Source organism: Suncus etruscus, chromosome 3 (assembly GCF_024139225.1).
Source record: "Suncus etruscus isolate mSunEtr1 chromosome 3, mSunEtr1.pri.cur, whole genome shotgun sequence".
Classification (NCBI taxonomy): Eukaryota; Metazoa; Chordata; class Mammalia; order Eulipotyphla; family Soricidae; genus Suncus; species Suncus etruscus.
Genome location: NC_064850.1, coordinates 129,081,697 through 129,225,875, shown reverse-complemented (window position 1 = coordinate 129,225,875; position 144,179 = coordinate 129,081,697). Strand labels below are relative to the sequence as shown.

General features: G+C 43.0%; 5 protein-coding genes across 5 annotated transcripts; 1 reads left to right on the top strand and 4 right to left on the bottom strand.

Annotated features, from left to right (window-relative positions):
- Positions 1-23,476: 23,476 nt before the first annotated feature.
- Positions 23,477-23,668, bottom strand: SMIM43 (small integral membrane protein 43). Its single transcript, XM_049770183.1, has one exon. The coding sequence runs from the start codon at positions 23,666-23,668 to the stop codon at positions 23,477-23,479; it is 192 nt and encodes a 63-aa protein (XP_049626140.1).
- Positions 23,669-43,886: 20,218 nt separating this feature from the next.
- On the top strand, positions 43,887-54,702 carry EXOSC9 (exosome component 9). The gene is made up of 12 exons (XM_049770087.1): positions 43,887-44,003; positions 44,128-44,222; positions 45,187-45,306; positions 45,426-45,528; positions 47,580-47,717; positions 48,672-48,754; positions 49,705-49,837; positions 50,184-50,272; positions 51,509-51,655; positions 52,576-52,760; positions 54,249-54,327; positions 54,564-54,702. The coding sequence occupies exons 1-12, from the start codon at positions 43,938-43,940 to the stop codon at positions 54,646-54,648; spliced, it is 1,323 nt and encodes a 440-aa protein (XP_049626044.1). The 5' UTR covers positions 43,887-43,937; the 3' UTR covers positions 54,649-54,702.
- Positions 54,703-55,537: 835 nt separating this feature from the next.
- CCNA2 (cyclin A2) lies at positions 55,538-63,681 on the bottom strand. The gene is made up of 10 exons (XM_049770886.1): positions 63,651-63,681; positions 61,618-61,978; positions 61,212-61,545; positions 60,534-60,771; positions 59,173-59,285; positions 58,800-59,023; positions 57,839-58,046; positions 56,829-56,942; positions 56,111-56,244; positions 55,538-55,586 (listed from the first exon to the last, which is right to left on the bottom strand). Exons 1-10 carry the CDS (start codon positions 63,679-63,681, stop codon positions 55,538-55,540), a joined length of 1,806 nt encoding a protein of 601 aa, XP_049626843.1.
- Positions 63,427-105,198, bottom strand: BBS7 (Bardet-Biedl syndrome 7). The gene is made up of 19 exons (XM_049770045.1): positions 105,145-105,198; positions 103,503-103,568; positions 98,503-98,565; positions 97,715-97,890; positions 96,237-96,423; positions 94,567-94,639; positions 93,169-93,285; positions 91,512-91,642; positions 89,909-89,993; positions 88,567-88,669; positions 84,576-84,768; positions 82,029-82,103; positions 78,618-78,683; positions 77,623-77,762; positions 75,058-75,222; positions 68,002-68,111; positions 67,796-67,899; positions 67,344-67,467; positions 63,427-63,855 (listed from the first exon to the last, which is right to left on the bottom strand). Exons 1-19 carry the CDS (start codon positions 105,178-105,180, stop codon positions 63,722-63,724), a joined length of 2,148 nt encoding a protein of 715 aa, XP_049626002.1. The 5' UTR covers positions 105,181-105,198; the 3' UTR covers positions 63,427-63,721.
- Positions 105,199-108,516: 3,318 nt separating this feature from the next.
- On the bottom strand, positions 108,517-142,486 carry TRPC3 (transient receptor potential cation channel subfamily C member 3). The gene is made up of 11 exons (XM_049770039.1): positions 141,715-142,486; positions 137,779-137,967; positions 134,068-134,232; positions 131,021-131,237; positions 129,455-129,688; positions 125,130-125,394; positions 121,762-121,957; positions 120,066-120,275; positions 114,404-114,487; positions 111,121-111,196; positions 108,517-110,070 (listed from the first exon to the last, which is right to left on the bottom strand). Exons 1-11 carry the CDS (start codon positions 142,480-142,482, stop codon positions 109,928-109,930), a joined length of 2,547 nt encoding a protein of 848 aa, XP_049625996.1. The 5' UTR covers positions 142,483-142,486; the 3' UTR covers positions 108,517-109,927.
- Positions 142,487-144,179: the final 1,693 nt, after the last annotated feature.

Sequence of the window (144,179 nt, the reverse complement as noted above, 5' to 3'; positions counted from 1 at the left end):
AGGTGCCTGCCTTGCCTGCGCTAGCCTTGGACGGACCGCGGTTCGATCCCCCGGTGTCCCATATGGTCCCCCAAGCCAGGAGCAACTTCTGAGCACATAGCCAGGAGTAACCCCTGAGCGCTACCGGGTGTGGCCCAAAAAAAAAAAAAAAAAAAGAAAAGAAAAGAAAGAGGACAAGGTAAAGTTACAGTGGAAGGACAATCACCCATAAACAGAATTCTCAGAAGCAGTCCCCTTGCTGATAAAAATAGGTGTTTCAATAAAGTTAAAAATAAAAGCACTATAGTCCAAACTGTATGTGCTGAAATATCTTGTCTACCAAAGGGCCCACTCCTCTAGATCCAGATTTCCAAATTGTAGATATCTTTTGCATAGGCAGTATATTATTTTGGGAATGCTCTTAAGAGGTATGATCCCACCAAAATGGACCCCAATGATCTCTGTCTCTGAGTGTCACTGGCTTTTGTTTCTGTTACTAGGATTCCCAAACATTGAGGGCTGACATTTCTGTGATTAAGTTATAGGGAATGTAACTTCTTTTTGGTAGCCAAAAAATCCCTTGCTGTCCAAATTGTAGATTGTGACCCCATCTGGGGTTGTTTACCTGAACTAAGATAATCATAAAAATATTTGACACCACTGAAGAAGTTTTGAACAAACAGTGACCAAAAATTATTTCAAAAGCAAACACTTAGTGAATGTAAGGTTCTGGCAGCATGCAACCTTGTTGCTTTTCTTGGTGTAAAGGGGTTGGGAGTAGAAAAATTTAAGGAAATCTTGCTATATAATACAAACTTGCCTTGAAAACAAAATTTAAGGGGATAAAGCTGTAAAAGAGAATTGAAATCAGTCAATATAACAACTCATCTATTCCTTCTATGGCAAAACCAAGATGCAGAGGGGACTATAGTCACTGCTGTTCCTTCATGAAAACCATTGTGGGTGGCACTTGAACTGAACACAGTCAAGTCATTAAAAAGCCAGCAGAAAACTCCTCATCTGTTAGTCTAAATAAAAGAATTAGTTTTAAAAAATGTATTAGTTTATGATAAAAATTGAAACATAAATGTTAAGGGAAGATGCCTCTGGATAGCTTTTACCCAAGAAAATATGTGAGGCCCTGATGTTATAAAATGTAATAAATGTAATGTAATTAAATGTAATTTAAATTAGGGGCCGGAGAGATAGCATGGGGGTAAAGCGTTTGCCTTTCATGCAGGAGGTCATCGGTTCGAATCCCGGCATCCCATATGGTCCCCCGTGCCTGCCAGGAGCAATTTCTGAGCCTGGAGCCAGGAATAACCCCTGAGCACTGCCGGGTGTGACCCAAAAACCACAAAAAAAAAAAATGTAATTTAAATTAAATTACATTTTAATTTAATGTAATTAAATGTAATAAATGTAATGAGTCTAAGACCATATCTTATTATACAGTGTAAAGTCCCTACAAAATGGGCCAGCTAAGATAATAAATGCAGAAGTTTCCCTAGTGTTATGTCACTCATAAATAGTAGTGTTGTTTTTCCTGAGAAACAAACTACAAAACCTTCATATCCATGACTGGTGAAGTGGGAAAGATGTTTCTTGATAAGAGGAGTTGGGCCACATTCCATACGACTCAATACCTCCACCGGGCTCTGTGCTCAGGAGTGACCCCTGGAGAACTATACATAGTGCCAAGGATTGAACCCTGGTAAGCCACATGTAAAGCAAGCACCTTAGCACCTATACTCTCTTCAGCTCTATGAGGAAGGTAAACTTAAACTTACTATTTTGTCTAGGTGTGTGTGTGTGTGTGTGTGTGTGTGTGTGTGTGTGTGTGTGTGTGTAGCAGAATTTTTATTGAGGTCTGGAGAGACAGTACAGTCAGTAAAGTGTTTGTCTTGCCCACAGTCTACCTGGATCCTTGGCATTTCATATGCCATCTCATATGGGCCCCTTGAGCCCATCAGGAGTGATCCCTGAGTGCAGAGTCAGGAGTAAGCCTTGTGAATCACTGGGTGTGTTCTGTTCATTCAGAGGATTTTGTGAAAGAAAATACCTAGATAAAAGAAGTGTGCAAACACTTCTTCTCTGCTCTTCTTACTCATCAACACAGAATTATTGCTAGAGAGGGCAAATGCCACATCCTCAGGTCTGGATGAGCAAAACCCTCATAAACCTAATGAACACAAACAAAACATTTAATCTACTGACCATCAGAGCTCACTCTGTAACAGTTCTTTTTATTGTCTTGTTTTGTTTTGGGGGCCACACTTAGCAATTCTTGAGAGCTTACTACTGGTTCTATGTAGCTAAGCACACAGAGCACACATCTTGTTTTCCCCCTAAACAAAGCATAACAGAACACATTTCCTATTTCACCCTAAACAAAGTACACATCCTATTTTCCCCCAAAAAAACACAGAACTGACACCCTATAAATATCTGACTCCAATAAAAAATAAAGAGTTATTCCTCCTGACGTGGCTTGTGGATGGATTGGAATCTGTAAGTGCTCTACTCAATCAGGATTCGACATCACCACCTTATCTCCAGTTCTGTGCTAAGGGATCACTCTTGGTGAAACTTGGGGACACCATATAGGATACTGGGATTGAACTCAGGTTGACTGCATTATAGCAAGCACCTCACCTACTGTATGATCACTCTGGCCCAGAGTTCACTCTTAAAACACGTAGAATATTGCCTTGCCTCTCTATTCCTCAGCCATGCAGATACTCACTAGTTATATACTCACATATTTGGACTCCATTATGTACAAATTAGGTAAAAAGTTCTTAGTATATGGAACCGGAGAGATAGCATAGAGGTAAGGTGTTTGCCTTGCATGCAGAAGGACGGTGGTTCAAATCGTGGCATCCCATATGGTCCCCCAAGCCTGCCAGGAGCATAAAGCCAGGAGTAACCTCTGAGCACTACTGGGTGTGATTCCCCCCCCCCCCAAAAAAAAAGTTCTTAGTATCAGTAGTTTTTTTTTTTTTTTTTTTTTTTTGGTTTTTGGGTCACACCTGGCATTGCTCAGGGGTTACTCCTGGCTGTCTGCTCAGAAATAGCTCCTGGCAGGCACGGGGGACCATATGGGACACCAGGATTCGAACCAACCACCTTTGGTCCTGGATCAGCTGCTTGCAAGGCAAACGCTGCTGTGCTATCTCTCCGGGCCCATATCAGTAGTTTCTAATGGCTCATTTGGTCATAGAGAATATAGCTGAGATGCTCATAAGCATCTCTGTACATACTGTAGTTCTGAACAAGAAGCTAAAATACTAGGCCAGAATGTAATGGATTTTCATCTTTTCTCCAGGAAAAAAATAAAGAATAAGAGAGGGTGTGAGAAGTGACCACATGAGTGAAGGTGAGTTCAGGATTCCTGAACCTTCAGAAGTACAAGCATTTTGCATGCACAGAGAAGCCAGCTAGAAACTTGCATGTAATGAAAAGTGGTCAAACCCAAAAGTGACCAGATAAAGGGCAGCAGGTATGAAATGAGAATGACAGTATTGAGTAGATTAATGAATATTAGCAGAAAATAGGAAAGTGGACTAAGAACAGTGCTGTTACCCCCCACTTAAAGAAAGCACACACCAGACATGGCTTTTTCCTTTCCTGGTGCAGTGCCTTCGTCCCAAAGAATTATTTGCCAAAAGGCCCGCTCAGAAGTCAATCATTTGACCCTTTGCATGGGTTATTGGTGGTAATTCCAACATGGCTGTAACATTACATTTTCTCTTTATTTGGACACTATAGAAATCCAGCCTCAGCTTTCCTACAGACAAAGAAATGTCAGTACCAAAAACCCGCCAAAAGTTCCCTGCTGGCTAGTTTATTTGTGACTCGTATTTCTAGTAGAACCTGGTGCCAGCAGCTTGTTTTTCTGAGTCTAGCTCTATCATGGTAGACAATTATTTCTGTCCCCACTAAAATCTATTTTCCGGCAACTACATAAACATCATAAATATCTCTGTCTCTCTCCTGGTTTCTTGAAAAACCTGCTTTTTGCTAAACCAAAAACATCTCTAGCTCTTGTTTCACAGCCCTCCAACAGGGGTCTTTCTCACCTATAGGATAGTCGTTTTGATATGTAAATTCTAGGCCTGTTTCCCCATTGTACTGCTCTCCTGCTCTTTGTTCTCCCTGAGGACACCTTGCATACCAGAATTTGTGCTTATAAATGTCATCAGCTGAAAAGTAAATTTGTCTCTCGTCCCTTGGACGAGGGTCGCCATACAATGCATTTTGTGTGGTCTCATTTATTTCATTTTCATATTTCATATTCGTCTGCCTTGTGTACCCGCTTATTCCAGTGGAAATTTATCTGACCCACTAAGGTTTTTGCTTTGGGATGCTAACACTTCTGCAGCACAGTGCCATGTCTGCACATAAAGATCAGAGTCTAGGCTGAAAAATCAAATGTATGCGACATTGTAGCAAAGGGAGGTGAATATGGAATCGGACAAAAGAATAGGTCAAGAATGGGCATACAGTCTGAAGGCAGTGATAACAAGAGAAGCCCTCTAGAGTACAGTAGGGGTTAGCAGCTCCACAAATCCATAGGTGTGAAGCCCAGGGCCACAGAACAGGGCAACAATGGAATCTGAAGGCATTTTACAAGTGCATCTCTCCTTGTCAACAATGGGCTGGCACACAGAGAGCTGAAAGAAATAGGATCCAAGTTTGTGTTTGTCAAAGTGAGTGATAACTCCTCCAAGGTCACTGAAACTGTTCAGGAGGTGCTATAGCAGTGTCTGGTGCTACTGGGCTTCAAAAAGGTAGATTTTCAGAGAGGTCCTGAGTAATTTCTTTGAATTATTGAATCACAAGAATTACAAACTTAACAAATAATTTATGGTTGGATTTCAGGCATACAACATCCCAACACCAATCCCTTCTCCAGTGCCCATTTCCCTTCACCAGTGTCCTCAAACCCCACCCACCATCTGCATCTATGGCAGACACTATTTTCTTTTTCTTTTTTGGACACTTCAGCTTACACTACTGTTACTGATAGGGAATCATACATATCCTCTATGCTTTCTATCAGTGCCTCATAATTTTTTTAAAAGGATGAAAGGCAGGTAAGTTTGGGAACCTCTGATAAATGAGCCATGAAGTCCAGTGTCTATGAAAGCTAGTCAGAGAGGGTTAGAAAAGCCCACCTACCACAGAGTGGAATCACTGAGAGAACGTCAGTGAGAAATAAAATGAGACATAAAAAAAAAGTGGGATTTTGTAAGACTGGTATCTGGCCAGACATTAAGGTAGCCACAGAGGCACAGCTGTCTTGGGGACCACTGTTGCCACCAGCATCCTGTTGATGATTATTTTTGTTTGTTTGTTTTTGTTTTTGGGCCACACCTGGCATTGCTCAGGGGTTACTCCTGGCTGTCTGCTCAGAAATAGCTCCTGGCAGGCATGGGGGACCATATGGGACACCGGGATTCGAACCAACCACCTTTGGTCCTGGATCGGCTGCTTGCAAGGCAAACGCCGCTGTGCTATCTCTCCGGGCCCATCCTGTTGATGTTGATAAATGGATGTATGACCCCTCCTTCCCTGCTGGGTTCTGATAAATCAGGGCAGTATTGGAGGGCCATGTAGGTGGGCAAGGTGGACAGAGACACAGAAGAACAGGGTGAGAACCATGAGTTCAGAAGCAAGCTAATGATTTGGTTTTCAAAAAACTGACTAGGAGAGGAAGGATGGAGAAGCTTGAAATTGCAAAGGAAGCCTGAAAGGCAATCCAAACTTCTATAATTAAAAACATAGTTCGTGAGTATTTGAAATGAAATCATTTCCAGATCCTGAGTCACACTTGGCATGTTGCAGCTGGAGATTACATTCTCGGGAAGTCAGTAACTTCTCTCCCTTTATCTGAAGTCTTCTCCCCAAGCCTTTGGGTTTGTTAAATTTAGAGCCACACCTAGTGGTGCTTGAGATTCATTGCTGACTCTGTGCTCAGGGATCATCCCTGGAAGGTCTTAGGGAACCAACCTGACCTGAATTCAATTCTAGGTCCCACCTAGTATCCCAAGTACCAGTAGGTGTGGCCTGAAGGCTCCTGACACTGCTGAGGTGGCCCAAACATCTCAATACTGTGGGACCTGAACAGCTGATCTGTTACAGCACCCAAAATTTGGTAAACCTCAGGGGAATAAGAAAACAACTCTGGGCCAGAGTGATAATGAAATGAGTTAAAAAGTTTAAAAAATCTGGGGCCGGGTAGGTGGCGCTGAAGGTAAGGTGTCTGCCTTGCAAGCGCTAGCCAAGGAAGGAACGCGGTTCGATCCCCCGGCGTCCCATATGGTCCCCCCAAGCCAGGGGCGATTTCTGAGCACATAGCCAGGAGTAACCCCTGAGCGTCAAACGGGTGTGGCCCAAAAACCAAAAAAAAAAAAAAAAAAAAGTTTAAAAAGTCTCTGCATATGCCCGGAAAGCCCTCAAAAGGTTAAGGTGACCACAATTGAAAATTCACTGAACCTGTTAATGCCGTTGAGGTGGTGCTAGAGGTAAGGTGTCTGCCTTGCAAGTGCTAGGCAAGGAAGGACCATGCTTCGATCCCCCGGCGTCCCATATGGTCCCCCCAAGCCAGGGGCAATTTCTGAGCGCTTAGCCAGGAGTAACCCCTGAGCATCAAACGGGTGTGGCCGGAAAAAAAAAAAAAGAAAATTCACTGAACCTGTACAACCTGTTATTGTATCTGTAATACATGTTCCAAATATTTCCTGAAATGTATAAGTCACTAAACTTTCTGAAATCACAGACATAGCACCTCCTGGACAGTTTCAGTGACCTTGGGGGAGGTATCATTCACTTTGACAAACACTAACTTAGATCCTAGTTCTTTCAGTTCTCTGTGTGCTGTGTTCTGTAAATTTTCCATTGTACTGGAGTGTTATAAAAGAATTGCTGGATTTGTGATCAGGGCTCCCAGCCTCTAGCCCATGATGGCCATGCTGGGTGCCCATGCATGCATGTATGCTTGAACAATAAACCCCTGGCTTTTGCATGAACTTTGAGTCTTGGTGTTGTTGAATGGCTTGCCGGTCCTTTCAATAACACAGTGGGTAGGACATTTGCCTTGCACATGGTTGACCCAGATTCAATCCCCAGAATCCCATATGCTCCTCCATGCCTGCCAGGAATAACTCCTGAGCACCACCAGGTATGACCCCAAAACAAAACAAGAAACAATTCTGGGCCAGAGCAAGAATACAGTGGGAGGGGCACTTGATTTGCATGTGGCTAACCCAGATTCTATCCCCAACACTCAACATGGTTCCCTGAATCCTGCCAGGATCGAGTGTAGAGCCAAGACTAAGCCCTGAGTATAGTCAGGATGTCCCAAACTCCCCACCCAAAAAAAAGGGGGGAGTTAGAGAAAGAATACAGTGGATTTGGGAGTTTTGCATACATGCAGCCAATCTGGGTTTGATCCCTGGAACCATATATGGTCTCCAGAGAACTTCCAGGAGTGATTCCTAAGTGCAGAGCCAGAAACAAGCCCTGGGCACTGCCAGATCTGACTCCTCCCCCCATAGAAAAAAGCACTTTTCTTAATAAATTGCACTGTGATTTTATGGACAATTATAATCACTATAAAGAATAATCTCTATAAAGCCCTATATGTCTTCATGCCCTCCCTAAAAATCAGTACATTGACAGTTCTAAAATATGACTCAAGTGTAGGGCATGTACAAAAAAAGTGAAAGTCCATGAGTTGGTCTCCAGCAATGAATGGCCCCAACTGCCCTGGTAGCCCTCTGAGCACTGTCCCTATAAAAAACTTAGCACCATGATAATCTGGCATAAATTCATGTTCAGTTAGGCTCAATTTTGATTGGATATTCACCTTTTCTTCTTTTTTTTGGGGGGGGGGGCACACCTGGTGATGCTCAGGGGTTACTCCTGACTATGCGCTCAGAAATCACTCCTGAATTGGGGGATCATATGGGATACTGGGTGATCGAACAGTGGTCCATCCTAGGCTAGCGCTGGCAAGGCAGATGCGTTACTGCTCTGTGCCACAGTTCGGCCCCTGGAAATTCGCCTTTTCACCTGTGATTAAAAGCACTGAGAATCACCTCTACATGAATAATACATGGAAATTAAAAACAGAGTAATTATTTGAGAAACAAGATGTTGTTTTTAGATGACATTATCTACAGAGGATCACAAGAAATATGCTTTAGTATCTTCCCCACACATACAGGCTGAGACACCTGCTCCATGGCTGCAAATGGATAAAAGAGATATAACTTGGGGCCGGAGAGATAGCATGGAGGTAAGGCGTTTGCCTTTCATGCAGGAGGTCATCGGTTCGAATCCCGGCGCCCCATATGGTCCCCTGTGCCTGCCAGGAGCAATTTCTGAGCCTGGAGCCAGGAATAACCCCTGAGCACTGCCAGGTGTGACCCAAAAACCAAAAAAAAAAAAAAAAAAAAAAAAAAAAAAAAAAAAAAAAGAGATATAACTTGGGGCCAGAGAAACAGCATGGAGGTAAGGCATTTGCCTTTCATGCAGAAGGTCATCGGTTCGAATCCCAGCATCCCATATAGTCCCCTGAGCCTGCCAGGAGTAATTTCTGAGCATAGAGCCAGGAGTAACCCCTGAGCACTGCCGGGTGTGACCCCCCCCCCCAAAAAAAGAGATATGACTTGCTTGAGAAAATGCTGTGTCCGAAGCACTTCTGAAGCTATTGACCCAACTGTCAGCAGGCCCGATTTCCTTTGCAGTGACAGGCTAGAAGATAAGTCTTCTCTGGTGTTCTTTTACCATGAGTATTTTTGTCTTAATATTCTCTTCTTCTAAGGACATCTATCAGACTGAGACTAGGCCAGAGATACAGTTCAGTGGGTACGTTGCTTGCCTTGCATTTGGTTGACCAAGGTTTGATCTCAAGTATTCCAAATGGTCTCCCAAGCAATTCGAGGGGTGATTATTTAGTGCAGAGACTGGAGTAACCTCTGACCATTGCTGGGTAAGGCCCCAAAATAAAAACAAAAAGTCAGACTGGTTAGGCCCCACTCTGATGACCTTTAACTATGATTATCAATCACAGCCACAATCCTATGCTACTAGGTTAAGCTGTCAGCATATGAATGGGTTATGGGGAGACATAATTCAGAAAATATTCCCATTTCTACATTCCATGACAGCTAAGGAAATGATATTACCTTTTAAATATATAGGTAGAAAACTATATACCAGTAGAAGATTAGGTAAATATAGTGTGTACTTAAAGTACTTGATGAAGTACTATGCATTTAAAATTGCTTCTGAGGGGCTGGAGCAATAGCACAGCAAGTAGGGTATTTACCTTGCACTTGACCGACTCGGGACTGACCAGGGTTCGATTCTCCAGTACCCCACATGGTTCCCTGAGCCTGCCAGGAGCGATTTCTGAGTGCAGAGCCAAAAGTAACTCCTGGGCACCACCAGGTGTTGCCCCAAAACCTAAATAAATGTTTAAAAAACTATTTTAAAAAAATTTGCTTTTAGACTTGGAAAGCCACATACAATTTATAGTTGAGTAAATAAAAATATTTTAATAAGGTCATTAAAGAATTCCCATAAAAAGAAAAAACTATGAGTAGTGCAGTAACTACTATACTTATTGGTCAAACCCTAGAATTCTGATGATCATGAAAGTGAGGAATAGATAAAGGGCAAGGACACCCTTTATTGGATGGGAAAGATGGCTCAGAAGTACATACTTGCGGGGCCGGAGAGATAGCATGGAGGTAGGACATTTGCCTTGCATGCAGAAGATTGGTGGTTCGAATCTGGGCATCCCATATGGTCCCCTGAGCCTGCCAGGAGCGATTTCTGAGCGTAGAGCCAGGAATAATCCCTGAACGCTGCTGGGTGTGACCAAAAAAAAAAAAAAAAAGTACATACTTGCAAAAGCCCAAGAAGCCCAAGGCTACTAGGGCTGCAGGGCTGCAGGCTACAGATCTCAAGGCATCCAGGGCCCTGTGCTGCAAGACATGCAGGGGCTCTCCAGGCCCAACTGCCAGAGAAAAGCTACTGGGTGGGGCCTAGAGCCTACCAGGGATACCAACTTGTAGAGACCGCCAGTGTGTCCAGGTTCAACAGTCATTACAGTGAGGGGGTATCCAAGAGGCATGTCCAATTCCAGATTTGATCCCCAGCATTGCATGGTCCCCCAAGTATCGAGCAAGCCTTGAGCTAAAAGTAACTAACCCCTGACATTGTCAGTATGACACAGTCCCCCACCCCCAAAATACCCATTATCATCATGAATACTCAACATAGACTAGCTTTTCTTGGGCCCCTGTTATATGAAAGGAATGAATTCACTGTGCAGATACACACTACAAAGAAACAAAGCTCAGTATTTGCACAATGTAACCGACCACCTAGAAAAAAAAAAAGATTGAAAAAGTGCTATGATAATAAAAAGTTTTAAAAGAGATCAGGTAAAGCACCAATGTCTTTTTTTGTTTGTTTGTTTTGGGTCACACCTGGCATTGCTCAGGGGTTACTCCTGGCTCTGCGCTCAGAAATCGCTCCTAGCAGACTTGGGGGACCATATGGGATGCCGGGATTCAAACCACCATCCTTCTGTATGCAAAGCAAATGCCCTACCTCCATGCTATCTCTCTGGCCCCAAGCACCAATGTCTTAAACATCAGTGCTTTCTTTTGTGAGCTTGGAGCAACATCATCATGAAAATCATAAAACACATAAGCATAAAGTAATTTAGATATACCCAAGAGTTACTGCAGGAGGGAAACATTGAAACATGATTTGGTTTCAATCAAACCATCCTCTATAAATTTCTAAAAAGTGGCTTCACAACATGTAAGCTTTTAAATGTGAAAAGGGCCCGGAGAGATAGCACAGTGGCATTTGCCTTGCAAGCAGCTGATCCAGGACCAAAGGTGGTTGGTTCGAATCCCAGTGTCCCATATGGTTCCCCGTGCCTGCCAGGAGCTATTTCTGAGCTGACAGCCAGGAGTAACCCCTGAGCACTGCTGGGTGTGGCCCAAAAACAACAACAACAAAAAATGTTGTGAAAATATCAATAACTTAATGACCCTTGAGTAAGGCACTTCAATCTAGGCCAGACTTAGGTTGATAAAGAAGCTGAACCCTAACAACCCATGGAGTTTAGTGCTTTGTTTTGTATCATTTTAGCTTTCTAGTAAAAGTCCTTTTGAAAGTTCTGTTTACCTTCAACTGTTTAACTGAATAAAGGATACTTGATATTGATTAGGAAAGGTAGAGAATTCAGGACAACTTTTGACCAAATGCTGCCTAAGGACTAGACTCAGATGGTTGCAGAGAGCAGGAGTAGAAATAAAGGAAGCATGGGATTAGGGTATGTGCCTCAGGGTTCTTACAGAGTTTAACGGTTTCAATGAAACTTATTCAAGCCTCATTTTGTGTGTTTGATCAGCCTTTAAAATTCAAGTTCATAGCATTACTTTAGTGAATATCAAGACTTTACAGAACCACAGGAATCAGGGAGTGGTAATTTCTTGGAATTGCAGGCCACATGGAGATGTTAGCATGTCTTTACATAGACACAGTAGTCAGACATTTTCTTTACATGGACACAGCAGTCAGACATTTGGCCAAGATGCCAAAGCAGCACAAAGGGGAAACTTCCCACAGGTGGGAGTGAGAGGAGAGAAACTTGTTACCCATATGAGGGAAGTATCAACCATTCCCTTCCAGCATACAGTGATTAGTTGTAAATGGATAACATGCCAAGTAAAGTTGGAAGTATAAGGCTTCTGCTCTAAGAAAGACATTCCAATTCCTGTACTAAATTTTAAAATAATAATAATAATGATAATGATAATGATAATAATAATAATAATAATAATAATAATAATAATAATAATAATTGTCACTGATGCTTCCCTGGTAATTTGGTTCAGGCTGATAGCTCTGGGGCCTTTGCAGAATCAGAGTCAGAGTTTCCTTTCTGACAGAAGCCACAGCAGCCCAATGCCACATCCGACACTCTCAGACAGAAATGACTCAGCTCCACAATTTAACTTTATCAAAATGCCATGCTACTGTAGGATTAATTGGATTGTGGGAATGATCTGATCCCACCGCACGCAGTATACACCTTGTTTCTCATTGGTTGGAAACATCATTGAATGTAGCACCTTGGATTAGTGTTTAGATCATCTGGTCCAACCTCCAGGTGTGGTATCTTCCTCCAGAATAAATACTCAAAATTTTAGGAAAGTATTCTCTTGCATTTCCAGACTTCCAAGGATCTTGCTGCTTCTTAGGAGCAAAGGCGAACGTGTTAGACCTCCTGAATCCGTTTTTCACTCCTTATGTGTGTGGATTATTTCCTAGATCAGCATTTGTTTCCAGACCCATCTCTCTCCAGTGTTTTGGCTTTAGAACCTGAGGATTAATACTATACAATGGTGCTCAAATAGGGACTTAAACCCTGACCCTCAGATTTATTTTTCTGGCCCCTATTTGTGACTTAGAGAACAGTCAAAGGGAAAGGACACAGAAACCAACAAAGAGAAAAATAGATTCATTTAATTTTAAAATTAAGAATTTCTGGGGGGTGGGGGTGGGCTGAGCGATAGCGCAGCAGTAAGACATTTGCCTTGCACGTGACTGACCCAGGATGGGTTCGATCTTTGGCGTCCCATTTGGTCCCTCAAGACAGGAGCGATTTCTGAGCTCATAGCCAGGAGTAACTCTGGTGTCACTGGGTGTGCCCCCCCCCAAAAAAAACAAATAAAAATAATTTATTGGTTCTAGAAAGATAGCACAGCAGTAAGGCGTTTCTCTTACATAAAGCCAACCCAGGATGGACCCAGATTTGATTCCCGGCATCCCATGTGGTCCCCTGAGTCTGCCAGGAGTGATTTCTGAGCACAGAACCAGGAGTAACTCCTGAGCACCACTGGGTGTGGCCCAAAAATAAAAAAGAAATTAAATTAATTAAGAATTTCTCCTTAGCCCAGGGGACTGAGATCCCCCCATGCCAGAGTGGTCTTCAGGGCCATGCCTGGTAAATTGGGCCCTGGGGGGAGGGTGGGGGAGAGAAATTCCTCCACTATGCATCCACAAACTACAGAGGCAGACTGCACCCAGAAGATTCCACATGCCAGTTCTTCTGTTTCTCTTCAGCTGCTATAACTCTTTCCAAATATTCTTTTACTGTGACGATTCTACCCACTTTTTATCTTGTCTTCTCTTTGTGAGCTGTTCAATACGGAATTTTGGTGGAAGAGTCCCTCAGTTTAATGCTTATGATTGAACCATGTCATGGGAATTGTTGGACTTGTTCTTATGGCCCCCATATGCGCCGATAACGCCACATGGCATTGTTCCTTATTTGCATAGGCACATTAAAATGGGAAAATACTATACATACAAATAAGTTCTTGTCTAATAGAGATTGGAACACACAAATCTCATAGTGCAATGGGACCTTACATCCTGAACATTGATATAATGACCTGGCACAGGCCTCAGAAGAATGGGCATCCTCCATTCACCCCTGAACCAGGGAAGCTATCTACGAAACATCCAAGATTTTTTATAACAACACCTGGAAGCAATCCTCTACCAGAGAAGACCCTACCATGGCTCTGACATCAACCTGCTTAAAAGAGACTTCCCGGGGCCGGAGAGATAGCATGGAGGTAAGGCGTTTGCCTTTCATGCAGGAGGTCATCGGTTCAAATCCCGGTGCCCCATATGGTCCCCCGTGCCTGCCAGGAGCAATTTCTGAGTCTGGAGCCAGGAATAACCCCTGAGCACTGCCGGGTGTGACCCACAAAAAAAAAAAAAAAAAAAAAAAGAGGCTTCCCTTAGAACTAAGAAGACTTGACAACAACAACGACCTGCTTACAGAACAGGGTTCTCTGCATTGCCCTTTAATTGTGAGGTGAAACGAGAGGACGCTCTGCACCATCCTGATTGCAATATAGGATATGCAGATTCCAGGATCTTTAATACAGAAACATGATACCAACAACAGAGACTGTGAAAAATAAAAGTGTATTGACACTACAGACAATGACCTGGATTGGACAAACTAGTTTGCCTGGAGCCTAGAGTTGGTCTTATGCAAGGAAACTTCAGGGGTAGGGTCTCCTTGTATTTAGGCCAAGGCTTTTCCTTTCCATGTCCCTCATATTTTGGAGGGCCTATGCAAACAATAATTGCCACTCACATACCGTTTTTACTGTGCTTCTTTGACTCTAATCCTTAAGAAAAACAACTCACTTAAACTTTTGAAGTTAACTTAAACTAATATGCATGTGCATGGAAATGTAAAAATGTACTTTGCCTTCAATGTTTAAGGAGTTACATAAGTTTTATATCTTTAGATTGCTTTGTGTGCTGCTAAGAAATATTATGCATTACAATCTGGGGACTTGAAGGACAAAGTAATTGTACATGGGTTCTGTTTTATTTTTCTTAATGTTCTTTGGCTGAAAGTTCAAAGTTAAGATATCAGCAATGGGACTACTGAGAATTCTGTTTATGGTTGATTGGCCTTCCACTGTAACTTTACCTTGTCCTCTTTCTTTGCATCTTTGTTCTCATAATTAAAAATAAAAAAAAAGGAAAAAAAAAAGAATTTCTCAACGAAGTTTATGTAAAGGAATGTGCAGATTCTAGACTTGTATTACAATGTTCAGTGTAAGAATGTTTAAGAAATTTTGATTTAAGTGTATCTGCAGAAAGGTTCTAATGTTTATGTTCAGAGAAGTCTATGAAAAAGTGTTGTGAGATGTATAAGACAAAAATATGAAAAAAGCTGATTGTTTTAATAATGTTGTATAAATGATGTATACAGTTTAAACTTTGATGCTATTATAACTAACCTTTAGTGTGCCTATGCAAAATAACAACCACTTTTGTAAGTTCTAATTTGAGGTTCCTGCCTCTTGCAAAGAACAACAGAACACAAGTTATGTACCCTCTCAATTTTTTTGAACAAAGAAGGGCAGTTGTTAAGTTACACATTTTTTTTTTTACCAAAAACAAAGATCATCTCTGCTTTCTTTTATCTATTTGTTTAGAACTTGGTTTTACCCAAAACAAAGATTGTCTTATATGTAAACCTGGGAGGGACAGGCTCAGGATAGCTTCCCCACTTGGCGGTGGTCTCTATACTCAATAAAAACATTTCTGGCAGGCAGCTTGGGGGAGATATTAGGTAGAAGACTGCCAGAATGTACGTGTTTCATCCTCAAAAAAAAAAAAAAAGAATTCGGGACTGGAGATATAGTACAGTAGTAGGGTGTTTGCTTTGCATGCACCAAAATAGTATCCCATGCCTGTCAAGAGTAATTTCTGAGCACAGAGCCAGGGAGTAATCCTGAGTGCCACCGGATGTGACCCAAAACAAACAAACAAACAAACAAAAAAGAATTTCTCTTTAAAAGACACTGCTGAAAAAGTGAGTAGGGCATGGGAAGATGGCTGGATAACATACTTTGCTCCCTGACATTACAGGGTTCTTAAAATGCAGCTGGAGTAGCCTATAAGCACCACAAGGTGTGCCCCCCTACTTCCCATAAAAAGGAAAAAGAGAAGAAAATAAGTAGGCCAGCCACAAACTAAAAAAAAAAACTTAATACATATCTGGCAAAGGAATAATTAGAAAGTACCAAGAATTCTTACAACTCAATAATAAAACACAAACAACATAAAACAGAGCATTTGTAGAGAAACACGAAATAAAATAATAATGGTCAAAAAAAATAATGGTCAAGGTAGAAAAACAACCAGAAATAAATCTAATCCTATAACCCTCATATTTAAATCTAAATACAACGGAGAGTCAGATACTTCTTTTAAAAGAAGAACACTGATTGGTATAAAGACACGCATTAAAGAGTTAATATAAAAATAATTATTTTGGAGCCAGATGATAGTATAAGGGCTAAGATGCTTACCTTGTATGAAGTTGACCTTGGTTCAATCCCTGGTATTATAAATGACTGCCTGAGTACCACCAGTGATTGACCACTTCAGCACCAAACCAGAAGCAGCCTCTTAGCACCACGTGAGCCCAAACTGCCCTCCAAATCCTTCTTTTTTGTTGCGCAGGGAGCTTTTGGGCCACACCTGGCTGTTGTCATGGCTTACTCCTGGCTCTGCATTCTGGAATCACTCCTAGAGGGATTGGGAGACCATATGAGATGCCGGAGATGGAACCTGGGCGTGTTACATGGAAGGTAAATGCTCTACCTCTTGTACCATCACTTTGCCTCCCCACCCCCCAAATTATTGTTATCCATCAATCTCATCCTACATTAACTTTAACTATATATGAAAAGTAATCCATATAGAAAAAAACCTGTTACATAAGATTATTTATTCCATAGAATTTTTTTTAAAAAATAAAGTATTTTGAAAGAAATACAAAATGATCACTGAGCAGGGATAATAGTACAAATGTAAGATAACAGAGAGTGCATTGGTCAGCTAAGCAGATAGGCACTTCTGACTTTGCTAGAGCAGCACTGCCCCCCATGAAAGGTGAGAAATGGGCACCACCACTTCATAAAAACCGGTCATAGGCCTACAGCCATCAGACACTGCACATATACAGCATGTCAAGAGAGTCTCGGCTTAAATTCCCAGCAGAACATTTTTCCTTTCCTCTGGGAGACAAATTCAACAGTGGGATGGAGAAGGCTGTGACCACTGCTCATATATTTGGCTCCCAGTTGGTTCTACAAGGCAGAAGATAGAGGAGGTGTTTTGTGTGGTCTGATACAATAGCCAGTAGTCACATGAAAGTAGTTAAAATGAAATGAAAATCTGTGACTTCCTCAGTCACTTGAGCTCCATGTGGCTGGTGGCCACCATCTCAGCGGTGCAAACAAGAAACATTTCTGGATTCACAGGAAGCTCTCTGGGGGTGGGAAGTGTTTCTTCTCCCTGTGCAGAGCTGAGTGGAGGCTGCGATGCAAGCAGCTTGAAGAAGCAACTCTTCTCCAAGGCACTCCCACGCTGGTGGTGGTCACAGGAGGAGAAAGGAAACCTTTCTGACATAGATTGCCTTACCTGGGTCATGAAAACATGTGTGTGGGATCAAATATACAAACCAGGTCCCCCAGAAATATTTCAGGATAATTAGAAGTAAAATTAAATGAAGCAGTAAAGACACATAAAGGAAGGACTCTCTTTATTTCATTTCAAACCTTATAAAGGATTCCGCTTCTGGAGCTTGCAGACACCAGAGCCCCCTTCTGGAAATCCTGGCATGCTGTGAAGGTCAGTCCAGGCCAGTGTTTCCCCCAGAAAACTGAGCATGTCTCTTTCAGAGGAGGGCAGTACTGCAAGAATGTCTGGGTGAAGAAACTACATTGAAACCAGTCCCAAACATTATGTTCCTTGACTGTATTGTCCAGAGCTGAACATAGGAGTCTACTCAAGACTACCTATTTCATGATCTTCGTTCTTGGATTTTTGTTGAAGGTTGCTATGGCTTCATCTATAAAAACTATTTCTTTGGGCAGCCTGGTCGACAGAAGTGATAGTCTGTCAATGAGATGTCAATACAAGTTGCTGAACAGCTCAGAGATCTCTCTAAAAGAACAAGGACATAGGCTGCATGTCCTCTCTCCCCTTGGTTTTCTTCATCTTGCAATGAGCAGAGTAATTTTCTCCAAACCTAGGAGCAAAGTTGAGGGATGTCAATGCCCACCTTGGCTCTGACATTTGTTAGCCACTGAAGTAATGTCAGTTACAGCCAACCCCAGCTGCCCTGTTACAAAAGAAAACAAAGAAACTTCAACTTCGTAAATCTTTGTTTAGTCCAGTAAACCTCTTTGCTTAATCTCTTACTACTCAACTATGGAGATAGAAATTCACCTGACTTTCAGTAGGTAAGCAAGATTTCTATTTAAAAGTTAGAAATGCCTTTCCTAATGGATCTATAAATATTCCATAAACTCTGAGGCCGGAGAGATAGCATGGAGGTAAGGAGTTTGCTTTACATGCAGAAGGTCAGTGGTTCGAATCCCGGCATCCCATATGGTCCCCTGAGCCTGCCAGAAGTAATTTCTGAGCATAGAACCAGGAGTAACCCCTAAGCACTGCCATAAACACAAGTAACTCTGCAAAGCTGGACACACAAAATGGACGTTACATAGAAAAAAATTAACTTTGATCTACCTGGGATTTTAGGGTTCTGTGTGGAGATCTAGAATGGAGTAGGTGATTATGCTCATTAGGCAGAAACAGATACTGTTTTCATAAAGGGAAGAAGAGAAATGTTTTAGCTTAATCTCCTAGAAAGCTTTATTTCTGAGTATCTGCTTTGTTTTGATTACTGTTCTCTTTGCTTGTTTGTTTGTTTGTTTCTGGGCCACACCCAATGACACTCGGGGGTTACTTCTGGCTATGTGCTCAGAAATAGCTCCTGACGTGGGGGACAATATGGGATGCCGGGGGATAGAACCGAGATCCATCCTAGGTTGGCATGAACAAGGCAAATGATCTACTGCTAGTGCCATCACTCCAGCTCCTGATTACTGTTCTATACACAGGTCTTCTCTTCGAATAATCCATATTCCAATAAGGTAAATGTTAACTACTGTGTAATTGATTTAATCAAATCACTACTGGATCTATAATTTTATTTCATGAACTCAAAGTCCTTACTGTACTCAAGATTGACCCTTGGTAGTATTCAGGAGAATATATGTGTTGCCAGGAATGGAAACCAGGGTTGAACACATTTAAGGCATTGTGTTTTGCCACACCCAGCAAATAAAAGGCTTAGGGCTTTAACCTCTTTGCTCAGGGTTCGCTCCTGGGCTGGGGGACCATTTGGAATGCCAGAGATCAAACCCAGATCAGCTGCATGCTAGGAAAGCTCTCTACCTGCTATACTATCGCTATGGCTCTGCAATTCATTATTTAACAGCCAACAGTGATTCCATAATGATCCCAGAGTTTTGATTATGGGTTTAACTTTAATATGCAGTTTTACAGTCACTATGAAATTTGGAAACAGTCTGTAGATACTTTTTCTGTATCATATTAAGACATTAATAATGTTAAGAGGCTATATCATCAAGTATGAGAGAATTAGAAGAGATAAGTATTTCTCACCATCCTAAATAGTTTGACCACTAAGAATATTTAACGTTTGCCATTAAAATGTAACTATTGTTCTTATTTTGAAACTATAGACAAATGTGGAAGCATAGAATGTCAAGCTAAAAATGGGCATCACATAATTTTCACTCACCTAGTTCCAAGTTTCCACCCCTGCAAATGAACCAAAAACAAATCCTGGCACCTTGTCATTCCCAGAAAAGAAGCACACAGCGCACTCTGGATACATTTTGTCTCCTATTCTGTGGACTCATACCAGATGGCATCAGCTGTGCCCTAAAATTAAAGTCCACAGAGGAATTTACTTCAGGAGACATTTTGGATTTGGCAGGTGTGAGTGCAATGTCTTTTTCATTCACCTTACAATGCTGATTTCTCCAAGTAGAATTACAGATTCATTACGCTTTTAAGTTTGGAAATTGGTGGGTTGTAAAGACTTGCCTCATAAGATTAAGAATTTTGTTTGTTTGTTTGTTTTTCATCCACACCTAGCAGTGTTCATGGGTTACTCCTGGCTCAGTACTCAAAAATTACTGCTGGTAGGATCAGGGACCATCTGGAATGCTGGGGATTGAACCCGGATTGGCAGCATTCACACTATGCTATCACTCTGGCCCCAAAGTAAGTATTATTTTAAGCAGCTGAAATGTATCACTAACAATGAAATCAGAACACTGAAAGAAAATACTAAAATGGCATAATGGGGCCAGAGAAATAGCATGGAGGTGAGTTCTTTGCCTTGCATGCAGAAGGTCAGTGGTTCAAATCCCAGTATCCCATATGGTCCCCTGAGCCTGCCAGGAGCGATTTCTGAGCATAGAGCTAGGAATAACCCCTGAGCACTGCTGGGTGTGACCCCCCCCCCAAATAAAATAAAATGGCATGATACATGAATTAGTTCTTACTTCGTCAGAAATTCAGCTCCACTTCTAACATTGCTGGAGTTACTAAATAAACTATTGGGCCTAAATAACATCAAGAAAAAAAAATCTAAGTTACACTTATATGACCAATAGCTATTTGAACTATTCTAACTTGTTTACATTTTAATACATGGCTCATTATTTATACTGCCTTCAAAAACAGACTTTGAGGGCTAAGTAGTATGGCAGGTTGGGCACTTGCCAACATGGTCACCAGCCCACATTCAATCCTTGGCATCCCATATGGTTCCCTGAGCACCACCAGGAATAATTCCTGAGTGTAGAGATAGGAATATGCCCTACGTACCTCCAGTTGTGGTAAACACACACGTGCGCGTGCGGCGCGCACACACACACACACACACACACACACACACACACACGAAAAACAAAAAAACAAAACCCACACAAACAAAAAAACTACCAAAAAATAGACTTGTATCAGGGACAGCATGTGGTTGGTCAGTGAATGGAGGAGGTGACATGAAATCCAGACCTGGGAAATTGGTGGTGGGAATCTTGCACTGGTGAAGGGGGGTGTTCTTTACATGACTGTAATAATACAACTGCAATCATGTTTGTAATCACGGTGTTTAAATAAAGATAATTTAACAATAAAAAAAAAAAAAAGAAATCCAGGCCCAGATCAAGAATGCAGACAGACAGCAAAAATGTGAGTTCAGAAGCAGCTCTAATCTGAGAGGTAAAGTAAAGCGAGTCTTAGAAAATTAACAACTAAATAAATGAATAGAAAAAAGCAGCTTGAACAGGGACATCAAAATTTAAAAAAGAGTTTCTAAGAAAGCAAGGACAAAGCAAGAAACAAACAGCACTGGATTCTCAAAGCAGATATGAGAACCTAATTCCCAGAGGTCAGAGTCAAGTTTCAGGCAGAGACTGGGTAACAGAAAGAAACAGTCACTGTTTTGCCTGGACAAACCAGAAGTTAGTCATTTAAGAATTCTAAACTGCACATGACAAGACAGAGAAGTGCCCTTTCTGTGTAAACTGTGTGGTGGGGCCAGAAGAGGTGATGGTTTCGCACTGGGGTCTCAACTTCTCCAACTGCTGCTTTCTAGAGGAAACTCAGGGTGACAGGGTGCTGCTGGGAAAACAGGACTATCATCACAATGCCAGGAAATCAGAGAGTGTTGAAAAATAATCTCCACTCATTAGTGATGAGGTATGAAGTAATTGTTTTTATCCTTACAAAAAACAACTACTAATTCATTACTCCCAAACTGAGCTTCATGTTCACATTAGTCATATAATCAACCCTTTTACTTAAGGCCAAATCAGTGTCCACCAATAAAGACATCAAGCAATCAAACCACTGTTGTCCAAAGAATGGTTTTGAATTGCTGCAACTGACTCGAATTGGAACTGGGAATTCAAGTCAAGCCTATTGGTCTGATCATGGAAGTTATATAACTTGCCCCATTAAAATTAACCATTACCAACAGGTCTTTTTGGCCAAAGTTAACTTGGAGAAGTGTCTGAATGTTTCAGGTTAAATTTTTTCTCCATAATTATTTACCCAGGAGAAAAACTACCATGAAAAAGTATTACATTTAAATTACATAGTTCTATGTACTTCAATAGAGCAGAATGCAGTAAAGATCACAGACTTCTACGCTGTTTTGCAGACCCTCAGTGTGGCCATGTGGGGTTCACTGTGTGGAACCCACGGGGTGTGCATGGAAATGCCCTTTCTTTTCATCCAATTGCTAGTTTTAGGTCATGGGTCTTGGGCCCTTCAGCCACAAGCAGGTATGGCACAGAGCCTGGGTGGTCTGATAAGACAGCCTCCAGCTGTGCCTGCTGCCCTGTGAGGTCTCAGCACAGCACTGCACAGGACCATGAATATCTACAAAAGAGGATTTAAGAAGTGAGTCACGAGTTTGGGTGCTAGGAGAGGTCCCCCTGAGCCTTGGGCAGACATACTGCTCCACTCACACCTCAGAACTCACTGGCCATATCCCAAACCCCAGAGATATGTCCTAAAGTTTCTTGTCGCCCCACTCTGGCCCCAATTGGCCTATAACTAGAAGCAGAGTTAAGATGGGAATAATCTCCATAAAAAATAAAGTCACAGGTTAAAAGAAATAATAAAACCGTGAGGCCAGAGAGATAGCATGGAGGTAAGGCGCTTGCCTTGCATGCAGAAGGACAGTGATTCGAATCCCAGCATCCCATATGGTCCCCTGAGCCTGCTGGGGGCGATTTCTGAGCATAGAGCCAGGAGTAACCCCTGAGCGCTGCCAGGTGTGACCCCCCAAACAAACAATAAAGAAATAATAAAATCGTGCAATTAGCAACTATGTAGATGAATCTGGAGAGCATCATGCTTGAGTGAAGTTAGCCAGAAGGTGAGGGACAGACACATAATGATCTTGTGCAGGATAGAAAAAGGCAGAGCAAATGTCCAAAAGTGACAGAAACTGAGAACTGGTTAGATTTGGAAAAGGATGAAGGAACACTAGGGCAGCGGTGAAGGGGATTGGACACTCTCGGAGGATGTGGTTCTGGAATGTTTTATGCAAGAAACCGGCAAAAACAGTATCGTAATCTGTCTAATATACACAAACACACTGCCATGGCCAGGCCATCCCCAGCACAGTGGCATCTCTAGGGGTGAGCACAATGATTTGCTGTTGTTGTTGTTGTTGTTGTTGTTGTTGTTGTTTGGATTGTTTTGGGGGTGCTCAGAGGTTACTCCTAACTCTTCACTCAGAAAACACTCCAGGCAGGGTGGGGAACCATATATGATGCTAAGGATGAAACCCAAGTAGGCCGCATGCAAGGCAAGTGCTATACCTGCTGACCCGTTGTGTTTCTCTCTCCAACCCCAAGCACAACAATTTTTTCAAATAGAAAAACAGGGAATGAAGAAACAAGACAAGGTATTTTTCTTGCATGCGGACCAAGGTTAGATCCCGGCGTTACTAGGAAAGATCCGCAGCATAGTCCAAAGTAAGGAGTAGCTCCTAGAAGTGCGGGTGTGATCCAACTCTCGCCCAGGGACAAATTTTAAAACAAACAAATAAAATGTCCAATGACTCGACTTCCCGCGTTTGGACCGCCATTCACAGACCAAAGCGGTCCCATACTTAAGTCTGGCATGTTTCAGAATCGCTGACTGCTTCCTGCCTCTCTAAGAATCTAGACTTTGGCTCTGGTTGACACGCGATCTTGCTATAAGTGACTCCGCTGCAAGTGCCCAAAGGCTCCATTCTCTGGAGCTCAGCACCAAGCAGACTGGCCGCGCCCCCCGGCCCGCCGGTTCTGCACCTGGCCTCGCCCCACCTCTGCTCCCCGTCTCCCCTGGCCTCTCTTCAACAACCCCCCTACCAACCGCTGGCACCACTCCCCGCACCCCGCACCTCGCCGCGCCTCACCCGCCCGCCTGCAGACGGGCCTCCCGCCGCTTCCCGCGCGCCCGCGGCTCACACCGCCTGCTCCCGGGAGAAGCCCCAGGGCTCCCGGTGCAGCGAGGGGCGCCCGGGCTGCAGGGCCCCGGCCGTGCCGGCCACGGAGTTCGTCAGCTGCTTGATGACCACGAAGAGCAGGAGGAAGAGGAGGAAGAGCAGGAAGAAGAAGAGCGCCAGGTAGAGCAGCAGGTTGAATTCCCACTCCATGCCGGGCGCACCTCTGACCTGCCGGCTTGCAGCGCCCGCAGCCCGACGTGTGGCCGTGGGCTCCACCGAGGGTCGCTGCTCACACCCAAGGGCAGGCAGGCTCCCGGGCTCCTCCACTCGCAGCCGGCGCCGCGTCCCGAACTCTCTGCACCCTGTCCGGCGCGCGCGCTTGCTGAGGACCGCGCAGAGGACAGGCGCTGGTGGCCAGGTCGGGCTCTGTGTGCCTCCGGGGGCTGTCGGGGCTGCCGTTGGGCGGAAGGTCTTCAGCTCTCCATCCCCAATTCCAGTGAGGCCCTCCCGCCCTACAGATTTCACCCCTTCATCCTGCGTTTCCTGGGGCTGGGATGCGAGGTCCAGAGACTCGAAGGATGAAAGGCGACTGCCAAGGGGGAGAATGTGGGCTTTGCAGAGCCTGGAGATGACGTGGCTGAGCCCGTGGGCTCAGTCCCTGCTGCCGTGGGGACGAGGGAGGAAGCCTGCACTTCCCTGGGGCCAGCCGGCCGCTTACAGAAGACGTAAAAAGAACAGCTAAAGGGCAGTCCAGACTGCCTGTTTTTTGTTGTTGTTGTTGTTGTTGTTGTTGTTGTGTTGTTTGTTTGCGGGGTCACACTCAGCAGTGCTCCTGGGCTACTGCCGGCACCGTCCTCAGGGAACCACACTCAGTGCTGGGGACTGAACCAGGGTCAGTAGCACGCAGAACGTTAGTGTCTTACCCGCTGTTCTCTCCAGTTCCAAGCTACAGAAGTTTGAGAAGGCTTCTTACTTGGAATGTTCAAATGCATTTCTTTGATGAAAAGGCAAGACTAAAATAATAGACCTAATCTAGGTAAAAGGCTTCTTAGTGGACAACACCTCTTGGCATCCGAAAGCCCATCTCTTGCACTTTGCGGGGGAAGAAACACAGTATTTGTGTAATAAATTCCCCACAGATGGAGAAGTGAAGGGAGGCTGGGCATCGTAGCACCCCCGCCCCCCACTTCACACACAAGCTTGCTCACCACCAGTAAGTCTATTCCTCAGGACCCTCCTGACACTTAGAAGAGCTGAGTGTTGGGGCTGGGGGGATGGTACAGTGGAAAAGGTACTTACTTGCCTTGCATGAGGCTGACCCGGATTTGATCCCCAGCACCTCATATGGTCCCCAAGTCCACTAGGAGCCACTCCAACACAGAGCCTGGAGTAAGCCCTGAACACCATTGGGTGTGGCCCACAATGCAGGGGGGAAAAAATCCAAAACCTGTGTTGGGTGCTGTGGCAAGTTCTGCCCAGGAGCATCTCCAAGGGGCGCAGCTCACATCAGTCTGCTAGGCCCTTTCTGCCAGTTCTGCCTTCTGTTAGGGATTCTTATCATTACCATAGCAATCTTTTTCTAAAAGTACTTCTCAGAAGTGAATAGTAGCTATAAACACTATCAAAACAAACAAACAAATCGGGATGTGTTAAAACTAAAAAACCCCAAACAAACAAACAATCCCCCTCCCCCCTCCCCATGTGAAGGCAGGAAAGATTGCTCAAAGGACTGAGCACTTGCCTGGAAATGTGTCTTCCTTTATATGTTTTGGTTTTGAGGCCACATCCAGCCATGCTCAGTGGCTACTCTGGGCTCTGGCTCAGGGATTGCCCTGAGCAGGACTTGGGATCAAACCCAGGCCTTCTTCATGGAAAGCAAGTATTCAGCATCTTGAGCTATCTCTGTAGACCCTGGAAACATGTTCTTGACCTTCAAAGTTTATCCACGTTGTAACATGCCAGAATTTTGATTTTTTTTTTTGGTTGTTTTTGTTTTGGGGCCACACCTGGCAGCACTCAGGGGTTACTCCTGGCTTTGCATTCAGAAATCCCTCCTGGGAGGCTCAGGGGACCACATGGGATGCCGGGATTCAAACCACTGTTTGTTCTGGATTGGCTGCTTGCAAGGCAAATGCCCTACCACTGTACTAACTCTCCAGTCCCAGAATTTTAGATTTTTTTTTTTAAAGATAGAATAGTATTCTGTGGGCCTAGAGAGATAGCACAGCAGCATTTGCCTTGCAATCCAGGACCAAAGGTGGTTGGTTCGAATCCCGGTGTCCCATATGGTCCCCCGTGCCTGCCAGGAGCTATTTCTGAGCAGACAGCCAGGAGTAACCCCTGAGCACCGCCGGGTGTGGCCCAAAAACCAAAAACCAAAAAAAAAAAAAAAAAAAGAATAGTATTCTGTGATGGTTAATTTCATGGTCAGTTTGACTGACTTTTGTTTACCACCTGCCTTTAACTGAAATATTGGCTTTTCTTCGGACTTGACATCATTAGGTTTTAGACTAAAAAAACCATCAATAGCCATCCTAGGGCTACACAAGTTCTGATCTTATGTCTTGGACTTCTTGCCTTCCATTATTGAGAATCAAATCATTACATTCTCTCTGTATACACACACATACACACACACATTTGCCACACTCAGTGGTGCTCAGTGGCTATTTCTGGTTCTGCATTCAGGAATTATCTAGCAGTGCTTGGTGGACCATATGGGATGCCAGGGATTGGTTGGCTGCATGCGAGGCAAACACCTTACTCACTGTATTATTGCTCCAGTTCACAAATATTTTTATATAGAGATTCTAGGTATCATTTGTTTCTAGGTATACAATTAGACAGTCTACTGTCATTATTGGTAAATCTACAATAGTTTCTTGTGACACTTGAAAAAATACTTGATATTTCTCTCACAACACCATCATAAATTAGCTTACAAAGGACTACACACCCCCACCCCAAGTCTTGCTGGGGGTTCTTTTTTGTTTTGTTTTGTTTTGGCCTTTTGGGTCACACCTGGTGACGCTCAGGGGTACTCCTGCTTCTGCACTCAGATATCGCTCCTTGCAGGCTTGGGGGATCATATGGGATACCAGGAATCAAACCGGGGTCCTGTCTGGGTTGGCCGCAAGTAAGGCAAATGCCTTACACTGTGCTATCACTCTGGCCCTTCCCTGGGGGTTCTTATATTCTCAATTTTGAAGTCACTGGAATTGTCCAAAGAACCTCCTAATCCTCTCTACTGTAATAATCTCTCCTACCAGAGATGCTGGCTTGACTTACTTAAATGCTTCAGTCATGTGTGCCTTCTTTTAATGCGTCTGAACACCTAAACATGATCAGCATCATGGACAGAGCAATCTTGAAGGCAATGGAGAGGCAGCTCAATGAGCTGGAGCACAGGTTTTATGAATAGAAGATTTGGGATAGGGGCCGGAGAGATAGCACATAGGTAGGGCATTTGCTTTGCATGCAGCTGACCTGGGAGTGACCTGGTTTGATTCCCAGAATCCCATATGGTCCCCCAGCCTGCCAGGGGTGATTTCTGAGTAAGAAACCAGGAGTGACCCGGAGCGCCACTTGGTGTGGCCCAAAAACCAACCAGTCAATCAATCAATAAATAAAGTTAAAAAAAATAAAAAGAAGAAGAAGATCTGGGATTGATCCTTGTGTATTATCAGGAGTAACCCCACAAACACAAACCTGGAAATGCTAAATGTCCTGAGCAACAAGTCAGGAGTAGTTTCTAATCAGTAACTGCTACCTACATATTTTTCAGTTGTATTTTCATTCCCTTCTGCCTAGGAAGTTTTTTCACATAAAAAATCATTCTGATGGAGGCTAGGGAGATAGTACAGTGGGTAGGGCTTTTGCCCTTCATGCAGTCAACCTGGATTGGATCCAAGGCATTTCACTGCCCTCCTGTGTTCGTGGTGTGCAGGAAACTGAAGTAGCAGCCTTACACCTGAAGAGTGTGAGAGAAGGTGCTGTGTCAGTAAGAAACCTAAGCAGGCCTTCCAAGACAGGACCTTGAACAGGGTAACTGCATGCTATGTTTCCCTTCTTTCTCAGAGCAGACAAAAATGTCTTTATATGGTTTACAATTAAGCTATTTACACTCCTCATAAAGAAAAAAAATTTATTTTGAACAAAAATATTGCCTCATCTGAATGGTTAATTTATATTAAACATATTTCAAGCAGTTCAATATACTATTATTCATATAAATCCATTTTTATCTCTCCCTTATCACAATAATCATCTAAATCATGAGAATTTTTTGTGGGGGTCACACTCAGCAGCGCTGAGGGGTTACTCCTGACTCTATGCTCAGAAATCACTCCTGGCAGGCTTGGGGGACCATATGGGATGCTTGGGGGACCATATGGGATTCGAACCATCATCCTTCTGCATGCAAGGCAAACACTCTACCTCCATGCTATCTCTCCGGCCCTAAATCATGAGAATTTGTATCTTTGTTTTATTCAAGGTTATTTTGCACATACTTGATATTGCTCAGGGTTCATTCCTGGCAGTGTTGAGGACTAAGTGGTTCTTCTGGGGATTGAAATGCAGAGCTGTGTGCAAGGCAGGGGACTTCCCTTCTGTATTCTTCATCTCTAGTCCCTCATGAGAATTTTATAGCCAGTGCCTTTTTTTTTTTTTTTTTTTTTGTCTGTTTAGGTGTCACACTTCTCAATGCTATGGTCCTTTCCCAGAAGTGCCAGGAATTAAACTGAGTCTCCTGAGTACAAAGCATGAACTTAGTCAGATGAGCTACCCCTCTGGCATGAATCAACATATGTGATGATACTTGGTTTGCAAGTTCAGTCTGACAAGGAAACAACAAAATTGCATTTGTTCTCAGCTTCTACATGAGTTGAATCTTTAACTGACAAATGTTTGCCCACTATCCTGTGATTAACAATGAAAATGAAGTCTGCAATATAATCCATGCCTAATGGCAATGTTTCTAAAATTATTCTACATAATAATTTTAAATGTATTACAAATTATATTAATGAATGTTACAGATCATTACTATAAAAGCCGGAGATGGGGCCGGAGAGATAGCATGGAGGTAGGGCGTTTGCCTTACATGCAAAAGGACAGTGGTTCAAATCCTGGCATCGCATATGGTCTCCAGAGCCTGGCAGGATCGATTTCTGAGCGCTACCAGGTGTGACCCAAAAACAAACAAACAAACAAAAAAAATGCCGGAGAGATAGCACAGTGGTAAGGTATTTGCCTTGCATGCAGCTGACCTGGGACGAACCCAGGTTCAATTCCTGGCATCCCGTATGGTCCCTCAGCCTGCCAGGAGTGATTTCTGAGTGCAGAGCCAAGAGTAACCCCTGAGCACCACCAGGTGTGGCCCCAAATAATTACAATAAAATTACAATGTGAAATAAGCTTTGCAAAGGTGTTAAAATTATATATACACTAGCAAGTAAAGTGTATAAAGGAATGGAATATTTTCAGTGAAGTATTCAATGAACAGCCAGTGTATTGGTTGTTATTGTGATTAGGGCTCATCCAGCAATGTTATGGGTCATTCCTGACTATGCTTGGGGGAATCATGTAGTGCCAGATCAAACCTGAGCAACCTGCCTGCACTCAGCCCTCACTTCCAGAACAATCAGTTTGTTCTCTGATCTGTAAATTTGTTTTAATCTTACTTTATCCAGTTATTTGTAAAAAAGGGGATATGTATCTCTTTTTCAAATGTTACAATAAAACAGGTGGAAAGAGAATGGCTTTTGCAGTTAGAAAGACCACAGATCTGGAGTTTGACCATCAAAAGTTTTTTACAGCAATGGGTGGTTGGGAGAAAACAGTAAGTGTTTCTTATTACTTCCTTCCAGTCCACAGCCCAACTCTTGCTTCCCGAAAGATACAGCTGACTCACACCTGGAGGCTGGAATTGGAATTATAAAATTGCCTTATAATTGTCTGAAAATTGTATAGACAAGGTAGTATGTGCCACTAGACACATCACAGAAGACTAAGAACCAGAGAGGAAAGCTGGACACTCAGGAATGGGAGTGCATGATAGGACACTTCAGAGAGTTCTCTGGGTCCCCAGGAAAGTGGGTGCAGAGTTCGGCGAAAGACAGAGACATACTCAACTGTTGTGGTGAATTATAATTGTATGTGTGTATTGGATACTACAGGGGTGGGCCCGGAGAGATAGCACAGCTGTGTTTGCCTTGCAAGCAGCCGATCCAGGACCAAAGGTGGTTGGTTCGAATCCCGGTGTCCCATATGGTCCCCCGTGCCTGCCAGGAGCTATTTCTGAGCAGACAGCCAGGAGTAACCCCTGAGCACCGCCGGGTGTGGCCCAAAAACCAAAAAAAAAAAAAAAAGAATACTACAGGGGTATATTTGAACATGAAATTTATGTGTGAGAGACCACCTACATCCGTTTTCCTGTAAAATTTTAAAAAATGTACTTTCTTGTTATCAACAAGCCTATAGGTACATACTATTTGAACTATAAGTTTCTTCACAACAGACAATTCACAGTGTGGGTTACAAATATTCTGAATGGTAAGTTCCAATTAAAAGACAGAGGGGAATCGAGCCAGAGGTTTCTCTGGTATCTAAGGGCAAACTTTAACATACCAAAGTTTTTTAGCCTAGGCTGGATTTTGGGTGTCAATTCTGATATAAATTAAAAGATTGGCAAGTCTGCAAGGTGTTCCTATGAAGGGCTCCTTTCATCTGAGTGAGCAAAACATCTTTTAAGAGACTAACTTTACTTTGAGAATTATAAAGTTATTTTTATGTTTCTCTTGATGCTGATTTTCCCAGGTAAAGTGATATTTAGTCAAGGCCATATTTGTATGCACTAATTTTGCTATCTGGAAGTAAATGCTCAACTATATAAATATTTAGTACAGCAGCAGGGAGATTCTTACTAGGTCAAATAAATATTTGCAAATATTGTTTGCAATTATTCTAAGCTTGACAAATATCACCCTCACTTTTCAAGGAGGCGACTTCTCTTTGAGGTCTCCTTAGCCATCTGCTGTTGGGGAGCCTAGCAGGCCTTCTCATTTTTAACTTTCCTTAAATTATGGTGGCAGAAAAAAAAAGTTATGGCAGCAGTATGTGAGAAAGACTAACTAAGGCGTTAGCAATTTGAGAAAATGGCAAATTTCTTGTCCACAAAGCCCTATGATGTGAGAGGTGTGTGGCTTTACTATGGAGCAGCACATCCTGGGACTGTTCAGAAGAGGTTCTCTAGCTCATCAAGAACATTTTATTGGGCCCGGAGAGATAGCACAGCGGCATTTGCCTTGCAAGCAGCCGATCCAGGACCAAAGGTGGTTGGTTCGAATCCCGGTGTCCCATATGGTCCCCCATGCCTGCCAGGAGCTATTTCTGAGCAGACAGCCAGGAGTAGTAACCCCTGAGCACCAGCGGGTGTGGCCCAAAAACCAAAAAAAAAAAAAAAAAAAAGGAACACTTTATTGGGGGGGGGTTGCTGGTGTGCTGCAGACGTGTTAGCATCCCTAAGCAAAACCTTAGTGGGTTAATTCTCACTAGGAATAAGCGGGTACACAAGGCAGACGAATATGAAATATGAAAATGAAATAAATGAGACCACACAAAATGAATTGTATGGGGACCCCTGTCCAAGGGACGAGAGACAAATTTACTGTTCAGCTGATGACATTTTTAAGCACAAACTCTGGTATGCAAGGTGTCCTCAGGGAGAACAAAGAGCAGGAGAGCAGTACAGTGGGGAAACAGGCCTAGAATCTACATATCAAAACGACTATCCTATAGGTGAGAAAGACCCCCTGCTAGAGGGCTGTGAAACAAGAGCTAGAGATGTTTTTGGTTTAGCAAAAAGCAGGCTTTTCAAGAAATCAGGAGGAGAGAGACAGAGATATTTATGATGTTTATGTAGTTGCTGGAAAATAGATTTTAGGGGGGACGGAAATAATTGTCTACCATGATAGAGCTAGACTCAGAAAAACAAGCTGCTGGCACCAGGTTCTACTAGAAATACGAGTCACAAATAAACTAGCCAGCAGGGAACTTTTGGCGGGTTTTTGGTACTGACATTTCTTTGTCTGTAGGAAAGCTGAGGCTGGATTTCTATAGTGTCCAAATAAAGAGAAAATGTAATGTTACAGCCATGTTGAAATTACCGCCAATAATCCACGCAAAGGGTCTTTGGCAAATAATTCTTTGGGAGGAAGGCACTGCCTCAGGAGGGCAAAAAGCCATGTCTGGTGCGTGCCCCCCTAGCGGGGGGGATAACACTGGCGTTTTTTATTTTTATTTTGGGGCCACACCCTGTGTCCCCAGACCCTCACTCAGGGGTTTACTCCTGACTCTGTGTTCAGAAATCATTCCTGGCAGGCTGGGGAATCATGTAGGATGCCAGGAATCTAACCCAGGTTTTTCCTGGGTCGGCAGTGTGCAAGGAAAATGACCCACCGCTTAGCTATTGCTCTGGCCCCAAGACCACATTTAATCCCTGGTTTGATCCCAAATACCACATGGTCCCCAGAACAGCTGAGTGACGATCCATGCCAAGAGGCAGAGAGATAAACATGGCCTGACTGCTAGCAGGAGACAACTGCCAAGGACTGAGCCCCACACAATTATGCATGTATCAAGCATGAATCAATCATCCTGCAGAAGCAGCATTTTAAAAACCATTTGTGAGGCACCTATCGCTTCTGATTTGTGACCAATAAACATGAAATAACTCATCTGTGGTCCTACTGCTGGAACAATCCTCAGCAATTTCTGAGTGACCCAGAGAGAGAATACCAAGTTCCACCAGAAGAATCTATGACCTCTGGCAAGAGGGCATCGTATTGAGGCATGTTATGAAGTGACAAACTCATCACTCACTTCCTTAGGCAATTCCAAAAGATTTTCCCCAGTGACAAAACTATCTTACAAGGAAAAGAAAACCCAGTAATTTTACATTTTGGTATGCCCTAAGTGTTTCTCTTGTGTTCATAAAGAACTTAGAACACATGGATTGACACACTTTCTTTAAAAAACAGGTTTATTGAGATACAGTTAGCACAACAAGGTTTGCTTTATTTTATTTTTTTGGTTTTGGGTTACACTCGGCAGTGCTCAGGGGTTACTCCTGACTCTACGCTCAGAAATCGCTTCTGGCAGGCTCGGGGACAATATGGAATGTCGGGATTCGAACCACCGTCTTTCTGCATGCAAGACAAATGCCCTACCTCCATGCTATCTCTCCAGCCCCATAAGTTTTACTTTTTTTTTTTTTTTTTTGGTTTATGGATCACACCCAGCATCACTCAGAGGTTTCTCCTGGCTCTGTGCTCAGAAGTCGCTCCTGGCAGGCTTGGGGGACCATATGGGATGCGGGATTCGAACCATCGTCCTTCTGCATGCAAGGCAAATGCCTTACCTCCTGCTATCTCACTGGCCCCAAGGTTTACTTTTTTTTTTTTTTTTTGGTTTTTGGGTCACACCCGGCGGTGCTCAGGGGTTACTCCTGGCTGTCTGCTCAGAAATAGCTCCTGGCAGGCATGGGGGACCATATGGGACACCGGGATTTGAACCAACCACCTTTGGTCTCGGATCTGCTGCTTGCAAGGCAAACGCCGCTGTGCTATATCTCCGGGCCCAAGGTTTACTTTTTAAAGTCTGACTCAATGGGTTATATCATATTACAGACTTGTGCAACTATCACCATAATCTCATTTTAGTTTAGGGTGGGGAAGTCAGGGATAGAACTCAGGGCTTACACATGGAAGATAAGTACTCTAACAATATATGCCTTATCCCCACTATCCTTCTTTTCCTCCTCCCACCCCAGAAAATGCACTTTGCCTTTAGAGACATGTCTTTCTGGATATTTCAGATCATAGGATCATACAAAATATTAGTCTTCTGTGGTCTCTTCCTCCCCCTTTTCCCCTCTCCTTCCCCCTCCCCCTCCTCTTCCTTCTCTTCTTCCTCTTCTTCCCCCTCCTCTTCCTTCTCCTCTTCCTCTTCTTCCCCCTCCTCCTCCTCTTCTTTCTTCTTCTTCTTCTTCTTCTCCTCCTCCTCCTTCTCCTTCCCCTTCTTCTTCTTATTACTATTAATGGCTTTGGGCCACTCTTGGCAGTGCTCAGGGGTTACTCCTGGCTCTGAGCTCAGAAATCACTCCCTCATGGTAGCCTTGGGGACTATATGGGATACTGGAAATTGAACCCAGACAGGTTGCTTGCAAGGCAAGCACCCTATCTCCTGTGCTATCACTTTGGCCCCTCACTTTAGTTTTTGAAGTTCCTCTGATTGTGTGATAGAGCCTAACAAGGTTTACTTTATAAAAAGTATTATTTTTATTTCTTTTTTTTTCTTCAAGCTTTTTTATTTTTAATCAGCTGTGCTCAAAAGTCACTCCTGGTTGGAACATATTGGGTGCTGGGATTCAAACCCAGGTTGTCTGTGTGCAAAGCAGACACCCTAACTACTTTGTACTATAACTTGGTTTCACTTCATTCAGCTTTTTGTTTTTGTTTTTGGGCCATACCCCAGCAGCATTCATGGGTTACTCCTGGCTCTGCACTTAGAAATTGCTCCTGGCAGGCTCGGGAACCATATTGAGATACTGTGGATCAAACCAGGGTCCATCCCAGATTGGCCGCATGCAAGGCAAATGCCCTATCACTGTGCTATTGCTTCAGTCCCACTTCATTTAGTATTAATGTTAAATAACATATATTAGGGGGGCTACACCGGAAGATACTCAGGGGTTATTCCTGGCTCTGTGCTCAGGAATTACTCCTGCTGAATTTGGGGGATCATATGGAGCTCCAGAGATTGAACCCAGGTTGGCCATGTGAAAGGCAAGTAACCTATCTTTGAACTCTCTCCAACCCATGCTAAATAATATTACACTGCATGGATATAACGCATTTTATTTGTTTCTCTTCCAGTTGATTGCCATCAGGTCATCTAATTTTCTATTACAATGAATGCTTTAAATAACACTGCACAAGGTTTAGGGTAAACTGATTTTCTCTTTTCATGTGTAGAAGTGCGATAGCTGGGTTATAACAGTAACTTTATGCTTCACATTAGAGAAATTGCCAATAATTTTTCCAAAGTAGTTGCACCATTATACATTTCCACCAGCATCAAAGGTTCTGGCTTTACTCATTTTTATCAATACTTCTCTCTCTCTCTCTTTCTCTCTCTCTCTCTTTCTCTCTCTCTCTCTCTTTCTCTCTCTCTCTCTCTCTCTCTTAGGTTATAACAAACTTTGTGTGTGTGAAATAATAAACTGACCTTAATCCAGATTCCCAAATGGTGGGGATTCTTCATTGAGACTAACAGACTTACAATTTACAAGGCTATGACACCAGAAAGATAATACCATAAGTAGGGCACTTACCTTGCATGTGGTTGACCAGATTTGATCTCCAGCATCCTATATGGTTCCTGAGCCCCACCAGGAGTAATTCCTGATGGCAAAACCAGGAGTAATGCTGGAACATTGCCTACCAGACCATCATTAATCTAATACTAATACTATTTATGCTATTTTTAAGTGAGTTTACCTAGTTAACTGGACTCTACTTGATCTGCTCTGGCAAGCCTGGTGGCCTCCCTGGGTTCCCATTCTTCTGGATCAGGAGTCCCATCTAGCCTTCCAGTTACAAATCGCTGTTTCTTGGATGGTCCTGCTGCAAACACCTTGTCTCCTAATAACCTCTGGAGGCATCCTCTGCAGCCCCTCACAGCATCACCAGAACTAACTCAGATCTTCACCCAGCTGATTTTCTGTAATCTCTTATTCAGTTAAACCCAGTGTTACTTACAGTGTACCACCCCACTTGGTCCATGCTAGTCACTGAGGACTAGATCCAGCCTCTATCCTCGGGCAGAGACTTGTCATTCCCTCTGCCTGTTCTGCCTACCCAGCCACCCACAGGTACTCTTGGCACTTGATATAAGCACAACAGCCCTCAGCCTTTCTCCAGCTGCTCCCCTATTTCTATCCTCAATAGTTTGATGCCCACAATTTGGAGTAGGAAGATATCAACTCCCAGCATCTATCTGTGGACTCTATTGGAAGCTCCTAAATAAATACCTATCTGTGTGCTACTGAGCACAAGCCTTGTACAGAATTTGAAGCAATCCTGTATGCAGTTTGCTTTATGCTTTGGAAAATAATAAAGTCTTGTTAACTGTGTTGGCAAGTTTGTATTCTCAGAACTGGGCATGGGGGTTGGAGGAAGACATAGTCAGATGCTTGAGCCTGTCATGGAACAGTATTGGGAAGATTTTGTATCTCTTCTTCATTTTTATCAAAAGCACATACATTACACAACGAAAGTGTTCTGGGGGACATTATCACTCTTATATATGGTCACTGGTTTTTATGTTTTTATGTTTTTGTTTTTTGGGCCACACCCAGTGATGCTCAGAGGTTACTCCTGGCAATGCACTCAGAAATGGCTCCTGGCATGGGGGACCATATGGGACTCTGGGGGATCAAACCACTGTATGTCCTAGAGCAGGCAACGCAGATGCCTTACTTCTAGCGCCACTACTCCAGCCCCTGGCTTATGTTTTATATAGAATCATTTTCAGATAAATTTTTTTACATATTATCTTAAACAAGCTGGTAGTTGATCTCACAAATATGTTGATTAATAATCACCTTTTCTGTGAAAAGCAGATTTTCATAAATTAATTACAAAAATATTGACTAATATTTTGGGGAAAAAACTGGATGTATCAGCAGCTTGTAAAATACACATTGGTTAGGGGCTGAAGTGGTGGCGCAAGTGGTAAGGAGTCTGCCTTGCCCGTGCTAGTCTAGGACAGACCACAGTTCGATCCCCTAACGTTTCATATTGTCCCCCCAAGCAGGAGCTATTTCTGAGTGCATAGCCAGGAGTAACCCCTGAGTGTCACTGGGTGTGGCCCAAAACCACAAAAAAAAAAAAAAAAAAAGCACATTGGTTAGCTCAGTATGTTGTGGGGTTTTAAGGATTCTGTCGAGTTTTCTTTTTTTTTTTTTTCGGGCCACACCCATTTGATGCTCAGAGGTTACTCCTGGCTGAGCGCTCAGAATTGCCCCTGGCTTGGGGGGACCATATGAGACACCGGGGGATTGAACCGCGGTCCTTCCTTGGCTAGCACTTGCAAGGCAGACACCTTACCTCTAGCGCCACCTCACCGGCCCCAACTCTATCGAGTTTTCTGACTCTGAGCATCTTTACACATTTTAGTCAGTAGCCTGGTATGTTATGCTTTCCCTGATCTCAAATAATTCTGTATTCTCCCCCTTACTGAGGATCATAAAAAAAATCCTCTGTCCTTTTTGAGAGCTTTGAAACTATTTTGAATGGAGGGCAATGGTAGTTTCATTTAAATGTTTTTCACAAATAAACAATGTTAACTAAACATTGGGAAATAATTTTGTTTAAGGATTTCTCATAACAAGGCTGTGGGGTATTTTGATTGATTGGTTGATTGATTGATTTAGTCAAATATGGCCCCTTTGTCCTACTCCTGCTCATCTATTATTCATGCAGTATTTGATATGTTTCAGGTTCAGATACTGTAAAAGTTAATAAAACAGATTCTCCTCGTGAAGTTTAGTGAGAGTCATAGTCCTGCAAACAGACCACTTTAAACACATGCCAATAGTTATCTAAAGCATGGGGGGAACACAAACCAAATGGGGTTCTAAGAAATGCATCTTTGTTTTCTGAGCTGAAGCCTGAAGGTTAGATGCATACTAGACAGAGAAGCAGGGGAGAGTATTTTAGTGGAGAAAATACTATTACTAATCCCCAAAAGTGAGGGACTAGAGTGCAGTTTGGAATTTAGAACAAAAGGAATGGAAAGTCATGAAGACTATGTAAAACATTATGATGAGATCTGTGTTTTAGAAGAATTATATGTAATTTGGGAAAGGAATTAAGAGAATAGTTCTTGGGATTTTGTCTTCCTAAATTCAACTCTTGGGAATCTAGGAGAAACTTTCTCCCTGGTTATATAGATTCTTCCTTACTTCCTACTTCCATGGTTTTAGTTCTAAGTAGATAAGTCCCATTAGGACTGTACCCAGTTCAGTTCTCTTCTGGACTCAGGACATGTTCTCCATGTTCTATGGATATTTCAAATTCAGTCTATCTTCCCAAACTTAGTTTGTTCTCATTTTCCTCCTAGTGATCGACAGCAAAAGTAGTCAGCAAACCCTTCCTTACTACATCCACCTCTTCTCATAAAGGCCCAACTCCAGATGAAGCCACCTATTAGATATTGCACTTGCATTTCCTCCAATCCAATCATCAAAGGAAGTAAAAAAAAAAAAAAGGCTATACAGCTAGAAAATTATGTGAATTACAAATCACTGAAGTCAAGCGAATAGAATATTACAGGTGGGAAATCATATAGATGATAGTGAAAAGTTCAAAAGACTCAACTTTCATTGATTTCAACAAGAAAGTATCAAATCGAGGCTGGAGAGACAGCATGGAGGTAGGGCGTTTGCCTTGCATGCAGAAGGTCAGTGATTCGAATCCCAGCATCCCACATGGTCTCCTGAACCTGCAAGGAGTGATTTCTGAGCATAGAGTCAGGAGTAACCCCTGGGCGCTGCCAGGTATGATCCAAAAAGCAATAAATAAATAAATAAATAAATAAATAAATAAATAAATAAATAAATAAATAAAAACAAAGAAAGTGTCAAGTCAACATAAATTCTATAAATTCACCAGATGCACAGGCACATGCACATACTCACCAGGATTAAGGTTCTTAAATATTTGGTGGGTGCTCTTCCATCTCCTTAAGTTCAGTTCTGCTTTGTTTTCCTTCTGAACATTCCCAGCCCTTGCTGTGGCAGCCAATCAGCAAGCCCTCAGCACTGCCAAAGAAAGCAAGGGGAGTAGAATAGAGGTCCTGTGACCAAGTCTTCTGGGACAAACTTCCACAGGGAAAGCAAAGTCTTATCATTTACAAGTGGACTGTAGAAATAAGAAGTAACTTTGCCCCACTATCATAAAGATGAACCTAACAGAACCTTGGAAAAATTAATGAGATAACTGGATATATATATATTTGTGTGTGTGTGTGTGTGTGTGAGCTTTTTGTTTGTATTATCTTCAACACTTTTACTACTAATGGCAGAGAGCTAGTACAGGAGTTAAAGGGCTTGCCTGGCATGTAGTTAACCATGGTTAATCCCAGAACCACATATAGTGCCCCAACCACTACTAAGAGTGATCCCTGAGCACAGAGACAGGGATCACTCCTGAGTACCTGTAGGGAGTAGCCCAATCCCTTGTAAATTAACCCCAATACCATCTAGACAGCCAAAATAGATATAGTTAATTTCTTTAGTATATTTAGGTATTGACTAACTCTTCTGGAAAAATTACAGTTGGAGAAGCTTGCTGATAAGTAAATGACCTAATTTTAAAGATAATTTTGATATAAATTCTAGTATATAAAATATTTAATTGGTCAAGGGGTCTAATGCATTAGAGTTAGTTTTAATTTTTAACACATTTAAACCATGATTTAATTACAACAAATGTTATTTGTAGTAGAAGAATGTCAGATTGATGATTCATGTCCTACCTAAATTTTCCTTTAACTGATGAGTAATCTTATTAATGCCAGACCAGCTCCACAATTTGATGCAGTTCTGTCTGAAATTGAGTTGCTAGCTGTACAATCCAAATGCTCTTCAGATATTAAGTACTTGTTCCTTGCTTTTCTTTTTTATTTGAATTTTTGGGTCACACCCAGTTGACGCCGGCGCTGCACTTTGTGTTAAACCACATTCAAGTTTGACCCACCAGCTTTAATGCATTAATGTGGCATTTTTAAATATATAATCACTCTTCCATGTACATTTTCTTGCATGAGCATCATCAAATGGTTTTTAGTTTTTGGGGTGGACTCTTCTACAATAAATATTCTCTATTCACATTAATGCTTTATGAGGAAAATTTTCTACCTTGTCTTGTTTTTCCCTGTTGTTTTCCATTTTAAAGTTGGGTGGGAAGGAAGACTTACACCAGGAAAAGTGAGAGCACACTAGATGCTGCTGACCTGAGTGAGTGACAGTGATCTGTCAACCCAGGCTAGAAGGTGATAGTATGATATCTTTTGCATAGGCAGTATATTATTTTGGGAATGTGCTTAAGAGGTATGATCCCACCAAAATGGACCCCAGTGATCTCTGTCTCTGAGTGTCACTGGCTTTTGTTTCTGTTACTAGGATTCCCAAACATTGAGGGCTGACATTTCTGTGATTAAGTTATAGGGAATGTAACTTCTTTTTGGTGCCAAAAAATCCCTTGCTGTCTTTGATAAGCAAGTTTCTATGTAAGGAGGGTCATATGACAAAAAACTTCTTGCAGTTAACTGTGATGCAGATATTGAGAGCTCAACCCATGGCCCAAGTGAAATTTAATCCTGAAAATAACTATGTAAGTGCACTTGGAAAATGGTGCTTCCTAAAGAGCAAACCTAGGTCTTAGACAATATCTTGATTGTCTAAAGACATCCTTAAGAAAAACTTAAGAGGCAGAGAGATGTACAGAGAAGCAAGGCACTTGCCTTGCACACTGCTAACCTTCATTTGAAACCTGGTCCCATGGCACTACCAGGATTGATCTGAGTATAGAGTAAATAATAGTCCTTGAGTACAACTTTTGATTTGGGTGTGGCCCCAATCAAAGAAAGAAACTGGCAAACTTCACTAAGTTGTGCTTAGATTCTTAACCCTCAAAATGGGAAGATACTGAATGTGTATTGATAATCCCAAGAAACAATAGGTAATGTTTGCAACTTCTAGCTCAAGCTTTTCAGGTTTCATTGACCTCTTCTCATTTTTATAGGAATGCAAAAAGAAAGGCTATTTGAGATTTGCAATCTCTCAAGTCATCAAAATACTATTGAAAATTTTGTGAAACAACTGTTAGCATTTAAGTATTATGTATAATCAAAGTTGGCCATTTATACTTAATTGGAGTAAAATATATGTGTAGGGAATCATACACTCTCTAAGTGCACTATTAACTAATCTTCACAAACTGCAAAACCAAACTGCAAAACCATTTGTAACCAACAGAATAATCTAAATCCTTATACCTTTTCTCCCATAAGAGTATTCACTGTGTAGACTTGGCATGTCCAATCTATTTCTTTCTTTTTTAAATTTTTATTTTTAATTATGAGAACAATGATGCAAAGAGGACAAGGTAAAGTTACAGTGAAAGGACAATCCCCCATAAAGAGTTCTCAGAAGAAATCCCCTTGCTGATGCCTAAAAAAAACATTAAGAAAAATAAGGCAGAACCCATGTACAATTACTTTGTCCACAAGTCCCCAGATTGTAGTACATTATAACATTTCTTAGCAGTACACAAAGCAACCTAAAGCCATGAGATTTATGTGACTCCTTAACATTAAAGGCATAGTATTTTTTTATATATTCATGCACATACATATTAGTTTAAGTTAACATCAAAAGTTTAAGAGGTTTTTTTAAAGGGTTAGTCAAAAGGGCACAGTAAAACGGTGTTAGAGTGGCAAATATTGTTTGCATAGGCCCACCAAAATATGGGAGTCATAGAAAGGAATAGCCTTAGTCTAAATACAAGGAGACCACTACCCCTGAAGTTTCCTGGCATAAGACAACTCTAGGCTCCAGGCAAACTAGTGTATTCAATCCAAGTCATTGTCTGTAGTGCCAATACAGTTTTCTTTTCTTTTTTTTTTTTTTTTTGGGGTCACACCCGGCAGTGCCCAGGGGTTATTCCTGGCTCCATGCTCAGAAATTGTTCCTGGCAGGCACAGGGGACCATATGGGACACCGGGATTTGAACTGATGACCTTCTGCATGAAAGGCAAACACCTTACCTTCATGCTATCTCTCCGGGCCCACAGTTTTATTTTTCATGCAGTCCTATTATTGGCATCAGGTTTCTGTATTAAAGATCCTGGAATCTGCACATCCTACATTGAAGTTAGGCTGGTGTGGAGTATCCTCTAGTTTCACCTCACAAATAAGGGGCAATAAAGAAAGCCCTGTCCAGTAAGCAGGTCATTATTGTTGTTAAGTCTTCTCAGTGTTAAGGGAAGTCTCTTTTGAGTAGGTCGATGTCAGAGCAGCTGTAGGGTCTTCCCTGGTAGAGGATTGCCTCTAGGTGATGTTATAGATAACCTTGGATATTTTGTAGATGTCTTCTTTAGATCAGGGGTGAATGGAGAATGCCCATTCTTCTGAGGCCCGTGCCAGGTCTTTATGTCAATGTTCAGGGTGTAAGATCCCATTGCACTATAAGATTTGTGTGTTCCCATCTCTATTAGATAAGAACTTATTTGTATGTATAGTATTTTCCATTTTAGTGTGCCTAAGAAAACAAGAAATAAAGCCACGTGGCGTTATCAGAGTATATGGGGGTGTAAGAACACGTCCAACAATACCCATGACTTGGTTCAAACATAAGCATTAAACTGAGGGATTCTTTCACACCAAATTCCATATTGAGCAGTTCACAAAGAGAAGATAAAAAAAAAGGGGGGGGGATCGTCACTGTCTAAGAAAATATTCAGCAAAAGTTATAGCCGTCAAAGAAAAAACCCATAAAATGTTGCAAAGACATATGTGTCCTTTTTATGCCTTTTGTAATAGTTGGGTGGGTGTTAACTCCAGGGTACCACTTTGGTCTGTTACTTAGGACTATACAGTACTTAAGTTAAAAAGGGTAAATGAGGAGTAATGATGATAGGGGTTTGCAAAAGGGCAGAGTACAAAATGGACATTCTGCATACATAAAAACATAATTCAATGATAGTGAGTACTATTAATGTATCTTGTGCGCGAGGGGGCACTAGCACCCAAGCAATTTTGAAAATATAGACTAGAAAGAGATTACCAGTGACTGCGTCAAGAAGCTGGGAGGCCGAAGTTCAGAACCCCACCCAGACCCTCCCTAAGGAGCCGAATGGATAATGGGGGAAGGCGTAGGGTACCTTCAAGCTCCGTCAAGGGACCCAACTCGCTGGCTTGCCCAGGCATGTGGCCCGGGGAAGCCCTGGAGATCTGGAGCAAGGCGGTAGAGGGGTGCTGGGGTTACCCAAGTCCCACCCCCCCCCCAAGACCTGGTTAAGAAGGCCTCTGGCATGGTGGAGGCCTGCCGAACCCCATGCTGCTAGACTCCCGGCTCCCAGGAAGGAAAGAGATCCTTCCTTGTCCAATCTATTTCATCTGCTTTTATATTGTATACAAATTGTATTGTATACGATGTGTTTTTCTTTGTAGCTGTCCTCTTTTGCTCACAATTATCTTTGTGAGATTCATTAATATTGTTGCCTACACGTGTTATTTTTTTAGTTTTGTATGATATTTATAGTTTTCAATTTTGTTTTTCAAATAGCGTTTTAAAAAAACTAAGCACCATGATTTACAAATCTGCTCATAATACAGGTTTTCAGTGTTCTAACACCAATCCCATCAGTGGTGTGTAACATTCCCTCTTTTAATGTCCCAGTTTCCCCACTCATTATCTAAGATGGTTCTCCCTAGTCTGGTCACAAGATAATGGGGGGCGGGGGTATTTCACACCTGGCAGCGCTCAGGAGTTACTCCGGGCTCTATGCTCAGAAATCGCTCTGGCAGGCTGGGGGGGGGGGGGGGGGCACTGTCCTTCTGCACGCAAGGCAAACGCCCTACCTCCATGCTATCTCTCCGGCCTCTATCTTTTGGTTTTTGGGCAACAACAGAGTAGCCTCAAGAGACCACATGGGGGCCCGGAGAGATAGCAAAGCGGCGTTTGCCTTGCAAGCAGCCGATCCAGGACCAAAGGTGGTTGGTTTGAATCCCGGTGTCCCATATGGTCCCCCGTGCCTGCCAGGAGCTATTTCTGAGCAGACAGCCAGGAGTAACCCCTGAGCACTGCCGGGTGTGACACCTCCCCCCCCCCCAAAAAAAAAAAAACCACATGGGATGTCAGGGATCGAACCCGGGTGGGCCGCGTGCAAGGCAAACGCCTAACCCGACGTGCTATCGCTCCGGTCCCACGGCTGGAACCGTAAGGTCAAGAGCTGGGAAGCAGGACGTGCGCAGCCCGGTAGGCCCGGCTGGCTGTTCCGCCCCACACTGGGCCTCGGCGGCATTTCCTCCCAGGCGCTGGCCACTTGCGCGCAGCGCAGTTCTCGAGGACCGGCTGAGTGGGCGTGTGCGCGTGAGTGGCGCCGTCCTGTCGCTGACGTCACGGGGGGCTCATTCCTGCCCCGCTCTCTGCGCTACGGAGACGGCCGGCGCAGGGCATTTTCCGCGCGTGGTGATGACATCAGAGCGTGGGCCGGGCGGAGTCGAGCCCGCTCGCTCCCTTGAATTGATTGGCTGCGCTGTGATGACGCAAATCTCCGGCGCCGCGGGAGCCGGAAGAGCGGGCGGCAAGATCGGCACTGGAGCCCTGGCGCCCAGGTGTCCGGCAGTATGAAGGAGACGCCGCTGTCCAACTGCGAGCGCCGCTTCCTGCTCCGCGCCATCGAGGAGAAGAAGGTCAGGCCCGGAGCGGCGCTAGGGCCCCGGGCGCACGTCTCCATGCGATCTCCGGGCGTGGGTGGCGAGAAGCCGGGTCTGCGCGGGGTTGGGGGGCTGTGTAAGTGTCAGTGTTGTCTTTCAGCGGCTGGACGGCCGGCAGACCTACGACTACCGGAACCTCCGAGTCTCCTTCGGAACGGACTATGGGTGCTGCATCGTGGAGCTGGGGAAAACAAGGTGACGACAGGCTCGGATAAGACGCACGTGCCTAGACCTTTTAAACAGCTTTTTCAAGACGTATGAACAGTGTATATCTGCTTATGTGTTTTCTTTAAGTTGACTCTGGGCACTGCAGTTTGTGTTGAACCACATTCAAGTTTGACCCACTGGCTTTAACGTGTTAGTGTGGTATTTTTTTTTAAATATATAATTGCTCTTCCAAGTACTTTTTCTTGCATGAGCATCATCACATTTGTTTTTATTTTTTATTTTTAGGCCACATCCAGCTGTGCTCAGGGCTTGTTCCTGGCTTTGTTCAAAGGGTTACTCCTAGAGGGCCCTGGAACCTTGTGCAGTGTAAGCGCTGGAATTGGGTGGGCAGCGTGCATCACAAGCACCTGACCCTGTGCACTATCGATCTGACCCCTATAATGTAACTTTTATGACTGTGATTCATATATATACGAACAGCAGGAATCACACTGGATCTCTTTTTTTTCTGCACTTGTTTTCCGTTATGATGAAGAATGAGGTGATCTTGAACAAACCGGTACGGACTTCTACTTTCCTGTTCAATTTCAGTGAAATAAAATGTAGGTTGCTGGTAGTCATTTGGTTTGATCTGATGAGCTGGGCCATTGAAGCCTCTGAATCTGAAGGGGTCTGAGAGAGAGGTGCTGAGCTCAAGTGTCGCCTGTGGACATAGCGTGTTGCCAAGCACGCAGCTGGTGTGGCCCTTGTATCAAATGACTTTTTTTTTTTTTTTACTTTGAAAGGAGATGGAAAAACCACAGTGTGTTTTAATCTATAGTAGTACTTCAGTAAGTTTTATCACATCTTTGGATTATACCAAAAATATATCTGTGTAGTTAGTACATATTCTGTTAAAACATACATACGTAATTTCAGATCGAAACTTAAATCATTTGCTGACTTTTTAATTTTCAAATATAGATAACAGATTTCTACTTTATTTTTGCAGAGTTCTTGGACAGGTTTCCTGTGAACTTGTTTCTCCAAAGCTCAATAGGGCAACAGAAGGTATTCTTTTTTTTAATCTTGAGCTTTCTCAGATGGCTGCCCCAGCTTTTGAGCCTGGCAGGTATTTATATATTTTTCTTAAACTGCTTTAGGTAGAGGAAGTCCTAACAACAGTAAATTATTGTTTTGGCTCCTGATGTTCTTCTGTGTCATGACAGTACCCCATTCCTATTTTCATAGGCAGTCAGATCTTTTGGTGAAGTTGAATCGACTCTTGGAAAGATGTCTAAGAAATTCAAAGTGTATAGACACTGAATCTCTCTGTGTTGTTGCTGGTGAAAAGGTAGGTAATAAGCTCAAAATTATTCATCCTAGTTTGAAGATTATTATATCTATTCTTTGCATCTTTAAGCTTCTGTTAATTATTTTACTGTGGTCTTTCCACTTCATTCCAAATATTGATGAACCTGACATAGAACTTTGTGTGTCATCTCTAAAAAGGCATGGATTTGTGTTAAGTGTTTAGGGAGGGGGCCAGAGTGATAGCACAGCGGTAGGGCATTTACCTTGCATGCAGCTGACCTAGAACGAACCTCAGTTCAATCCCTGGCATCCCATATGGTCCCTCAAACCAGGGGCGACTTTGAGCACATAGTCAGGAGTAACCACTGAAAATCACCAGCTGTAAACCCCCCCCCCCCCAAAATAAAATCAAAAGTCTTCAGAGAACTTTAATGTTAAGTAACCTGATAGAGCAGATGGATTTCCTCTTTTTTTTTTTTTTTTTTGTTTTTTGAGCCACACCTGGTGATGTTCAGGGCTTATTTCTGACTATGTGCTCAGAAATTGCTCCGGGCTTGGGGGACCATATGGTACACCAGGGGATCAAACTGTGGTCCATCCTAGGTTAGCACGTGCAAGGCAGAAGCCCTACTGCTTGCGCCACCCCTCCAGCCCCTGGATTTCCTTTCTATGGATGAAAAGCGAAGAACAGACCCTTTATTTGGTTTCGTTGATTTATAAAGGTCCACATAGTGGGGCCGGAGAGATAGCATGGAGGTAGGGTGTTTGCCTTCATGCATAAGGATGCTGGTTTGAATCCCGGCATCCCATATGGTACCCTGAGCCTGCCAGGAGCGATTTCTGAGCATAGAACCAGAATTAACCTGAGCGCTGGTGGGTGTGACCCAAAAACAAAAACAAAAACAAAAACAAAAAAGGTCCACACAATGAGTTGGTAGGCATGATATTTCATAGAAAGGAAATCCAGGGGCCAGAGTGGTGGCGCAAGTGGTAGGGCATCTACTTTGCAAGCGCTAACCTAGGATGGACCATGGTTGGATCCCCTGGCTTCCCATATGGTGCCCTAAACCAGGAGCAATTTCTTCTTTGTTGGTTTGTTCGTTTTGGGCCACATCCAGTGATGCTCGGGTTACTCTTGGCTGTGCGCTCAGAAATCATTCCTGGCTTGGAACCATATGGGATGCCAGGGTTAGGGGGGGTAATGAACTGCGGTCAGTCCTAGGCTAGCACCGGCAAGGCAAAGGCCTTACCGATCCGCACCACTGCTCAGGCCTTGCCAGGAGCAATTTCTGAGCATATAGCTAGGAGTAACCCATGAGTGTCACTGGGTGTGGCCCAACAAATAAACAAACAAAAATACTTGAATTAGTGGTGTTAGGGAATGAACCTTGGAGATTCACTGAGGAAAAGGCTTGTGATCTACCACCGAGCTACGTTCCTGGCCACAGGACTGAATTCCCGATTAGGATATATTCAATTCTAGAACAGCCCCTGGGCCTTACCATAGTCCCATACTTGATTGAATGTAGTACTTCCTGTTTGCATACCCTAACTGCAAGCCTATTGTGTCTCCAAGTTTAAAACTTTTGGAGCAACAGGACAGCAGCTTAAGCAGTAGTATTTCATGTGGTTGAACCAGGATTGATCCTTGGTATCCCATATGATGTCTTAGCACCGCAAGAGTAAACCTGAGCACCGCTTCATGTGGTCCTACCCCCAAATCCCCCTGTCCCTTCTCAATCTCAAACTTTTAGGCTATACTTGACAATATTTATGATATTGGGTGATACTCAATTTTTTTCTAGATATATTTGTATTGCTATACTACTAATAACCACATACACTAATACTTGAGAAATTTTTTTTTGTTTTTGGGTCACACTCAGCAGCACTCAGGGGCTACTCCTGGCTCTATGTTCAGAAATTGCCCCCAGCAGGCTCGGGGGACTATATGGGACGCCGGGATTCAAACCATCGTCCTTCTGCATGCAAGGCAAACAACTTACTGCTATGCTATCTCTCCAGCCCCGAGAAAAAATTTTTCAACGTTAATTTTTCTTCTAGTAGTGATTGAGTTAATTTAACTTTCAGGTTTGGCAAATACGTGTGGACCTACATTTATTAAATCATGATGGAAATATTATTGATGCTGCCAGCATTGCTGCAATCGTGGCCTTATGTCACTTCCGAAGGCCTGATGTCTCAGTTCAAGGAGATGAAGTAACTCTGGTAAGCCATTATGTGAACTAGCTCCTTTCTGTGAGTGAATATTCTCTTGGGCAGTAACCAACCAGTTCTTAGGAAGAGGTAGATGACTGTTATGGATAATCTAAACTTTGATGATCACACATGATCAGAATGACCTTGAAATTTCCCTCTTCTTTTTATCTTTGTTTGGGGTTTTGTTTTGGGTTTTATTTTTTTTAAGCCACACCTAGTGGTACTCAAGGTTTACTCCTGGCTTGGGTTATTCCTTGCAGGCTTGGTGATAGGGTGATAGGGATCAATACTGGGTTGATAATGTGCAAGGCAAATGCGTGCCTGCTGTACTGCCTCCTGATCTCTTCCTTTCCCTTTCGAAGACTTTTGGGAGGCCTTTACATACTATGCCATGAATAGCTTTTGGAAAAATATAATTTTAAAGGATTTGAGTTAGAAGGGCAGATAAATTTGTGTAAAAAGGAAAGTTATCACTGAGCATTAAAGGAACTCCAATTTTTTTTTACCTATTTTTTTATTTTTGAGCCACACCAAGCAGCGCTCACATTACTCCTGGCTCTGTGCTCAGAAATTGCTCCTGGCAGGCACAGGGGACCATATGGGATGCCGGGATTCAAACCAACATAGGTCCTGGTTGGCCACTTGCAAGGCAAACACCCTATCTCTCCGGCCCTGAACTCCACTTTAAAATCTGCTGTGGCTGGAATATTATAGCACAATAGGGAGGGCATTTACCTGGCACGTGGCTGACCTGGGTTCAATCTTTGACATTCCGTATAGTCCCTAGAGCCTGCCAGGAGTGATTCAGTGAGCCCAGAGTCAGGAGTAATGCCTGAGTGCTACTAGATGTGACCCCAAAACTAAATCAAATAAAATAAGTGTGCAAGACAATTTTTTTATATTGTGACTACAGTAACTGAACCTATTTTTTGTTTTGCTATGTTTCTGTTTTATATAATACAGTATACGCCTGAAGAGCGTGATCCTGTTCCATTGAGCATCCATCATATGCCCATTTGTGTCAGTTTTGCCTTCTTTCAGCAAGGGTGAGTCTTATCCTAATTATAAATGCAGATGGGACCAGCACTATAGCATTTGCCTTACACTAAGCCAAGGTAGGTTCAATCCTCAGTATCCCGAGCACAGAAGAGTAGAGGGGAATAGGCAGTGTCAGGGATTGAGCTCAGGCCTCTTGCATGCAAAGGATGTGGCTCAGCCTGTTGAGCTACTTCTCTGGCCTTTGTTAATCAGTTTTTCTTATTGCATTACTAATCAAAGTAAGAGCTTTCAGTTTATATATTTTAAAACAAGTACTAATGTCGGGTGGGGAAAAAAAAGTACTAAAGTAATGTGATTTTACTATAGTTGAAGCACATTAGCATTCATTTTCAGTCTTAGTTATTGGGGCAAGGATATGGTTTAGTACATATTTGAGGACCTGGGTTTCACCACCTAGCACTGTAAAAATTAAAAATTGTTGCTTCTTTCCCAGTAAAGTAACCCATCCATATTAACTTTATTGCTTTTTTTTTGGGGGGGGGAGGGCCACACCCGTTTGATGCTCAGGGGTCACTCCTGGCTAAGCGCTCAGAAATTGCCTCTGGCTTGGGGGGACCAAATGGGATGCCGCAGGATCGAACCGCGGTCCTTCCTTGGCTAGCACTTGCAAGGCAGACACCTTACTTCTAGCACCTCCTCTCCGGCCCCTAACTTTATTAATTCTATTGTTTAAAAAATCTATTTTAGGGGCCGGGCGGTGGCGCTGGAGGTAAGGTGCCTGCCTTGCCTGCGCTAGCCTAGGACGGACCGAGGTTCGATCCCCCGGCGTCCCATATGGTCCCCCAAGCCAGGAGCAACTTCTGAGCGCATAGCCAGGAGTAACCCCTGAGTGTCACCGGGTGTGGCCCAAAAACCAAAAAAAAAAAAAAAATCTATTTTAAAGTTTAAAAAATATTCTGCCTCAGATTTGTTCAGCTCCATTTGACATTCATTTCAGAACATACTTACTGGTGGATCCCAATGAACGAGAAGAGCGGGTAATGGATGGCTTGTTGGTGATTGCTATGAATAAGCACCGAGATATTTGTACCATCCAGTCCAGTGGAGGAATAATGTTGCTGAAAGACCAAGTTAGTAATGATTTTTGCCTTGAAAGCTTCTGGGGAAACTACAGCCATATCTTACACTAGAACTATGGGTCATTCACAAAAGGAAAGTGAATTTCAGTGGTTTGTGTGGTTTCACCATCGTGCCTAAATTGTCCCTGCCAGATAGCCAGACATGTGCTCAACCACTGAGCTACATCCTCAGCATCTTCCTTCAGAAGTGTTAAATTTCTGATGTCTCGTCTTCATCTGCTTTTAAAGTGTCTTATTTTTATTTGAAAATAAAAATTAGGCTAAATTAGAGGCAAAAAACATGTTTTTTTTCCACATAACTATTTTATTTTTAATAACAATTTACTTTTATAACTAGGTTATGAGATGCAGCAAAATAGCTGGTGTGAAAGTAGCAGAAATAACAGAGTTAATACAAAAAGCTTTGGAGAATGATCAGAAAGTTAGGTAAGTTTAATTTTCTTCAGAATTAAATGGTCTAATACAGGGGTCTCAAACTCATGGCCCGCGGGCCATTTGCAGCCGTCCGTACATTTTGTGGCCCTGTTCTAGAGGAATCTTTTTTTGTTTTGTTTTAGTTGTTTAGGTCATACCCCCCAATGTTCAAGGCTTACTACTGACTTTGCACTCAAGGATCACCCCAACTTTGCCTCCTGCGGCCCCCAGGTAAATTGAGTTTGAGACCCCTGGTCTAATAGATTTTTTAGTTAAGGTCCCTTCTTGCAGAAGAAGGATAGTATAAATTCTTTTGTTTTTGGGCCACACCCGGCAGCACTCAGGGGTTACTCCTGGCAGGCACAGGGGACCATATGGGATGCCGGAATTCGAACCAACCACCTTAGGTCCTGGATCGGTTGCTTGCAAGGCAAACACTGCTGTGCTATTTCTCCGGCCCCAGGATGATATAAATTCTTGCACTTGATCTTTTCTATGTTTTAGTTGAATATATGTCTTCATGTTTTTGAAAATTGATTCAGCAGTTATACTTTATTAAAAATTCATTATTTTTGTTTGGGGACCATACCTAGTGGTGCTTAGGGGTTATTCTTCCTTTCGTAGTGGTTAGGGGACTGTATGGGATACTAGGGATTTGAACCCTAGCACTTGAAAGGCAAATGTGTTATCCACTCTATTCTAGCCCCTAAACCCACAAAAAATCCTGTGCTCAGGATTTATTTTTAGCAGTGATTAGGGGACCAAATGTGGTGCTCTGGAATTGAACCCCAGGCCTGCCATGTGCAAGGCCTTCTTCACTCTTTACTATCTCTTAGGCCCACAATTAGCATTTCTTAAGAAGTATATTTAAATTAATAGTCAACAAATTGTGGTCAATGGCCACTTTTGCTTAAAGAATGCACATGCCTAGAGCATAGCCTAATAAGTGACAGGTATGGTCAATAGTTTTTTGCAGGTTTATCCAAAACCCTGGGTATGTGAGTGAAGCACATGGCACCAAGGCTCAAACTTACGCCTACTGTGTATAAGGCATGCACTCCAGTTCTTAATTCTGTTCCCTGGCCCTGTACATACTTTGAATCCTTTGTTAGTTATAACAAATTTTGAATCTAATTTAATATTCTTTTCATTTTAGATTCAGTTATCAATATTTCTCATCCACCTGAAATGCCAAATAGTTAACTTTACCCCTTCCTGTCATTTTCCCCCATCCCCTGAAATTCACAGGAAAGAAGGTGGAAAGTGTGGCTTTGCAGAATCAATGGCAAATCAGAGGATCACAACATTTAAAATGGAAAAGGCCCCTGTTGATACCTCTGCCGTGGAAGAGAAGGCAGAAGAAATCATTGCTGAAGCCGAACCTCCTTCAGAGGTGTATCTATTGTTTTATGTGAAGGTTTTCCCTATTTAGAGTGACTCTTTGGAATACAGCTTTTTTAGTTGTCTAAGATATAGTTATGAGAAACGGTAAGTCATTAAGTATAATATTTACTAAAAACAAGAAAATTTGCTATGGGAAGAACAAGAACATGCATAGCATTTCACCTTCCTTTGGAAATTGTTCTTTAATCTCAGTGTTTTGGTCATGCACTTATTAGTCATTTTTAGGGCGCGGTGGGGTGGGAGGGAGTCAGGCCACATCCGGTGACGCTTAGGGGTTAATCCTGGCTATGCACTCAAATCGTTCCTGAGGTCCCTCCTGGATAGCCGCATGCAAGGCCAATGCTCTTATCGATGCGCTATCACTCTGGCCCACTTATTACAGTCTTGAAGTTACTCACCCATTCACCAGATTCTCAACAAAAATGTTGAGAGCTGGTGTCTTGCTGATTATCATTGCTCACATAAATATTTTTTGTTTTATTTATTTTTTAAACTTTATCTGGGGGGACCATCTGGGTGTTGGGAATTGAACTGGGTCCCTCCTGAGGATTAGCCACATGCAAGACAAACACCCTACTGCTGTGCTATCTCTCCAGCCCATGTTTACATAAAATTTTTATGCTTACATAAAAATCTTTCTCCTTTCTATTCCCCTAAGAATTTGTGGTATAGGAACTAAAGGCCTTACACCTTGCTAACCAAATCCATTTGGTCCCTGGCATCACATATACTTCCTCAGGCATTGCAGAGATCCAGTACACAGATTCAGGATTAGCTCAAGTATCTATCACTCTAGCCGCCCTTTACCCCCTTCCCTCAAATAATCTGAGGCACAATCGCAATGTCCTTAGGAAATGTTTTGTTTTCCAACACTGCATCAGAAAGCATCTTCAGTTTTCTTAACTTCTAAGTATTTCTAAACCTGTACTATGGACTCCTGGAACTGCCCAGATTGGAGAGGGCACAGAAAATACTTGGGGTGAACTTGAAGATTCTGAGAAAGAAGATGAAGATGAAGGTTGCAGTGAGGAAGCTATCATTCTTGATAGTATTAACACAGACACTGTAGTGGAAGTCTCTAATATCGGAAGTCAAAGTAGGTGGTGCTTTATGATCTGTTACCTAATGTCTATTTTCCAATCCTTGTGATATTTCTATATGGGTTACTCCTGGTTCTATGCTCAAATCACTCCTGGTAGGCTCGAGGGACCATATGGGATGCCAAGGATTCAACCCAGGCCTGCCATGTGCAAGGCAAATGCCCTATCCATTGTACTATTGCACAAGCCCAGCATATCCAGTTCTTCACTAAAGGTATTACCTCAATGGAATATGGCACTGTGATATATTAAACTAAATGGCTCTTTTTGGGGCCACATATAACAGTGCTCAGGGGACCATATATTGTGCTGAGGATTTAAACTGGATCCACTGTTGTAGGCAAGAGCATTAATTGCTATTCTCTCAAGCTCTGGGGGGGGCACTTTTTCATTTGTATGTACCTGGGGTTGTTTTCAAGGGCAGAGTTTTTCGTATGTATGCTTGGGCATATATCCAGTGGTATCAGGATTGAACAGAGATCAATAGCATGCAAGGCCAACACTAATAACCCTGTACAATCTCCAGGACAGAGTTATCTTTAAAAGATCTCATTTCTACATGATCTTTTTTCTAAGTTCCTAGAGTCAAACTTAAAAAAAAAAACTCACATCATAATGTATTTATATATAGGTGCATTCCAAAGAAGCCATTCTACAGTTAGAAATGGTCTATCTGGGGCCGGGCGGTGGCGCTAGAAGTAAGGTGCCTGCCTTGCCTGTGCTAGCCTAGGACGGACCGCGGTTCGATCCCCCGGCGTCCCATATGGGTCCCCCAAGCCAGGAGCGACTTCTGAGCGCATAGCCAGGAGTAACCTCTGAGCGTCACCGGGTGTGGCCCCCCCCCAAAAAAAAAAGAAATGGTCTATCTATGGTTGAATATAGTAACTTTTATTTTTAGTTTTTGGGCCACACCCTGCACTGCTCAGGAGTTACTCCTGGCTCTGTGCCCAGAAATCGCTCCCAGCAGTCTCAGGGGACCATATGGGATGCCAGGGATTGAACCCAGGTCTGTCCCAGGTTGCCTGCATGCAAATCAAACACCCTATTACTGTGCTATTGCTCCAGCCCCTCAATAAGTAATTGAAGTGTGAGGAATTTTAAGTTTTCATTTTGGTCAATTTAGCCATGGGTCTAAGGTTATAGTAGTGGGTAAAGCACTTGCCTAAAGCCACTTGGATGATCCAATACCTCATATGATCACTGACTGGAGTGAGCCCTGAGCACTGCCGGGTGTAGCCCTCCTCCCTCAAAAGGAAAAAAAATCTGTTAAGAGACTATATATACTCTTCCTTTCAACTTTTCTGTTAGGATGTGAATTTGGTCACGGAAAATAACAGGGCTCAGAGCTGTATAAGAGGTGGCAAAGAAGCAATGTAAGCCTCAACTCAAAGAGCAGTTTGGGCTGTTATAGAAATCTCCAAATTTGGGTAAATTCATGGTATTAGAATATATTTTCTTGCCCCCCCCCACTTTTTTTTTTAAAGATGATCCAATAGTACTTTCAGACAGTGAAGAAGAAGAGATGGTCATTTTAGAACCAGACAAGATTCCAAAGAAAATAAGGTAACAAATGTTTTTATTTCCAGTACACACAAATAAGTCTCCTTCCTGAGGTTTAGAAAACATTAGGGCCTGATTCTGAAAGAATGGGTACTGCTTCAACAATATATTTTAGTCTTAATAAATGGCAACGTAATTAAAGTTTCCTTCCTATTTTGAAGATCCAAAAATCAAACATGCAAAACTGGGTGGTAATCAGCCCTTTCTGTCATGAGTAATACCTGCATTTCTATTCACAGAGCACAGACTATCAGTTCAAAAGAAGAAAGAGCAACCAATAAAAAGCCAGTGAAAAAACGAAAAAAGAAGAAAATTTCTAATTAAAACTCATAATTGTCTATTTGTGTAACTATTAAAAGTTTCTAAAACCACTAAAAATGTAGTCAGTGCTTAAAACCTGGTTATTCCTTTATACTTTACAGTATGCTTGAAAATAAACCTAAATTTGGAAAACATAATTTAAGAAGGCATAAAAAGTAAAAAGGCATTTCCATAGCGTGTGCAAAAAGGACGAAAGCTTCTTATAGACCTTTATGACATAAATGGTACAAGGTTTATTTCAGATAGATTATACCCAAGTCAGCAAAACTGATCCAGTTGCTTAGGAAAATGTCTTCACTGAAAATGAGTGAGGATCTATTTTCCTAAAGCTAATATTATTTTACATTTTTCAAATAGCAATAGCGTTTTGGGGCCATACCTGGTGGCACTCAGGGACTACTCCTGGTTCTTCCCTCAAAAGTCAATTCTGGCAGGCTCAAAAAACATATGGGATGCCGGGGATTGAACCCGGGTCCATACTGGGTGGGCTGCATGCAAGGCAAAAATGCACTACTGCCGTGCAATCGCTCCGGTCCCACCTAAAGCTTATTTTTAAAAAAAGCAACTTGTCCTGATTTTTCAAAAATTCTGGGTAAATTTTTAACCCCAAATTAAATTTGACTTATCCTGTTTTCCAAATAAATTTATTAATCTTTATCATCCTGACAGCTGTCATAATTAATGTTAACAAAAACCTCTTAAAATTAGCCAAACACCTAAGTGACATGTACAAAAGATATACAAATTAAAGCCATTTAAGAGCAATAGATACCATAATTTGTACTTGACTATAACTTCAATATTTAAAAATGATTGTAAAACTTAAAACCTCAAATAAAAAAACTATACATCATTTACTTTGATTTACACCTTAGGAAGAAAGAGCCTTCTGTCACACGTCTAGTGTTTCCGGTGGGTTGAGGAGAGAAACGCCATGATATCTGTAAATAAAAGGGAAAATTTTATATTAGAAAACTGGGTAAAATGGCATACCAGAATTTCAAAATTGCTTTTTGGTCCCAGGCATAGTTCAGTGATAAAGCACCTGCCTGCCCTTTTAGCATCAGTCCATTTTTCATGTACCAGATGTAACCTCAATAGCACTGACATCTGGGATCCCTAGCACCGCAAAACATACAACTTCTAGAAAACTAATCAAGTGAAAAGCAGAACTGGTCATTGTGATAACAAAGGAAAGGAAAAATGCATCTATCATTGACATGTATGCCCATTCCTCCTTTCGCTTTTTCAAGTGCAGGGTAGATAGCATCTCATTACTGCCTACACCACTAAGCCCACTGAGTAAGGGGCTACTGAGGATAGTTTTATCAGCAGCCAGAAGTGCTCAGGGATCGAACCTAGATCTCCTTTATACAGAAGCACGTGTTCCACCTTTCTGAGAAATGCCAAGGATACCGGAAATCAGGATTTTTGGAAAAGTAAGATTATTTGGTACAGTTCTTACTTTGAGTGTTTGTACTTTTCTCTTATTGATTGTTGTGCATGCTGTGGTGCTCTGAGGTAGGTTTGGTGAAGGTCCATGAGACAAGGCTTAAGATTTTCCAGAGTATAACCAGTCTTTTCAATTAACGAATCAGGCTATGAACAAGAAAACAATCAGTGAGGTTTTTTTTTAGTATACTCCAAATAGAAGTTACCTATCAGCAGGGAATTCTTTAAAAATGTACTCAAAGTCCTTTTTACCTTACATGCTGTCAAACTGTCACTTTAAGCCAGGGGTCTCAAACTCCTGGCCCGCAGGCCGCAAATGGCCCTCCGTACAACATTTTGTGGCCCTGCCCTAGAGGAATCTTTTTTGTTTTGTTTTAGTTGTTTGGGTCACAGCCCCCAATGTTCAAGGCTTACTACTGACTTTGCACTAAGGATCATCCCGACTTTGCCTCCTGCAGCTCCCAGGTAAATTGAGTTTGTGACCCCTGCTTTAAGCAATACTATAGACATTTTTTTCAGTACAAGTTAACAACTATAGTTGTCTTGGATCCAGTTCTTAAACTTGTGGGTAATGATCCCACATGTGGGATGGCAGAAGGTTCTGAACCCACAATTGCCAAAAATTATTTCAAAATCCAATCACAGGTGCAGAAGGCATTCAGAGTCCTGTTCTAGGGCCATCACTCTGGTGCAAGCATCAAATTAGGATGGGTTAATGATATGATACATACCCAGCTCTGCCCTGTGACTGTGTAGAGTGCCAAATGGAAGGCGGCTCCGGCAATAATGGATGGCAAATACTTGAGGTAAGGCTCAGCATCTATTAGACTTAACTCTCCCAAAAACTGGAATGAAAAGTGTATGTTTTATGATCACAGGAATTCTAGCATTCGAATTTCATTTCCCTGCCATCTGATCTAGTTTTTTCCCCCCATTCATTATAATCAGCTCTGTGGGGCTGACCTTGTTTGACTCCTGGCATCCTAAATGGTCCCCTGAACACTGCCAGGAATAATTCCTGAGTGTAGAGCCAGGAGAAACCCCAGAGAACCACTGGGGGGTGTGTCCTCCACCCTACAAATATCAGCTCTTTAGCAACCAGAGAAAAAATTGAAATAGCTCATCTTTTGCTGGGAACCACATGGACTGCTGGGGAATGAACGAGGCCACTGTTGGCAAGACAAGTGCTTTACCAGCTGTACTACCTCTCTGGCCTCGCAGCCACTATCTTAATGTTTTGCTTAATTTCCATCTTGTATTTGTCCTTACTAATTTGGGGTGGGGGGTGGTTTTAAGAGTTTCTCAAACAGTGCTGAGATGACTCAGGAGCCCATTCTAATAATTCTCAGCCAAATGGGCTGGCAAGGGTACAAAGAGGTGCTGCTGTTCAGGTCATCCTAGTGGTGCTATGGGGTCTCTAGAGCTGTTCTGTAGTGCTCTGGAAACAGTTGGTACTGGGAATTTATTTAAAGCCAGCTTCATGTAACATCATGTAACTTTCTCTGGTCTTTTTTTTTTAATGATTACTAAAGCAATTCTTCTGGTTTGACATCTTGCAAGACTTGATTCTCATACCACTATTTCTAGTGCCCTGTCAACTTAAATCCTCTTTTGCAAAGGTAGGCTCTCTTTTACCCCAGAGAATAATTAACCAGTCTCGAAAGAATCCCCTGATCAAAGATGCATAATAAAATCAGGGTCTGCCTCTAATGATCATTTCAACAAAATGAAAAGAACTTACCATTGCTAAGCTTTCAACTTTGCAGTTTACAGATTGCTGGTGCAGAAAGTATTGGGTAAGAAACTGATTTACTGTTGGTGCAGCTAAATCAAAAGCAAGGACTTTAAGAACTAGATGCTCCATTCTCAGGACTTGTTTCTTGGTATAGGTATCATCTGTAATGTATACAAATTCTGCTACTTCTGGGGGGTATATTTCTTCAAACTTTCTACAATGAAAAGAGTTTTTAGCAATCAGTCCTAAAACAGTCCTTGAAACACAATGCAAAGCGAACCCCCAAAACAAGCTGTTCCACAACAAACTGCTACAACTGTTTCTAACAAACACCAAGTAAATAACAAGAAACGTTTCATGTTTTTAAATTTAATGGGAAATAACTGGCAGAAAGCACTAATCTTATTTATTAAATTCTTTTGAGCCACATCCAGTAGTGCTTAGAACATGCTCCTGGTTCTGCTAGAAGGAACATATGGGTGCTGGGTATTGAAGCTGGGTTGGCTGCATGCCAGGCAAACACCTGACCTGCCATTAGTTCCTCTGGTACGAAACCAATCTTTTAAAAGTATGTAAGCTTGGCCTAGTGTATGAAAATGTAGCCAGTATCCATATTCATTAAAGGACCCCCAGAATTTTCATAAGGGAAAACTAATGTCCTAAAGATTTAGGCAATAAGACAATATCTAATGCTGAAAATTACTGTGCCTAAGTGTCAATGTTGAAAACTACCTTTCTGGGGGCCAGCGAGGTGGCGCTAACCAAGGAAGGACAGCGATTCGATCCCCCGGTGTCCCATATGGTCCCCCCAAGCCAGGGGCAATTTCTGAGCGCTTAGCAGGAGTAACCCCTGAGCACCAAATGGGTGTGGCCCAAGGAACACAAACAAAACAAAAAAGAAAACCACCATGTTCCCTAAGCAGGAAAGTACAGATCATTCAATCCAATAAACCGTAATTGTACTTACGAAGCTAACAGCATAGCTGCAGTGCCTACCAGCTGAAGTTTTCCTCTCAACACTGACATCGATGAGAGGAATCTATCGATGTAGTTCACTGCTAAATGCAGTGTCTCATTCTGGAGTTTATATTCTTCTCCTACTTCCACTAACCAGTCCACGAGGATAGCTCTCATACTATTAGTGATGTCTGGTTGTTTCTTCATGTAACCTACTTTAGGCTTACATTTAACCTGTTGAGAATGTTAAAATTGAAATGAGATTATTCTACCATTCACAAAGATGCTATATGCTAGAAACAGTAAAACTAGTCATTAGCAGTTAGAAACATTAAACAACCTGCTAGTTTCATTCTTTAGTTAGCAGTGGATCTAGTCCTTACCTCCATTTCCCTAAGGTATGTATGTATGTCCTCATGGTAGTCTGGCACTTCATTCACGTTCACTGGCTTTTCATCTTCCAGGACAATCGACATGTCCATAGTGTGTGGTGACTCTGGGAGAAAAAGTATGGTCAAGTTCATTCCTTTTCTAAGAGCTAAGAGTTATCACCAGTCAAAGCACTGCTGAGTGCGTGTCCCGTCTCTCCCCGCACCCCAAAAAAAAGAATTGATAGGCCAGTCACAGGAAATGAGTTTTTGGATGAGCTGTTACACTGAAGGATGGAAACAATGGCTGCTTGGACAGAACTAAACATCTTTGGTGATGCCACCTGAATGTTTTCCTGGTGTGAATAGACCTCAAAGTTCTATTCAGCAGTAGTACTCACTACAAAATTCAGTGGTAACACAGACACTAAGATTGGCCCCAAATTTTTACACATCAATATAAAAATCACTATTTTTTATTTGGGGGGCCATGCTCGGGACAGAAAAAGGTGCCAGGGACCAATCAGGAGTCCTAACTTTTGATCTCTCCTGCCCTCTACAAATGATCAAATTATCAAACTACTTTCCAGCTACTTCTATCATCAATGGCTTGGATTTAGTGTGGTACAGAGCTGACTGGAGAGCTCTATTTTAAAGAAACAATGGTGAGAGTAAGAGTCAATGTTCAACTCTAGTAGTGGAGGGCAGAGCCCCTCCTAGGTCATCAATCTGCCCTTTTCTGGGGCTTTGTTTTGTGTCTGAGCTACTCAGCAGTGCTCAGGGAACCAACCATATGGGGTGCTGAGGATCACACCTGGTTGCCCTACCCACTGTAACATTATTCTAACACCAAATGAACTGCTTTTAATAAAACAAGTTTTAGGGCCCGGAGAGATAGCACAGCAGCGTTTGCCTTGCAAGCAGTCGATCCAGGACCAAAGGTGGTTGGTTCGAATCCCGGTGTCCCATATGGTCCCCCGTGCCTGCCAGGAGCTATTTCTGAGCAGACAGCCAGGAGCAACCCCTGAGCACAGCCGGTGTGGCCCAAAAAAATCCCAACAACAAACAAAAAACACAACAAGTTTTAAGTCTGCAGAGATATGCTGTCACAACATTTAAGTGCCCTCACAGGGCACTCTGTACAAAATGACTAGTCTCTACAGCACTGCTAATCTTCCAACTAAGAAAACACAGTTAGTTAAATACCTGAACAATCAATGTTCAGGGGATGACCATATGGAGCCAGGGAGAACCTGTGCCCAGATTAGAAAGGCTTTCTCTGTCCCTACGGCAGTTATTTCTTAAGGTGCAAAATACCATCAATTGAACCCACTGAATAATGATTACCTGGTCTTGATAGTTTCTCTGAAACTTACCAAAACTAGCATCCATTGGATAATCAAGAGGTACCAGTGGTTTTCTTGGTCCCGGTAAGCTAATAGCGGAATTAAATGCCAAGACATCTTCGCATTCCTTGCTGGGCTCATCAGGCTTTTTCTGTGGCTCTTCAGCTTCATCCACGTGGATGGTGAATGCAGGCTGTTTAACATTTGCTTTCCAGGGAGCAGCAGCGACTTGCTCATCGTTTACAGGAAGATCCTTAAGGGGCGCAACCTGAAAAGGGACAGACCTAGCTTTGAGTCACTGCACCAAGTTTTGCCTCCCCCTCCCCCTTATGCGCCTCAGCCTTTCTTTTGACCCCCCCCAAACCCTACTAGGAAAATCAAAGTCCAGACGGGGCTCGGGGCGCAGAAGACTGCAGTCCATCGCAAGCATCCTCCCAACAGTTAAAGGACTCAGAAAAAAGGAAGCAAGAAAGAGTGGCAGGCCCAAAAGGGACACATTTAGGTGGTTAATCGGACCCCCACTTTCACCCCAGGGTGTGGAGCACAGGAGCAAATTCGGTTTAAATGGCGGAATTTGCAAAAAAAAAAAAGCGAAAGTGTTTGCACCCTCCTCGAGTGTGCACGATCCCGGGAGCCACCCCGGGAGCCCAGCGGACGCCGCGCTCCTCCCGCCCGCCCGCCCGCCCCGGGCCCCGCGCTCCGGCTCACTCGTCTGGCCTTCGGCCGCTGCAGCTGCGGCGCCCGCCCGCGCGCGCCCTTGAGCACCGCCAGCGCCGCCCGGGTGCGCGGCTGTGGGACGGGTGCCCCCACCGGGTCCACATTCTCCTGGTCTTCCAGCATCAGCAACGCCGAGCCCAACTTGCGGGCCGCAGAGCCGCCCTGCAGCCGCCCGCCAGAGCCCCGCCGCCGCCGCAGCCCGAGTGCGCGCCCCGTGATCGCGAGCGCGGACCTAGAGCGCAGCACGGCTCGGCACGGATCAGCACGGCGGGCGGGCGGGCGGGCAGGCGGGAAAGAGGTTCGGCGGAGTGCCGCCACGGCCCGGCTGTTCGAGCAATTCAAGCGTCCCGCGACTATTGAAACGGACCAATCGGAGCGCCGAGCCCCGTGACGTCACGCCGGCGACGCGCTCGCTGGCGAATGAGGGCGGCGCAAAGACCAGAAAAAACAGCGCGGTGGGAGGGAACGCGCCTGGGCGGGCGGATTACAGGGGGGAAGGGCGGGGCGAGAAACGCGCCTGCGCAGGGAGGGTGGGGCGAGCCGAGGCGCGGAAGAGAACACGCCTGCGTAGGCGGGGGGCGGGCGAGTCGAGGCGCGGAAGGGAACGCGCCTGCGTGGGGAGGGGTGGGGAGGGGCTGAGGCGCGGAAGGGAACGCGCCTGCGCAGGCGGAGGGCGGGCGAGTCTCCGCGCCTGCGCAGACTGGAGGAGGCAGCGGTAGCGCCCAAGGCGCCAGACTCAGGGGGTGGGCAGGGAAACCCTGCGGCAGTGTGTGTCCAAGTCCACCTTCCTCCTCCCCTGCCGAGGAGATAGTGGATTCAGCCCGCTTCCCCAAGTTGGGAAGCCCACATAGAGCACCACTGAAATTAAGATACCATTTAGAAATAAGAGCCTGAGAAAAGAAGCTAGAACTAGGTCTCGGAGAGACAGTACCGTGATCCCAGGTGTTCCACAGGCACCACACACCCTCTGCTTAAAGCAGCGGTTCTCAAAGAGTGTCAAAACAAGCTAGGCCCTGTGCTTGTGTCTCTGGAGCTGAGAGTGGCTGTGTCCAGCTTCAAACCCCGCTTCAAAAGCTATGCATTGCAAAACGTGCTCATGGTGGCCATTCATCCAGACATCACCTCGGATTAAAAAATCAGCTCAAATTATTTGATATATTTTAGTTTTGCAGGTTAAAGTTTTTTTTTTTTTTAAATAAAGATACTATTTGTAGTCGCGCGGGGCACGTGAAAAATGTTTTCTTCTTCCTAGGGGGGCATGACAAATAATTGAAAAGCTCTGGCTTAAGGCAACAACACAAGAGTCACAAAACATTAGGCATCTAATAGGGTCCTTGAGAAAATTGGATGTTTTGTCTACACTGGTTAACAATGGATGCAAAGTAGGCATCAGCACTTGTTTCTACTCTTAGCTGTACAAAATTAAGAAAAAAAAATGCAGTTTCTATCCATGATACTACTAGAGGATATCACCCTGACTACAGCAGGGGTCTCACACTCGCGGCCCGCAGGCCATTTGCGGCCATCCATACAACATTTTGTGGCCCGCAGCCGGCCTTCAAATATCGCAGTATTCGCGATTATTCGCTTACCGAATAATCGCAATTAAGATCGCATTAGTGGGCCCGGAGAGATAGCACAGTGGCGTTTGCCTTGCAAGCAGCCGATCCAGGACCAAAGGCGGTTGATTTGAATCCCGGTGTCCCATTTGGTCCCCCGTGCCTGCCAGGAGCTATTTCTGAGCAGACAGCCAGGAGTAACCCCTGACATCGCAGGGTGTGGCCCAAAAACAAACAAACAAACAAAAAAAAATGGCATTAGTAAGAAAAAAATCGCATTAAACATTCGCATACCCTGAGCAGTTCTGTTCAGGGTAGCAAATGTTTAATGCGATTTTCTGCAATTTTTTTCTTACTAATGCAATTTTTATTGCGAATATTCGGTAAGCGAAATCCCTTATGCGGCCCTGCCTCACCCCGACTTTGCCTCCTGCAGCCCCCAGGTAAATTGAGTTTGAGACCCTTTGGGCTACAGTCAATCAGGGTTTATTTAACAAAATTTTGTGTGTGTGTGTGTGTGTGTGTGTGTGTGTGTGTGTGTGAGAGAGAGAGAGAGAGAGAGAGAGAGAGAGAGAGAGAGAGTGTGTGTCTGTGTGTGTGTGTCTGTGTCTGTGTGTAGCTTATAAAATGCAAAGATATACAATTTCTCAAGTTTTTGAACATATTTTTATTTTCCAAGTATTTCTCAATTTAAAGTTTAAAGTATCCACTTGCAAAGAATTCACTAAAATCCCTCTCACTCCACTTGCACTTTTAAAATTAAAAACATTTATTTTTAAACGGTTCCATTTATATAAAGAGCATTAATTAAAAAAAGCACATTCAAATATAATTTTAGGTATTAAATAGTACTTACAGTATATACAGTTACCTTGTAATTCTGTTTTGACTTTATAAAACATTTCGATAGCCCACATTTGAGATCTTTACCTTGTCTATAACTCATGCAGCATCAAAAAAAGCAATCAATGCATTTTGGTCGTAACTGTCCAAAATCTCCAATAAAAGAGGTACTTTGGTTTTGACATTAGTACCTTTGAACTTGAATTTGTCTATGAAAAGGTCAGTGATCATGCCTAAAAACAAAACAAAACAAAAACAAATTGCTATCACTGATTGGTTTTAATTAATGACATTATATAATAAAAGTGAATGCCTGAGAATATATTTCCAATTACCCATTACTCCACTAGTTAACATACACAAACTGAAAAAATAATTGATACTTTAAAAATACTACTTATTTGGAGAATTTTATGGCAAATAAAAATATAAATATTTGGGTATAACACTTATGAATTGCCAACACTGGTTATAAGCTACTGATGTTTTTTAAGATACTGATTTTTTTGTTTGTTTGTTTTTGGTGTTTGGGTCACACCCGGCAGCACTCTGCGCTCAGAAATCACTCCTGGCAGGCTCGGGGGACCTACGGGATGCTGAGGATCGAGTCCTGGTCCTTCCGGGGTCAGCTGTGTGCAAAGCAAACGCCCTACCGCTGTGCTCTCCAGCCCCTAAGCTACTGAATTTTTTTTTTTTTTTTTTTTTTTGGGCTTTTTGGGCCATACCCAGTGAAGCTCAGGGATTACTCCTGGCTATTTGCTCAGAAATCGCTCCTGGCTTGGGGACCATATGGGACACCAGGGGATAGAACAGTGGTCCGTTCTACACTAGTGCCTGCAAGGCAGACGCCTTACAGCTCCACGCCACCGCTCTGACCCTAAGCTACTGATTTTTAAAAAAATACATTTTTAATTGAAACACTATAATTACAAAGTTGTTTATGTTTTAATTTTCAGTCATACAATGTCCAACACCCTTCACCAGTGTACATCCCATCACCAATGTCCCAGTTTCCCTCTTGTTTTCTCCTTTCTTCCCCTCCACCCTCCTTTCTCTGCCCTGTCCCCCTCCTTCTCTTTCTCCCCTTATTCTTCCCTTTAGAGACTGTGATTTGCAATATTGTTACTAAAGCGATATCATTTTATCTGCTTTTAGCACCCAGTTCTTACTTTAAAGTGATCATTATCAATTGTCCAGAGTGATCATTTCCAATTATCATTGTCCTAGTGGTCCCTTATCTGCCTTAACTACATTCCCCACCTCTTTGTGGTAAGCTTCCTACCATAGACCAATCCTCCTGGCCCTTGTCTCTATTGTCTTTGCTATTATTACCATATCCCACACGAGTGACGTCATTCCATTTTTATCCTTCTCACTCGGATTCATTTCACTCAGCATAATACTTTCCTTATCATTCATGTATAAGCAAATTTCATGACTTCATTTTTCCTAACAGCTGCATAATATTCATTTTGTAGATGTACCATTTTCTTTATCCACCCATCTGTTCTTGGACACTGTTTCTCTTTCTCTGAAGTGCTGGGGATTAAACATGCCACATATCACCTACCACTGGACTACAGCCCTGGGCCAGCTCTGTGCCACACAGCTTCCATGTTTCCAATTTATTATAAGAATAAATTCACTTCCTATAGGGGAAACAGTAGGTATACTATATAATAATATATTATTCATCTCAAGTTTTGGTTAAAATTGTGGAAAATGGGGGCCAGATTGGTAGTATAGCAGGTTGAGAATTTGCCTTGTATGTGGCCAACCCATTTCAATTCCAGCACTGCCCTGAGCCCCTGGAGTGACCCCTGAGAGTGGGGCCAATGAGTCTGCAGTGAGCACTGTTGCAAGTCAGCCCCTGAAGAGGTTGACTGATGGAGGGATGGAGGATGAGGTCTTTCCCCTTCAGCTCGAAGCACGCATCTGCCACCCTGTCTAGCCGACGGTTCTGAGGTGAAATGGCGGGTAAACAGCTCACAGACAGGCTTGTGGAAATATTAGCTCTATTCGGTGGACAAGACTGAAGTCCAAAGACTCAGCCTCAGTTCCAGCAAAAAGCCTCTCGCCTTCCAAAGACCCTTGTTTTTATCCCCCAGAATCAGGTACCACCCAATGGTGGGATCAGATACCAACCAATGGTGGAAGCAGAATCAGGCACTACCCTAGGGTGGGGGCAGAATGTCAGGTCACACCCTAGGGTAGGGCACAATCACCAATCAAGTTAGGGTCAGTAGCATAATAATCCCCTAAAATATTTACATACACAAGCACCACCAAAAAAAAAAACCAACGAAAACAACAAAAAAGAAACTGTGGAAATGGAGAAAATTATCATTACAATGCAGAGTTGTTATAAATATTAAATGTCAATCTTATTGTGAAGAGGGTATAAATAATATGCACAATAAATTACAACAGACTGAAAAGAATCTTTTCCTTTTAAATTTACTTTTTATTAATATTTCTATTTATTTACAAATTTTGTTTTTCTTAGGATGTTCCAATTTCCCTTCCACCATCTTTTTCTTATTTCTCTCAGTATAAAATACTCAAATTCTTACCACTAAAACAGAATGAATGTTGAACTGTAATATCACATTGATATAAGTATTAAATCTTTTCTAAAAATATCAGATGCTACAATTTGATATTTTGAATACCAAACCAAAAATTATGTGAGGTAGAACCTAAATTGTGATGCTTTAGAGGTTATATTCAATCACATCAGATTCTTTCATCTATATAGAAATTCAACACACAATACTTACTTTACTGAATTTTTACTTATATTCTACCACATAAAGATATGAAATATTCACTTGACAAAAAATTCCTTGCAGTGAATTCTGTTACTGACTAATGACTGCTGGAATATTTGTTAGTCCAGCTTTGCTCACATGATCCTTTGCACACAGACAGGATAGTCTGGTGGCATAGAATGCCTGTCTTTAAAGTAGGCCTCAATTTCAATCCCCAGGGTACTATTGCACATATCTGCAGCAAGTGATCCTCACTCTGCAAGTGATTTCCAGCTGCACCATGAACAAATGTGTGAGCACAACTCAAAGGGTGCAACCCTGGGGAGTATATGTGCAAGCACAGCTAAAGGATAGTCCTCAACAAGCACTGAGGCCAAGTTTATGAGCATACAGCCTGATATGTGACGCTCAGAGAGCAGCACAACAAAAAAATTGTGACCACAATCATCAGGTATATGTGTGAAACCTGGTCACTGCAATAGCACAACTATGAGCAAAAAGGGAAGAAATAATTATCTTCAGTACTTCACTATATATTTGGGTCATCAAAAATAAAATAGCCTGGGGGGCCGGGCGGTGGCGCTGGAGGTAAGGTGCCTGCCTTACCTGCGCTAGCCTAGGACGGACCGCGGTTCGATCCCCCGGCTCCCATATGGTCCCCCAAGAAGCCAGGAGCAACTTCTGAGCGCATAGCCAGGAGTAACCCCTGAGCGTCACAGGGTGTGGCCCAAAAACCAAAAAAAAAAAAAAAAAAAAATAGCCTGGGGCCAGAATGATAGCACAGCAGTAGGGCATTTGCCTTGCACACAGCCAACCTGGGTTCGATTCCTGGCATCCTATATGGTCCCCCACGCCTGCCACGGGCGATTTCTGATCACTGCTGGTGTGCACCAAAACAAAACAAAACTAAGAAAAAATAGCCAGCAAGGGCTGTGGTATAGTCTACTAACCATAGAGTCTTTCAAGATGTGCAGGTTGCTTTTTGTATTCTTCCTGGAGATGATCTGCCTCTTCTAAAATACAGCGATATTCTGGTATCAGAAAGTTTGTATTTCCTTCCTGAACTTGCAATTCCTATTAAAAATAAAAATAGAAGTATCTCAGAGTTCAAATTTCAACAGAGATAAAGACTTCACAATTTTATAAATCTAATCAAAATAAAATAGCAAGGGGCCGGCAAGGTGGTGCTAGAGGTAAGGTGTCTGTCTGCCTTGCAAGTGCTAGCCAAGGAAGGACCACGGTTCAATCCCCTGGCATCCCATATGTACCCCCAAACCAGGGGCAATTCCTGAGCACTTAGCCAGGAGTAACCCTTGAGCATCAAACGGGAGTGGCCCGAAAAACCAAAAATAAATAAATAAATAAAATAACAAGATCATAAATCTATGACACAGATACTTACTTTTAATGCATCAATTAACTGCACTTTTTTAGCCAAAAGCAACTGGTACTCCAGCTTGGGGTGAATCAACTTTAAAGTATGTTTGACTGATACTTCATTTATTTCTAGAAGTTGAATCAAATGCAATTAGATAAGTCATTATAAAGCACTGTCATGGTAAGAGTCAACAAAAACAAACCGCAGAAATTAATGATATGTTCTTTTACCATATGATATGTTGAGATTAATTTTCTTTTTTGTAGCTTCTTTTGAAAGCACATCTTTTAGGATGGATATAGTAGAAATATTATCAGATTTGAATACACCTTCTCCTTTTCTAGAAAATTAATATATACATATTTAATGCCCTAATAGAAAAATACATATATTATATCCAGTAAAAACATATTCTGTGACTAGTAACTCATTCATGATTAGGTTTCATCTTATGTGACATCTTTATATACAGCTTATTTAGATAAAGCATTATTTAAATATGCAACTCTTTACTATTATATTAAGTTCAGAACATAATTATAACACTTATGATGTTAGATACATTCCCCTTAAAAACATAACATATATAGGCGCCGAAGAGATAGCATGGAGGTAAGGCATTTGCCTTTCATGCCGAAGAAGGGTGGTTCGAATCCCGGCACCCCATATGGTCCCCTTTGCCTGCCAGAGGTGATTTCTGAGCATAGAACCAGGAGTACCCCCTGAGCACTGCCAGATGTAACCCAAAAACAAAACCAAAACAAAACAAAAAAACATAATATATATAAATACTTTGTATTTATAACTTTTTTCTTCAATTTCACTGGTATAGTGCTAAGGGCTTATTCCTGGCTCCGTGCTCAAGGTTTGTTCCTGGCAATGCTCAGGGGACCATATGTGGTGTTAGGATAGAACACCAAAGTCAGTTGTATGCAAGGCAAACTCCCTACCTGTTATACTACTATTGCTTCACACCCTGAATCCCTTCTTATAATATGCCTGTAAGAACTCCTTCCTTCCCCCTCCCTCTCTTTCCTCCTCTTCCTTTTTTTTCCTTCCTTCCTTCCTTCCTTCCTTCCTTCCTTCCTTCCTTCCTTCCTTCCTTCCTTCCTTCCTTCCTTCCTTCCTTCCTTCCTTCCTTCTTCCTTCTTCTGTGAAACAAGATAGCTTTTATTGAAATGTATTTACAAAGAAGTGAGAGGAGAGAAAGAAGAATGTACATAAGAGAGAACACAGGCTTCTCCTGAAGAGAAAGATACAAGCAAAGAAATGATCATTCTTTTTTTTGTTCTGGGACCATTTTTTTGTTCTAGAAAGCCAGAGGCTTTGGCATGCATGAGGGTCTAAGAGGCTCCAAGCTGAAAGCCTCCTACCAAGCTTAAGTGGGCCAAAGGGGCTCCTGCTACCCCAGTGGAGGCCCGTCTTTCTCCCCCACACCTGGACTCCAGGGGAGCCAGTGAGGTGGGTGCAGGGGAAGACTTTAAAGGAGACCCAAGACCTTCCCCACCCCCCAACCTAGTACAGGAGGGTGGGCTTGAGGAAGGAGCTGGCAAACTTCCAGCTCCCAGCTCAATGTGGACCATTTTTTTGTTCTGGGAACCCAGAGGCTTTGCCCCCCACAAGGGACTGAGAGGCTCCAAGCCTAATGCCTTGGGGGAATGGATTGGGGAAATCTTTCCTTCCCATCAGTCTCCATTCTCAAACTACATGAGGGCGCAAGGGCACCTGCATATAAGATTAGATAGTTTAACTGACAGGGGTCTCAAACTTGCAGCCACGGGCCATTTGCAGCCCTCCATACAACATTTGTGTATTGCAGTTTTCGCGATTATTTGCTTACTGAATAATCGCAATAAAAATAGCTTTAGTCATGGGGTTCGGCAGGCCCGGAGGCCTTCTTAACCAGGCCTGGGGGGGTGCGGGACTTGGGTAACCCCAGCACCCCTCTACCTCCTTGCTCCAGATCTCCAGGGCTTCCCCAGGCCATATGCCTGGGCAAGCCGGTGAGCTGGGCCCCTTGTCGGAGCTTGAAGGTACCCTAGGCTTTTCCCCATTATCTACTCGCTCCTCAGGGAGGGTCTGGGTGGGGCTCTGAACTTCTGGCCTCCCAGCTTCTTGAAGGATCTCTCTCCTTCCTGGGAACCGGGACTCTAGCAGCATGGGGTTTGGCAGGCCTCCGCCATGCCGAGGCCTTCTTAACCAGGTCTAGGGGGGGTGCGGGACTTGGGTAACCCCAGCACCCCTCTACCGCCTTGCTCCAGATCTCCAGGGCTTCCCCGGGCCACATGCCTTGGCAAGCTGGTGAGTTGGGCCCCTTGGCGGAGCTTGAAGGTACCCTAGGCTTTCCCCCATTATCCATTCGGCTCCTTAGGGAGGGTCTGGGTGGGGCTCTGAACTTACGGTCTCCCAGCTTCTTGAAGTCACTGGTAATCTCTTTCCAGTCTATATTTTCAAGATACATTAATAGTACTCACTATCATTAAATTATGTTTTTATGTATGCAGAATGTCCATTTTGTACTCTGCCCTTATGCACACCCCTACAAAAGATCATTTTTCTCTTTAACTTCCTTAACCCCTATCATCATTAGTTTTTTGGTTTTTTGGTTTTTGGGTCATACCCGGCGGTGCTCAGGGGTTACTCCTGGCTGTCTGCTCAGAAATAGCTCCTGGCAGGCACGGGGGACCATATGGGACACCAGGATTTGAACCAACCACCTTTGGTCCTGGATCGGCTGCTTGCAAGGCAACCGCCGCTGTGCTATCTCTCCGGGCCCTAACATCAGTAACTTTTTATTTTATTTTAGTATATCTTATTTACCCTTTTCTTTTAAAAAGGCGACCTTTCTCACTGTACCTGGGTCAGTTTTTCGACGGTAATCCATGGTTTTATCCTCAGTGTAGGCCGATATAAGTACGAGTATATGTCTTTGCCATACCAATATCTGTCCAATGTCCTCTGTGACATTTGTCTATTTCATGGTATTGAGTCCACATAAGTGCTCATTACCATTTCACTTAGCTTTATAGACTCAAATACTATGATTTTTTTCTAGAAAGGCACTATATACAATCTAACTCAATCCAATTAAATCTAATACATAATTTAATTCTTTAGTATAGTCTTCCCTCATCAAGCATGACTGGCCTACAACATGGAAAGCTTCTGTATCAGATTTACTGTCTTTTTCTTATTTAATTTTATTTTTTAAGTATTTTTTAAGTATTCTGTCCCATTTCATTGGGACAACTTTCGACTGTAACCCCTGGGTCGATCCTTAGTCTCTGATGATGTATGCACAAGAAAGTACAGGTCTGACATACATATGTCTGTTTAATGTATGTTTACAATATGCATGCTTGCATATACAACATGTTGCTGTATATTGTCCTTCCCCCCTTGGCTCGCCACCTTACAAGCTCATTTCTAGTCCTTCACTCCCTCACCCCCACATTTAACCCCCCCCCCCCTTTTTTTTTTTTTTGGTTTTTGGGCCACACCAGGCGTTGCTCAGGGGTTACTCCTGGCTGTCTGCTCAGAAATAGCTCCTGGCAGGCACAGGGGACCATATGGGATACTGGGATTCGAACCAACCACCTTTGGTCCTGGATCGACTGCTTGCAAGGCAAACGCCACTGTGCTGTCTCTCCGGGACCACATTTAACCCTTTTTATCCTCAGTTCCTGGCTCCTCAGGAAACAGATCATTATCCCCACTCAAGCCAGCTGCAAACCAGCTCCCAAAGTGAAAAGATAGACTCTCAGCCTGAGAAGAAACCAATACTCTGTTGCTATTGATCTACTCTCAGCAGCAGCTTTTCCTCCACCTCCCTTCACTATGGACTTTTTTTTTTGCTACCAGACTCGGTTTCTGAGAAGTCCCTGCTCAAGGACATTTCCTGATATGGGACTGCAGGGAGCCATTTTTCAGACTCCCTAAGGCCAATGACAGATCAAAGTGGTGCCTGGGATTTTACATACACACCTCTGACTATTTCTAAAGACTCAAAAGGGGCATGTATATCTCTTTTGAATATCTTAGATATATTTTCTTAACAGCTATAACCCTTATTGAATATTCTCTTATATAGTGACAATTTCCCCCACTGGCTTTTTTTTTTTTTTTTTTTTTTCCTTTGGTAATCTGTTCAATAAGGAATTCAGGTAGAAAGCTCTCTCTGGGCCCGGAGAGATAGCACAGTGGCATTTGCCTTGCAAGCAGCCGATCAGGACCAAAGGTGGTTGGTTCGAATCCCGGTATCCCATATGGTCCCCCATGCCTGGCAGGAGCTATTTCTGAGCAGACAGCCAGGAGTAACCCCTGAGCACCGCTGGGTGTGGCCCAAAAACCAAAAAAAAAAAAAAAAAAAAAAGAAAGAAAGCTCTCTCTGTTTAACATGAACTCAAGTTATAGGGATTGTTGGACTTGTTCCCTCAGCCCCCATATGCACCAGTAATACCTTGTGGCATTGTTACTCTTTTGCATAGGCACATTAAAATGGAAAAATATTACATATGCAAACAATTTTTTATCTGCTAGAGATAGGAACACAAATTTTGTAATGCAGTGGGGCCTTACACCCTGAACATTGGCATAATGACTTGGCTCAGGCTTCAAAAGAACTGGCAATGCCCATACACCTCAGAACCATGGATACATCTATGGAAACAACCATGGTTATCTATAACATCACCAAGAAGCAAAACTCTACCAGGGAAGACCCAGCCTGCCATGATTTAATCCAAAGAGGGTTCTCTTAACACCCAGAGGACTTAGGAACAGCAACAACTCGCTTTCTGGGCAGGACTCACATCATTGCCCTCTAATGGAGGTGAACTTAGAGGACACTCCACTTCATCCTGACTTCAATGTAGGATATACATAGAAACCAGGATCTCTAACTATAGAAACCTGACACCAACAATAGCGATTGCGTGGAAAAAATTTAACTGGGATCACTGAGAATGATTCAGGAGTTTGGGCAACCTAGTATGCCTGGAGCCCAGAGTTGGCCTTATGCCAGAAAACTTCAGGGGTAAGGTCTCCTTGTATTTAGACCAAGGATTTTCCTTTCCATTTCCCCCATATTTTGTTGGGCCTATGCAAACAACAACAATTGCCACTCTCATGCCGTTTTTACTGTTTTTCTTTAACTCTTATCCTTAACAAAAAAAGAAGTGTCACTGCATGTAACATGGATGTCTCCATTATAAAAAAATAGCACACTCCAGATGTGTCTGGCTTTCCTGGTAAAGTGCCTAATTTTCCCCCAGAAATAATTCAGCCAGAAGGCCCATAGGTGGAAGTCAATCATAACCTCTGCATGGATTACTGGCTATATTTCTGAGATGGCTGTGACATTATATATCTCTTTACTTTTATTTATTTGGCTTTGCCTCCCTTGCTAAGCTACAGATATTCGACCTCAGTTATCCTGCAAGCTTATAGAAATTTTCAGCACCAAGACTGCTAAATTCCCCACTGGCTAGTTTATTTGCAACTCAAAGGTTGATCCAAGCCAGTTCCCAGCAACTTGCTTTTTCCTTCTCTCAGCTTCATGGTGCTATACAATAGCTTCTGACTTTCTTGAATTCTACTTTCTGGAGGCTGCGAACTTCTTGCAAACCAGAACATCTTCGTCTCATGTTTCACCTTACCTCTAGCAGGCTCTTTCTCACCTACATAGGTTAGTTATTTGATATGTAGTTCTAAGGTCTGGTACCATTGTGTTGTTCCTCCTAACGATTCTCTGCCCTTTGTTTCTCTGAAAATACCTTGCATATCAGAGTTGTGCTTAAAATGTCATCAGCTGAAAAGTAAAGTTTGTCTCTCACCTGCACCACCTATGATGCAGACGTGGGTCCCCATATAATGCATTTTGTGTGGTCTCAATTATTTCATATTTCATATTTGTCCGCTCGTGTTACCCATTTTCCTACGTGGAAGGACTCCATCCCACTAGAATTGCTGAGACGCAACACGTCCACAGCAAGAAGAGCTTATTAAACCTTCTGCTAGTGCTTTAATGAGTTCATTGGTGATTCAATAATTTTCAAGAATATACTAGCTAGTGAACCTTTAATTTCATTTCTCTTCATTTTTTCTTTCTATTTTCTATTATTTTTTTAATAACTGCTTTTGGTCATCTTGAAACAAATGTATTATGATCTGTTATGTCAACTATGTGATGCATTTTCTTTAAATAAATTCAATTAAAAAAAAGAAATGATTGGGGCCAGAGAGGTGGCGTTAAAGGTAAGGTGTCTGCCTTGCAAGCGCTAGCCAAGGAAGGACCGCAGTTCGATCCCCCAGCATCCCATATGCCAGGAGTAATCCCTGAGCATCAAACGAGTGTGGCCCAAAGAACAAAAACAAAAACAAAAACAAAAAAAAGAAATGATCATTTTATTGTTTCTGGAGGGCATTTCTCTCACCTCAGTCACAGTCTCACTGGTACTAGCCTCAAAAATCCCATTTCTGAGAATTAGGAAGGATGATTTTGTGGTTTATTTCACAGCTATATAATGATAATTCTGGGATTTTTACTGAAACTAGTGGGAAATCATATCTAAGGCAGCTGAAAAACTATAATGCTGAAAGTGCCACAGTGACAAACATAGTGCTTCATAGAAAAGTCAAGAAAAGCTAAAGGTGGAGTAGAGCTTTGAAAGGAAAGTCAACAGACATCAGTTATGTGATAGATCTATTCAGACCTGAGGCAGATTATGAAGTACAAAAGTTTCCTAATGAATATACTCTATTTTATATTCATATAAACTCTGTACTTTTATAAACTCTATTTTATATTCAATTAAAAGGTTGCAATCTTTTAAATTGGTTTATGCACATACAGTATTAAAGACCAGTTATGGGCGAATGTTATTTTTCCTAGAAAAAAAAAAGAATGAGATACCCTTATTATTTTCATACCAATTATGCTTTCAAAATATAAGATTTGTCAGCACTCTTTTTTTTTTTTTTTTTTTTTTTTGGTTTTTGGGCCACACCCGTTTGAAGCTCAGGAGTTACTCCTGGCTATGCGCTCAGAAATCACCCCTGGCTTGGGGGGACCATATGGGACACCGGGGGATCCGCTTGCAAGGAAGACACCTAACCTGTAGCGCCACCTTCCCGGCCCCTTGTCAGCACTCTTTAGTCATTAGGGATGATGTCTAACACCAAAATCTTATGAATTTATGTTTTCTCCAAAATTATTGGCAAAGTATATTCTTCATAATGAGCACTTAGAGTTCTACTTGAATAAATCTGTAATAAGTTTTACTCACCTGTAGGTACTTTCAAGCTGTGTATCCAGAAAGGTGTTCTGAAAATAAAATGTGATGCATTCCCCTGCTGGAGGCTTTTCAGGAACTTCAGGCAAGCAAAATACCACCCAAGAATGAATTTCAGCGAAACTAAACTGGCCTGTCAAAGTCAGTGTATTCATGGGTCTATAATTTAATAAGAAATAAACATTTTTATGTGGCAATGACTATATACAATGTAGGTGCAAAAACATCACCACGTAAGGTTGTGCAATAGTGACTAGAAAAGTACAACGGTGCCCGTTCAATTTCCAAAATAACATTTTATGCAATCACTGAGTCTTTCAATTTCACAAGAGAATTAAAACACCTGTGCTTTCATGTGACAAGCAGCTTTTCTTTTTTCATTCTAATATGCTTTACAAATAAAATTTGGTATACTTGTTTGTTAGTTTGTTTATTTTGGGGGGGCCACACCCAGTGATGCTCAGGGTTTATTTCTGGCTATGTGCTCAAAAAATGCTCCTGATTGGTAGACCATAGGGGACTCCAGAAATTGAACCCAGGTCCATCCAGGGTCAGCTACATGCAAGGCAAATGCCTTACCACTGTGGTATTGCTCCGGCCCCTAGGTATACTTTTTTAAATTCATCTAGTATTTCTACTATATAAATTACAAAATATATTTACATAAAAATCTTCTTAGAAAAAGAAACAGCAAAATGTGAAGGCAGAAGTTGAGCTTCTGGTATAGGAGATGGTACAGTGGCTATAGTGCCCATGCATGCAGCCAACTAGTGTTTGATCCCCACCACCACATATGGTCTCCAGCCCTCCAGGAGTGATTTCTGTGCTCAAAGTTAGGAGTGAGCTCCAAATATTGCCAGGAATGGCCTAAAACAACAATAAAAACTGAGCTTCTTAAACTAAAACAGACTTAGATTTGAAACCCTGCTCAAGTATTTACTCACACTTATTCCATTCTTTTTTTTTGTTTGTTTGTTTTTCGGGCCACACCTGTTTGATGCTCAGGGGTTACTCCTGGCTAAGCGCTCAGAAATCACCCCTGGCTTGGGGGGGACCATATGGGATGCCAGGGGATCGAACTGCAGTCCTTCTTTGGCTAGCGCTTGCAAGGCAGAGATACCTTACCTCTAGCGCCACCTCACCGGCCCCACTTATTCCATTCTTTACTGTGTGCTATTGGGCAATATAGGGAACAGTCCCTCTTATCTTGCAGGAATATGGAATAATTCTGTTTCAAAGTGTTTCATCTTTTCCTTTCTCTCCTTCTAACATATACACACAAACACACACGACTAAATCAAACAAATTTAAAGTAAATGGATAATCTTATAAGAAGGAAAGACAGTTTATGGACTTAAAAGAGCAGAAGGAACTATAAGTATGTAATCAAGAACCCTTAGACACACTCTCTGTGTTGCAGATGAGAAAACAAAGGCCAATAAATCTCTCTCTAACCCAACTATAATCATTTTTGTAATCATAGTGCTTAAATAAAGACATTATAAAAATAATAAAAAGAAATCTCTCTCTAAAAAAAGAAATCTCTCTTCTCTCTCTGTCTTTTTCTCTGTCTTTTTCTCTGTCTCTCTCTGTCTCTTTCTCTCTCTCTCTCTCTCTGTCTCTCTCTCTCTCTCTCTCTCTCTCTCTCCCCCTCCCTCCCCTCTCTCTCTCTCAAGAAATTACACTGACCCCACAGAGTCACACCAAACAGCTCTGAGGTTAGAACACAAGTCTTCACTCCCAGTCTTCTTTCCAGCATACTACGATTCTTCCATACACAACAGCCTCATTCTTTTGGTGAAGTCTGTGCTTAAAACAATCAATTTCTTTAATCGTTTTATGTTTTGCTTTTGGGTTACATCTTTTGATGCTCAGGGATTACTCTAAACTCAGGAATTACTCTTGGTAGCGTTTGGGGGGTCATCTGGGATACCAGTGATAGAACCCAAGCCCACTGAGTACAAGGCAGCTAAATGCCCTGCCTACTATACTATTGCTCTGGCCCAATCTCTTTAGTGTCACTGAGAAATATGTCTCTTATCTAAATTCTATATCTTTAATAGAAAAACGTAAGGTTTTGTTTGCCCTTAAATTACAGCTCTCTTTCTTCTATCACCAAATTATCTGCTTTCCCAAATCTTCATTTTACATTTTTACAAGGGAAACATTTCTACTTGTCTTGCTGTATGTGATAGTGCCTAAGTCCCTGGTGTAATAGATGGTACAACAATTCAATAACTGTGTACTTTCTTGTGTGTGTGTGTGTGTGTGTGTGTGTGTGTGTGTATGTACTTTCTTTCCTTTCTTTCACTTGAGCCCATTGGTCTTACACTTCCAGGAGAGAAAAACTACAAAAGGATGCTGAAGTCCGAGTGAAGACAGACGGCAGAGGCAATCATATGCCAAGTGCTCTACTGGTTTCCCCATGTGAAAACGAGAGGAAATAAAATACCTGTGGCTAATACTAAGGTCTTGTTCATGATTTTTAGGATATTAATTTTTAGGATATTTTAATTACATAAAACTATTCAATATCATAAAAGTATTCCTTTTGCCTACCTGTCATGATCAATATAGTGAGTTCTTTGATGGAGGGAAAGGGGTTTGATAAGGTACTGGCGGACCTGGCAGGTTTTGGGTTCAATTCTTGGAGTCACATATGCTTGCAGTGTGCCATACTGGCCTTCTATAGAGCGAATCTGAAAAGAGAAAAATAAATGTGATCTTTAAAGTATTTATCACTAATAATCAAATATTCTACAATAATATTTCTTATAATGACAAAAAGAATGGCAGTCTATGGAATGACTATTTTTTATCCCTCAAATCAAAGAAAGAATTGAAAGATTTGACAGTCAAGAGCACAATTATCAATGAGCAATAGCTCGCATTGGCCTAGATTAGTCCAACTATTAGAACATGATCAGTTTAAATCCCTAGTGTTCCCATACAAGCCCAGTGTGATGTTGGCAGCTCAATACCACAAGCAATTTCTGGCCACACACAAAGCCAGGTGAATTAAATACCCCAAAAGAGGATGATACATGGCCAGGGAATGTGATCCCAAGCAATCACAAGCATAGCCCTCAAACACCACAACTAAAAAGATGTACACAAGCCATAGTCAGGAAGTCTAAGCCCTGAAAATCACACAGTGAGCACTCAGTGAGCATCAGTGAGCACCACAACCACAACTTATATTGTGTATAAGCACTAAAAAAGAAGGGTAAGTGTCAGTTTCGACACTCCGTCAAGCACTCTAGCCTATACACTGAGCACCACAGTCTGAGGTACAGCCTGCAGCAAGAACTACAGTAAGTAAGGTGTGAGGCCCCCTCATGAAGGGAGAGAGGCTGGATGGGTGGAAGAAATAAAAAAGTCTAAGTTGTCCTCACCACACATTCTTAGGGGATTCATCTATAATTGGCAATGACTGTCATTCCAAAGAACAGAGGTGGGTAAATCATTTCAGGGAGTAATTGATGCAAAAAAGGTGGGATCACATGCTGTAAGATAATACCAAGTGAAAAACAGATAATTTCAAATATTTTTACCTTGAGTTCCAGCCTTGTGGTATTTGCCTGGCACCGATAAGTGGCAAGAAGAAAGTTATCACTTGACTGGGAAGGATTCAAAGTTGAGAAAAAGAATTAATACATGTTTTAAACTAAGAAGGTAATGCATGTTGTTTATAATAATGGTTACGAATTACCAAGTATCTATCATCTGGATGGCACTTTTTACTCATTTCTCAAACAACCCTCCCCTACCACAAATTTTTTTTTTTTTTTTTGGTTTTTCGGGCCACACCCATTAGATGCTCAGGGGTTACTCCTGGCTACGTGCTCAGAAATTGCCCCAGGCTTGGGGGGACCATATGGGACACCGGGGGATCGAACCGTGGTCCTTTCCTTGGCTAGCGCTTGCAAGGCAGACACCTTACCTCTAGCGCCACCTCGCCGGCCCACCTACCACAAATTTTAACACATAAATAGACACAAGGAATTATGTAAATTTCTCAAACTGACAGGCAAATTCACATGCTTAAGACTCGAGTTTTCTGTCTTGAGTCTACAATAACAATTTGAGGAGGGGTGAGTTAGGCAGTCCCTGACAGTGTTCAGTCTTATTACTGGTTTTGTGCTCAAGGATCATATAAGGTGCCAGGACTCAACACAGGTTGGCCATGTGCAAGGAAAGCACCTTAATTACTATCTCCACAGACCTCTATGATATTTTTGTTAGTTTGTTTGTTTTTGGACCACTCCTGGCTGTGCTCAGGTGTACTCAGGTATACTATTACTCTGGCCCCTAAAATAATACTTTTTTTTTTTTTTTTTTTGGTTTTTGGGCCACACCCTGTGTTGCTCAGGGGTTGCTCCTGGCTGTCTGCTCAGAAATAGCTCCTGGCAGGCACAGGGGACCTTATGGGACACCGGGATTCGAACCAACCACCTTTGGTCCTGGATCGGCTGCTTGCAAGGCAAACACCACTGTGGTATCTCTCCGGGCCCAAAAATAATATTCTTAAATAGGAGTTCTATAAATTTACTAGTAGTATGAATACCTAATGTTTCTATTAAAAAGACTAATGCGGGGCTGGAGAGATAGCACGGAGATAAGGTGTTTGCCTTTCATGCAGAAGGACAGTGGTTCGAATCCCCGGCATCCCATATGGTCCCCTGAGCCTACCAGGAGCGATTTCTGAGCAAAGAGCTAGGAGTAACCTTGAGCGTTGCTGGGTGTGACCCCCCCCCCAAAAAAAAAAAGAAGACTAATGCACTAAATCACTTCTCTGATTTTGCAGAGAAATATCTCATCTCTTAATTCCCAGCAGATAGCACACCTGGCATACTGTAGGCAATTGGTACAAGTTTAATGAATTAAAGTGGAGCAATTTCTTCAAGTATTGTACTTTTTAAAACAATATTAAAATTGGGGCTGGAGTGGTGGAGTAAGTAGTAGGGCGTTTGCCTTGCACATGGCTAACCTACAACGGACTGCGATTCGATCCCCCCGGTGTCCCATATGGTCCCCCAAGCCAGGAGCTATTTCTGAGCGCATAGCCAGGAGTAACCCCTGAGCATCACTGGGTGTGACCCAAAAAGCAAAAAATAAACAAAACAAAAACAAAAAACCAACAACAAAAACCAATATTAAAATACTAAAATAGAAAACAATATCAAGGTATATAAATTACAAAAACATTCAAAGCAATGTAAAATATCTATAAATTTCACATATTGTACCTTCCTATTTTTGATAAGCAACCAAAGAAACTAAAAGTATACTAACAAAAAATACTGGAGTTTTAAAATTTCAACTTCTTAAAATTCAATAAAACACAAAGGTTGGTGCTGAAGAGCCAGTGCAGTGTTAAAACACATGCCTTGTACTTGGTTGAGCAAGGTTTGATCCCTGTCACCCCTCTGCAGCATAGAGTCAGAAATAAGCCCTGAGAACAGTCAAGTGAGGCCAAAGCAAACAAAAACACACAGGTGAATTGATTTAAGATATATTCTTCTATCATTAAGAACAAGAATCACGGGGGCCCGAGAGGTGGCGCTAGAGGTAAGGTGTTTGTCTTGCAAGCGCTAGCCAAGGAAGGACAGCGGTTCGATCCCCTGGCATCCCATATTGTCCCCCCAAGCCAGGGGCGATTTCTGAGTGCTTAGCCAGGAGTACTCCCGGAGCATCAAATGGGTGTGGCTCAAAAAAAAAAGAACAAGAATCACACACAAGTTTTTATAGATTAAAAGATAAAAACCACCTAATATGAGAGTTTGGGATGGGGAGGGAGAGTGAAGACTGTAAAGCCAGACTGCCTGTGTGCTGAGGGAGACAGGTGTGCAAGGAGGTCATTGCAGGCCTCTTGACCTTGGTGTATGCCAGATGACACCATACATTATTTTAAAAGACACATTTTAGAAAATACGTTTCCTATAAAAAAAAATACCCAATTCAAAAAATCTTGCAATAATATGGGTAAAACAAGTTAATTCTGCAGTAATTTTTTTTTTTTTTTTTGGTTTTTGGGCCACACCGGTGATGCTCAGGGGTTACTCCTGGCTATGCGCTCAGAAGTTGCTCCTGGCTTGGGGGACCATATGGGACGCCGGGGGATCGAACCACGGTCCGTCCTAGGCTAGCGCAGGTAAGGCAGGCACCTTACCATTAGCGCCACCGCCCGGCCCCCAATTCTGCAGTAATTTAAGAATTATAATTGGAGTTTTTTTGGTTTTGTTTGAGGCCACACCTGGTGGCACTTGGGTTATTCCTGGCTCTGTGCTCAGAATTCATTCCTGACAGGCTCAAAGGTCCAGGGGATGATGGGAATAAAACCCAGGTCTGCCACGTGCAAGGCAAACACCCTTCCCTCTGTGCCATCAGTTTGGCCTCTAATAATTATCATTTCTTTCATTTATATTAATCTCCATTTGGGGAACCAGCGGATTGTGCCCAGGGCTTAGTATTGGCTCTGGGCTCAGGGATCACTCCTAGCAGGGCTGAGAGGAATATAGGATGGCAGAGATCGAATCAGATGGGCCACATGTAAGACAAGTGCACTACTTGCTTTACTATCTCTCTAGCTCCTATATTAACTTTTTAAATGAATATAAAAAAAAAAGTCTTGAGAAAAACAGAGATGTTTGTGTTCTAGGAGGGTCTTTCTAGAGGCAGGGCAAAGAGTAGAGCCAAGACATCATGGAATGGGGAAGTATTCGGGGTCATGAGGAGAATGAGAAAAACTAGTGATTGACTTAGCAGGTTAGAGAAAATAAGTCAAGGACCATACTCCCCACCCCTTTTATTTTTAACGATCTGGAAACAGAAAAAAAAACATAAAAAGAAAGTCTATAAAAGACTGAAGAAGAAAAATCAAAGTTAAATGACATTAAGACTTTAATCAAAATAGTATAACTGGGATGAAAGCATATGAAAAATTTCTTGTAGATTTTACTCACCTCAGAATCACAGCTGCTAAAGCTAACAACAGCAGAATTTTTATCCACGTCAAGTAAATCTATTGGAACATCACTCTACCATCAATATAAAAAAAAAGAAAGAAAGTTCAGATGGAAAACAGGAATCTAAGGCTTCTTCAGTTTTATATTCCTCTAAATCTCAGAGTATGAATTCTCTGAGCTTATATTTAACACAAATACTGTATTTTTCATACCATAAGATGCACCCTCCCAAAAGATGGGGGAAATGTTTGTGCATCTTATGGAGTGAATGCCACCTGGAGCTGAAGCCTGAGTGCAGGGAAGGAGAGCATATACTAAGTACTTGATATCCTCAGTGTTACACCCCCTTGGTTGCACAGACATGCCACATAATATGAGCAATAAGGTTAACGTACTTTCACCTTCACTATACAGAGCTTTCGTTTAAAACTATTTGATTGCTGCTACAACTCTTTATTTTTTATATTAACAAAGAAGTATTTAAAAATGATTTTTTTATTTTCTGATATGAAAAAAAGTTAGGTTAATGTGTTTAACCAGCTGTGGACCTGCGCACTGTAAATATACATCGGCCTCGCAGGCTGGTTGTTCCCAGCCGCAGTTTCCAGAAGGCATCTGAGTAGAGAGACTTCCAGGGAATGGCTGGAGTGTGCACTGGGAGCTGTTTCTACTTCATGATCGCTCTCACAGACTGCAGACTGCAGTTTTCTTTCTGCCAGAATGATAGATGATCAGAGAGAGGCAATCAGTCCCTCCCTGATAGTTGCTGAATGAGCTGTCTCCATAAGGGGACTGCAATGCGGCTGGGACTAACCAAGCAGCTTGTGAGGCGGCTGTATATATACAATATGATGGTCCACAAGAAGTTAAAATGACCGCAATTATGGTTGCTTTGAGGCACAAGAGTGTGTTTTTCTGAATGAATTAAGACAATGCAGGGCCCGGAGAGATAGCACAGCGGCGTTTGCCTTGCAAGCAGCCGATCCAGGACCTAAGGTGGTTGGTTGGAATCCAGGCGTCCCATATGGTCCCCTGTGCCTGCCAGGAGCTATTTCTGAGCAGACAGCCAGGAGTAACCCCTGAGCACCGCCGGGTGTGGTCCAAAAACAAAAAACAAACAAACAAAAAAGACAATGCTCAGTGATAATGTAGTCCTTCAGCGCTCAATGATAATGCAAATGGTCAGCAGTAAATGGTAAACATTGGATACACATTCCTGACAGTTCCTTCATTACTGTATTTTTGTTGTTGCTTTTGGGTCACACCAGTGACGCTTAGGGGTTACTCCTGGCTATGTGCTCAAAAATTGCTCCTAGCTCGGGAGACCATATGGTACACCAAGGATCAAACCCAGACCCATCCTGGCTCAGCCATTGCAAGGCAAACGCCCAACCACTGTGCTATTGCTCTGGCCCATTACTGTATTTTCTTGCTGAAAAATATTACCTCATCCTACATACAAGGATGATAAGGCAGAAAAGACTAACATATAAAATTCCTTTTAAACAGGAGGTAGTAAAATATGCTAATGACCATGGAAACAGAGCATCGGAGACACATTAATGGCCGCCTCAAACTGAAAAAATGAAATGGTAAGAGAGTGGAGGAAACAAGATGATCAGCTGAAAAAAGGAGATTAAAGGAAGTACACTTTTTGTGGGCATGCAGCAAAGTGGTCACAGTTAGATGTTTACATGAAAGAATGGATTACACATCTCCAGAATATTTAATGTCCTTTTTGACATTTCTATAAACTTAAATCCATCAGTCTTGTTTAGCATAGATAGATAAATTTAAATGCTTTATGAGAACAAAAATTACTGCGTTTTTCGCTCTATAAAATGCACCTGACCACAAGACACACATAGTTCTTAGACGAGGAAAACAAAAAATAAAATCTAAAGCAAATGGTATACTAAAATATTTAATAAACTGCAACAGAATAATATTTCAACCATGTCAAGTGAACAGCAGTCAACATGACATTAAGAATCAATGGGCCAGGCTGAAGAGATAGCATGGAGGTAGGGCATTTGCCTTTCATGCAGAAGGAAAGCAGTTTGAATCCTGGCATCCCATATGGTCCCCCGAGCCTGCCAGGAGTGATTTCTGAGTGTAGAGCCAGAAATAACTCCTGAGCACCGCTGGGGCTGACCCCCCACACACACAAAAAAAAATCAATGGGTGAACACTTAAAATTCCTATATAAACTAAATACAACATTTGGAAGGCAGAAAATAAAACTATCTTCTAAGACCAATTAGTGGAGACCAGAAAAAATGGTGGACAAAAGGTAAGTCAGAACAAAGGGATGACTGTTAGGTCAAGGATAAAAAAGGATTGAGTGGTGAAATTAATGTAGTATATATACATGTTGACTTTAATGATGAATACCTGAAACCAACACATAATGCTACAGTGCAATGTTACTTCAATTGAAAAATGTAAAGTTCCATCTGAAATTAAAAGTGCTTAATAGTAACGCATATGACTGGCAAGCAAACAGATCAAAGCATGAAAAAAGCAATGAGACACTTGGCTTACCTGGATTAAAATATTATCTATTGCTGTTTGCACCTCTAAGGTAAGGCTGTAGCTAGCATCATCTTTATTTAATGTGAATTTGTCGTTTACACTAAATGACGGTGCAACTGATCTTGCTTTACTTGACTGAGATGACTGCTGATATTTCTCTCTTTCCTGTAGGACCTTATACTGCAACTGTTCCAACTCACTCCTAAAGAAAGATATAGAACACAGTCACCCAGAAGTACAAATGTCCAAGATCCTTAAATTAGTTATAAAATTAGATAATTTATTTCTGAAAAATGGAATTTTACTCATTGAGCTTAAAACTTTTGCTTCATGATTGCCCCCTAAATTCACAGTATATATATACATATATACATACACACACACACACACACACACACAAGTCTAAACATTAAAACATCCATTCAATCCTGTAGATCAACATTAATAAAAAGTTGTACTATCAAGGCAGCATACAAATAATTAATCTGGTTAGACATATAGAAGAAAAACCACACTTGTCACAAAATGTCTGAAACTAGTCCACAGGTACTATCAGTGAAAGGGGAGATTCACACAATCAGGAGAGCACAAAATGTTACCAAGGGGACTGGCAGGGAACTGTGAGTCAACAGGTACTACTGATGGGATGAAAGATTCTACCGACACTAAACCCTACAAGTTTCACAGTTAAGCAATAGCAAATGGAGCAGAAAACAAAGTGGGGGAAATCTTGGGAGTAGCCTTGAAAAGATTTGTCCAACAAAGAAAAAGATGACTTGATCTTAGAAATATTTACAAAATGCCTCCCACATTTCTATATGCCAGGAACTGAAGACAGCAGATGTAAGCTTCTTGTAGGCTTACCTGCCATCTGGACAAGGAAGGAGGACTGTACTGAATATGTGAGAAGCTACTTCTCATACCATGTGTCCCCTGTGGCTCGGGAGAACTGGTGATGCAGCTTGAGTTAAACAGTACCTTTGATCCTGGTACTGCAGGTACACTCATGACCTGGATAAAAACTCAAATGCCAATGGAGTCACAGGAGTCTCCAAGACACAAATCAATGAGACACAGAACCTATGTCTGTGAGAAAAAAACATACCCTACCAAGGTCCATAACTGAACAGGACATCAAGTCAGGCCAGAGGTTCAGCCCTGAGACTGCATATGCTTGATACCAACAAATCAGCTCTAATCACCAGTACTGCCAGTGATCGCAGCCAGACAGCAGCTGAGTGTGTATGGACAGCACCAATAACAAATGTATGAATACCACAGCAACAATATGACCTTTGGAAAGTCTATGTGTGAGCATATGTATGAGCAAGCCTATGTGTTCAGCTCCTGACCACTGCAACAACCAGAATGTGCCCAAGCACTACAATTGGAGAGTGTGAACCTGGGCAAGTACTGCAGCCAGATGTCAAGTCCCAGAGAGTAACACCTACTACAGGTGCAAATCTGACACTGCCTCCCTACTCTATCTGCACAACAATAAAAATGAAGGAAAGTGGGAAATAGATGTAAAAATTATAGTTCTAGTTCTAAAAAAATATTCAGTCAAGAATAAAACATAATATTTCTAACTTTAGAAAAATCAATCATAGGGGCTGGGTGGTGGCGCTAGAGTTAAGGTGCCTGCCTTGCCTGCGCTAGCCTTGGACGGACCGTAGTTCGATCCCCTGGTGTCCCATATGATCCCCCAAGCCAGGAGCAACTTCTGAGCGCATAGCCAGGGGTAACCCCTGAGTGTTACCGGGTGTGGCCCAAAAACCAAAAAAAAAAAAAAAAAAAAAAAGAAAGAAAAATCAATCATAGGTAGGAATGATCATAGGTAGGAATGATCGTACAGTAGGGAAGGCACATGCCTTGCACAAAACCAATCTGGGTTCAATCCCTATCAGAAGTGATTCTTTTTTTTTTTTTTTTTTTTTTTTTGGTTTTTGGTTTTTGGGTCACACCCGGCAGTGCGTAGGGGTTACTCCTGGCTGTCTGCTCAGAAATAGCTCCTGGCAGGCACGGGGAACCATATGGGACACCGGGATTCGAACCAACCACCTTTGGTCCTAGATCGGCTGCTTGCAAGGCAAACACCTCTGTGCTATCTCCCCGGGCCCATGATTCTTATTTTATTTATTTTTTATTTATTTTTTGGCCACAGCTGATGATGCTCAGGGGTTACTCCTGGCTATGAGCTCAGAAATCGCCCCTGCCTTGGGGAACCATATGGGATGCCAGGGATTGAACTGCAGGTTAGCATGTGCAAGGAAGACGCCCACCCTAAGTCTGCACCACCGTTTTGGCACCTAATTCATGTTCTTATTTTTTGTTTTTGTTTTTGTGTCACACCCAGTGGCGCTCAGGTGTTACAGGAGTAGCTCTGTGCTCAGAAATCACTCCTGGCAGGCATGGGGAACCATATGGGATGCCGGGATTCGAACCACTATTCATCTTGGATCAGCTGCTTACAAGGCAAATGCCCTACCACTGTGCTAGCTCTTCAGCCTCAGGAGTAATTCTTTTTTTTTTGGGGGGGGGGGTGTTACAACCAGCAGTGCTCAGGGGTTACTCCTGGCTCTACGCTCAGAAATCGCTCCTGGCAGGCTTGGGGAACCATATGGGATGCTAGGATTCAAACCACGGTCCTTCTGCATGCAAGGCAAATGCCTTACCTCCATGCTATCTCTTAGGCCCCTCAGGAGCGATTCTTAAGCCCAGAGCTAGTAGTAATCCTGAGTATCACCAGGTACAGCCCAACAAGTGGGAAAAATAATCAGTCCTGAGCCAGAACAACAGTATAATGGGTAGCTGTTTGACTTGCACATGGGCAACTAAGGTTCAATCCCCAGAACTCCATATGGTCCCCTATACAGCCTGGTAGGAGTCCAAGAGTTATACCTGAGCACAGGGCCAGGAATAAACCCTAAGCACACCTAGGTGTGATATATGGCAGTTGAACTTGGACAAACCCCTTGGATAACCCCACTGTACTGATAGTTGAGTAATTGAACCTGACAGATGAACTGCCCCAGGACAATGAGCAGAGCAGCGCCTGCTGGCTCATTGGGTGGGGGGGGGGATGCAGAGGAGGGGACAGACAGAGAAATTATCAAAGAGATGCTACCTGCTTTCTTTTCTTTTGTTTTTTTTTTTTGTTTGTTTGTTTTTGTTTTTTGTTTTAAATCCTTGTAGAAGCCAGGTTCATTTGACCTGTTGTTAAGGGAGCCATTTTGGGGGCCAGAGTGATAGCACAGCAGTATGGGTTTGCCTTGAACGTGGCCGACCCAAGACAGACCCAGGTTCAATTCCTGGCATCCCATCTTGTTTCCCCCAAGCCTGCCAGAAGTGATTTCTGAGCACAGAACCAGGAGTAACCCCTGCTGGGTATGGCCAACCTTCCCCCCAAAAAAAGACAAGTACAGATACAATGCAGGAAGCATCTCTCCGAAGCTTTATCTCTTTCCCCTCCCTAGAAAAGCAGATGATGCTCTGGTCACTATCCTGGGCTCCCTTGCAAAGGTCCAAATATTTCCTTTTAGACACGGCATAACAAGGGGAAGTGTTCAGGTTCAACTGTCATTGCCATAGGGTTATCCAAGGAGCATGTCCAAGTCCAACTGCCATACATTAACAACTAGGTATGGCTAACAACAACAAAAAAATACAACAAAAGCATACACAAAAAGTCCTTCTTTTGGGCTACACCCGGTGATGCTCAGGGGTTATTATTCCTGGCTATGCACTCAGAAATCGCTCCTGGCTGGGGAACCATATGGGATGTCAGGGGATGGAACCGCAGTCAGTCCTAGGTTAGCACGTGCAAGGCAAACATCCTACCACTTGTGCCACCGCTCCGGCCCCCACCAAAAAATCCTAGCTGCTAATTTTCTGAAATGAATACATTTAATGTTAAAAGATGATGAACTATATAATTTCTTACATTAAAATCTGCCAAACTGCAAATAGGCAAACAAAAATACAAAAAATACAAAATTACCTTAAAGAAGAAATTTTACTCTTCATCTCCTGATTGATTTTCAATTCTTCTCCTGGTCCACATTCCTTATGAATTGGTTCCGTTGTCAGACTGGTCACCCAGCCTGTGGAGAGGAATCACCAGGGTGCTTACTGCTAAGTAAGTAGTCCTACATTAACCACCCCACGAATACCAACCTCACTTAGTCTTAGGACTTAACTCCTCTTTCAACAATAAAGCAAAACATAAAGGATATCAAGCAGAAACCAGAGCATCAACTAATGACATAGCATTTTGTAGTAATTTTTATGAAAATATTATGATACTATGATTATTGAGATCTTTTATTACTTGATTTAGTTTTATAGTTTCAAATATGGAAGGAGTCAACACATTCTAGCAAATGTAAAAATAAGTCATGAATATAAATTACCTTTTAAAAATCACTTTTGGGGGGGGGGATTTTGGGTTACACCTGGCAGCGCTCAGGGGTTACTCCTGGCTCTACACTCAGAAATCACTCCCGGCAGCTCAGAGGACCATATGGGATGCCAGGATTCGAACCACCGTTCTGCATGCAAAGCAAATGCCCTATCTCCATGCTATCTCTCTGGCCCCTTAAAAATCTTTTTTTTTTTTTGGTTTTTGGGCCAGACCTGTTTGACGCTCAGGGTTACTCCTGGCTATGCGCTCAGAAATCGCCCTTGGCTTGGGGGGACCATATGGGATGCCAGGGGATCGAACCGTGGTCCATCCTATGCTAGCACTTGCAAGGCAGACACCTTACCTCTAGCGCCACCTTCCCGGCCCCTAAAAATCACTTTAATGGAAACTTAAACTCTTGCATTATGAGAAAGCTAAAATAACACATTTAAATGCAAGCAAGTCTTTAAAAGGAGATGAACATAGTAAAAAAAGAATTAAATTAAATTTCAGTAAATATTTCCAAATCAAATAATATCATTTTCAACAATATTATAGTATGTTTGAATATTCCTACAGTAATACTCAAAGTTATTATTTATTTTTTTTGTGGTTTTTGGGTCACACCCGGCAGTGCTCAGGGGTTATTCCTGGCTCCAGGCTCAGAAATTGCTCCTGGCAGGCATGGGGGACCATATGGGACGCCGGGATTCGAACCAATGACCTCCTGCATGAAAGGCAAACGCCTTACCTCCATGCTATCTCTCTGGCCCTCAAAGTTATTATTCTATAAATCAAAACACTTTTCTCATCAATAGATTTTAATCTATTGGTAAATTACTCAATACATTTTTAAAAGGCAGTCAATAATATTACGTGGAATTATTGTTATATATCTATTATTGATTCTGTCTTCAATTATGTGTTATCATCACCTTACCTGAATATGTGGCTACCACAATTTCATCATAGCCCTCTTTCCCTACACAGCCGCCCTGGATAGAGGTGACACTTTCAGGCAATGTCTAAAATAAATGTAAGATCATATATTTCATTAGTGACTTAGAAATTTATAGATATAGTAAAGTAAACCACAAAACTTATCTTATGTCTGACATTTAACATGTTTACTGAATTCCTGTTAGGTGCAAACACAGACAGCAAAAAGGCAAAAATTCTGCACAAATGAAGAATATTTTCAGTGTTTCTAGACTATTTATAGTGGTGTTCCATTCAGCTACACTATATCCATTATATAAGCAAAACTTATTACATAAAAACTATTTAATTATTTTGTGTGGTTTGGGGGCCACATCTGGCTGTGCTCCTAGCAGGGCTCTAGGGACCACGTGTGGTACTGATAATTGAACCCCAGTGAGCTGTGTGCAAGACAAGCTTCTTACCAGCTGTACTACCTCTCTGGCACCCATTACATTTTTTTTAAGTTTTATGGAGACTTACTTCATAGCAGTGTTAGGAAAAGGTTCAATATGCAGTGACATCTGGCAGTGTGGTGCCAGCCAACGGTGCCATAACAAGTGGTATCCGGGATGGCACTGGGATCCCATGCATGCAAGCATGCACTCTACCTCTTGTCTATCTTGCTTGGCTCTATTAGAGATATTTCAAGTTACAGGGGCTGGACAGATAGTACAACAGGACATACTACACATGCACGAGGCCTAGTTTTGACCTCCAGGGGTCCATGGTCCCCTGAAGTGCACCTGAACAAACCCTCAGCAGAGCGAGAAGTAGGCCCTTCAGAACAGCAGGGTCTAGCAGCCGAATCAAGACAGAGAGCAATTGCATAGACAATTATGTGTAACATAGTGTGCAGTGTGTGTAGTGTATTTCATGCCTCTCATAAAGCACGTCTTATGTACTTTCTCCAAGCAGTTATTTTTTCCTGCAGTGGGCCTGCCACACAAGGGGCCACAGGGCCATTCTCAGAAATGCTTAAGCCCACTAGGTCACTGGGTCTATGCAAGGCCCTGAAAAGATTGTGCTCCTGGTGCCTCTAGACTACCAGGAACCACCAGGGTCATCCCAGAGTGTCTGGGTTCTTCAAAGCCACAACCAGGATGTTCAGAAGGCTATATGATGCCATGTTACAGCTGAGGATCAAACTCAGGTTGGGTACTTTTTAGGGATACATCTTTCCTGCTGATCTTTTTTTTTTTTTTTTTTTTTTGGTTTTTGGGTCATACCTGGCAGTGCTCAGGGGTACTTCTGGCTCTGCGCTCAGAAGTTGCTGCTGGTAGGCGAGAGGACCATATGAGATCCCAGGATTTGAACCACCATCCATTGGGGACGTTCAGGGGTTAGTACTGGCTTTTTGCTCAGAAATCATTCCTGGCAGGCACGGGGACCACATGGGATGCAGGGATTCGAACCACTGTCCATCCTGGGTTGGCTGTGTGCAAGGCAAACGCCCTACCGTTGTGCTATCTCTCCGACCAATTTTATAGGAAATGTAGATTCATAAGCATGTGCTAGACCCAGTAAGCTATCTCTGACCATCTAACCCTTTATTATGTACTTACCTGAAAAAATCGTAGAACAGGCTCATTTGCATTATCAAAACTGTACACTTCCACTACTCCATCATCTCTCCCAACAAGTAAATCTTTAACACCGTCACCCACAATGTCAAAGTTGTCAACACACAAAATACCTTAAAAAGAAAAAGGTAAGTGACTAAATACCAAACCAGAAAAAGGAAGAAAAAAGTAAAGAAGACTAACTATAATCAGGTATCCTTTTTTCACCCAAATGCACTCTCTTTCAAAGCATTAAATATTATATGCATGGCAATGGCCCCTATTGGCCTATTCAATTTTTGGTGTCTCCCAGAACTCTCTTTCGAACTCTCATGTCCAGGTCCCTATTTAGAAATGTCTCTAAGCAATGAGCTGCATCTGGGCCAGAATAATAATATAATGGGAAGGTGCTTTCCTTGCACTCAGCTGACCAGGGTTCAATCTCTGGCATCCTGTATGGCACCCTCAGCCCCATTACAAATGATCCCTCAGTGTAGAGCCAGAAGTAAGCTGAATCACCCTGGAATGGGCCAAAAACTTTAAAAAAAAAGGAAAAATTTAGCTGTATCTTGAAAGTTTCCATGCCCCAAATCTCTTAATTGCATTTTTTTGTGTGGTAGGAATTAACCAAGAGCCTCACACATGCAAGACAAGTTCTCTATCTTTGAGCTACATCCTCATCAGTAATTTTCCTCCTCAAGATTCCCTTTATTTCACAATGACAGCATCCAGTTGCTGAGATCACAAATCTAGATTATATCTGATTTCTTATTCTTACTTTCTATTTCTTTTCCGGTTTTGGGTTACACCTAAGTAGTGCTTAGGGCTCACTCCTGGAAGGCTCAGTCAGGGGCCATTTGGGATGCTGGTAACTGAGTTCTGATCAGCCAGCCACCTGGAAGACAAGCTCCATACCCACTGTACTATTGCTCTGACACTCACTTTCCATTTTTTCAAAAAACAGAAATATTAGGGGCTGGAGGAGGGGCACAGTGGTAGGGCGTTTGCCTTGCATGCAGCTGACCCGGGAGGGACCCGGTTCAATTCCGGGCACCTCATATGGTTCCCCAGCCTGCCAGGGGCGATTTCTGAGTGCAGAGCCAAGAGTAACCCCTGAGCACTGCTGGGTGTGGCCCAAAAACCAATCAATAAAGTTTAAAAAAGCAGGAATATTACCTGACAGGCCACACTTCTTCCTTGCCTCATATCAAATAACTCCAGATTCCAATTCATTCTCCACATCAAATAATTTTTTTTTGTTTGTTTTTTTGGTGTTTTGGGTCATACTCAGCAGCACTCAGGGGCTACTCCTGGCTCTATGCTCAGAAATCGCTCCCGGCAGGCTCAGGGAACCATATGGGATGCCGGGATTCGAACCACCGTCCTTCTGCATTAAAGGCAAATGCCTTACCTCCATGCCATCTCTCCAGCCCCAACATCAAATAATTTAGAAAGGATTTTTGCATAAAATGATACTATAGACAGACCTTAGCTTCTCCATTACAAATTACTATTATTTTTACCTTAATAAACCATGTCAAAAATATGACTAGCTAAAATAAATGATAGCTCTGTCAACTGTTATAAGATAAAATGAACTAAAGTATTTTTATTTAATATTCACTGAAATTCTAGAAGATGAAAAACATGAAAAACAGACCTCCTCTCTTCTTTTCATTTTGAATTTCCCACTTGTGCACTGGTTTAGATGTAGTAATCTGAATTAGTCCAAGTTTCCCATCTGATGTTCCAAACAAAAGGTCTTCTCCAGAGTCACCTGGTTAAAATCAACAATGATTCCACAGCTCACAACATATTTTTTATATCAAATCTTTCACACATTTATGTTGCATGCAACAGTCATATTTAAAAATAGAAAAGTAAGCTAGAGTAATAGTATAGCAGGTAGGGTGATTGTCTTGCACATGGCCGACCGGGGTTTGATTCCTGGCACCCCATACTGGTTACCCAAGCCTGCCAGGAGTGGTCCCAGAGTAGTCAGGAGTAAGTCCTATGTACCAAGGGTATGGGCACAAAACAAAAAAGAAATGGACTGAGGATGTGGTTCAAGATATGAAGAGCATGCCTTCACATGTGAGGCCCTGTGTGCAGTCACTGTCACCATGGGGCCCTTGTGAACCCCAACTGTAACAAGAACATGCATAAAGACAGAAAACTGGGGAGGGTAGCTGCATAATTATAGAATTTTATACCTATAAGGAATAAGACCCTTCCTTATCAATTAGTTTTTTTTTTTGGTTTTTGTTTTTTTTTTTGGTTTTCTGGGTTACAGCAGTGGTGCTCAGGGTTACTCCTGGCCTGGGGGAACATATAGGATGCCGGGGATCGAACCATGTCCATCCTGGGTCAGATGCGTGCAAGGCAAAAGTCCTACCACTGTGCTACCACTCTGATCCCCTTCCTTAACAACTAGTTTTAAGATGAGGAAACTAGGGGCCGGGCGGTGGCGCTGGAGGTAAGGTGCCTGCCTTGCCTGTGCTAGCCTAGGACGGACCGCGGTTCGATCCCCCGGCGTCCCATATGGTCCCCCAAGCCAGGAGCAACTTCTGAGCACATAGCCAGGAGTAACCCCTGAGTGTCACCGGGTGTGGCCCAAAAACCAAAAAAAAAAAAAAAAAAAAAAAGATGAGGAAACTAAAAATTATAGTTCCAGAACTCAGGATCAATTACTGGCAACTTATAGGAAGCTACATGTCTCAATTCTAGGATATGAGCTTCCACTATTTCTCATTTTTACTTAGTATTTTTTTTTCTCTCTTTTTTTTTTTTTTTGGTTTTTGGGCCACACCCAGTGGTGCTCAGGGGTTACTCCTGGCTGTCTGCTCAGAAATAGCTCTTGGCAGGCACGGGGGACCATATGGGACACCGGGATTCGAACCAACCACCTTTGGTCCATGCTTGCAAGGCAAACACCGCTGTGCTATCTCTCCGGGCCCGTATTTTTTTTCTTAACACATAGTCATTGATTAGAATTCTGAAATAGCTGGGCCTATATAATGTGCTCCCTTATCGTTGAAAAAATGAAACCTTGCTTTACCGCCATTCCCATTGTGCAGTGCTAAGACAGTTGGTGGACCTGGAACTTCAACTTCATACATCACATCAGATCCCTGAAGAACAACAAGTATTTTAGAGACAAAACAAACAGTGCAAGATGATAGGCATTCACATTTACTAATGTTCATATAAACAAATAAAAAAACAGAATTAGGTTATACATTTGGGTGAGTATACCAGGAAGAACTCAAAGGTTATTCTTGGCTCTGCATTCAGGAATTCCTCTTGGCTGGATTGGAAGACCATATGGGGTTCTGGGACTGAATGTAGTTGACTGCCTGCAAAGTCCTATCGTTGTTATAATTCTGGCCCCTATATTATGAATATTAATGTGTATAAACAACTTACATATTAGTGAACTTGAATAAAAAATACAATGTAAACATGAAGGAAAATTTTAAAATATTGTCCTTTTTTTTGCTTTGTTTTTTTGGGGGGGGGCCACACCTGGTGATGCTCAGGAGTTACTCCTGAGCTTGGGGGACCACCTTCAAAAACAGGAATATTAGGGGCTGGAGGAAGAGCACAGTGGTAGGGCGTTTGCCTTGCATGCAGCCAAACTTGGGAGGGACCTGGTTCGATTCCTGGCATCCCATATGGTCCCCCAGCCTGCCAGGAGTGATTTCTAAGCACAGAGCCAAGAGTAACCCCTGAGTGCTGCCGGGTGTGACCCAAAAACCAAAAAAGAAAACTAAAACAGAAAAAAAAAAAAGGCTTTATTCAAACAATCCATATTGAAAGCAAAGGCTAGAAAATAGTTTTACCTCTAGATTGACCTTGATCATTCACTTCCCACGGGATAGAAAAAAAAATAGAACTATTGGGCTTTCTTTCCTATAAAGAGGCTGGTGCCAGGAATTGAATCACTAGTCCTGAAGCTCTGGACAGTGAGATACCAGGTGGAATAAGAATAAATAGCTGGACATCCTGCGCCAAAGAACTACTATCAAAGTTTTTGATCTACCTATAAACCAACTGGTATCAAACCTGGGTCAACCACAGAGAATGCAAGTTACCAACCACTGTATTAGCACTCATGCCCCAGGTTCTCTATGGCAAAAATTCTTCCTGATTTTACTAGCTTAGAATCATGTATAGGGTGTGTAGTGGGGAGATGTAAACCTACATCATCTATATGCTTTTCTAAAAACTTACCAAAAATCTCAACATGTTTGCATAAAATAATTATCATTAAAATATTTTTTTGTTTTGTTTTTGTTTTTGGCCACACCCGTTTGACGCTCAGGGGTTACTCCTGGCTATGCGCTCAGAAATCGCCCCTGGCTTGGGGGGACCATATGGGATGCCAGGGGATCGAACTGCTGTCCGTCCTACGCTAGCGCTTGCAAGGCAGACACCTTACCTCTAGCGCCACCTTCCCGGCCCCAAATATTTTTAAAAAATATTCAATTTTGGGGCCGGAGTGATAGTTCAGTGGTAGGGTGTTTGCGTTGCATGTATCTGACCCAGGATGGACCTGGGTTTGACCCCTGGCATACCCATGGTCCTCCAAGCAGGGGCGATGTCTAAGTGCATCACCGAGTGTGGCCCCAAAACCAAAAACAAATAATTTCAGTTTTGTGTAGGGCAGCTAAAGTGGTATGAATAGTCATTTAACTTATAAAAGTATAAAAATGCAGGTAACATTACCTGTAACACTCTGAGCACTCGGTCCTGGCAAGCCAGCACTGGTGTAATACGATGTAATTTTTCTACTGGAAGGCAGATAACATCATTGATTTTGTCCCCAGAAAGATAATAATGCTGGTCTTTGCAGTCACAGTAATGGTTATAGATATAACTTGCACTGAGAAAGAGATCTGAGCCACATACGTGCCTGAGAACATCAAAATAATAATTAAAATGTCTGTACTTTGAAAAATAACAGGAAATGAGCTTTTTACAGAGATGAAGACAGTTTCTTTATTACTATCATTTTATCAGATGTACAGAGTTCTGATTGGTCTTTCTTATTCTTTTTTTTTGGTTTTTGGGTCACACCTGGCAGCACTCAGGGGTTACTCCTGGCTTTATGCTCAGAAATCGCTCCTGGCATACTCAGGGGACCATATGGAATGCCGGGATTCTGAACCACTGACCTTCCGCATGCGAGGCAAACGCCTCACCTCCATGCTATCTCTCCAGCCCTGGTCCTTCTTATTCTATAAGAAATTCTATAATGTTCCTATGAGCATCCTATCATGATTCTTTTTTTTTTTTTTTCTTTTTGGTTTTTGGGCCACACCCGGTGATGCTCAGGGGTGACTCCTGGCTGTCTGCTCAGAAATAGCTCCTGGCAGGCACGGGGACCATATGGGACACTGGGATTCGAACCAACCACCTTTGGTCCTGGATCGGCTGCTTGCAAGGCAAACGCCGCTGTGCTATCTCTCCGGGCCCCTGATTTTCCTTTTAAGGCCTGCTTACATCACTTTGTGGCTCTAGCTATGACTTCAGTAGTCTCCTTTAGTACCATTTTCTTTAGCCTCACGAGAGTCCATCTGAAGCTTATTTGCATTTTATTTTCCTAAGTGTTGCCTGCAAAGATACGAAAACTTCATTCTGGATTCCCGCTGGCCCAACACACCCTAATTTTTGCCACATAAAAACCATGAATCATAACTGAACCAACTAGTCAAATATGTTCAACAAACAAGCCAGGGCATGGTGCTTATGCCTTGCATACACAAGGTCTGGGTTTCATCCCTGAACCACCAGAAAAAAATTTTGCAAAAAATATTTTAGATCAATTATAAAAGGTTTTATACCGTTTCCTCAGAAAGAAAACATTTCAATTATTTTTGTTGATTCTAGATAAAAATCTAATTGGATTAATAAGTGAATTTAAGGGGCCAGAGTGATAGCACAGCTGTAGGGTGTTTGCCTTGCACACTGACAACCTGGGACAACACAGATTCAATCCCCAACATCCCAGATGGTCTCCAAAGCCTGCCAGGAGTGATTTCTGAGTGCAGGGCCAGGAGTAACCCCTGAGCACAACCTGGTGTGTCCCAAACCCTCCCATAAAAAATGATTTTGATTTCCCAGAGAACTTATGAAGATATGGTCCACCATCAGTTGAAATTACTGTACGTGGGCATGTAAAAATAAGAGAACAATAAACATACATAGCTTTAATACTTTCAGTGAGGTTTGTTTCAAAAGACAGAAACTGCTTTCCTCTCTTTGTGAAGCCTCTAATTTCAGAACCTGCAGCAATAAAAATTTTCTCCTGAGGAGTATTAAGAACTCCTCCCAGTTCTAGTCTTGCAATCTTCTGCCCTGGTAAAGTCTTGAACACTGCCTGCAAAAACCATTAGGGAAAATATAAGTACATAAATTTATTGCAAGCATTTTGTTTTACAATTTAAAATGCTGTGATATTTTCAAATTGATACTTCAGACCCACCACTTATAAAGTATGATCTATGAATATGCTGATATAATGATCACTTTCTTATGTTACATTAAATGGCAAAGACAATAAATGAGAAAGCACTTCCAAATTGTATTCTTTTATAAAGCAACCCTGTTATACATTTTTCCGCTTGTGAACCCTTTTCACCTAACAATGCCCATAGGTGAGTCCTGCCAGAAATATATCAAAGTCATTAAGCAACTGACTTTGAATTAAATTTTGGCCTTTGATATTCAGAAACCTTTAACTGCTACCAAATTTGTCATGATTTCATGTTAATTGACATGATCACGTCACACAGTTTAAGAAGCCAAGTTAAACTATCATCTGTCCTGGATCTGCTGCTTGCAAAGCAAAAATCCTACTGTGTTATCTCTTCGGCCCCCTAAAATCCTTTTAATCTGAGTGAGTATTCAGTAAGTGATATTTCCTCTTTCAGAAGACACTTTACCACGTTTTTTTTTTCCTTAGAAGAAAAAAAAAAAAAGCTATACATACTACTGCTTCTCCTTTCTTCATGCCAAAGCACAAAATCACCCCATCATGATCTCCGATAACCACCTACAATAGAGTGATATGAATATAAAATTGCTTTTATGTCCTATTAGCCATACATAGCAAAAAGAGTTCCAATAAACTAGTTATTTTCAAAGCAGAGAGCACAAAACCTAAGATATATATACCCTTAGAAAAATAATAGAAAATAATACAAATTAGGGATCATAGAGATAATGCAGTAAGGCAATTTAGTGCCTTGCACGTGGCAAATCCCAACATGGCAGATGGGTCCTTGGAGCACTGCTAACACAGAGCGAAGAATAAGTACTGAGTACAATTGGGTGGAATCCCAAATGATCTAATACAAATGGGTCATGTGTTATGGTTCCATGTATGTGTCAGATACTAAAAAGTTTTTCTTTTCCTTTTCTTGTTTTTGGGTCATACCAGTAATAAATCTCAGGTATCACTTCTGGCTCTGTGCTCAGAAATTACTCCAGAAGGACTTAGGGGACATTATCGGGTAATGAGATCGAACCTGGAGTGACCGCTTACAAGGCAAACTGTTGTACTCTGTGCTTTGTCCCCTCAAAACTTTTCTTGGCTAAAGTTTATAGCCAACTTGAACATTTATGTATCTTAATGCTATGAAATATATAATTTATATGAAAGTAGAAAATATAAATAAAATTTTAATGCTATTAAGATATTTATAATAAGCATGTTATAAATGATTTAGAAATGTATACATTTATGAGTATAAATTATAATTTCACAAGTATGATACTTTATAAGCAAGTAACAAGAAGTAAATCTGGTTAGCAATCGATAGCAACCTTTACAATTGTAAACGGATTGTGTTTTGCTACTTAAGAGTTGAACAGAGTTTTTCTCTCTTCCTTCAGATGACTGGTTTATGACATGACACTCTCTATTCAAATGTTATTTTTCTTAAGGTGCTGGATGCACACAGTTGTGTGCCAAAAACTTCCTACCAGGTACAAGAATTTTTAATAAATATATAATGTGACACATATTTATTTTCCTTACTTGTGCAGTTTGTATATAAATATCTTATGCACACTAACTTTTCACCACCTCCAAAGTAGCTTTATATATTTATTTATTATTTTATTTAGTGGGGGACCATGTGGGAATGCCAGGGTCCTAGAAACCAAGTAGGCCATGTGCAAGCCAAACAGCTTCCCCACTGTACTTTATCTTAAGACCTTAAAATACCTTTTTTTTTGTTTTGGTTTTTGGGCCACACTAGGTGACAATCAGGGAATACTCCTGGCTATGCACTCAGAAATTGCTCCTGGCCTAGGGGAGCATATGGGACACCAGGGGATCGAACCACAGTCCATTCTAGGTTAGAGAGTACAAGGCAGATGCTCTACCACTTGCGCCACTGCTCCAGAATGATTGTGGTTTGTTTTTGTTTGTTCATTTGTTTGTTTTTTGTGGTTTTTGGATCACACCCGGCAGTTCTCAGGGGGTTTTCCTGGCTCTGTGCTCAGAAATTGCTCCTGGCATGCACGGGGGACCATATGGGACGCCGGGATTCGAACCGATGACCTTCTGCATGAAAGGTAAATGCCTTACCTCCATGCTATCTCTCCGGCCCCAATGATTGTGGTTTAATTCCTGGCATCCCATATGGTTCCCCGAGCCTGCCAGGAGCGATTTCTGGGCATAGAGCCAGGAGTAACCCCTGAGCGCTGCTGGGTGTGAACCCAAAAAACAAACAAACAAAAAAACAAAAAACAAAAAAATGTCAAGCCTGGCATATAATGTCACTATCATCTGAACCATAACTGGTCCAGCAAAACAGTCACATTTGAAATACTTTTTCTTTGGGGGAAGAGAGGGGGCCACACATGGCAGTGCTTAGGGGTTACTCCTTGCTATGCAATCTGGAATTACTCCTGGCAGTGCTCATGGGATCAGATGGGATGCTGGGGATTGAACTCAGGTAAGCCATGTGCAAGGTCGTACCCTATCTAGCTTGCCCATGTACAAGGCAAAAGTACTGTCAATCTAGCCCCTAGAAATACTTTTCTTTAGTGTGGTATGTTTGTGTTTGCCAGGCACACACTGAATACAAGATCAAACTTTGTGAGTGCCTAGGTGGAATACTGAGAATGAAAAGAGTTAATTAGGGCCAGAGCGATAGTGTGACGGTAGGGATTTGCCTTGCACATGCTGGCTGATCCAGGATGAGCCTTTGTTCAATCCCTGGCATCCCATATGGTCCCCCAAACCAGAAGAGAGTTCTGAGTGCATAGCCAGAAGTAACCCCTGAGCATCACCGGGTGTTGCCCAAAAACCAAAAAGAAAAAAAAAGAAAAGAGTTAATTATATGTTATGTATGTGAATATGTGTGTGTGTGTGTGTGTGTGTATTCATGTACTTACATATAAATGAATGCCATTCCTCTTAAGAATTAAAACTAGGGGCTGGTGAGGTGGCGCTAGAGGTAAGGTAAGGTGTCTGCCTTGCAAGCGCTAGCCAAGGAAAGGACCGAGGTTCGATCCCCTGGCGTCCCATATGGTCCTCCCAAGCCAGGGGCAATTTCTGAGCGCTTAGCCAGGAGTAGCCCCTGAGCATCAAACGGATGTGGCCGAAAAAAAAACCAACCAAAAAAAAAAAAAAAAGAATTAAAACTAAAATAACCATTTTAGAAATAGGAACATAAGAAAATTGATCATGCTATTAGGACATAAATGAGGTCTTAAATATGTAACATATATAACAAATATTAAACACACTGACCATTTTAAGCCATTAATTCTTAACTTTATTTTGGGAAGGAGTAATTGCAAATACATATATGAATTTGATGAAGCTTGTGGGATTTTTTTCACCAGAAAAAATGAATATTCAAAATTATGCACAGTTTTGGAAAGTTTATGCATCTTTGGTATTAACAGAGATTTCTTTTCAGAAAATACATGAGTAATTAAAGCTTTGCATTTTTTGGACAATATGCTATTCAAACAATTTGTAAAATAAAAATCTATTAGGAAGTCCAAAACTGTACTTCCTAAGTTCCTGATATCAATAAGAACCTCTTAAGAAGGGCTGGAGCCGCCCCCCAAAAAGAACTTCTTTTGGTTTTTGGGTCACACTCGGCAGCATTCAGGGGTTACTTCTGGCTCTACACTCAGAAATCGCTCCTGGCAGGCTTGGGGGACCATATGGGATGCCAGGATTTGAACCACCATCCTTCTGCATGCAAGGCAAACACCTTACCTTCATGCCATCTCTCTGGCCCCAAATGAACTTCTTAATAAATGGACCAATTCAAAATTATTTTTCCAATGTTAGTTGTAGAGTACATGCTTTACATGTATGAGGCCCTGAGTTTGGGCCTAGTGTTAAAACAAAATAACAAAACATACTATATTTTAAGCAAGAATTTTCTTTTTTTTTTTTTTAATCATACTGATATTTGCAGTGATGATATAGAAGCAGTAGTAGACAAAATTGCTGGTCTCTGGTATAGGAACCAAAAGAATGAGGCAGGGGACAGAGCGAGAGCACAGTGGGGAAGAAGTCTGCCTTTTATGTAGCTCGAACCCCAGGATCCCATATGATCCCCTGAGCACTGCCAGAAATAATATCTGAGCTCGTTAGGTGTGACCCAAAATCCAAACCGACCAAAAAACAATGATGCATTATATCAAGTCAGTATAATTGTCAACTCTATTTCAGACTAAAAGAAAAAAACCTACTTTCATGGAAGAATGTCATTGACAAAGTGATACTGATTAAATTTGGACCCTAGTACAAGTATAAATAATGCTATATACCTGAAATTTGTTATAAACCAGTGTTATTTCAATAAAAACTTAAAAAAAAAAACTGTGACCTGTCAAATATAAAGAGCTATATGGGATGCCGGGATTCGAACCACTGTCCATCCTGGATCAGCTGCGTGGAAGGCAAACACCCTACCATTGTGATATCGCTCCAGCCCCTACTTTGACTTTTAATCTAGTATAAAAAGATATACATAAACATACATAAACATATCCTTTGTAATCTGCCATAATTTAAGAGTAAAAGAATCCAGAGACCAAGGCTTTAGAGAAGTACTGAGTGAATCTGATAACTGACAACAAGAAATCTGTTGACTTAGCTTGATGAAATAGCTAAATCTACTAGGTTTATTTTAAAGTTAGTAAGCCACATTAATGATATTTCAGTCAACAACATACGTACATACAAGGTCCTGATAGAGTGCACAATAAAACCTAAGTACAGCAGATACACCAGTACAAGGACCAAATGCATTTTAAACATATTCTCCATCTCTCTGCAAATATGTTACAGCCACTATCTAGTTTTCTACTGCAAGTCTACAGGCATAAAAAAGTTGAAAACAGGGCCCGGAGAGATAGCACAGCTACGTTTGCCTTGCAAGCAGTCAATCCAGGACCAAAGGTGGTTGGTTCGAATCCCGGTGTCCCATATGGTCCCCCGTGCCTGCCAGGAGCTATTTCTGAGCAGACAGCCAGGGTTAGTAACCCCTGAGCAACTCTGGGTGTGGCCGAAAACCAAAAAAAAAAAAAAAAAAAGTTGAAAACAGACCTTTAGGTCTTTGTAATGATATGCTATGATATTGGCACAGCGCTAGTTCAACTATGGGCACATCCCTCAGTCTCCAATTACTGTCCAGAAATGAATTTCCATTTTAAGATTAATATGGGTGGGGAGAGTTGGGCCGCACCTGGGGGTCTCGCCAGACCCTATGAGGTGCTAGGGATAGAAACGGGATCTGCAGCATACAAGGGCCTTCAGCCCAAGTTTTAAAAAACAAAACATCAAATTAAACTTGCACACACAAAAATAAGACCCCTAAGTGCCTATTCCCCAGCAAGATCTCTCCAGCCCTAATACGGACATTCTCCCAGAGCAGCTTCCCAACAACAGAAGAACATAAACCTCTCCTCTGTCCAAGGTCAGAAATGGGAAAGTAAAGATCTTTTGTGTACCTTTTGTGTACCACTCTTTCTAGGCGCAGGAAGCAGCTTCATAGTCTTCGGAGAGGTCACTCCCACCTAGGAACACACACACACCCAAAGAAACACAGAGAAGAGTCAGGTACTTAGGGCCTCACAGGAGGATGCAAGGAAGCTAACCAAGGCCCAGGCAACCCAGGGAGGCGCAGGAGCGCCCAGGGCTCCTTCCCAGGAGGGTCCCAGGGGCAGCAACCAGGGCAGGCAGAGGAGGCCAGTCCAGGGGAGGGAGGGAAGGTAAGAAGGGAGGAAAGGGGAAGAAGGGAGGGAAGGAAGGTAAGGAAGGGAAGGAAGGAAGGAAGGAAGGAAGGAAGGAAGGAAGGAAGGAAGGAAGGAAGGGAGGGAGGGAGGGAGGGAGGGAGGGAGGGAGGGAGGGAGGGAGAGAGGAAAGAAGGGAGGAGGGAAGGAAGGAGGCCAGGCTACAGTAGGAAGGAAAGAAGGAAGGAGGAAGGAAGGAAGGAAGGAAGGAAGGAAGGAAGGAAGGAAGGAAGGAAGGAAGGAAGGAAGGAAGGAAGGGAGGGAGGGAGAGAGGAAAGAAGGGAGGAGGGAAGGAAGGAGGCCAGGCTACAGTAGGAAGGAAGGAAGGAAGGAAGGAAGGAAGGAAGGAAGGAAGGAAAGAAGGAAGAAGGGAGGGAGGGAGGGAGCGAGGGAGGGAGGGAGGGAGGGAGGAAGGAAGGAAGGAAGGAAGGAAGGAAGGAAGAAGGGAGGGAGGGAGGGAGCGAGGGAGGGAGGGAGGGAGGGAGGGAGAGAGGAAAGAAGGGAGGAGGGAAGGAAGGAGGCCAGGCTACAGTAGGAAGGAAAGAAGGAAGGAGGAAGGAAGGAAGGAAGGAAGGAAGGAAGGAAGGAAGGAAGGAAGGAAGGAAGGAAGGAAGGAAGGGAGGGAGGGAGAGAGGAAAGAAGGGAGGAGGGAAGGAAGGAGGCCAGGCTACAGTAGGAAGGAAGGAAGGAAGGAAGGAAGGAAGGAAGGAAGGAAGGAAGGAAGGAAAGAAGGAAGGAAGAAGGGAGGGAGGGAGCGAGGGAGGGAGGGAGGGAGGGAGGGAGGAAGGAAGGAAGGAAGGAAGGAAGGAAGGAAGGAAGGAAGGAAGGAAGGAAGGAAGGAAAGAAGGAAGGAAGAAGGGAGGGAGGGAGGGAGCGAGGGAGGGAGGGAGGGAGGGAGGGAGGAAGGAAGGAAGGAAGGAAGGAAGGAAGGAAGGAAGGAAGGAAGGAAGGAAGGAAGGGAGGGGGGAAGGAAGGAGGCCAGGCTACAGTAGGAAGGAAGGAAGGAAGGAAGGAAGGAAGGAAGGAAGGAAGGAAGGAAGGAAGGAAGGAAGGAAGGAAGAAGGGAGGGAGGGAGCGAGGGAGGGAGGGAGGGAGGAAGGAAGGAAGGAAGGAAGGAAGGAAGGAAGGAAGGAAGGAAGGAAGGAAGGAAGGAAGGAAGGAAGGGAGGGAGGGGCAAGCAAACAAGCAAGCCGGGCCTGCAAGCGGCCAGTGCAGGATGGCCGGAGCTGAGAAGGGCGCGAGGCCCATGCGGGCCGAGGGGGAATCCAGGAACATCCAGGCGCGGCGCAGACCCAGGAACGCGCCGGGCACAGCAGCGGGAACCCCTCGCTCGCTCGGGCGGGCCGTCCGCCGACCTTACCTGCACGTAGTCGGCGCGGCCGAGGCTCAGCTCCATGGCGGCGGCCGAAACTACGAGGACCGCCCGGGAGGCGGGAGGCGGGAGGGAAAGGGGAGGCCCGAGCCCGCCCACGTCCCGCCCCCGAGTCAGCGCGCTCCAATCAGCGACGGGCGGGCGCCCAGTTTCCAGGGAGACCGAGGACGCGGGCGGGTGGGCGGGGATCCCAGGGCAGGCCTGACGGGGTCTCGAGGTGGGCGGAGTCTAATTTAGCAGGCCGAAGCGGGGCACAAACTTTGGACTTTAGGGGGGAAATGGGGGGAAAACAAAGAGGACCAAAGTGGGGAGGAGGGCCTGAACGACAGGCAGAGCCAGCGGGGAAGCCAACTTGCCTTGCACCGAGTCGACCGGGTTCCATCTTCGGCACCTGACCATGGTCCCCAGGACATTGCCAGGAAGAACCCCTGAGCACTACTGGTTGGGCTCCAAAACAAAACAAAAACAAGCTAGTATGGACCAGAGAGATATCACAGCAAGGCAAGTTCAGAGTCTGGCCCCCCAGCACCGCCAGGTGTGGCCCTCAAAAGAAAAGAAAACAAAAGCTATGGAGTACTCCAAAGATCTTCTGTTCAGGAGCCTTTGACTGATACTTAAAACGTATATTAAAAGTGATATTAAAAAGTCCCATTGGTCTGGGCATCATAATGGGAAGAGTTTAAATTAAGACCGTTATGCAGTTCTTTAGAACTGGAGGCAAGAAGTTCGCCAGAGTTCCCTAACTTAGTACTCCTGGTCACACTTCTAACTACAACTTTCAGGAATGTCACTCTTCTATCTGCTTGGATCTGAAAACTCTATAAAACAGGCCATTTTGGCCCACTGCTTTGGTTCCTTACCTTATGTATGTCCACGTGCACAAAGTTAAACCAGCCTTTTCTCTGGTTTTTTTTGATATCAATTTAGAGTAGAACCACCAAAGAAACAAAAAACACTTTTGGTTTCCAAACCAAAAGTGGTAGATCTCACCTCACCCTACTCCCCACTCTCCCCCCTCCATTAAAAGGCACTTTCCTACAGAAGGCCTGAGAAGATTTTCTTAGGGTGTAGGATGCTCAGCATAGTTCATTTATGTGCCTAAGACAATAAACAAAAATGTTAAAGAAGAAAATCCATGCAGGTGCTTTCATTGGGTAATAATATTAATGAAATAGGAGCCCAATAAAATATACATAAATTTAAAAATAAGTTGCAAAATAGAGCTTTTACAAAATGCATAAACTGTATCTATTAATTTGGTCACATTTGATCATTCATTTCTCTGTGCATAACACACGACTTTCCTACTCACAATGGTTACTTTCATTTGGCTTACACATTCAAAACAGAATTCATTGAATACCACTATGTAAGCAGGTACCCTAAATAGTAGCTTTAATGATCACAATACATGTGAAATTTCTTAGTTTTTGTTTTGTTTTGTTTTTGGACCCGGTGATGCTCAGGGGTTACTCCTGGCTATGCGTTTGGACATCACTCCTGGCTTGGGGGACCATATGGGATGCCAGGGGATGGAACTGCAGTTTGTCCTAGGTCAGCTGCATGCAAGGCAAACGTCCTACCGCTGTACCACCATTTCAGCCATTATATTTCTAAATTTCTATAATGCACAGAAATAGTTCCCTATTAATGAATCCATAGAGTCAATGTACTCAGCACACAGAGAGTGCTTAATGTTTTTTTCTTTCAGTTTTTGGGCCACACCCACAGTTTTCAGGCTTTGCTCAGAAATCACTCCTGACTATGCTCCAGGAACCATATGGGATGCTGAGGATTGAACCTGGGGTGGACTGATTTCAGCCATTTGGCAGGATGGTGTGACAACTTACTGCTGAGACATACTGCCATACTGGTCAGTGCTACCTCAAGCATAAAAATAAATTCTTCCTTCTCCAAATTGTCCAGCCACCATCTTGAGCTTTGTTTTAAAGTTCAGTAGACCTGTCACAGAAGGGAGTGGACGGGAATTTGCTCGTCTCAAGCTATCATTTCAAGGGGGCCTTACTTTGACAGTAATATAACCGTGACAGTGAACTAACCCTTAGCCTGATTGTGGAAAGCTGCCTCATTAAGCACCACCTGTGACAGAGGTAGGTCATTATATCTGAGGATGGACAGCCAAATTCAAAAGCCATTATTGTTTTCTTCTCTGTCTCCTCAAACACAGGGCCTGACAAGGCAAAGCAAGTGCTGTTTCTTGAGTTACTCTCTCAGGAGGAAAAGGGGTGTAGAGGCAGGATGAAATGGGGAAGAAGAATTCATCCCAACAAAGATTTCATCTTGGCTTAGTCTGAGCTCTCTTAAGAGCTCTCAGGCATGAACTATACCAGAAGTTGGCCCTGCATTGAGCAAGGGACCACTTTTCTGTGTCCCCATTCCAGTCAGTTGGTGACCTGTGGGAAGGAGCATAATCTGGAAAAGCTGCTTCCTTTTACTTGAGGGCATTCTCCCAGGCAGGCACTAGAATGCTGAGTGCCCCTAGGAGCCACCCTCAGGATGGCAGGGAGTTGCACAGGACTTGTGAGAAAGCAAGGCACCATTTCGGCCTCACGTCTTCCTTCCTGCCCACCACCTACCAAGTACAAAGGAAGATGAATACCCCAAACATGCCTGTTTTCTAGAAGCATAAGAATGAAGGGGAACATCCTTCACTGAGAGCCCTACAGCTGTGGGCAGGAGCTGCAAACAAACAACCTGTCTACTCCAGGGCACAAACACCATCTCAGACTTTCTGAGCTCTAGGTGGAGCTGAACCATTCTTCAACATCTTTCTTTTTTTTTTTTTTTTTTTTTTTTTGGTTTTTGGGCCACACCCGATAATGCTCAGGGGTTACTCCTGGCTATGTGCTCAGAAGTTGCTCCTGGCTTGGGGGACCATATGGGACACCGGGGGATCAAACCGCGGTCCGTCCAAGGCTAGCGCAGGCAAGGCAGGCACCTTACCTTTAGCGCCACCGCCCGGCCCCCTCTTCAACATCTTTCTAAACCCAGTTTAGAATTACTAATACTCTACTCCCTGATCATAAGCAAGAGTTTTCAAGCTCAAAATCCTAGACATTCTTGGCCAATTTAGGTATTCCATTCCAGACACTCCACATTTATTGTTTTAATACGAACTATGGTAACATAGAACAATAAAATTTCAGTTCTTTAAACTGTTCTAAAGCATAACATAAATTCATAAATTTTGAAAAATATGTAAGATAAATACAATCAGCACAGCACAAAAGTCAGTAAATACCATGGTAGCAAAAATATATAAAGTTCCTTCCTCGTTTTAACCCTCCCAAAGTAGAATTTAAGAAACAATCATTAGAGAGCTATATGTACTTCCACGTAATGTTTATTTTTGTCTCCATGTCCAGAAAGCTTTCTGTAAGATAGCACAATGATCTTTGAAGTATCATATGCTTAGTTGGATTCTGGGATCAAGAGGAGCACCAGGATGTTAACCATGACTCCAAGCTGGTTAGAACCTGGGGCGTGTTCATGGCCTGTGAGAAGAGGCAATTTCCAGACCTCTTACTGCCTTCATCTTAAAGCCTTTAGGCATTGTGTATTCCTGGCATTCAGCTCAGTCATATATCAAGTCAAAAAGAGACGCATCATGATCTATCCTCAGTAGATCACTGAAAATGCTTTGATAAGAAAAGGATGTAGTCTTATAAGCAGAGATGGCAAGGAGACCTCAAAGAGAAATGAGTCATGCCTGGTGATGCTGGCACATATTCTCCCAGGTAGATTTCTTTTCTCCTCTCTTAAGTTGGTGATGCTGGGATTCCGGTCCACAGTCTCACACATGAGAGACTTGTGCTTTCCCGCTGAGCTATATGCACAGCTCACTCTTCCATTTCTTCCCGAGCACCATGTCCTCCGACTTTCAGAATGAGGCTAATGGGTACGTGTTGATATATTCATTGGCACTAATCAAAGGCATCCATGGCAGATGCAGTTGGAATAATCTCAAATACCCAACCCTGAAAATTTCATAACTCAAGGAAATTTCCCCATGCCACTGACTAGTAGAAAACAACCCATGAATGAATATCTAGACAGAACACAAACAGTATATACTTTAAGAAAATTTTAATGTGCTGTTTTGAACAATTCCATAAAACTTAAGTATGAATGTTTATTGTATGGTCTATTAGCCCATTTCATTGTTAACATTGTCCATGAGAGCTGAAAGGTTCTAAGAGTATCGGTGCTGCTAAAAATTCTAAGAAAATCTCACCAAGTCTTAGTTGGATGGAAAATTTCTTCAGTTTCTACTAAAAAATGTGTCTTGCATATTTAGACAAGGACAAATAAGTTACAGAGTGATGGGCTTGGTTGGCAATTCAGTTAGTCTCAACAACGTTTGACTACCAACTGTGTACCAGGTACTGCACTAGATGCTGAACACATAAATGGGGTAAGACATGACCCCTGCTCTCAAGGTGCTGACAAGTCTCCTGGAGGCAAATAATGTGCCAGAGACTCAGCATTTGTTCTACAATAGACCAAGATGCCAGCAATGCTGGGCCTTTAAACACAGGGCATGTTATTGTTCATAATGTGAAGGCAGAAAAAAAAAATGATCGTTTTCATGTGAGCAAACAGTAAAATCATTAAGACCTAACTTTTCAAGACTCACATAAACAGGGTAGTTAATATTCAACAAATATTATAATTTTTCAAGTATTATATACTTAGGGATATTATTGCCCACAGTTGTGCTACAGTCAGAGCCATAGTCCCAGGTTGGGAGTCATTCACCTCTCAGCACGCTAGGATTGAGCTTCTCACTGAGTTTGTGAATTAGAACAGCTAATTCTTCAGTAGCCTGATTCTTGTCCTCCAAAAGTTCATAACGAAGGCTGGAGATATCTTGCTTGATTTCTTTTAATTCACCTATAGAATATATTTAAAATGATAGAATTGGTCATTTGATTTAGAAAAGAACAGAAAGTTAGATCACATGAATTTATACTTGGTTTCCTGCAATCACCAGGGAAAATTTTTCTGATAATTCATTCAGCTCCTTGGACTTTTAATGGAGGCTGATTTCTCTGGTCTTTAATAGATGTCTACCTTCTGTCTACAAGGACTTTTGATTCCCTCTCTCATGAGATGGACATCTACCTCTCTCATCTTCTATAGGTATACTGGAAGGCAATCCCAGCAAAATAGAACTTTAACAGGAAAATATTTAATGGAAGAAGTAAATTTGGGGGGGGGGCACACTATACTCTTGGCTCTGTGCTAATGGATCATTCCTACTGGTGCTCAGGAGATCATAAGCAATGCCAGAAATCAAGCCTGGGAAACCACATGCAAGGCAAGTGCCTTAGCCCCTCTACTCTCTCCAGTTCAGAATAAGTAACTTTTAAGTCAAATCTGGAGAAAAGAAGGGAGGTAAAGAACCATGACTTCAGCTACTTCTCAGCCCTTCATGAAGACTGTGCCCAGTCCAGAGAGATGCTTTGTCTTGGAGATGCCTGGAAAATGATCTCAAGTGAGTAAGGAGCTAGGGAGAGAAGAACAGAGCAACAGAGAGATACTTGGCCAGAAATTATTAGAAATGTCTGGATTACAGGATTAGAGGGTCTTCTAAAAAGAGCAAATTCTGTTTGGGCGAACCATTGTTCTACTTGACACTCTTGGAACTCTGTGTGGCAGAATTGAGCTTTCTGACTTCTACTCCAGAAGCTTCTAGCAGGCCAATATCATCAAATTCAGAGTCATGAGGGGAATTGGGGGCAGAGGAATATATTCCCCCTCTCTGAAATCTTTACTAGCTGCTTCTTTAAATACAGAGTACTTTAGAAATGCAACCTAATTATCCAATCTTGGAGTAAACCAAACTGATCCTGAGGTTGGACTTTTAACTATTCCTCACATGACATTTCTCAAACTCATCAGATTGGTTGCAAAATTTATTTTAAAGTTAGAGAGGCTTACCTTCATTAACTTCATCATTTTCTTTGTCCACTTGTGCTTTCAAAACATATCGCTTTATAAGTCTTTTCATTATTTGCTGTTGGACAAAAAGAGATGCTTGTATCACCAATGATCAAAGTAGCTGTATCCTATTCTCCTAGGGGCTTTTTATTATAGACGAGGAGTGAAAAACGAAGGCGGAAAAAGTTTACAAACCATTTACAAAAGAATTTCCCAGAATCAGAACTTAACCATTTTCCCTAATTGCCTAGAGTTTAGAACTTAAACCTGAGACTTACTCACATTTTGGGGGGTTCTATTTGTGTGTGTGTGTGTGTGAGGGGGGTAAATTTGGCACTTCCCAGCAGTGTTCTAGGCTTACTTTTGTCTGTGGTCAAGAATCACTCCTGACAGTGATTGGGGGAACCATATGTAGTGCTGGTAATTAGAACCCACAATGTTTTCAGGAAAGGCTAGCATCTTAATATCTGTATTATCTCTCCAGCCCCAAAGGATAATCTTGAAGTAAAGATGTATTATGTGTTTCTTCAATACTTTTTTAAAACTTGATAATGAAAATAACTTGGTTCTCCAGCATTTATAAAGCCTGAAAATAGATCTAAGAGACAGTGGATTTAGCAAATGATAATGAACTATTTCAATCAGCAGAAAAGGTAGTTTTGGGGCAGGTGTGACAGCACAGCAGTAGGGCGTTTGCCTTACACATTGCCAACCTGGGATGCTCCCCAACATCCCATATGACCCCCCCAAGCCTGCCAGGAGTGATTTCTGAGCACAGAGCCAGGAGTAACACCTGAGCACCACTGGATGTGACCCAAACAACAACAACAATAAAAAAAAAACCCAAAAAAATCCCCGAAAAACCCAACAACTAAGAAAAGGTAGTTTTTGTTGTTGTTGTTTTGCCACACCTGGCAGCACTCCGATATAATTCCCAGGAGTCTCAGGGGACCATAGGAGATGCTGGGGATCAAACCCAGGTCAGCCCTATGTAAGGTGAACACTCACTATCACTCTGGCCCTGAAAAAGGTAGGTTTTCAACATAACTGCAAGATCATCTGGGGAACAAAAATCAAACAGATTGTTACCCCATACATGGCACCAAAATAAACCCTATGTGGATAAAAAAAATTTCATATGAGAAGTGAGACCAAGAAAATGTGGGTAAGAAATATAGGAGGAGATATTTGTAAAGAGGATATAAAACCTGAGGGCATAAAATTTTTAAAACACAGCTACACACAAATGAAAACAGGGAAGATTGGTTAAATATGATTAAACATATTTTTTTTGGCAGTACAGGAGATCAAGAGCTTCACCTATGTAAGGTGCTATTCAATCACATAGCCCCATGTTGTTAGTTCTTAATGAACTCCCCTTAACCTACACTAAATTTAATTTAAAAAAGGCAAATACATATATTGTCTCAAGTATACAAATCAGAAATCTGAAAAATGGTTCTGCCCATTTACTATGAGAATTGCAGAGCAGACCTGTGTTGTAATATCATTCTCCTTCCTCTTAATCAAACTATGGATAAGTTAAAGAGGAAACAGGCAATTAATACATTCATTTTTAAGATTATAAACTGACATACTCCACCAAAATGACATAGTTAAAAAGTTAAAATGCACATTTAAATTTGCATTTCATACATTTAAATGCACAATTTCACAGGTGAACACTTTGGAGTGTTGTATTTAGCCACTCACTATATTCTTGTACATCTAAACAATATCTTTATGATTTAGTTCCTTAATAGCAGACTGATAAATGAAGAATAGCCATATAACAGAATAAAGCATAACCATTAAAGGAAATGTCTTGAGATGAGGGCCAGAAGGACCAGCTCATGATATGAAGCTTACTACAAAGAGTGGTAAGTACAGTTAGAAAAATAACTGCACTAACAACTACCGTGACAATGGTAGAGAAATACAATGCCTGTATTAAAGACAGGCAGGGGGTGGGGGAGGAGGCAAATGGGGGACATTGGTGACAGGAAAGTTGCACTGGTGAAGAGGGGGTGTGCATTTTATGGCTGAGCCCCAACTACGAACATATTTGTAACTATGGTGCTTAAATAAATTATTATTTAAAAAAAAAGAAAGAAAAGCCTGACAGCATCTCAGGCAACTTAGCAGAATTTACAGCTTCTGAGAAAACTGTAGAAAAGAGGGTTATCCTCCATCAATATCATCATTTTTCAAAATTATTTTTGGTTCTCATGCTTGTGATTCAGTACACATCAGAAGTCATAGGTCTATTACTAAAAATGATCAGCCATATGGAAAATGAAGGCCTGTAACTTTTGTGTTGGAGAAGAGCCACTCAAGTATTGGTTCCCATGTAAAATGCAAAAGGTATCTGAAAACAGCACCAGTTAAACAGTACAGACTGAGATCTAGTTGCCTGAAAGGAAAGTGGGAGAACAGGTGAGAGTCTTCCACAGGGAGGATATGATTTCCTGCCTACTGCTCTCTCTAGCTCAAGCTCAACTGGGAATATTTTTTGGGAATCACAGCAACACATTGCTTCTGTTATTGCAAAGGAAACTTCCTCCTCAACTGAAAAATAGAGAACTATGACTCTAATTTCTAGAACCCCTTCAAGAAATATACTTTTAAAACTGGTTTTATCCTTGTAGTTCTTCTAAAGACTGTAATCCTACCCTCAGACACCCAGGCACTCTTATTGTTGAGGTAGAATTAAGAAAATTAAGTGATTTGTGATAAGCGCTAAGTGTAATAGGATAGATAATAGTTAAATATAATTGAATTAATGGTTAAATAGATGCCTGTTAAGCTGAAAACTTTTGCTTCTTACTTTTACCCCCACTCTTGTCCTCTACTCCACCCTGAAAATGAACAAGATTTATGTTAACAGAACATACTTTGGACAGGACCCTCCATCTTATGGGTGGCTCCTTGCAACGTGACCTCAATGTATTGACCACTCCACCCTTGTGACCCAACCTTACACCCTGGAAAATTAGCCATTTTTATATGATTTGTGTAACTTAGTAGCAGTTGTTATGTCACTCCCTACTCCCCCTTTTTGACTATAAAGGCTTCCCCTTTTCTTACCTCAGGGCTTTTCTACTCTGTCTCTGGCAGACTCAGAAGCCCTAGCTGACAGCATCAATAAACCTGAATTTACTTTTGTATTCTCAAGATTCGTGGTCTTTACTTGAGGCGGTGAGCTTTCTCGGACCCTTAACATGTTGAACACGTACAAAAACATAAGTGGAGTTACAGGAAGGAAGACACATCTCATGCTTACCTGATAACGTGTTGGCTGGTTGAGAATGCTGTTAAAACTGTGTGATTCAAAAACTCTCGAGTTAGACTGAGTGACAAGATTTAACTAGGAGAGAACACAATGAATCTAGTAAATTAGAAAACAAACATTTGAAAATCAGACACATTGCTTCATTGCCTACTCTATTCTCTTTGATAATTGTGGAGTCGATATTTCCTTTTTTGTATATTTATTTATTTTTGGGTTATTTTTTTTGTTTTTGTTTTTTGTTTTGTTTTTGAACCACACCTGGCGGTGCTCAGGGGTTACTCCTGGCTGTCTGCTCAGAAATAGCTCCTGGCAGGCACGGGGGACCATATGGGACACCGGGATTCGAACCAACCACCTTTGGTCCTGGATCGGCTGCTTGCAAGGCAAACACCGCTGTGCTATCTCTCCAGACCCTATTTATTTTTGTTTTATAGGCCACATCCAGCTGTGATTAGGATCTACACCAGACTGTGCTCAGGGATCAGTCCTGGTAGAACTTGGGGACCATATAGGTACTGGGGATTGAACTCGGGTCAGTCCACAAGTAAGGCAAGTGCCTGTGATGCTCCAAAACCAGGACCTTGGAGAGATGTGGGTCTGAAAGCAAATGCCAATGCAGGAAATAATGCACACAGTGAAAATGGATAAAAACAGGTTCAGAAATTCCAAGCCAGGAACTCCAGCACACAAGCCTTCCATTCCTCAGAGGCAGGTAGCTCAGTGGGGAAAAACTGGACAATGCAAAAGAACTTTCCTGAGACTCAAGCTGTTGCCTTTTTTTTTTTTTTTTTTTTTTGGTTTTCGGGCCACACCTGGTGATGCTCAGGGGTTATCTATCCCTGTCTATGCGCTCAGAAATTGCTCCTAGCTTGGGGGACCACATGGGATGCTGGGGGATCAAACTGCAGTCCATCCTGGGTCAGCTGCTTGTAAGGCAAATACCCTACCACTGCGCCACCACTCTAGCCCCCAGACCCAAGCTTCTTATTAGCAAGAACCAGAATATATCCCAGGGTGGAAAATGGATACTGAGTAAGGTGGAACCCAGTATTCCAACACCAGATCAGATCACATCCTGGAGTGGAGAACGTATACTGAGTGGGGCAGGATCCAGTTAATTCAGCAAGTGCCCTCCACACCATATTATTGCTCCAGCCACTGGAATCAATATTTTCAAGGAACATTTGGTGAAGTTTGATTTGTAAGTGATTCAATATATCTCCAAAGTAAACACATGAGTAAAAGCTTCCTACTTCCCAAAATATCGACAAAATGCACTGACATAGCTGATTACCTAAAAATCAATCTTTTGGAGGACCTCCAGTGGGGCTCAGGGCCCAAGTGGTGCTGGAGATCAAACTTGGGACTTCACATATTCAAGCAACATCCCTTGTTCTTAAAAAATACCATATTTTTTGCTCTATAAGATGAGCCAGACCAAAAGATGCACATAAGTTTGTGTGTGTGTGTGTGTGTGTGTGTGTGTGTGTGAGATTTTGGGGTCACACTCGGCAGTGCTTAGGGGTTATTCCTGGCTCCATGCTCAGAAATTGCTCCTGGCAGGCACGGGGGACTATATGGGATGCCGGGATTCTAACCCATGACCTTCTGCATGAAAAGCAAATGCCTTACCTCTATGCTATCTTTCTGCCCCCCTTTTTTTGTGGGATGCACATAAGTTTTAGATGCTCTCCTCCCCTGCACTCAGGCTTCAACTCCATGTGTCAATCGCTACGTAAGACACACCTTTGGGAGGAAAAGTGCGTTTTATGGTACAAAAAAATATGGTATATCTGAAAATCTGCTTCATATTAGATATCCTGGTTTCAGGGGCTTGGCTGACTTGATTGAGTTGCATACTTGGCACCATGGAGGCAAGACTGCACAGAGACCACTCTACTTGCTCCCCCACTTCCTCTACACACCTGAAGTGCCGAGTTCCTCTTGGACTTTGTGGCCCTGGCACATCTGCCCCAATATTGTGCCTGTATACCAAACAAGATTTATATCTTCAGAGTTAGTTTCCTTTCCTTCTAAAGGTTTAGCTTGTGTGCCTGCAGGAATAGAAAGTCAGGGAGCACCATGACATAGGACATTAGTTCCTATAGTGGACACAGCGCTCACATATGTGCAAGCTGCTCTCTGCTGGGCTATCCAAAGCAGGGCCTGGCCTAGACCTCTTTCTACCCTGCCCTCACCCAGCACTCCTCCCCACAACCTGAAGATTGCCCAGGGCGGGGAGGGAAGGTTGCAAAGCCCAGTTGAGAAAGCCACTAACAAGTGAATCCTCCTACTGCCACTGGGGGTCAGTATCTGACCCTCCTTAGCCAAAATCTAAGGCTCCTTTCTGCCTTCTGAAAATAGTAAAGAGGAGCCTTCAGAGGTGCACTGACTCACTATCAGAAAGTCCCTGTGACTGTGAACAGAGAAGAGACTTAGGCCCTAACCCTTATCAGGGCCGAGAGGCCCAGTGCAGTCCCCGTCTGCTTTCTCTCCGTGACAAGCTCTTTTTCCTGCCCAAGGTACAACGTGGGCAAAGGACTTCACTATGGAACCTTTATCCCCAACCACTCTATGTGCAGCTGCATGTCTGTGGCAGGGTCTCAGAGCCTCTCTCTCTGATTCACCTCCTCCACTCACAGCAGCCAATTGTGTCTGGGGAGCAGCGTGAGCATTGGGTGTACAGCTTCTGGTCCCAAACAGGATCTAGGCCTTTGCAGTAAGAAGCTGCAGGAAATCCCTGAGATCAGAGTCTTCCAATAGCAGTATAAGCAGCAGGCACTGCCCAGCAGACAGTTAAAGGCTAAAGTGTGGGAAGGTGGTGTTGCTGGGGCCTGCTAATGTAGAGACCCTTGGGAACCAGGTACCTACCACCTGTCTTATTTACCAGCAATGACACCACCTGCCACACAGCAACTCACAGGGCTCACTTGTATGCAGAACATTTGGTTAGCCCTGAAGAGGAAGGCATTGAGGTGGGGTGGGGGCAGCTCTGGGAACCCTAATTCTCTTCACATCTCTGCAAAGGTCTCCCTTTCCCATGGAACATTAAAACATAGCAAGCTGAAGCATTAGCCTCCAGCCTTGTGATCAACCTATGTTCAACTCCTACATCGCACAGCTTCTCACTGTATGACTGTATAATAACATGTGAGATGTCAACAAAAATCTGTCAGCTGTCATGGTCTATCACTGCCTCAGACCCATCAGGTGAGTAATTGTGCTAAAGGCCCTTCCAAGGAAGCAAGGGCTAGTGCACCTACCTTGGCAATGCACATTCTTTATCAACAGTGAGAAGTTAAAAATATAAATTGGGGGCCCGGAGAGATAGCACAGCGGCGTTTGCCTTGCAAGCAGCCGATCCAGGACCAAAGGTGGTTGGTTCGAATCCCGGTGTCCCATATGGTCCCCCGTGCCTGCCAGGAGCTATTTCTGAGCATACAGCCAGGAGTCACCCCTGAGCATCACCGGGTGTGACCCAAAAACCAATATATATATATTGGGTCTTTTTCTTCAGCTTTAATTGGAAAACAACAAAACAAGCAAACAAAAAACCAAATCTACCTCAGCCTGCAAGGCAGTACTTTGAGGACCAGTGTCATGCTTGTGGCTTCCTGAGACACTTACAGAGTAGGTGGAAGAAAGAGTTGACCCTCTCGTGTTTGCCCATACCTATCTGCCCAGGTCTCTGCCATTCTCCCCACATCTCCCCCCTCCTCTTTGCCATTCTGCCCACATCTTTCTGTCTATCTCTGAATAGTCATAATAACAACATGCTTAGATGAAACTCATCTTTTCAAATACCCAAGTGTGACTCAGCTGGGATTAGTCCAGGACAAACCATAGTTGAATATTCATAAAAGGGTATTTATGGCTAGTATTTGAAGATGTATTTAGGCCTGTGTCAATTAGATTAAATTATTTAGCTTAATAAAGCATTTCTTTTTTTTTTTTTTTTTTTTGTTTTTTTTGGGCCACACCCTGTGACACTCAGGGGTTACTTCTGGCTATGCGCTCAGAAGTTGCTCCTGGCTTCTTGGGGGACCATATGGGACGCCAGGGGATCGAACCGCGGTCCGTCCTAGGCTAGCGCAGGCAAGGCAGGCACCTTACCTCCAGCGCCACCGCCCGGCCCCTATAAAGCATTTCTACAAATAAGAATAGGGTTCTTCTGCAAATAAGCAGATTAATACTATGAGATTAATACTATGTAACTTTCAGGCCAGAGCAATGGTACAGTGGGTAGAGCATTTGCCTTGCACACAGCTGACTCGGGTTCAAATCTCGGCATCCCATGTGGTCTTTAAGTCTTCCAGGAGTGGTTCCTGAGTATTGGCAGTATAGCCCAAACAAAACAAGACAAAAAAGGACAAAAGTAATAAAACTGAAAACATGTAAAAATCTAAAAAAAGTAACTTCTGGGCTGGAGAAATAGTACAATGGGGAGGGTGTTTGTAGCTGAGCAGGGTATGATCCTCTGTATCCCACGTTCCTCGACCCCACCAGGTGTGACTCCTGAACACAGAGCCAGATAAACCCCTGAGCACAGCCGCGTATGGCCCCCAAACAAACAAAAAGATCAAAACTACGTAGCTTCAGGCTAGAAATAGTACAGTGGGGAGTGCACTTGCCTTGCTCATGTGGTCAACCAGATTTGATCCCTGGCACTCCTTATGGTCCCCCGAATGCATAGCTGGGAGTAACCCTTGAGCTTCATTTGGTGTGGCCCTCAAACTAAATAAATAAATAAAAATAAAACTGTGTAGCTTCAACCACCAAGTTCAGTGAACAGAAGGTTCAACTTGTACAACCAGCATAATAAATCCTTAGGCAATGACATTAGTAACACCAATGATATATATATATTACAAATTGACAATTATTGATATAAGATTTGGCAATTCCATTTGCCTTTTCATAACAAGCAATATGAAGTAAATTTGTGCCTGCATGGAGGCAGGCTATGGGAGGTGAAAGACTGGGGACAGTGGTGAAAGTAAGGTCACACTGGTGGTGGGCTTGATGTTGGAACGTTTAATGCCTGAAACAAACTGTATTATGAAAAACTTGGTAAATCGGTGTTATAAAATTTAAAAAATTATGTAGCTTTAGAATAATAGCTGAGATTTTAAGAGTTTTTTTTTCTCCAAGCAATACCTTTTCTGCTTACTTTAGAGAACCAAATACATTTTTGTCAGTTTGCTTTTAATCTGATAGTGTACACAAAATTCTGACCAAAGATTCTAAACATTCTAAACAAGGAAATTGAAATATTCTGGAAATCGAAGATACTGAACCATTCTGAAGGTTTTACATTATATGTCTAAGAAAGATCATGCACTGGACAGACAATGTCAACATCTAAATTCACAAACAGAAACTACTGAACAAACTTCAGAGGACAAGGATAAAGACAGATGGTATAGCCTAGTCAGGGGTCCTCAAACTTTTTAAACAGGGGTCCAGTTCACTGTCTCTCAGACCATTGGAGGGTCTGACTATAGTAAAAACAAAACTTATGAACGAATTCTTATGCACACTGCATATATCTTATTTTGCAATGAAGAAACAAAACAGATACAAATACAATATGTGGCCCGTGGGCCATAGTTTGAGGACCACTGGTAGATCTTGGCAAGTTTTTGATACTTACCCTAGACTTTGAGTTGCCCATTCCTATTTCTATATCCTTCTGGAACCTTCTCCTTCTGCATTTGGAGAAGTTAATGATCCGCATGACAAAATAAACAAATGACTTTGGACTAGGAACTAGACTGAAGGGTGGAGGTAATGTCTTTCCATCATCAAAATAAGACAGCCAGAGTTTGGAGCGTGCAAACTTCCATTCCACATCACTGTCATCCTGCTCACAAAAAGGAAAAAACATTTAAGAGTTCATTACAGACCTGACCATTCTAGGTCTGAGATTGTGGTTTACTGAGGGAAATAGTGTATGCCTCACAGTATGACATCCTAGATTAAATCTTTTGCACCCCAAAATCCAAACCCCACAAGTTTAAGTAGTCAAGTAACTGTTCATCTAAAATCAATGAACTAAAGTTATGCCTTTGAGATATATAGGTGACTTGTACACATTTATATGTATATCACTTTATTGGCCTACATAATAATCTGTATTGTTGCTAAGATGCTCAAATGACACAGTTAACAAATAAGAAAGATTGAAGAACAAAACATTCTCTTTCAGAAGTCTCTAAAATTTAACCAGAGCTCCCTGTCTCCCACCCCAAACTGAAGCAAACACTAGAGGAGCTCAGGCATGGTGAAAAGGCTCTCACTCCTCTTTGGCCATCTGCTATCAACCATGTCTCCTCTGCCATTCCCTGAATCCGGTTTCTTCACGCTGGTGTGTGTGCCTGAGGCTTAGGGAAAATAGCTCTCAGAGAAGTGTGGCTGGACATTCTGTCTATCCCAGGGCCCTCATACTGACTGGCACTCCACTAAATTTGGGGTGCCGTGGGAGGTGTCTCTAGCTGCTGAAGGGATGGCAAGAGTGGAAGGTAGAGGGCCTGGGATCAGGCTCACATTTTTTTTTTTTTTTTTTTTGGTTTTTGGGCCACACCCGGTGACGCTCAGGGGTTACTCCTGGCTATGCGCTCAGAAGTTGCTCCTGGCTTCTTGGGGGACCATATGGGACGCCGGGGGATCGAACCGCGGTCCGTCCTAGGCTAGCGCAAGCAAGGCAGGCACCTTACCTTTAGCGCCACCGCCCGGCCCCCAGGCTCACATTTTTAAGTGGGTGGCTCCAGAGTCATCACTGAGGGCCTAAGTCTGCTCTTGGTTGAACACAGTAGGTTCCACTAAGAGAAAAGCATCATTAAACTGGAGGAAACTCAGATGACAACACAGGAAGACACTAAACCAAGTTCCATTCCAAACCAAAGTGATTCTAGAGCACAGAGAATCCTGATAGATTACAGTGATTGGCAGACACCTAGTCATTCTTGTCCAGTACAGGGCACTGACTACTGAGAAAATTTCCCTACGGCCAGTATCTCCTAGCATCACAGTCAGGTAATGAACACTGAGGGTGGCCTGTGGGCCCTGCTGTCTCTTGCAGATGCTGGACCATATGGGGTACTTCAAGCATCCATTCTTCCCCAAGTGGACCATGTGAGGCTCCCAGAGGCTCCTCTCTATCCCTCAGCTACATTATAGGGGACACCCCATGCCTCTGTCCCCCAGCTGATCTGAGTGGGACTCACTTCTGTCCCTCAGCTGGACCTGAGCTGTCTACACCCTTCAGTGCTCCTCTCTCAGGGCAAAGAGCAGATACTATGTGTGTTGGTGATGTGTCGGGCAAGGACCAGTCCCTGAGAACAGCTCACCTCGATCTCCTGGTAGGAGCTGTTGATCATGGCGATGAGCATGTTGAGCAGCACCACCACCATGGTGACGTTGTAGATGCCATAAAGGACATAACCAATGTTCTCAATGAACTTGTGGTCATATTTGAGCACGACGGACGTAACTTCAGACAAGCCAAATATGGACCAAAACAGTGTCTTGAAACTTTCTTCTACACTGTTGAAAGAACAGGTATACAAGGAAGTAAACAAGCAGGTTTCACTGTGAAGGAGTCAAAGGTAAAAACAAGTTAGCACAGAAAACTGCTAGGATGTACAAAGCTATGAGAATATTCCCTAGCTTAGGATGGTGTCATAATCAAAGTTAATAACAATCTCCCTCTGTTAGAGAGAGCATTCAGTGGAAACTGACGTTGTCTCACCCTGCCCACGCCTTTATCTGGGATCTAGAGAGATGGAAGTTTGAGTGTGTGTTTTAAGGTGGTCTATAAATTTGGTATGAAATGACCTACCAGGACTAATGCAGAAGTGCAACCCACCCCATTACATGGGTCACAAAACATGCAGGGGAGACAGTATACACACAAGTGGATCAAGTGCTACTTTTCTTTGTTCTTTTTGTTGGTGAGGTTGATTAGTAATCAGGGATTACTCCTGACTCAGAGATCACTGCTGGTGTGGCTGGGAGTCATATGGGGTGCTGGAGATGGAACTCAGTTTGGCTGCCTATAAGCAAGTGCCCTGTGCACTGTCCTGTCTCTCTGGTCCTACCTCTGTTCTTTATGCACAACTGAGTTTTCAGAGAATCCTGGCACACAGGAAACTTACCCACAAGAATGGGTTACTTACTCCGGTGGGTAAGATCAAGGAACTCTGAAAGCCTGGGGTGAGGTAGCAGAATGTCTGGCCAGTGTGTCCCCAGGATGCTTTGCTGGAATTGAGGACGAGAGAGATTCCTGTCCTTCTCCCAAATTAATAATCTTTTCTCTGACTCATTCACCTCAGCAGTGGAACATAACCCAACATGACCTGCTTTCAAGTCCCTGAGTGACTAGCTAACTGAGATTGTTACCTTGTTCATGACAAAGTAATTTTTTTTTTGGTTTTTGGATCACACCCCGCAGCACTCAGGGGTTTCTCCTGGTTCTACACTCAGAAATCGCTCCTGGCTAGCTCTGGGGGCCATATGGGATGCCGGGATTCAAACCACTGTCCTTTTGTATGCAAGGCAAATGCCCTACCTCCATGCTATCTCTCCAGCCCCAACAAAGTAATTCTTAAATAAAATAACTACACATGCAAAATTCCATTTAAAAGGAGAATTCTTTCTAAATATTTTTTCTAAAGAATAACATACAAGCAATACAGTTTTGATTAATTATGACAATTCTATAGCCTGTAGGCTTAGGCACTAGTTTGTATATTAACTTATTAAACAAACATCAAAGGTGTACTACCACTACTATACTCTAGAAATCATTCTGCTCTGTGGGGACAGAGTTCAATGAAAGGTTCTTATTCTCTGTATTTTGAAAACATTTAAAAATATAATGTAATGTGTAATGTCAGCATAAATATTAGATGAACTAAGGAAAATTAGAGCCACTTCTCTCTTACTACTAATGCAACCATATCACACAATTTCTGGGTTCCTTCTTCTGGTTCCTTTGACCTTTCATTCCCAAAGCTCATCCTCTGACTCCAGTGTCATGAGAATGTGGGGAGAGGGGGAGAGAGGAAAGATGGGACGAAAGTAGCTGACATCCTGCTGTGGGTAAGAGGCTCCACACAATCTCCCACATGGGATCTCCAAAGACCCTGCCTCGAATAATTTTTCCCTATTCCATTTTTTGTTTGATTTTTTTTGTGGGGGCATACCCGGTGGCACTTAGTGGTTACTCCTGGCTCTGCACTCAGAAATCGTTCCTGGCAAGTTCAGGGGATCTGGATACTGGGGATTGAATCTGGGTTGGCCACATGCAAGGCAGATGTCCTACCTGTTGTGCTATTATTCCAGTTCCTCCTGATCTATTTTAAAACAAGGGACTTCCACAGAGAAATGTGTAGTAACCATGTGAGAGCCAGGGTTGTAAGCACAGGGTATACCCCACCAGGCCTGCCTCTTCCTGCCTGCTCTCTCCCCTTAATTAAGAAACAGTGAGGGCCCGGAGAGATAGCACAGCTGCGTTTGCCTTGCAAGCAGCGGATCCAGGACTAAAGGTGGTTGGTTTGAATCCTGGTGTCCTATATGGCCCTCCGTGCCTTCCAGGAGCTATTTCTGAGCAGACAGCCAGGAGTAACCTCTGAGCACCGCCGGGTGTGACCCAAAAACCAAAAAAAAAAAAAAAAAAAAGAAAAGAAAAGAAAAGAAAAGAAAGAAACAGTGAGCAGGATGCCATGAGCTTGGTAGCTTCCAGAACAGTCAAATAGGCAGCTTCTCCATCACAATAGAGGGAGTTTCTTTCTGCCACCACCAAGATCTGTTCCATAGAAACCATGGGAAAGGAATCATTTTCACAGCTGGGAAGTCAACCCAGTGAAGTCCAGGGGTATGTGGGTTCATCTACAGTTGTGGGGAGAGGCACTGCTGAGGTAAGGATCCTGTCTGGGAGACCTTTCTCTGAGACAGAAGCCCAGGGAAAGGCCCTCAGCCCCGGATGTGGGGTGTGGATGGGATGGGAGGAAATGAAAGGGCCATGACAAGTAATCTTGCCCAGCAAGGCTTCCTGGAAGGGGAGTCTCCAGGGCATAAGTCAGAAGGATCAAAGGCAAGAGGGGGCACAGTGCATACACATAGTGTGGGCTGTGAAACACAGTTAATGTTTCTTCTTACTTAAAACCCCTGAACTGGCCAGTGAGTCATTAAACAAAGCTGAAGATTCTTTTATAAAATATAAGTAATGAATAAAAGTGATAAAGCTAAATGTAATGTTATTTACAATGTAAGAGGTGTCTAGTGTTAAAAATCTGTTTCCTACTGTTCTTAAAATAGCTCATCTTATCTAGTATTTTTCTATGCTCTGCTCTGTTCTGTGGGCAAATGCTGAGCTCAGAGTGATTTAATCACACACACACAAACACTGATTTCTTTTTCTTTTTTCTTTTTTTGGTTTTTGGGTCACACCCAGCAGTGTTCAGGGGTTACTCCTGGCTCTGTGCTCAGAAATCACCTCTGGCAGGCACGGGGACCATTTGGGATGCCGAGATTCGAACCACCGTCCTTCTGCATGCAAGGCAAATGCTTTACCTCCATGCCATCTCTCCAGCCCCTGATTTCTTTTTTTTTTATCGCCTTAAAACATTTATTATAATTACTAAAATTTTCCTTCACTTTAAGACTTGTTAGAACGCCTCTCTACCACATCACTTTAATAAGATGCTTTACTTACGTGGTAAAAGCAGCATTAACTTTAGCCCCAAGGTAGTAAGAATAAAGGATGAACATGCCGATCATAAAGGCAAGAAACACCATGATGAAGAGGACCATGAACTTGAATATATCCTTCACGGTTCTTCCGAGAGAGATCTGTAAGGGCCCGAAGCTCTCATTGGCAGGGAGAATATAGGCAATCCGAGAGAAGCTTAGCACAACGGCGATGGCATAGAGGCCTTCAGATATGATCTGAGGGTCAGAGGGCAGCCACTTATCTCTGGCTGGAAGAGAAGGAAAAGGGGTTGAAGATGGGCTTTTTGATCACAGCTAACTGTGAGACATTATCTTGGATTGATTTGGCTAGGGGGAGGTGGTTTTGTGATAAAATGACCCTCACATCTGGTGAACTGAAGGCACTACTTTTCATGTTAAACCAGGAACAAGAATTCCATGATCACTGAGGCAGTGAGTCGAGTTCACATGGAGCAGAGACAGAATCAAGTGTAGACCTACAGGAGGGGCATCTTGCTGGGCAGACAGGAAACTGAAGGGCAGTGTCTGCAGTGAGTGGATTCACTGACCAGCTACTCTGTTTCCTGTCTTGTTGTCACAAAACTTACTTTCCATACGTCATTGGAAAATAGGTTCATCTGACAGATTAGACAAGCCCAATGTCACCTGAAGGGATATAAGAGTGTCACTGAATCACAGGGGTACAGTCAGTATAATAGTGTGACTGAGTGGCAGCAGTGTTTCTGAAAGACACAAATGCAACTGAGGCAGTGTGATAACTGAGTTTCAATCAAGTCACTTGGGCTCCTCAAGGTCACTTAGCTGCAACAGAAAGCATTGTGCTGGGCATCGCTGGGAATCTTGGCTTCCTCTGTGATTGGGATCCCAGAAGATTGATGCCTTGAGAACATTTGCAACCATAGCAGAAACAAGGTTTCTAGACAGTTTAACATGAACCATTTGCTGCTATCGCAAGCATACAGATGTGCTGTCATTATTAACCTTTTTTAAGAGATGCAAAATCTAAGAATCAGAAATCTTAAGAAATGTATTTAGAATATATATGTAATCAATATGTAGTGAAGCCTGATTTCATAAACTTCCCTCCAGATGATAGTCTTTAAATATACATGAATAAATTTGAATAAATAGGTTATCAAAATAGTCAAAAGTTAGGTGACACAGAAGGACCATCTCTCTGAATTCCCCCCACCCCCCACTCCACACACACACACTAGCTGACTTGCTTGTCTGTTTGGTGCCTGGGCATAGACAGAAATTCCAGCTCACTGACAGCACACAGAGATGTGTGCAGAGCTTTGGGCTTGAGGTTTCCATCCCACATCATGAAGCTGTAGCTCTTTAGGATTGCTTGAGTTTCCCTAATGCCTCCCCAGGTCACACCAGTTCTATTTTCTGCACGTCCCATTTCTGCTCACTTTATCTATTCAGAAGGTTAGGTACTCCTGAAGCCTGTTTATCAAGCACTCCTCATCTGTGGGTGTACCTATTTAAGACCCTGAGACCCACCCATTTCTGGGAGGGGTCTTGGGAACCGGATAGTAGGCGTAACTCTACCTGCAAGACCCGGCCCATTCTGGGGAGGGGTCTTGGAATAGGTAGATAAACCCGGGAGCCAGGGGGTTAAGGGTCTTTGCCTTTTGGCCCTGCTGGGCTCTCTGAGGGAGATGGCTGAAATAAGACGCAGGGCAAGTTTGGAATGGCTAAATGCTTAAAAGGTTATGAGATAGGCCACACACCTGTGGTGGTCAGGGCCTGAATAAAGATAATGCTTCCTGAGGTCTGCCTGTTTGTGAGTCTGATTCCGCCATTCGCCTAACCTGGAACCTGCCGGATCATGGGGGTTGCTGAGCCACGTGGCCTGGGATGGCACAGAGAGAAATCCACCACCATCCAGCCCCATCGTTAATTATTTAATGCAAGAATTGGCGCCCGAACAGGGACCTGAATCCTGGACCCAAGAAAACAGCGAATATGGTGAGATTTCTGCTCTTCTGTTTGATTTTCGCACTGTTCACATGCAGTCAGCCCAAAGTGTATGGCCACGTGGAGCCATGTTCAAAGATGGCCGCGACCCCTTCTAGGGGCAAAAGGGCAACTGAAAGGAGGGAGATGAAAGCTTGCATCACCTCCAGCCCAGGCCCAGGCCCAGAACTGAAACTTTGTTACAAGAAACAAAAACCTCAGCCTGTACAAAAACTGATTAAAAGCTTAAATTGGAAACGGAGGAGAAAAAAGACTGTATTTAAAGTGGACTGATTTTCTGAAAATGACCTGCGGCTTGAATTTGGATTTCGACTTTGGAAATTTCGGACTGAACTTTTAGTTTAAATCACTTGGAACTCTGAACATCCAAAAGTGCCCTGTAAAGAGGTGGGCCATAAGCTGCTTCCAAAGTGACGCCCGGAGGTAAAAAGCAAAAAAAGCTTCTAAAAACCCCTAAGTGGCAACGCCTGCGGATAGAAACGGATCGGAACGGATCGGATTGGATCGGATCGGCTTGGCTCAGCTTGGCCCGGAAAAGCAAAAAACCTGGAATCCATCCTCCAGGTCACAAAGGTGAAATGGCGCGAGCGAACCGGCCTGCAGAAAGTTTACAGAAGCCACGTGGTGAGATCAGCGTGGGACAAATTAATCATTTAAACTATGATTTTAGGTGTAGGAACTAAGCGGGTAGTCTTATAGTTTACTCATAGTTGGTGATGGGATAAGTTTTAGTTAGTTAGTGGTTAAAAAATAAAAATAAAGGGAGGTAATACAAATTAGCCCATTTAAACATCTAATTTCTAACCACCTGCATCTTTGTCTTAGTCATTTTCTTTATAATTTAAATGTGCTTTGTTGTCTTTCATAGTTAATATTTTCAATTGCAAAATGTTTTACTGTGTATTTTAATGTTCTTAGCCTGTTTTTAAAATGTATGTTATGCATGTATGCTGAAGTACTTGTGTATAGGAAAGGTATAGGAACAATAAAGTTCCCCCAATATAGTTTAAAAGTATAGGAACATAAAAGTTCCGGAATAGTGCTTGGTAAAAAAGCATTAATAGAATTTTAGGTTACAGGTGTAAAGTATATTTTGCAAAAATATGTTTTTGAAAAGGGCTGGTATATTAATTTTCACTCTATTACGTTGGTGCATAAAAATATTAAGAAAAGGAGGAAATGTGGGTGTACCTATTTAAGACCCTGAGACCCACCCATTTCTGGGAGGGGTCTTGGGAACCGGATAGTAGGCGTAACTCTACCTGCAAGACCCGGCCCATTCCGGGGAGGGGTCTTGGAATAGGTAGATAAACCCGGGAGCCAGGGGGTTAAGGGTCTTTGCCTTTTGGCCCTGCTGGGCTCTCTGAGGGAGATGGCTGAAATAAGATGCAGGGCAAGTTTGGAATGGCTAAATGCTTAAAAGGTTATGAGATAGGCCACACTCCTGTGGTGGTCAGGGCCTGAATAAAGATAATGCTTCCTGAGGTCTGCCTGCTTGTGAGTCTGATTCCGCCGTTCGCCTAACCTGGAACCTGCCGGATCATGGGGGTTGCTGAGCCACGTGGCCTGGGATGGCACAGAGAGAAATCCACCGCCATCCAGCCCCATCGTTAATTATTTAATGCAAGAATTGTTTGCAAGGTTTCTTCGCTGTTAACTTTTCTGGGTATTTGTGAATCCAAGAACAGTCCCCAGAATGAGAAATTACTTCCCATCCCCTTGTCCCCTTTCGGGGGAAGACCTTGGTAATATTTATCCGCAGCAAATAATAATCCACACAGACAAGAACGATAGGGTTTAAAAGATCGGGCAAGGAGAGCCAGAGAATCCTCCTGCAGCCAGCAGCTTTTTCACAGAAGGACCCCTCACTCCTGTCCCTCAAGCTATTTATTGCCAACTCCACAGCGCCCCACCTGGAAGGGTTAGGTGGGGCAAAAGTCACAGAACAATCCTAAGGAAACACTTTTATATACAATTCCAAGAATCATCTTATGGAAACTTTTTCATATGCTACACTCATCCCCTTCATTAAGACAGCTTCACACCTGAAGAGTCCTAGAAGTTATGCTGTTAGGGCTAAAGGTAATGTTTTCACCTGCTATACCTTCTTTGTGGTCAGTAAGGCACAGAGAAGTACATTAACCAGAACCACAGCACACAGTGAAGGGAGCCATAGCCCTGGTATGAAATAGCCCAAACAGCTAAGGCTCCTGCTGTTCTACTGTCCACTTATGTCACCATCAACACAACTCCCCCAGGATGGTAGCTCCAAGCTGTTTCAGACACCTGCCCTTTACACAAGACTTAGTGCCAACAACTCACCGTATGTGAAATACTGGATTTCTGGTGGGAGTGTAACTTCACTGAGGTCACTCTCCTGGACAAAGCTGTCCACATACTGCTGTGCCTTGGTGGCCTGAAGGAAAGCAAGGAACCTGGCCGTGAAGGCAGCGATGAAGATGGAGAGCATCCCGAAGTCCAGTACATTCCACAGTTGCAGGATATACTCACGGGGACCTTCCAGCCACAGCTCCTTGCACTCAGACCACATCATTCCTGCCACAGCAGTCACAAGTTAGTGTCCAGTCAGTCTCTGACCCATCTTCACAAGGCCCTTACAGGCCCCCCAGAACTGCCCTATCAGAATTCGTCCCTATTGTGCAAGGTGACCTATCCTAGGGCTCTGGGTCACATACCCTGAGTCTTCACACCATTGGGATTTCTGGAGGGACAAGCCCCATCTCAACAGGAACTATCTAGAGCCCCCGAACACTTTCACTCTCCAACCCACCTGCAGGGAGACCAGGAGACCCTGAGCAGTCAGCTGAAGATAGAAATGGCAAAACATAAAACAACATAAAAACAAGGCTGTTTTGTGAAAAGAACTATAATGGTGCAAAGTACATTCATAAATGACAACTTGGCAAAAGCTGGGGTCTTAGGAGTGAGCGAGTGGTCAACAGAGAAGATGCTAAGAAGCAAGCAGAGAACATACAAAACATTTGCCTTTGTGATCAATAAACAAGTTCCAATCTATTTTTTCTTGCAATGATAATATGATTTTGATAGAGCTATTCAAAATGGACTATTTTGGGACAGAAAGATAGTACAGTGGGTAGGGCTTTTGTCTTGCACAAAGCCTGACCTTGGTTGGACCCCTGGCACCCCATATAATCCCCTGGGTCTCACTCAGAATTATCCCTAAGCACTGCTGGGCATGTCTGCAAAACAAATAACAAAACCCAAAAGTGGCTGTTGTGAGGGGAAGTAGCATTAAGAAAATGAAAATTGTCTTCAGCTTTTAAAAGTAAAGCAATAGAAATGTTCTTTAATCATCATTTAGTAGCCACTGAATTAATTCACAAATCTTCAGTAAATATAGTAAACCATATTAGAAGCTCACCACAAAGAGTGATGAGTGCAGTTAGAGAAATAACTACATTGAGAACTATCATAACAATGCAAATGAGTGAGGGAAGTAGAAAGCCTGTCTAGAGTACAGGCGGGGGTGGGATGGGGAGGAGGGAGATTTGGGACATTGGTGATGGGAGTGTTGCACTGGTGAAAGGGGGAGTGTTGTTTACGATCAAAACCCAACTACAATCATGTTTGTAATCAAGGTTTTTAAATAAATATATTAATAAAAATAAATTTATAAGAGTAAAAAATTTACATTTATTCAGTAATTGAAGTTAACCTATAATTGGGCTCATGTTATTAAAAATAGTTATTGTGAAGGAATCCTTCAAACATTTTCAAGCTACCACAATTTGCTAGCCCCATTATCTAATGAGAGTGATATGACCACATCAAGTACAGCAATATTTCAAGTGGAACCATAGAGTTATGTATTTCTACACTTGTGGTAGAAATTGAAGCAAAGCTTACCCAGAACCCAGACCATGATGAGCATTTCTGTCCACGTGAACTGGGTGGTTTTCACCCTGAAAATCTGTTTGGGGTAATCCACGACAGTCATATTGGGCAATGTGGTGATGCCCTCAAATCTGTCAGAGGCGTTGAACACCAGCAGGCCCAGGAAGATGATGAAGGATGCAGCATGAGCCACAAACTTCATGAAGGGGCTGCGCAGAATCTTCCCCAGCTGTAACGATACCAAGAAACAGGGTCTTGAAGGCAGAATATCTGCACAGTATTGATGCATGAAAGTCAACACAGAGGATGAGAAGGTGCCTGAAGAATTAACACAGAGAGAGCTACACATTATAAAAGGGTTCTTAGGGTACTCTTTCTCCAGAGCCTCCAGATCTATTCTTGAACAGATGTACTTCCAAAATCACAAGGCACATACTACTTTCCCAATTTTTATATAAAAGACATGCAACGTCAAGATTTTAGAAACTAAGAAACTCCAAATCTTCACCATGAAATTGCTGTTGCTTTATAATTGAATGTTTGTGGCACACTGAAAAGTCTTTGAAGATTAAAAAAAATTCACTCCAGCAGAGGTGAATTTTAATTCTCATTTCTAGACATTCTAAAATCAAGTTGCATTGTGATGACTTCCTTAAAAGGCAGAAAAATAGAATCAATATAGATAGAATATCTATTACTATCCTAACAAGAAGAGAAAGATATGCTAACTTAAGCCTCTAAGTAAAAGCACTGATAAGTGAGTAGATAAATATGTGCCATGTATACACGTGGAATAGTATTGTCATAAGAAAATGAATTTTTTGGTGGAGAAAAGTGGATATTGGTAAAGGGATTGATGCTGGGAAACTGTATGCCCTAAAGTTAATAACGAATAACCTTGTAACTCTGTAATTCACAGTAATTAAAACATTTTTTAATGGAGCCAGAGAGAGAAAGAGAGTACATCTGGTAAGGCACCTGCCTTGCACATGGCTGATCTGGGTTCGATCTCCGGCATCCCATATTGTCCTCTGAGCCTGCCAGGAGTGATTCCTGAGCAGTCAGAAGTAACCCCTGAGCTGGATATGGTCCAAAAATAAAAACAAAAACAAAAAAAAATACATTAAAAAGTATTTTTAACAAGAAATACAATTTTTGCTATTTCCACCAAAATGGAAGGTACTCTAGGCAATAAGGACAAGTGAAATGAATGGGGGGGGGGGAAGCAGTCATTGGATAATTTAATATATATATGTCAGCTACAAGGAGACAAAGAAGCTGAGCAGACAGAACAAAATAGAGGAATTCTGACAGCAGAACTGAGGTCCCTGGGGAGGCAGAGCCTGGGGACTATGAGCCGGAGTAGAAGGGGCTAATAGATGCTTCTGCTTAATTACTCACTTAATAAAGCCTTTTTAAAAAAAGTTTAAGCAGGCTAACTTGAATTCACCCCTGAGTTTGGAAAATCATGTAAATAGTACAAGAACCTCTTTAAAGTTCAATTTACAAATATTTTTGGATAACTCTTTTGACATTCCAAGTGTTATATAATGTTCTTTGAAGCCCCATGATCTAGTAGAAAAGAAAAACAATTCCTCCTGCCCCCAGAGCTTCTACAGTTCAGAAACTAATAGTGCCTGGTAGACTGACAACAAAAGTTATCTGTTCAGACCCTCAGATCGTCCTTTTCTTTCATTTTTTTTTTCAGTTTACTTTATATAACTTTATTTCTGGATTCTTTATTCTGCTTTATTTTTTCTTAGTTTATACTTCTTATCACTTATTTATCTTCGTTTTCTGTGGGCATAGACTAAGCACTACTCTCAGAAAAAAGTCTTTGATCTAATTCTTTTTTTCTTTTCTTCTTCTTTGTTTTTTTTTTTTTTTTATTTGCCAGCACTAGACTATTTCTTTTTAGATCTGCCTTTTCAACTTCATCTGTGGCCTAAAATTTGCCAAGGGTTGCCTTCAAGGACTAACTCCAGGAGGCACTGTGTATGTCCAGGACCAGCGAATGTCTGGGTTCCTGGACAGAACACACATTTTAGTGACGTGCCCCAGAGTGAAACTGGAGCAAGACAGCTGTGCACGAACCGCTGAGACCCTCCCACCTACAGACTTTGGGAACTACGTGTAGTACAGCATTTCCTGGCAGGTGCTGTGCCTAGTGCTGAGAGGTTCATTATGAAAGCTTTAAGTAACAGGAGAAGGAAGCAGTTCCTCTGCCTGGAAACAACATCCCCTCTAAGGCAAGATTACAGGAATCTAGGCACCAAAGATTCAGCCTGAGCTTTCTACTCAGCTTTCCACTAGTGAGGATGAGACGTTTTTGTTCTCAGGCAATCCTCCTCAGATTCATTTCTAGTCTCTGCGTTTCTGCACTTGAAAGATCCTGAGATCATCTTCTATTATCCATAACAAAGGATCTTAGCTGAATCTCCAAAATGGGACCAAATGTCCAACTTGCTTCAGACTGCAGGGGCTGCTCTGGGCCTGGTGGAATGGTTGACCATCAAGCAGTACTTGAGCTATGGCAAACTCTGACATAAACAAGAGCAAGCCACAGAGCCTGTTCCAAACAGACCATGGGCACGGCCATCCTTTAAATCCTGGGCAGAGCCCACAGCACAGCTGAATCCAATCAATCCAGGAGAGAGACACCCTAACTCCCCCAGACCCAACTGCCAAGATTCCTGCACTGGGCATGGGGAGCCTACTGGGAGTGGACAGTACTAAGGAAGCTTCTTACCAGGTGCTCTGCACCTCTGTTGAGGGTTGCTTTCTGTCTCCATCCTCTGTGATGAAGCTGTCAGTCGAGTCAGCCCAAGCAGGGGGCTCTCTCAGGCAGCTTTTTCTCTGCATACACTAATGATTTTTCTCTTTAACGCCTGAGTATAATGTGTCTGCTGTGTGATATCTCCTTCTGGCACAAAAGTATTTTCATCCCTCTTTTTTTACATATCTGGTCATTAACATTCAGACAACACTTTTCATTCCCAGAGAGGACCAGGACACCAGTGGCAGGAAAAGGCAGAGCAAAAGTGGCAGGAAAGCCGTACCCTGCTGCATGGGGCGACCCAGTAGCCAATGGCCAGGAATGGGAGTCCCAGTGCCACGACCAGCACCACCAGACACTTGATGGCCACCGTCTGTTCCCGCAGGCCGGAGAGGTTCTCATACCAGATGGTCAGGAGCTGCTGCTGGCAGTTGGGGTGGGCCACAAACTGTGGAGGCAACAGAGAGGAAAGAGAGGGAGGGAGGGAGGTGGACTCCTGCTACTGTTACTCACATGACCCAGAGCAGGTCCACCCTGTAGACACTCATACACCTTCCCCAGGGAATGCATGACTCTACTGTCCTGCCCACAGCCTCATGTTGGTGCAGCCATTAAGCCATGGCAAAGAGAATTTTGCCACACAAGGTCAAGGTCTTCTTGGGTCTAACCGGCAGGACAAACAAGAAGGAAGTTGTTAGGGAGGATCAGTAATATGCCCACCCATGGTTCTGGGGGCAGAGAAGTGGCCTGGGCCAACTCCGAAGGTTCTAGTAAGGGCCTGAGGGATCCTGGGCAACTCTTCAGGTGACCAGCCATCCTTTGACAATTTTTCAGCAAGGAAATAAACAGTGCCCACCTACCATCAACTCCACTGATTAAAAAACACCAGAATCCAAGCTAGGCCAGGAGGGAGAGGAGCAAGGTCTCCCCAAACTGCTCTCTCACCCAGGAGATCTCCCATTAGCAGGAGAACACAACAAACAATAAACCCTGAGCCACAGGAGAACATGTTTACAATCTCAGATGTGAAATTCTTCCTCGACTTTTTTCCAATTAGACACCGTAGGAGGGCTTTTTGTGTTTGAAAAAGAAGATACTATCTTTTCTAATTTGCTCAGTTCCTCGTGGAAAAGCATATTTTATCTTCTCAAACTCTTCAGTTTAATTATGAAAATTCAGGCCCCAAGATCACTGATCTTTGCAGGGCATCCTGGGGGTGGGGGTAGGAAGGAAGCATTGCAGATCACACTCATTGAGTGAAGATTCTAAGTTATTCTAAGACTTTATCCTAATTCTCCTTTCATAGCACATCACAAATTTTAAATTTCCTTTCAATTTCAAATATATACACTTCTGTTTTCCTGGTAGTTGGCTGGGGCAAATAAATTTACAAGTAGTGACACTGTTACTAGCATATCACTGTGCTTAGTAAACAAGCTGACCTGGTGAAAAAGGCAGCTCCTTTGCAGAGGAGTTGTGTCTGCTACAATGACACTTTCCCAGCAATGACAAAGAGCCAGTGACAACAGAAATCAATTCTCTCTGGACTGAGGACCATGTACACTGCAGGATCTTCTATTTTTCTTGGGTTTTGGATCACACTCGATGCTCAGGTATTATTCCTGGTTCTGCATTCAGGAATTACTCCTGGTGGTATAAGGGGACCATTTAGGGTGCTGCATGCTGACCTATCTCTCAGCCCCCCTCAGAGAGTTGTCTAAAATCAGTTTTATGCCAATCTGGTTCAAAATGGTTTTTTCATTCCCATCTTGTAAAACCTCAACTAGTAACAATGCTATCAGAGTAGGGAAATCTGGACAATTTTGTTACCTTGGAACAGATAATTCCTTGAAAAATTTCTGTTCTTCAATATTTTCAATAATCTTTACATTTAAGATGGTACAGATTAGAGGGGAAGAAATGTGACAAACACACACGGGTGAACATTATATGGGAGGTTTGTGGTACTCTTTGCTAATCACTGTGCGCACACAAACACAGACATTCCCATACACTGACATGCTTACACATACATGCAGACCAAAATAAACTTCCCAACTACACATACATTCCCATACCTACACACACTGGCACATAGCCACACACATGCACAAAGAACTCCCCAATTGTACACACATGCACCCCACAATGGACACATGTGCAATGCACACATGCACACAACCACACATATTTCTGTAATGCACTGTCATGTACAAACACATCTGCACTTACAGACACACAAATTCCATACCATCACTGCTGCCAGATTGCTATCTTGGCCTGGCTCTACTGAGAGGTGAGTGCAGGCCTCATTGTGAAAGTGAACACTCCCCCAGGCAACCTGGGGTGCCCTTCCATTTAGCAGGTGTGAGGGAAAAAACACTATTGGGGCCCCAAGGCTCTCATCAGGTCAGTGCTGGGTCTGGGTCTGGCAAGGTTTCTGGAAACAAGGCTTGGATAATCTCATTGATCTGCCCCAGGGAGGCCCCAGAGCTTCCAGTGACACTAATTACAGTGCTTTGTGATTAAACTGGCTAGCATCTGCCACTAAAACCAGCACTGTGCAAGGGACAAGTGCAACACAATATTTTTCCATGGCTAAGTGGGGAACCTTATGAATCAATGCGAGGGAACTTTATAATGCAAATGTATCACTGTCAACAAGTATTAGCATAGCAGTACCTACATGGGCAAGTACTAACCCATGCACATCACTGTTCATGCATTAGTTTGTGCACCAACATCTGAAGAAGCAAACAGTCATTCTTAACCTCACTCTACAACAGAACAGACTGAGGGGAGATAACACAGAACACCTGGTTCCACAAGGTCACCTCTGAAACCATGATGCAAGCCTGCAGCTGGCTCCAGGGCCAGTCTCACAAGCACCTTACCATGCTGCTGTGAGAAGATGGCCTTGTTTTCCTTCTATAGAGCTGATCACGTTCTCTTATATTACAAAGAATTCTTTCTATCTAACATACCCAAGCTATTGATTTCTGGATAACTGAATTGGGGAGGATTGTTTTTGGATAACACCTGGCAGTGGCAGTGCTCAGGGGTCACTGATAGAAATGACTGCAGGACCATATGGTGCTAGATAATCAAACCCAGAGCCTTAAAAAGCCTTACACCACTGACACATTGAGATTCTCATTATTTAAAAAAAAAATCATGAAATGTGGGACCAGAACAAATGTACAGTGGGTAAAGCGCTTGGCTTGCATGCAGTCAATCTGAATTTAAGCCCTGGAGCCCCATTGGTTTCCTGAGCCCTGCCAGGACTTATATAACTCAGGACTTACCCTGAGTATAGAGCAGGAATAGCCCTAAGAGCTGCTGATTGTAGCCCAAAAACAAAATAGTGCAACATAGCTATATTTCCCACGAATTATTCAAAAACCCACACAAACCAGAGAAAAAGAAAATCATGATTTTTATTTCTTGCAAATGCATGGCTGACTTCACAGTGTTGAGTTCTCAGGTATGTCATAAAGTGCAGTGAAGCTTGGCTTCTAAGAAAAGTAGGAATCTTACAGCTTGTCTCAGCTATTTTATAGGTGAGGCAGGTAACTCAGGGATTAATTCCAGAATGCAGGGAGCAGATTCTTAGAGAAATAAGCAGGAGCTACTTCTTGTAGCATGCTATAATAAACTTAGTACAAAACTCCTTTGCAGGAATTTGAATCTAGTGATATCCCACCATGTCCCAAGACATGCAAAAGATAAGATGGCCCTTTATGAGCAAACTAAAGGTTCCATACCCCCATAAGGCTAAAAAGCTGATGCACCTAAAGGTGGAAAATGACACACAATGGTCCTTTCCACAATTTTGCCCACAAAGCAGAAAGATCTTTTACTAGTACTTATTTAGAGCAACTATCAGGGTCTGAGGACCCAGTGTTGCTGAGATGTGGGGTGGTAGGCTGAGCTGGATCCTGGCAGTGGACAGGATGGTAGGACTCTGGCATTGCTCAGAGGTAGGGGTGCTCACCTTCTTGACTTCATACTTAATGGCCAACTTGACACGACTGAGGGAGACTTTGTGCCTGTGCAGCTCCAGAGGCTCCACTGAGTCCAGGTCCCCATTGAGAATTGCTTCTACCTCTTCAGAGTCCCGGCACAGGTCCAGCACACCCACCACGAAGTCTTTGCACTGCATGGAGAGTTTCCGGTAGTCGTTCTACAGGAAAGTCAGGGTTTGCCACAGGATAGTGGGTCAGGTAAGGCCCTTCCTGGTGGCAGCAGCAGCCCCAATTACATGTGAGGCTGGAATCAGACCTGCTGCACTGGCCCTGACTAGCTATCTTCAGCGGAGCCTCTCAGACCTGCAGCCAGGACACAGCTCTGGAGATGCTCAGACTCAGTGCCTTGGGTCTGTACACTACAGGCATATGTTGAAAAGGCCAAGCATCAAAAATAGATTGCAATTCTCCTGAGCAAAATCATCTGAAATGAAATAGACCATTCTGGAACAATAATTTACCTAAAATAAAATAATTTTCTAGAGTGCTCTTTGGCCTAGAAGATTGGCACGCACCATTAAGGTGTACAGTTCACTACCTTGTGGCAGACCTAAGTCAGCCTTTTAATCAGGGGTCTCAAACTCACAGCCCTTGGGCCGTTTGTGGCCCTCCGTACAACATTTTGTGGCCCTGCCCTAGAGGAATCTTTTGTTTTGTTTTGTTTTGTTTAGTTGTTTGGGTCACACCCCCCAATGTTCAAGGCTTACTACTGACTGCACTCAAGGATCACCCTGACTTTGCCTCCTGCGGCCCCCAGGTAAATTGAGTTTGAGACCCCTGCAAGAGCTAACTGCCCATATCGTGTATTAGAAACAAGTGTGGAGCCTCCTCTCAGCCGCCCTCAGATGTGAGTTTGGGAATGATAGTTCCGTAGAGAGGGAGAGAGCTGGACAGAGAGAAGGGAATTTCCCGGTTGTTGAAGATTCTGTTATCTTGCCTGAAAAAGTAAAAGGAGAGGAATGTCTGAGTAAACATAACGGAATTTTCAGGGGCTACAGACTATTGCTGCCTGAGAGAATAATTTCCAGGCCAACGGGACTAACACCTTGCTAAAAATATCCGAGAGTCTTTAATTTTATTAGCATATTATACAGGCCAGGGCAAGGCAGTATGGCCTGCTTGAGCTCCAGCTCCCAGAGAATAGTCTAGGGCTCTGACCACTTTGAGTGTCTCACTTCTGGAAACCCAACTTCACTTCTGTGACTTCCCCTAAGCAGTTCATAGAGAAAGTTAGACAAGAGAGAATTTAATTGATACATCCTAAGCAAAGAGAATCCCCCCTTCACAACATAGCCTGGGGCTGTGGTGTGTCTGATAAATATTATGCAGCACAGCAGAATTTCCAGCCTTCAAAAAGTCACATCTTAAAAAGAACACTAGTAATTTCAATTTTTTCCCCTTACATAGTTAATCAACCTGATTTGATGGGCAAAACCACATCACTAAAATAAATAAGCAGCAAGACCATTTAAGGGTAATCTAAACCAGAATAATTTCTATTCCAAAAATTAGAAACTCAGATAAAGAACAGTTACAGTTAATCCTTTTCCCTCATATGAACCAGAGAAAATGAATAAAAACTCCACTCTTGGCTTTCAGTTCAGGTTAGTATCTCAGAGCTAATAAAATTAACAAAAGGGCCTGTGTGGTTCTTGTGTAGAATGTCAGTTAAATAGACATGTGCCTTCCACTTCTTGAAGAGGAGCAAGATATTTTATATCATCCTAAGGAAGTATTAAATCCTATTTACACACAACTTCCCTCTGGTGCATTTTTTTCAGGTGAAATGAGCTCATGTTTATCCTCAGTTCAGATTGTTCTAGAAGGCTTGGCAGAAAGACAGAATGTGAAGTGAAAGAGGCTATTCTCCATGCTTGAAGAAAACTTGGTACCACTTCTGCAGCCATATCTAAATAATAATCATCATCATTAAAAATTGTGGCCACAAGTCATCTGGTTTAAGTGGTGATCTTCCAGCTGCATGAACCTCAATTTCTACAACCATTTTAGAAGTACCTTCAAGAAGTTCAGACACTCGGAGCCGACAAGTTCCCTGTGATTTCTCATTGTACTCATGGATTATTACCATGTTTTTGGTAGACACGAAGCTTCAAGGCTAGGGGAGGACAGGATCATGTGGCCTTCAGCTGCACTGCTGAAGGACTGTCAAGGATTTTCCATAACTCAGTGCTGCCAAGTCCTCAGTGTCTGCTTCATCTAAAGAGGCCAGGTGGGTCATCTGCAGGGCAGGGATGATAGCCCAAGGTCCACTGAAGCTGAGGAGGAGGCAGCTGAGTCCCGTGTCCCCCTGGGCTACCTCTGTCCCAAAGCTTCTGATCTTTGAGGAGAGGCTGAGTTTGTGCTTGGGCCATGTCAGCACTGCAGGAGGGCTCAGGACTCTCACATAAATCTTGCTTTGATTCTCAAATTGAGATCGCAGATGCCTAGATCCATGATCAGCAGGCAGAACTATATAGTGAATTTTTCCTGTGCTCATGGGGTCTTGAGAGTTGTATAGAAGATTTGCATCCAAAACTCAGAAGCTTAAGTTAGAGTTTACTATAGAGTTTGTGTAGATGGGTCCTGGCCCATCCATAAGTCCAGGCCTCTCATTCACCCGTATAAAAGGACATCATTCATCATGTCCTTGATGATATTAATTTGAGTCCTTCCCCTCATGGTCTGCTCTCCTCTAGTGCAGGGACTGGTAGGCTTAGGGACCAGTGCTGGCCAGGCCCCTACACTGTTCTCTGTCCATTGTGTGCTTTCCTGGCCTAAAATCTTGTCGCTGGTTCTCTGTAGGATGATATTCCAGAGGTTTTCTATGTCCAATTCTCCTTAATATGCAGCATCAGCTATGTGAACCTGCTGAGAGCCTGTTGTCCTACCCTCTGTCTGAGCTTCAGAACCCTGCTTGATTCTGCCATTTGTGTGGGATAAGAGCCCTACGTGGTCCTGCTGTCTGTATAGAGAGAGAAAGAAGCATTTGTGAAATGTCACGTCTGTGTTTAAACTCCTAAGACCTGAAAGACAGTCTAGTCACTTTCTGAGATCTGACTCAGCAACACAATGCTAAAAAGACGATAAATATGGAATCCAGACATAATTCAAGGAGCGAATGTTTCTAGCCAACTTCTCAGGTGGTTAGAGAACAAGAGATTGCTCAGAATCTGACAGAACCAGGAAGTTTCTTTTGCTGCAGACTTGACAGAATCCTCCAAAAAATATAGCAAAGAATGTAGCAGCTGAATAAAAAAGGAACTTGTTCATTATTAATGAATCATTTTCCCTGGTGATGATGTCCGGAAAGAAGGAAGACACATTAATTACAACCATTAAAGCGAACCTCTTTACTGCCCTTGATTTCGGGGCTGGCCTGATATGTAACTCACCACTCTCTTACAGACGTTTGATTGATTTCAGCACATTTTATGTTCCCTCTGACTTTGCACAGAGAAGATATAAATAGAGACTTCAAAAAGGACACTGCTCTGTAGGGCATCACCATGTAACTACGGAGGGAATGCCTCTGGGAGCGGGAGAGGGGGGTCTCTGGCATCTTTGGATGGGGGTCTCTGGCACTCACCAGGAAGTGTTTATGTGCTACTTTTTTTTTTTTTTTTTTAGAGCTTAAGAATATTTTTATTCTTGTATGCTTATAAATAATCAGTAAAATGCAAAAATATGGAACGCTTCACGAATTTGCGTGTCATGTGCTACTTTTGAACCATCCTCTAAAATAAACCCGGGGCCCCTCCCTGGAATGGGCCCAGAAATCCACCCTGGAATGGACCGAGGAACCTCTCATGGATTGGACCCGGGAACCTGCCCTGGAACGGAGCAGGGAAACCCTCCCTCGAATGGACCAGGGGAACCGGCCCAGACCAGCATCTCACAGGGCCCACCTTGAACTCCTTCTCGATGTTGGCCAGCTTGGCCAGCTCGTTGCTGAGCTCCAGGGCGGTGAGCACGGGGTCCTCGCTGGACAGAGACAGGTAGGCAGGACTGGCCAGTCCCTTGTAGGCGTTGATCCTGGAGCGCGAATGGCTGAAGGCGTCGAGCCGCTGACGGTCAGCACATTCCCCGCACTTGCAGAAGTAGTCGTGGGGCCGCTCGATGCGCGCTCCCCGGAGCAGCAGCATGTGCACCACCTCGTACTTGTGGCAGTGCGCAGCCAGGATGATGGGTGTGATGTCGGGTGAGAAGCGCGTGCCGTCCTCGTCGTAAGCATAGAAGTCGTCGTCCTGCAACTCCTGCTCGCAGGGGCTCAGCGTCAGGCGGCCGCTGGCCGCAAAGCCGGGGTGGTTGAGGATGGCCTCCACGATGCGGACGTAGCCCTTGCTGATGGCCAGCAGCAACGCATCGCCGATGCGCGCCAGGTTCTCCTTCTTGAGCAGCAGCTCCGTGACCTCCAGGTGCTCGTTGCCCACCGCCAGTTGCAGCGCGTTCTGGCCCATGTAGTCCACGCAGTTGACGTTGAGGGACCGCGAGTCCTCCAGCATCTTGCGCACCACCGGAATGTTGCCATACTCGGCTGCATCCAGGAATCGCTCTTCCTCGGCTGTGAGGCTAGTGCCGCGCTCATGGAACATGAAGGCAGGACCCCGCACAGCCTGGCGCCGGCCCTTCTCCCGCATCAGCGCTGAGCGCCGCTCAGCTGGGCTTTCCTCCATGGACCTGCGCGCAAGGACAGGCTTCGTGGGTCCTTCCCGGCACAGCCACTGCCCCTCCTGCCTCCCCCACCCCTCCCAGGCCTGCACACACAGCTCCTGGAAGATCCAGGGATGCTGAGTGGAGAGCAGCATTGGTACCATCCCCTGACACCCATGCCCCGCTCTGAGGCTGGAACTCGGTGGAAACAAGCTTCGCACCCTCTAAAAGTCTGGAAAGGAGAAGCTGGCAGTGACTGGCATCAAAGCACTAGGCTTGAAACCTAAGGAAAGTCGATTTCTTGAAGAATTAGGCGAAAGCATTCTTCTTGAACACTGGATTTTAACTAAATAAAATAAGTAAAGCAAGCAAAAAAGAAAAAGAAAAAAGAAAACCCAGTCTTCTATTTATTGTTATACTTTTTGAGCCACATCTGGCACTGCTCAGGGGTGACTACTTGCTCTGCACTTAGAAATTACTCCTGGCAGGCTCAGGGGACCATATGGATCTAACCTGGGCTGACCTCATGCAAAGCAAGCACCCTATCTGTTTTCTGTTCAAACGCTTTGGTCCCTAAAATCCAGCTTTTTAAAGGTCATGTATCATCTTTCAGGATCTTAGGTTTGCAATCTTTTCCTCTTAGGGCTAGCTCCACTGGCTCCCTGACCCTTCCCCCAGTAACATCAACAACAAGTAGTTGGGGGGGAGGTCGGAGGAATGGACAAAAAAACAAGAAGTAATTCAAGATTTGAGCCATCAGGAACATAGGTAAGATTTAGCAATCACAAAGTAAGAATATCAATTGTATTTAGTTTATAAAGAAATAACTGTTTATGGGGGCCAGAGATATAACTCAGCTGGGAGAGCATTTGCCTTTCACGTGGCCAACCCAGGTTCAATCCCTAGCATCCCATATGGTTTCCAGAGCCCAGCCAGGAGTGATTCATGAGCAAAGAGCCAGAAGTAATGCCTTAATGTCACCAGGTGTAGTCCAATAACTAAATAGAAACAAACAAACAAAAAAAAAAAAACAGCAAAGAAAAAAAAAGAACTGTGCTTTTATAATTTAACTTTTAATTAAAATGCTGTTTCTTCCTTTTTTCTTTTCTTTTCTTATTTTTGAGGGGCACGTCAGCCAGTGCTCAGGGTTTACTCTTGCCTCTGTGCTCAGGGATCACTCCTGGTAGTTCCCACCTGTGGCCAGAGAGATAGGGTTCTTGCCTTACAGTCATCTAACCCTGGTACAATCTCCAGCATCATATACCACCCTGAATATCATGAGGAATTATCCCTGAACAAAGCCAGCTGTAGCTTATAAGCAAACAAAAATCCAAAGTATTTTATTGAGAGTTTGGCTTGGAAGTAATCTACTCTATCAGGTTTATATTTACAAAAACCTTTTTTTTTTTAATACCTATTTAGAGATATGGTGTGCTGGGGATTGAACTCAGGGGTCAGCTGTGTTTGGCAAACACCCTACCCAGTACTGATATAGACAGATCTCCCTTTTATATTTCGCTTGGTTCTAGCTACAATATGAATACTTTAAATAAAATAAAGCTACTGGGACAGGAATATGGCTCCAATAGTGAAGCATGTGCAGTGCTGCAAAGCTGCACTTCCTGAACACCCCCAGCAAGGCAGGGTATGGCCCACATAGCTCCTGGATAATTGAAATGGAAAGACAAATCATAGGTACTTGTTACAACTTTCTGAAGCT

What these genes read in the sequence shown, in the direction of transcription:
- SMIM43 (XM_049770183.1), bottom strand. Translation starts at nt 23,668, where the DNA reads ATGGAGTGGGAATTCAACCTGCTGCTCTACCTGGCGCTCTTCTTCTTC.
- EXOSC9 (XM_049770087.1), top strand. Translation starts at nt 43,938, where the DNA reads ATGAAGGAGACGCCGCTGTCCAACTGCGAGCGCCGCTTCCTGCTCCGC. An exon ending in GTGGAGCTGGGGAAAACAAG is followed by an intron (nt 44,223 to 45,186) that starts GTGACGACAGGC and finishes TTATTTTTGCAG; the next exon opens with AGTTCTTGGACAGGTTTCCT. An exon ending in CCAGCTTTTGAGCCTGGCAG is followed by an intron (nt 45,307 to 45,425) that starts GTATTTATATAT and finishes CTATTTTCATAG; the next exon opens with GCAGTCAGATCTTTTGGTGA.
- CCNA2 (XM_049770886.1), bottom strand. Translation starts at nt 63,681, where the DNA reads ATGTTTTATAAAGTCAAAACAGAATTACAAG. An exon ending in GCAGCTATGCTGTTAGCTTC is followed by an intron (nt 58,047 to 58,799) that starts GTAAGTACAATT and finishes TTTTCATTGTAG; the next exon opens with AAAGTTTGAAGAAATATACC. An exon ending in GAAAAGTACAAACACTCAAA is followed by an intron (nt 55,587 to 56,110) that starts GTAAGAACTGTA and finishes TTTTATTTACAG; the next exon opens with ATATCATGGCGTTTCTCTCC.
- BBS7 (XM_049770045.1), bottom strand. Translation starts at nt 105,180, where the DNA reads ATGGAGCTGAGCCTCGGCCGCGCCGACTACGTGCAG. An exon ending in TGTGGTAGCCACATATTCAG is followed by an intron (nt 88,670 to 89,908) that starts GTAAGGTGATGA and finishes TCCTCTCCACAG; the next exon opens with GCTGGGTGACCAGTCTGACA. An exon ending in TAATCTCAACATATCATATG is followed by an intron (nt 67,900 to 68,001) that starts GTAAAAGAACAT and finishes TTCAACTTCTAG; the next exon opens with AAATAAATGAAGTATCAGTC.
- TRPC3 (XM_049770039.1), bottom strand. Translation starts at nt 142,482, where the DNA reads ATGGAGGAAAGCCCAGCTGAGCGGCGCTCAGCGCTGATGCGGGAGAAG. An exon ending in TGGGCAACTCAAAGTCTAGG is followed by an intron (nt 114,488 to 120,065) that starts GTAAGTATCAAA and finishes GTTCTCTCCTAG; the next exon opens with TTAAATCTTGTCACTCAGTC. An exon ending in ACCAGCCAACACGTTATCAG is followed by an intron (nt 111,197 to 114,403) that starts GTAAGCATGAGA and finishes TTTGTCCAACAG; the next exon opens with CAAATAATGAAAAGACTTAT.